Source organism: Achroia grisella, unplaced genomic scaffold (genome assembly GCF_030625045.1).
Source record: "Achroia grisella isolate CSIRO2021 unplaced genomic scaffold, CSIRO_AGI_Agris_v1 utg780, whole genome shotgun sequence".
In the NCBI taxonomy this organism is placed as follows: domain Eukaryota; kingdom Metazoa; phylum Arthropoda; class Insecta; order Lepidoptera; family Pyralidae; genus Achroia; species Achroia grisella.
The window spans coordinates 7,684,547-7,828,725 of record NW_026713020.1 but is presented as its reverse complement, the minus strand read 5'-3'; the positions used below and the strand labels follow the sequence as shown (position 1 = coordinate 7,828,725).

Sequence of the window (144,179 nt, the reverse complement as noted above, 5' to 3'; positions counted from 1 at the left end):
GCTCGCAATAGGGTTATTATTTCACATCACCAACAAACCCTTTCCCTATAGTTTAGAAATTGAAAACTTTTTTTTTAATTTCATTAACAAAAACCTTTGAGTGATAAAATTGTGGTTTACCACTCATCGTATCCACCATTAATTATGTTCAACAAATGAAATAACATTTATCACATGTAAATCGTAATGAACCGACGCAAACACATTGTTACATAATATATAATTATATATATTTTTTGTTGTTATATACTATGTGGAATTCAAATGTATTCAATGTGCCCTTGCAATGAAGAGGTTATGAATTGCACGCATCTGTAATTACAATGATAATCGTTGTAATATTACGCGGAAGATGATTGCAATGAGAATTAACATACTTAACAAATTGTTCATTGTTGCATAACATATATATATATATATATATATATACATATATTGCAAAAATAAATGCTCCAATTAGAGGATTCATTAATAAAGAAAGAAAGAAAATTGTTTTATTGGTACACTGAAAATAATTTTTAAAATTAAATTTACATTTTATATTGTAATTATAATGATAATAATTATGATAATTTATCATTTAATCGTGAACGGGTGCTGCCTGTAGGGACTGGTCTGCTCTAATCACTACGACTGATTTCCTCTTATTAATTGTTTAACCAGTTGGTTATATATTCAATATTTTTTCGTTAGTATTTAATTGAATTAGTGCTAATTGGTGGTTTGTATTCACACACTTAAACTTAAAAATGTAAAGTAATAATAAAATTATTTAAAAGAGCAACACGCAAGTTTCTTGCTTGTTCTTCTTGTGATGAGACAGCTTTCCGAATGAGCGGTAGATTAAAAAAATGTAATGACTATTCAAAAGTGCTACAATGTAAATTTATTTGAATAAATGATTTTCTATTATATTCTATTCTATTATTTATATGCTTGCTACATGGTAGTTTCGGATCTTACTAACTAATAAAAGTACACGACATGCACCACCTCTTAGAGGTATACAAATATTCAAATTAAATTATATCAATTTAATACATTACTACTATATTAATTAATTAATGTTAATATTTATAGTTATTAATAAAAAATTATATAATCATTCAATTTAACCTCGAAAATTTCAAGACTAAAATATGCCGGGATCCCTGGCCTGCATGGAGCTAGAGGATCGAATCGTCTAGTTTTGATGCAGGCCTTTTAAATCCTAATCGTCACAAAAATAAATGCGAAAGTAACTCTCTGTCTGTCTGTATGTCGCGCTTTCACGCCAAAACTACTGCACTAATTTAAATGAAATTTGGTACACAGACAGTCTAGACCCTGAGAAAGGATATAGTCTACTTGTTTATATGAAAAAGCGTTATGTGAGGTTGAAAGGGTAGATGAAAGGTCGTATGGAAGTTTCGTCATTTTTAAAGCTAGAAGTTTAAAGCTTATTATTTAGGCTGTTGATTAAATATAAATAAAAAAAGGGTTGCAAGGGGTTGAAAAGGGAAATGTAAGGTTGTATGAAAATTTCTGCATTTTTTCGTGTGTTAAAAAACTATTATATCCTAGCTTAACTTCGTCTGCATTACACTTACGTGACATTTATCATAAAATTTCGCCCAATTTACATTACATTGTTAAATTATAGACTATGTGTTATTTTATTATAGAAGCTGTATTACTGTGAAGTTACATCAAAATCCGTTCATTATTTTTTGCATGAAAGAGTAACAAACATCCATCCATACAGACAAACTTTCGCGTTTATAATATTAGTAAGATAGGGCTAAGGAGAGGTGGAGATAGCAAATGGTATTTCTTTATTATAATGTTGTTATTGACTACTTTTACTTTACGAAAATGGAGGTGAGTGTATAGGGAATTCAAAATCCGAGGATATAACTTTAGCCTGAGAATAGAATAGACAATCATTTATTCAAATAAACTTAATTTAAGCACTTTTGAATAGTCAACAATTTTATATGTAAATCTACCGCTCATTCTGAAAGCTGACGCATCACAAGAAGAATAAGCAAGAAACTTGTGTGTTGCTCTTTTAAACAATCCTTGTAAGTTCACATTTTACAAGGCGAAACGTGTGAATACAAACTACCAACTACTAATTTATTTAGGCTCAAACATAAACATATAATACAATAAGATTTTTTTTTATGGATGATAATGGAATGGAGGGTCCGCTTGTGCTAACGGTTTACGCTGGCGGAGCACCAGTGGAGGATGATAAGATGAGCATGAGGTTAGATCAGTTAGCCCATCGTGACAAATTCACCAAGAATTTATAATAATAATAATAATCTCAAGACAATTCACACAGCGCCATCTAGACCCAAGTTAAGCTATCTAAAGCTTGTGTTATGGGTACTAGATAACTGATACAAATACGTAGATATCTTTTTTTCGTAAATATATACATATTATACATAGAAAACACCCAGACCGATACAAACAATCATACTTATGAATACAAAGGTTTGCGCCGTGCGAGGAATCGAGCCCGCGACCATCGGACGTAAAGCGGTGTGCTAGACCGCTAGACCACCGAGGCCGTCAATTTATCAAGATAGTTTCCAGGGGGAACCGCGTGGAGGTCAACCTGACATGGTACATTACAATGAGATCATCAGTTGACATTACTAACAATCCCCTATACAATACAATAGGATTAAATCAGTCATAGTGATAGGAGCAGACCAGTCCCTACAAGCAGCACTCGTTCACGAGTATGACGGATGAGAAGTTCTAGGGGTTAGACCCTCGACTCGTGATCGAGGTCGACCCTTAGTATTATTAGAGAAATACTAGGATATATATTCATAAACTTTCGCGTTTATAACATTAGTACCAAGCGGGAAGTTGTTAGTAATGTGGACTCATAACTCATTACTAGCAATGTACCAGGTTTTTTTTTTACAACACAGGGGACAAACGAGCATGCGGCTCACCTGATGGTAAGTGATTACCGCCGCCCATGAGCACCCGCAACACCAGGGGAATTGCAAGTACGTTGTCGGCCTTTTAAAAAGGAATAAGCTCTTTTCTTGAAGGTTTCAATATCGTATCGGTTCGGAAATACCATTGCTGGAAGGTGATTCCACAATGTGGTTGTGCGAGGCAAAAAGTTTCTAGAAAACCGCACTGTGGAAGACCGCCATTCATCCAGATGATCGGGATGGTATTTCAGTTTCTGGCGGGTGGTACGGTGGTGAAACTCAGCAGCTGGTATTAATCCGAACAATTCCTCAGGTTGACCTCCAGGCGGTCTCCTCTGGAAACCATCGTGATAAATTCTGATGAATTTGTCACGGTGGGCTAACTGACCTGACCTCATGCTCATCTTATCATCCTCCACTGGTGCCCCGCCAGCGTAAACCGTTAGCGCAGTCGGGTGCACCAATCCATTATCATTCATAAAAAAAATTATATTAATAACATGTAAACATCGTTAATTTCCTCTACACTTGTACATCTTGTGTGAAAACGTGACAAGTTATCAGGCAATATGTAAATAGGGACAACTATTAATGCCTATTACTATAGAATCCGCGATAGTCCAAGATACGACCTAAGAGAGATATACCCTCACCTGTTTTACGATAATGACATTTTTTAATATATGACTAGCTGTGCCCACTGTTTCACACGCGTTACATTTTATAATAATAATAATAATCTTAGGACAATTCACACAGCGCCATCTAGTGGGTCTAGATGTTAAGTTAAGCTATATAAAGCTTGTGTTATGGGTACTAGATAACTGATACAAATACATAGATATTTTTTTTTCGTAAATACATACATAATATACATAGAAAATACTCAGACCGATACAAACAATGATACTCATGAATACAAATGTTTGTGCCTAGTATATAATAGAAATAGAAAATCATTTATTCAAATAAACGAGCACTTTTGAATAGTCGAAGAACGAGCCTTGCGACCATCGGACGTAAAGCGGTGTGCTAGACCGCTAGATCACCGAGGCCGTCAATTTTGATATTAATATTTTATTTATTTATTAAATCTTTTTCTAAAATCAAGAAAGCAATGAGAAAATTAAATTATAACGTTGTATGCTAATAAACTAATTATTTACTTGATATGTTGTCTTCTATGAATTCGTCTATCCTGTAATAGGCTTTCTTACACAAAAATTGTTTAATATAAGATTTGAATTGCCTCTCTGTCAGATTTAATGCAGATTCTGGCAGTTTATTATAAAATCTTACGCAATTACCATAGAATGAATTACTGACTTTGTGCAGACGGCATTTAGGTAAAATTAGCTTATTTATATTGCGTAATTTTCTACTTGTACAGTCTTTGAGTTTTTTAAAACTCTCTAAGTTCTTCCGTGCATACATGATATTTTCATAAATGAATTGTGAAGTGACAGTGAGGATATTTGATTCTTTAAAGCACTGACGTAATTCTCTTGAACCCATACCATAAATAGAACGTAGTCTCTTTTGTAAAACAAATATAGTATTTATATATAACAGCAGTATGCATAAGACATTATGCTATGGAAATAACTAAAATATACAAGTTTAGCCGTACGTCTGTTAATTGCCTAATTCTTCTAATTGCATATGCAGCAGAACTGAGTCTACTGGCCAATTTTGAAATATGGGGCCCCCATAATTTCGAGTCCACTGTTATACCTAAAAAAACTGTATCATTAACAAAATTTACTATTTCGTCATTCATAAGCAATAACTGTGTATTTATTAGTCTTACATTGGGAAGTTATATACACTTTGTTTTGCTGGAATAAATACATAATATTAAATAAATAATTACACATATAATCATATATAGCGTATGTGTTATTCTGATGCATAATTACTGTAAATTTTCATCAGAAACTGTTCAGTAGTTTTTGCGTTAAATAGTAACAAACATCACTACTTTCGCATTTATAATATTACTAGCTACTCGCCCCGCCTTTGCCCGAGTGTACATGTATTATACATATAAACCTTCCTCTTGAATCACTCTATCTGTTAAAAACCGCTTCAAAATCCGTTAACTAGTTTTAAAGATTTAAGTATACATAGGGAAGGACAGACAGCGACAGCGACTTTGTTTTATAATATATAGTGATTAGGATTAGGATAATGTAATGGTGCACCCGCTTGTGCTAACGGTTTACGCTGGCTGGGCACCAGTGGAGGATGATAAGATGAGCATGATGTCAGGTCAGTTAGCCCATCTAGGTAAATGGCAATTTACCACAATGGTTTCCTGGGGAACTGCTTGGAAGTCAACCTGACATGGTACATTGCTAGCAATGGGTTAGCCAACAAAATACTCATTACTAAGAATTCCCTTCCCGCTTATAAAGACGTATCGTCATTGCATGTAACCTTGACTCCTAAACCAGCGGAAATTGCATATCAAGAGTGATTTCTTACCCTAATATAATATATAAGAAGTTTAATTAAAAAAAAATGTATTCATTAATTTCTAGTTTGTTCTTACATTAGCAAAGTAAGAGCAAAATCGGTCCAGCCGTTCCAGAAATTACTCTGAAATGGCTGAACCGTTTTTTGACGGGACTTTCATTCGCATATAGCTAATGTTATAAAAATTGTCATTATTAAATGACAGATATATTGATTGACATATCATAAAAGTCTTTAATAGACCTACTTGAATAATAAATTTTGAATTTGATATTTGAAAAAGGGTTTTTTCTTTTTTTTGGATTATTTATACTGCTGTCCCCAGCTTTTTTATTATACTACGATGATGGCAAACAAGCATACGGCCCATCTGATGTTAAATGGTTACCGTAGCCTATGAACGCTTGAAACACCAGGGGTGTCACGTGCGCGTTGCCGACCCTTAAGAAACCTTAATATACCCTTCTTGAAGCTGTCCATTACAGTATCTATTATCTTAAATGTGATTACAGCTTCACCGGACGATAGGGAGCGAGGTCAGATGGCACTCCAAACACGCGGATTGACTTAAGGAAAGGCTGAAGACCAACTCCCTACTGACGGATACTTAACACATGTGGGTAGGTATTACGCAAACAGCCTCCTAAACACCATATTCAATATATCGGATTGTCCGCTACAGGGACACAGGACATTGCCGCACTGCTGCGTACCCAGTACTTCTGGAGGTGGATATAGACATATATAGTCTATAAAACACGCGAAGAAAGGTGTGAAAAATATAATTTACGATACAGAAACAGGCTCCTTCTTCCATCCTCCACGTTAGCACTACATTCAGGTGGTCCTCTGGTGTCATCCATAAATATATATAACCACTTACCACTTTCTTTAAAAGAGATAAAAAATGATAAAATATTTATAAGAAATCTCAAGACATTGTTGATTAAAAAATGTTATTATACAATTTTAGAATATAAAAATGACATATTGAATTAAATATTATACAATTTTAGTAATTAAATATATACAATTTCTTAATTATCAAATATTTATTATTATTACTATTTTTTTTATTATTATTATATATTATATAAAAAATAACTCGTCCTCCTCTCTTCTCTTCTGCTTGCTGTGCCTAACAGGGTCCATAATTAAACTACTTTGAAATGTACCTGTCTATCTATTTACTGTAAAATTATGGAATGCAAAGCTTAAATAAATAAATAAAATAGTCATATATATGAATTGAATGAATATAAATTGTAGTTTACTAACATAATATGGATGGATAAATATCCGAAATAAATAAAATAATAATAATAATAATTACTGTTACTGTACCTTGTACTATAATGGACAAGAAAACAAGATGAAACCTACAAAGTCGGATAATGATTAGAATTTAATGATGTCATCATTATAATTAGGTATACCAGTAGATAACTTGTTTCCGGGTGGATTATTAATTATTCTTTTGATTAATTTATATTAATTAATACCTATTTATTATTTACGTACAGAAAAAAAACTGCCTACGTAGTCATTTCATAATTACTTGTCCGAAAGTCTGTAATAGAGAACACTTTTAGAATGGTCTGAAATTTTTTGTCTTTTGTTTAAAAAATCTTAATTATCATTACCATTTTTTATACCCAGTTATCATCTTGTTAATGAATATCTACTTAAAACAACATTTATTTAAAAGAGCAACACAAGATTCTTACTCATTCTTCTTGTGATGAGCATGCGTTTCGAATGAGTGGTAGAATAAAAAAATATGACTATTCAAAAGTGTTGATTCCAAAGAGAATAATCTCAGGACAATTCACACAGCGCCATCTAGACCCAAGTTAAGCTAGCTAAAGCTTGTGTTATGGGTACTACATAACTCATACATATACATAGATATCTTTTTTTTGTAAGTACATACATAGTATACATAGAAAACACCCAGACTGATACAAACAAGCATACTCATGAATACAATTGTTTGTGCTGTGCGAGGAATCGAACCAGCGACCATCGGTCGGAAAGCGGTGTGCTAGACCGCTAGACCACTGAGGTCGTCATGATGATTTGAATACAGACTATTTCTATTTCTACTAAATATGTTAGTTTATTGGGTGCTAAACTAGCGACCCTAGAGGTACTTGTCATGCCTCATAAATTAACAGTTGACAATAAATATTAATGCAACAATTACATAGTTCCATCAACCACCAATCTTTATTGAAATAATCGAATCGGCAATGACCCGTCTCGTAAAGCTAAATCGATTACAAACGTATCGAATCAAATCGAATCACTCGCCATCGTCACAGATCTTTTTTTTATACTACGATGGTGGCAATCAAGCATACGGCCCATCTGATGGTAAATGGTTACCGTAGCCTATAGACGCTTGAAACACCAAGGGTCTCAATTGCGCTTTGCCGACCCTTAAGAAACCTTAATATACCCTTCTTGAAAAACCCCATGCTGTAGTCTCGTGGGAAAACCTCGGCAGGAAGTTCATTCCACAATCTAAGTGTACGCGGGAGGAAACTCCTCTGAAGCCGCACTGTTCGGGACCACTTAGGTTCCAGTGTATGGGGATGAATTCCCTGTCGATGGCGAGCGGTGCGGTGGTAAAAGGTGGCTGTCGGCATCATGTCAAACAATTCCTTAGAACACAGTCCGTTGTATAATCGGTAGAACACACAAAGCGAGGCGAAGTCTCGCCTCAAGCTAAGTGGCTCGATACCGCCAGAGAGATTGGGATCATCGACCGAGATCAGGGGGACATTGAGCTGCGTAATGTGTGAGTACATTATAGCATTTTTTTATAATAATAACCCTAGTATAATTCACACAGCGCCATCTAGTCCCAAGCCAGTCAGTCCTTGTGTTATGAGTACTAAACATTGATGCAAATACTATTATATGATAATAATAATAATCTCAGGACAATTCACGCAGCGCCATCTAGACCCAAGTTAAGCTAGCTAAAGCTTGTGTTATGGGTACTAGATAACTGATACATCTTACATATATATACAATTCTCGTGTCCCATACTCCTCTGAAACGGCTTGACTGATTCTCATGAAATTTTGTGAGCGTATTGAGTAGGTCTGAGAATCGGCCAACATCTATTTTTCATCCCCCTAAATGTTAGGGGTAGTCCACCCCTAAAGTTTTTATTTTAACTTTAAGGCAAAACAACGTTTGCCGGGACAGCTAGTATATACATAGATATAATTTTTTTATTCGTAAATACATACATATTATACATAGAAAACACCCAAACCGATACAAACAATCATACTTCATACTCATGAATACAAATGTTTGTGCCGTGCGAGGAATCGAACCTAAACCACTTTACCACCGAGGTCGTCTACTAATATAGTAAAAAAACACTTTTGAATAAATGTTATTTTAAATAAATAAATACACAGTAACAAGTGCATATCCGTCAGGCGGGAGTTGGCTATCAGCTATTCTATAAGTCCTGCGGGTTTGGAGTGCCATCTGCACTCGCCCCCTATCGTCCGGTGAAGCTGTAAAGGCCAGCTGCGACTAACATTAGAGTAGTCCGAAAAAATAACGGAGCAAGTTTAGTTTGCGTGTGGAACAGTGATTTATGACTACTCGTGTTAATTTACCAAAAAACTATAATATATAATACTAGTTGACCTGCGCAACTTCGCCTGCATCACACTTACATTTGTCGTTATAATTCGCCCAATTTACATAATATCTATTTTAAAGTATAGCCTAACAGAGAGCATGGGGGTATTATTCCATAGAATAAGGGGGAGGGGATTGTGGACTAATGACTATTTACTAATTACTAGCAATGCTCCATGTCAGGTTGACCTCCACGGGGTTTCTTCTGGAAACCATCGTGACAAATTCTTGGTGAATTTGTCACGAAGAGCTAACTGACCTGACCTCATGTTCGTCTTATCATCCTTCACTGGTGCCCCGCCAGCGTAAACCGTTAGTGCAGGCGGATGCACCATTCTATTATCATCCATAAAAAAAACATATAGGATGTTCAAAACATATACAAGTTCAAGTACTGGCTGTGCCAGCGATTTCTTACGCGTAAAATTTACAGTTTATATATGATATTCTGATGTATAAGCTATATTACTGTAAAGTTTCATTTCATGACGAACTCGGTGATCTAGCGGTCTAGCACACCGCTTTACGACCGATGATCGCGGGCTCGATTCCTCGCACGGCACAAACATTTGTATTCATGAGTATGATTGTTTGTATCGGTCTGTTTTCTATGTATAATATGTATGTATTTACAAAACAAATCTGTGTATATGTATCAGTTATCTAGTACACATAACACAAGCTTTAGTTAGCTTAACTTGGGTCTAGATGGCGCTGTGTGAATTGTCCTGAGATTATTATTATTATGCATCAAAATCTGTTCAGTAGTTTTTGTCTGAAAGAGTAACAAACTTCCATACTGAGAAACTTTCGCGTTTATAACATTACTAGCTACTCGCCCGGCTTCGCACGGGTGTACATGTATTATACATATAAACCTTCCTCTTGAATCACTCTATCTATTAAAAGAACCGCTTCAAAATCCGTTGTGTAGTTTAAAGATTTAAGCATACATAAGGACGGACAGACAGCGACCGCGACTTTGTTTTATACTATGTAATGATTAAGATTAATATAGTACATACTTACAATGCATCATTTGATTGCTGAGTAATCAAATATATATTATGTGGTTGCACACGTTTAAATCAATTACTTGATGTTTTTACGCGAGAGCACCGGATCAATTGGATCATTACTATTGTACGAGTGTTGTTTATAGAAATAGAAATAGAAATAATCTTTATTCAAATAAACTCATTACAAGCACTTTTGAATAGTCATATTTTGATTCTACCACTCATTCGGAATGCAGATTCATCACAAGAAGAATGACCAAGAAACTTGTGTGTTGCTCTTTTGAATAGATGTGTTTTTTTAATAATTACAGTATAACAAGTAAGATATATGCGATAATCAACATAGAAATCGCTACGCACTCATTATTAGTGTAATCAGATAATATTCTCAGTGCTATGGATTTTAAGTTTTTCTATAAAAACATTATTGTCGTTAACGAATTCTTCAATTTTATTGTAAGCTTTTTTGCAAGGGAAGTATTTTATATGACATTTAAATCTTTTTATAGCACAGGGGACAAACGAGCTTGCGGCTCACCTGATGCTAAACGATCATGAGCACCCGGAACGTGTTAATTTGTATCAATTTATTTTATATTTAGTATATCATATCATAAATTGTGTACAACACGGCAATACAGCACCCCAGGTCTCGTGCTGAAAAACAGCGTTGCAGCGCTCCAGCCTCTACAGCATTATGCTGAGCACGGACCTATTCAGTAATAATAATAATAATCTCAGGACAATTCACACAGCGCCATCTAGACCCAAGTTAAGCTAGCTAAAGCTTGTGTTATGGGTACTAGATTACTGATACAAATACATAGATAGTTTTTTTTTTCGTAAATACATACATATTATATGTACATAGAAAATACCCAGACCGATACAAACAATCATAGGTACTTGTGAATACAAATGTTTGTGTCGTGCGAGGAATCGAACCCGCGACCGGTCGTAAAGCGGTAGACTAGACCGCTAGACCACCGAGGTCGTCAAGTTATTCAGTAGATGCTTCGACAAACATACACATACACGCACACACGTAATTTGTGTACTTTTTTTTTGTAATTGTCGCACTGTTTGTTATTTTTTTTTGTTTGTTTAATGTGTGTTTTAGTTTTTTCTTCTACAGAATAAATATCATTTCATTTTAACACCAGTGGTATAGCGTTGCAGGCCTTTTTCACTGATGGTAAATGGTCATGAGCCCCTATTCATGAGTATGATTGTTTGTATCGTTCTAAGATTTTTATGTATTTTTTAATGTATTGTAAGCATATAAAAATTGTACGGCTTTAGTGTGAAGTTGAGTGAAAAAAATACAATTAAATCCTAAGTTAGGAAAAAACGAAATTACTTTCCGAACAACCTAACATAAATATGGAATAATTTGCCTGCTTCCACTAGCATCTAGTGCAAGCTAAACTATTCCATATTTATAGAAATAGAAATACAGACAAACATTCATCAACCCGCTGTTCCCGCGACTTCGTCCGCGTGAAATTTCTATATTTTTCTAAAATAAAAGTAGCCTAAGTTACTCCTTGTTACATCAGCTACCTGCCAAAATAAATCCCGTCAAAATCTGTCCAGCCATTTCAGAGATTAACCGGAACATACAGACAGACAACTGCTGAACAGTGGGGCCCCATTTTTTGTATTGCCCCAGGGTCCTTGGTTATCTAACTATGTCACTGACCATACCATAACAGTATACGCTGGCGGGGCACCAGTGGAGGATGGTAGAGTGAGGATCAAGACAGTTCACTAGACGTTAGTTACCAAATCAATATACGTACTAACACACTAACCCGTAAAGTTATTTATAACTGCATAACGAAATACAAACAGAGTTTTAAGAGGTATAAATACACTTTTTAGGATTCCGTATATAAAAGGATCAATATTTAATTTTGTTCGTCAAGTTGTCTGCCTATATAATTGTCTGTTTAGAAATAATACATCTAGTCTTTTTATTAATTTCTAAACAATGATAATAATATTTTAGGTTATTTACACAGCGCCATCTAGTCCCAAGCTATTGATGTGTAGAGAACTAATAACTCGGTGGCCTAGCGGTTTAGTACACCGCACCGTCTTACTTCCGATGGTCGCGGGTTCGATTCCTCGCACGGTGCAAATAGTCTGTTTTTTTAATTTATTTAATAAATATATGTACATTTAGTTTTATACATTGACTCGCCAAATTGCAGAACAGTTTATTGGCGAGATATCGCTCAGTTTTTTTTATACTTACCTACCTATATACATAAATTCACGTTTTTACAGAAATTTAGCAATAATATATGGATTTTTTTTTTATTTATCTAAAATTGCTTTTGTTTACATCGGTCCGGGTGTTTTCTATGTATATTATGTATGTATTTTTAAAAAAAATATCTAAATAGGTATCAGTAGTCCAGTACCCATAACACAAGTTCTGCTTACCGTGGGACTAGATGGCGCTGTGTTAATTGTCCAAATTATTTGAACCTTTGAACAAATAAAAATAAACTTTAGAATCTCCTTTTTTGTAAGCCGGTTGAGCAAAGCATATACTCTGACAATAGGAGGACATGCGTGTGACAATGCTTTCTGAGACACCGGCGTGGGGAAAATGATTAATTACAAGTATATCCATATATATACAATAGCTGACATTATCCGTCGATCTGTCTGTACAAAATTTTATTGATAGTTCCCACAGATAATGTAATAAAGTTAGCACAATATGTATGTATGACTGCTCAAACCAATCCCCTGAGGTTGACACTGGACTAATCCAAAAAGAAAACACCCAGACCGACACAAACAATCATACTCATGGATACAAATGTTTGTGCCATGCGAGGAATCGAACCCGCGGCCATCGGAAGTAAGGCGGCGTGCTGAATCGCTAGACCATCGAAGTCGTCGATTATGAAGCTGAAGAGTTTGTTTGTTTGAACTTTAAGCCAATTGTATTAAAAGGATACTTACAAATTTATTGTTGAATAAAGTATTATAAACAAACTTTTCGAACAAACAGACTATATATAGTTATGACATTTATATTACACTAGCTTTTGCTTGCGGCTTCGCTCGCGTTAAATTATCCCCTTGGGGGTGGAATTTATCATAATCCTTTCTTAGGGGATGCCTACGTCAAAGTAGCTTTATGCATGCAAAGTCCGATCGGTTTAAAATTGACAAAGTTTCATACAAATTTTCATCCCTTATTTTGCCCGATCGGTCCAGTGGTTTGGGCTGTGCGTTGATAGATCACTATGTCAGTCACCTTTGAGTTATATATATTTAGATTATTATTTGCATAAATTGACCCACTCAACACTTTCTATGCCACGCTGTCTTGGGTTGACTGGAAGAGATCTCTTTTAGAGATAAGTCCTCCTTTGTTAACATTATTTCTATATATATGTATATAAATGTATTTTAAGTGCAATAAAGAATATATAATAATAATAATGTTGTAGGAATATAAAAGCTAAGCTGATCTCAGATAAACTCAACTTAGATATGCCATAACAGTTTACATCCAGGCAATTAGTCGAAAATCTGCTATTGTATCCTACCTAATTTGAGTGACAATGACTAAGTTACTTTAATTAAACAATGCTCGTAGATAGGAACAATTACTTTGTAAGGACCTTACTTTTGGCAGTATAATGCGTTACCTTAGCGGTTATCGCGACTAGGGTTGCCAATCATACTTTATTTACGTATCATACTTTATTTCTGGTATTCAAAGATTGGTTTCGCTGCCAGTATCTTCGGAACGTTGCCTAAAGGGACCCTTTTAATAATATATTTTAGTCATTATATCATATTTTTCTGGTAATTACACTTTATACTTTTACATAAAGTATCCAAAAATACTTCATTTTCAACCTTCACTGTGATGCGTAAAACAAAATACTCATTATTGGGTACTTAACGATTTATAATTACTGAACGAAATGTTGTCAATTGTGAGTTGCGACATTTGTCACAGCTCTAGTGTTAAATACACAGAAATACATTTTTAATGCAATAAAAAAAAATTTAAGAATACTTTTTTTTCCTATCCAAAGTTTATACGTTTTTTTTGCCAAAAAAGTTAGCAACCCTAATCGCGACGCCGTGTCATCCATTTTGCTGGCGCGGGCTGCCTTGACCAGCCGGCGAGCAAGGCACCATTGTTGGTACCTCTATTAATAGAACGGGATGCAAGATGTTGGAGAGATTAACATAATAAACCTAACTAGCTAATTATTACTCGACAACTACAAATGGATCCCCCGTCCAATTCAAACGGACACACACACACGACACCGTCCTCGCCGTACACACACACACGACACCGTCCTCGCCGGCGAAGACGACGACCTCAAACACTCAATATCGCACATTCAACCGGGCGCCTGCGGGCGCCCGCGCGCGTCACTCTGGCGCCCCCGGGCGCCCCTCCGATCGATCCCCCGTCCAATTCAAACGGGGATCGAAATTACGACGGCCTGAGCCGAGGTTTGAACCCCTAGTGGTGCCCTCAGACAGGAGTTGGCCTTCAGCCGCTCCATAAGTCGTTCCGCGGGTTTGGAGTGCCATCTGCACTCGCCCCATAACGTCCGGTGAAGCTGTAAAGGCCAGCTACGGACAACAGCATTAGAGTAGTCCGAAAAAAAAAAATTCTAACGGGGATCGAAATTACGACGGCCTGAGCCGAGGTTCGAACCCCTAGTGGTGCTAGTTAATTTTAAACTCTCGTGTTTAATATACATTATTTATATTATTAACCGAGTCTTAACACGAATAATTTTATGGCAAATAAAGGTATTTACCTCTCTCGACGTTTCGACTAGATTGCACTAGCCGTGGTCACGAGCTGACTGGAGTAACAGCGATGTCAATGTAGATAGGTGACAGCAGTTTTTTCTTCATCTACCGTCACTAGATTGTTTAACGAAAGTTCGCGACATACAGCACCTAGCGGTGCTTTCAGACTAAAGTCGTATCCATCAGGCGTGAGATGGCCTTCAGCCGCTCTATAAGTCCTTCCATGGGCTTGGAGTGCCATCTGCACTCACCCCCTGTCGTCGGTGAAGCTGTAAAGACCAGCTGCAGCCAAAATTAGAGTAGTCCGAAAAAATTGTGGTCATTGTATTCTACCTAATTTTACCTAAAATATAGAAATGAATCCGTATTTTTGTAAACATGTACAAGCATTTGATAGAATGTAGAATAAGAGCTGAGTTTCCTGTCAGTTCTTCTTAGCTCGAATGCACTCCGAACTGACGGTAGATTCGACATATCATAAGAGTCTGTAATAGACCTACATGAATAAACATATTTTGATTTGATTTGATTTGGCATGGCGTTTAGTAGCACCATAGCTATGTACCGTGGTAATGATCTCCATGCAGGCTCACCTGGAAAGCAAATCATTGTGAATATAGATTAAATCGCTAAGGATAAAACGAAATCAATTCAAATTATAAATAATTTAATCATGTAGGGCATTATACTCGCTTATTGAATGTCAAGTTTTTTGTATTAATATCTTTTTCTATCTAGTAGGAAAAATATATGAGTTCAGTATATGAAATCATCAGCCCCCTGCAGTCCACTGCTGGACATAGGTCTTTCCCAAGGAACCTTACTTTTGTCCTCTGTTGCGGGTAAATAATAAGATGTTGCTGGTCGAGACGATGTATATTACATATGATGATAAACTGACAATATGTACATAAAAATAATGGTCTTATATACTAAATAAAAGTAGGAAAATGTAAGGTGGGGTGACACAGTTTAGATACAGCAGTGCCTAGTAGACAATATTGAATTTGTCTTACTAGACATTATTAAATGCAATTATTATTCTGATGTATCTAGGTGACTGTGTCCCATATCCTCATCCAGTTACTACCCGCAACCCTACGTATGTTGTCGCTACACCTAGCTGCGGGGCGTCCTACACTACGTTTGCCAATTCGCGGTCTGTCTTGGGTTGACTGGAAGAGATCTCTTTTAGAGATAAGTCCTCCTTTGTTAACATTATTTCTATATATACATATATATATATATATATAAATGTATTTTAAGTGCAATAAAGAATATATACTAATAACAATGTTGTAGGAATATAAAAGCTAAGCTGATCTCAGATAAACTCAACTTAGATATGCCATAACAGTTTACATCCAGGCAATTAGTCGGAAATCTGCTATTGTATCCTACCTAATTTGAGTGACAATGACTAAGTTACTTTAATTAAACAATGCTCGTAGATAGGACAGGACAGGACAGTTACTACTCGCAACCCTACGTATGTCGTCGCTTCACCTAGCTGCGGGGCGTCCTGCACTACGTTTGCCAATTCGCGGTCTCCACTCTAGAACACGTCTACTTCAGCGAGCATCGGTTCTGCGACAGATATGACCGGCCCACTGCCACTTCAACTTGCAAATACGAAGAGCTATGTCGGTGACCCTAGTTCTCTCGTGCGAATTACTTCGTTTCGAATTTAATCCCTCAGAGAAACTCCCATTTCTCAAGCTCCCATTTTGAATGAATTGATTAATTTCGGCCTCGGTTGTCTAGCGGTTTACCACACAGCCTATTTCCGATGGTCGCAGGTTCGATTCCTCGATGACACAAATATTTGTATTCATGAGTATGATTGTATCGATCTGGGTGTTTTCTATGTATAATATGTATGTATTTACGAAAAAGTATATATCTATGTATTTGTATCAGTTATCTAGTACCCATAACACAAGCTTTAGCTAGCTACTTGGGACTAGATGTCGCTGTGTGAACTGTCCTGATATTATAAAAAAATGATGGATATAAACAAGTACAATTATCAATTTATACTTCATAAGTTGTTTACTCACATAATATGAATGAATATCTGAATGCAATAAACAATGTCAGTATGCAATAACTCATTACAGTAACTACGTCATACTGAACAAAAAAAAAAAAACAATTAAGAGACGTAACAATCAATTAATTCAGAATTAATGAAGCAGTTCATTTGTACTTTGTACAGGAGTTATTGTGTCCGGCGTGGACAGTAAATCAGGGTGACACTTGTCAGGGTCAATAGCCTAATTAGTTTTGTACCGTGATCAATTTTGTTCGCAGAGACGTAGATTTTTTCTTAATAAACTAAATATATCCAGTTGGGGACGAAGAGGAATGTTAGTTATGTGTACTGATGACTCCATAACTAGAAATGTACCATGTCAGGTTATTCTTCACTCGGTTCCCCCTGTAAATCATCGTGATAAATTCCTGGTAAATATTCCACGATGAGGTAACTACCAAACCAAACCACACCAAAAAACAGCAATATTCATAATATTAATACTAGATTTAAAGACAAACTTGCTGTCCCCAAGTATCGTTTAGAAAAAGTTAATAGGTCTTTTATGGGTAATAGGTATAAAAATTTAAAATAAGATACCAAAGGATATGTTGGAATTACCCTTAAATAAATTCAAAACATCTGTTAAATCATATTTACTGAGCAAAGCCTATTACTCACTAAACGATTACTTGAATGACGAGTGTGCATGGCAATAGTTGTTCATGCACTGAATTTTCATTTAATGTTAGACATAGACACCTATATAAATATACATTGTAAATAAACTGGCTTTAAAAAAAAATGTAAATCAATTGAGTTTCTTGCCAGTTCTTCTCAATTGGATCTATATACCGAACTGGACGGTAGGGAAAAAAAATAAAATTAGAATGTAAAAATTTGACGTTCATAAGCGGCTAAAATGTCCTACATGAATAAATGATTTTTGAATTTGAATTTGAATTTGAACTACCCTGACCTTATCATATATACATCCTCCACTGGTGCCCCGCTCATTTATACTACTTCTTCTGGCTGCTCGGTTCTGAATGCGGTCAAATGGAAGTAGCTGGTATTGTGGTGCTCCCGCCCAGAGGTGAGAACAGTATTCCATGTGCGGCCGGATCTGCGCCTTGTTTAATTGCAAGCGACGGGCCGCCGTGAAATACCGTTTCACTCTACTGAGCACACCAAGCTTTTTTGAGGCTATTTTAGCCTTGTCCTCCAAATGACCGCAAAACTGAACGTCACTGGATATATCAACGCCAAGGACCTCGAGATTTGGCTTCACATCAAGGAGAGTGTCTTGTAACTGAGGAGATACGATAAATGGATTCCTTTTAGCGGTAAACGCGCAAACTTGTGTCTTCTTGGGGTTGAATTGAACACAATTTTAAGTATAAAAAAAGTTATATGTAATCATAAATTATATTTGCTGCTGTATGTAATCTACTGAATATCTCCATCACGGACCTGTCCCAGTTTACGAAATCGTTTAATTGTTCCATTATCCGTTCGACCTCCGATTGGGCGCGGATATTGCCCAAGTATTTTGTTTATCTCCGGACACGACGTCTGCAGTTTAGGAGTTTTGTTGGTGTTCGTTACAATTGGCAGCAAGGACATCTAGACAACAGTACATACATTTTTATATTATACTAGCAGAATACCACTTTACTTCCCATGGTCGCGGGCTCGATTCCTGGCACAGTATTATATAAATTTAAATAAAAAAATCATTTATTCATATCATACGCCATTTTAGTCGCTTATTAACGTAAAATTTTTTATATTATAATTGTTTCCCTACCGTCCAGTTCAGTATATAGATCCAATTGAGAAGAACTGGTAAGAAACTCAATTGAATTACTTTTTTTTTAAAGCCAGTTTATTTACAATGTATATTTATATAGGTGTCTATGTCTGACATTAAATGAAAATCCCGTGCATGAATAACTATTGCCTGTAATTTGTATACATGATTATGAAGTATGTTAACTACATTTTTTTTTCTGACAGAAAGAACTACCATTGTTCTAGTGTTATGTATTTATGCTGTAATAGTATTTGTTAAAAAAATATGCAAGTACTAGCTGTGCTCACGGTTTTACACGCTTTAAATTTATCGCCTATATGTTATTCTGATGTAGGTATATTACTGTAAAGTTTCATTTCATGACGACCTCGATGGTCTAGCGGTCTAGCACACCGCTTTACGACCGATGCGGATTGCGGGCTCGATTCCTCGCACGGCACAAACATTTGTATTCATGAGTACGATTGTTTGTATCGGTCTGGGTGTTTTCTATGTATAATATGTATGTATTTACAAAACAAATCTGTGTATATGTATCAGTTATCTAGTACACATAACACAAGCTTTAGTTAGCTTAACTTGGGTAACCAAACATCTATACACACAAACTTTAGCGTTTGTAATATTACTAGCTTTTGCCCGCAGCTTCGCTCGTATTAATTTACCTCCTTAGGAGTGGAATTTATCAAAATCCTATCTTAGGGGATGCCTACGTCATAGTAGCTTTTTGCATGCAAAGTCTCAGCCCGATCGGTTTAAAATTGACAAAGTTTCATACAAAATTTCTTCCCCTTGGGGGTAGAATTAATCAAAATCCTTTCTTAGCGGATGCTTACGTCATAACATCTACCTGCATCTACATGCGATCGGTTTAAAATTGACAAAGTTTCATTCAAATTTTCATCCCTTATTTTATGGGTGGAATTTATCAAAATCGTTTCTTAGAAGATGCCTACGTCATAGTAGCTTTATGCATGCAAAGTCTCAGCCCGATCAGTTTAAAATTAACAAAGTCTCATACAAATTTTCATCCCCTATTTTATTCCCTTAAGGATGGAATTTATCAAAATCCTTGAGCGGATGCCTATGTCATAACATCTATCTGCCTTAAGGGTCGGCAACGCGCACGTGACACCCCTGGTGCTTCAGGCGTCCATAGGCTACGGTAACCATTTACCATCAGATGGGCCGTATGCTTGTTTGCCACCATAGTAGTATAAAAAAAAATTTCAGCCCGATCCGTCCAGTGGTTAGGCTGCGCATTGATAGATCACTATATCAGTCACCTTTGAGTTATATATATATAGATTGATGTTACTGAACTTTGCTTGTATTTATTTATCACGGGATTCCACGAAGATGATAATTTTAAGCCATCCTCTCTGTTGAAATTGGGATGTATTTTAGTTTCAATCGCCTCCCGGACCATTCGTGGGTACCTAATAGTATAAATAATGTATATTAAACACGAAACTTTAAAAATTACAATCATACTCACGCTTGAATCGTGCGAGAAATCGACTTCGTGATCAAATAGGCCGTCTCTACAAATATGACTTGAATTAGACACTTGCAGTTTGTCAGAAAAAAAATAATGTAGTAATTTATGTATGAGTTGGAAACTTTCGACAGATAATTACAATATAATATGTAATATTTGTGTGAACTTATCTGACACTAGCTGTTCCCGCGACTTCGTCCGCGTGGAATTTATTTTTATACTTTTATTTTCTAAAATACAAAAAAACTAAAATAAAAATAGCCTAAGTTACTTATTACACTTATTACATCAGCTATATACTTTTTTTTCTAAAGTAAAAAAAATCTAAAATAAAAGTAGCCTAAGTTACTTATTACATCAGCTACCTGCCAAAAGTCCCGTCAAAATCGGTCCAGCCATTTCAGAGATTAGCCGTAACAAACAGACAGACAAAAATTATTAAAAATGTTAATTTGGTATATGTATGTGGTATATATTCATATGCATGTAGTAAAAAACGGTTATTTCAATATTACAAACAGACACTCCAATTTTATTTATATGTATAGATAATCATTCAAATTAATTGGCTTCAAATGCAATGTTTTGAGTACGAGCAACGTCCGTGTGAACGGAGCGCAAAGTCGGTATCTATATATATATAAATAAAATTGGAGTGTCTGTTTGTAATATTAAAATAACCGTTTTTTACTACATCCATATGAATATAAACACGGTACGTACAGCAAAATAACATATTTTACAATTGTCTGTCTCTCTGTTTGTTCCGGCTAATCTCTGAAATGGTTGGACCGATTTTGACGAGATATTTGGCAGGTAGCTGAAGTAATAAGTAACTTAGGCTATTTTTATTTTAGTTTTTTTGTATTTTAGAAAAAGAAAGTATAAAAATAAATTCCACGCGGACGAAGTCGCGGGAACAGCTAGTGTCAGATAAGTTCACACAAATATTACATATTACATTTATTCTCTGCACCACTAATGATTGACTGGTAGAAAATGCCGCATGGTGTTAAGTCCGCCAAATGTACTTTACTATATATTGTATATTGTGTGCATTGAAGTTAAATAAATAAATAAATTGTATTGTAATTATCTGTCGAAAGTTTCCAACTCATACATAAATTACTTCAGGTAGCTGATGTAATAAGGAGTAACTTAGGCTACTTTCAATTTAGGAAAATTCTCCTAACTTTTTTGTTAAATTCCATGCGGCCGAAGTCGCGGGTACAGCTAGTCTATATATATTATAGCTTCAAGTTGTTACACAAAGCGAAGCAATAAAATATATTTATACAACTATCATAGCCAACAGTCGAAATTCGACTAGAAATATGTTTGATGACGTTGCTCTATCAGTTAAGCACACCACTTTACTTCCCATGGTCGCGGGCTCGATTCCTGGCACAGTATTATATAAATTTAAATTCAAAAATCATTTATTCATGTAAGGACCTTTTAGTCGCTTATGAACGTAATTTTTTTTTATATTATAATTGTTTCCCTACCGTCCAGTTCAGTATATGGATCCAGTTGAGAAGAACTGGCAAGAAACTCAATTGATTTTCTTTTAAAGCCAATTTATTTACAATGTATATTTGTATAGGTGTTTATGTCTAACATTAAATGAAAATCCTATGCATAAACAACTATTGTCTATAATTTGCCATTTTTTACAATTTTTGTCTGTTTGTTCCGGCTAATCTCTGAAATGGCTGGACCGATTTTGACAAGACTTTGGCAGGTAGTTGATGTAATAGGGAGTAACTTAGGCTACTTTTATTTTAGATTTTAGAAAAATATAGTTAAATTCCACGCGGACACAATTGCGGGGAACAGCTAGTATATATATATATATAAAGACGAAGGTACATTAAACGCGATCCTTCAAAAGAAAAAAATATCTAAAAGATAATCCCAATACGCGATAAAATATATTTCCCAACGTAAACTTGAAATTAAATTAAGAAACCATTTCTTCAGATGGTGGTGCAATCAATAATCTAATAAACTAACAGCATTGTGTGTTTGATTGTTCAATCCATACAAATACACACCGCGAGCTCAGTATTTGGATGGGATCAGTACATTTTCGCAACACCTATTGAATTTAGCAGATCGAATGCTCTAGGGTTGCCGATTATGCTTTCGGATTATAAAATTGCAAATAATATTTATGGCAATTGCGTAAGGTTTTACAATAAAATACCAGAGTCTGTTATAAATCTGCCAGAAAAAAGATTTAAATGTCAAATAAAACAGTTCCATTGCAAAAAACCTTACTATAAAATTGAAGAATTCGTTAACGATAATAATGTTTTTATAGAAAAACTTTAAATCTATAGCACTGACAATATTATCTGATTACATTAATAATGAGTGCGTAGCGACTTCTATGTTGATTATCGCATGCCTCTTACTTGTTATACTGTAATTATTTATATAAAAAAAAACATCTATTAAAAAGAGCAACACACAAGTTTCTTGCTCATTCTTCTTGTGATGAATCTGCATTCCGAATGAGTGGTAGAATCAAAATATGACTATTCAAAAGTGCTTGTAATGAGTTTATTTGAATAAAGATTATTTCTATTTCTATTTCTAAATAAAAATTCTTAGAATAGAATAACATTTATTACATCTTCTTTTAATACATCTAATTCTTCACGTTTTCTTCTTTAGTCGTACACTCTTGACAGAGTGGTCATAGCTGTCATGATGGTAACTTCTTGGCGATAGACATCCTCCCAATTTACCCCCATCTGGTACGGTTTATGGCTGTTTATACAAACACAACTAAAAAAAAATGTTACTGTATATATATTACACACACACATATGTATACACACACACACATTATATTATATATATTCAAACTAACACATAGATATTAATACAAAAATGCCGCTTGTAAACTTTTTTTTTTTTTCTAAGATTTTGCTGGCTTTCTCCACACTTACGGGCCGAAACGAAATTATTATTGTTTATACTAATAAGTAACTTTTGCTTTAGTTTATAATATTAGTTATCTAATGTTTGTTTTTGTTTTTATGTTATTTAAGACAATAATATAAAAGCAATAACAAACACATATGACAATGTGTATGGAAGAGCGGGATGTACCTGCCACAGACATTTCTATGCTTACTAACTCATCTCAACACTGTAATTGTAACTGAATTGTTTTTTAAAGAAATAAACATTTTTTCATTTTTCTATTTTCATTTATATTTACATAGTTCAAAACAAAGTCGACGCCGTTGTCTGTTCGCTAGTGTCTTTTAAATTTCGCAACGGAATTGAATACAGTTTTCAGCAATAGATAGAGTGACTCAAGAGGAAGGTTTATATGTATAATACATGGGTGTTACAGTACAGAACACGCCGAGAAATTCAAAGATTAGACGGGTACTGCCGGACTTTTAGCAGCTAAACATCCCAAGGTGTCCCTTCTCAGACGAGCAGATGACGACCTCGGTGGTCTAGCGGTTAAGTACTCCGCTTACTTCTGATGGTTTCGGGTTCAATTTCTCGCATTGTGCAAACATTTGCATTAATAAGTGTAATTGTTTGTATCTGTCTGTGTCATCTATATTATGTATGTATTTATAAAAAAAAGTATCTAAGTATTTATATCAGTTACCTAGTATCTATAACAGAAGCTCTGCTTACCGTGGGATTGGATGATGCTGTGTTAATTGTTCAGGGTCATTTATTTTCTTAACCATTTGTCAGAGTGGATGCGGGAGCAATTTTCCGCAACCCTGATGGACTAGTGATGAATAAGACATTTGTGGCAGCCCTGTGCAGTCAGAAGCGTCCTATTTGCGTCGGTACAGATACACACAAGGTCAATACATTTCAGGTTTTCTCCTATTGTATTTGGTATTTAAATTGGCGGAAACGACGTTTTTATGGTGTCCATTGTTGGACGAAAGTGAATGAATGAATGAATGAATGAGAATTTGTGGCAAGGACGTCATATATATGTCGTGGCCACATCCTCTGATCAATCGTCTAATTCAAACGAATCGAAATTACGACGACCTGAGCCGAGGTTCGAACTCCTAGCGGTACCCTCAGACTAAAGTCGTATCCGTCGGCGGGAGTTGGCCTACAGCTCCATATGTCCTTCCTTGGTTTGGAGTGCCATCTGCACTCGCCCCCTATCGTCTGGTGAAGCTGTAAAGGCCAGCTGCGGCCAACAGCATTACAGTAGTTCCGAAATAATACCAAAATTGATCATATCGGACATAATTATATTGAAAACTAATTTACTAATACCAAAAGTCAACCTTGATATAGTAAATATGGTCAATTAATTCAATTTATTTCTATATCTAGTTTATGAGCCTACGCCGTCCGTGTCGGATTAGAGCTAAAATGTCATCCATTTTTAGAATATTTCCCTTAAAACGGATGTTTTTCTGATGTTTGCAGTTGGGGCATGTGTTAGTCACACCTTTTACCATCGCACCGCTCGCCATCGACAGGTAATTCATTCCCACACGCTGGAACCTAAATGGTCTCGGACAGTGCGGTTTCAGAGGAGCTTCCTCCCGTCTTAGATTGTGGAATGAAATATTTGTCGAGGTTTTATCCACTGACTATAGCATGGGGTTTTACAATAAGGGTATATTAAGGTTTCTTAGAAAACAAAAAACATTTATTTAAAAGAGCAACACACAGGTTCCTTGTAGCTGTGACGTGGTCGTGTGGAATGGGTAGTCATGCTCACTAAAATGTCCAGACATGTGGCGGCGTGGTGGGCCGGGTCATTGGGCTCCCTAAAATATGGTCGAGCGCAGTGATGGCTGGCTCATCCGTCATACTCGTGAACGAGTGCTGCTTGTAGGGACTGGTTTGATCTTTATCACTACAACTGATTTAATCTTATTGCATGATTATATTTGACCCAAAAAATTAGTGCTTGTTGGTAGTTTGTATTCACACGTTTCGACTTATAAATGTAAACTTACAAGGATTATTTAAAAGAGCAACACACAAGTTTCTTGCTCGTTCTTCGTGTGATGAGACAGCTTCCCGAACGAGTGGTAGATAAAAAACAAATTGTTATGACTATTCAAAAGTGCTATTCTATTCTTGCTCATTCTTCTTGTGATGAGTCTGCATTCCGAATGAGTCTGGATGGAGTTGTGTGAATCGTCCTGAGATTATTATTATTATTATCACTCTCCACTGGTGCCCCGCCAGCGTAAACCGTTAACACACGTGGAAGCACTGTTCCATTATCATTACATAGCATAAAATAAAGTCGCTGTCGCTGTCTGTCCGTCCCTACGTATGCTTAAATCTTTAAAACTACGCAAGAGATTTTGAAGCGGTCTTTTTTTAATAGATAGAGTGATTCGAGAGGAAGGTTTATATATGAAGAAGGTTCATGTAAAGTCGTGCAAAGCCGGGGCGAGTAGCTAGTCATCAATAAAAAAAATGGTAAAACATAGAATACATTAATGTTAAATCTTCATATGAATGAAAATAGATTCTAACTGCGAACTGTATCATTCTGACCGCTAAAGAATAACAGATATGCATTACCATAATTTAGAATAGAATAATAATAATAATAATAATAATAATAATCTCAGGACAATTCACACAGCGCCATCTAGACCCAAGTTAAGCTAGCTAAAGCTTGTGTTATGGGTACTAGATAACTGATACAAATACATAGATATTTTTTTTTGTAAATACATACATATTATACATAGAAAACACCCAGACCGATACAAACAATCATACTCATGGATACAAATGTTTGTGCCGTGCGAGGAATCGAACCCGCGACCATCGGTCGTAAAGCGGTGTGCTTGACCGCTAGACCACCGAGGTCGTATAGAATAGAAAATCCTTCCTTCAAATAAACTCAATTTAAGAAGAAGAATGAGCAAGAAACTTGTGTGTTGCTCTATTAAATAATCCTTGGAAGTTTACATTTTTAAGTATAAGCAGTCAAGCATCAATTAAAAAAAATACTACAAACAATAGAATGCATTAATATTAAAATAGCTAGCTGTTCCCGCGACTACGTCCGCGTGTAATTTAACTTTACTTTTCTAAAAGAAAAGTAGCCTAAGTAGGTACTACTTATTACATCAGCTACCTGCCAAAAAAGTCCCGTCAAAATTGGTCCAGCCATTTCAGAGATTAGCCGGAACAAACAGACAGACAGACAAAAATAGTAAAAAAATGTTATTTTGGTGTATATACTGTATTTATATTCATATCCATATAATAAAAAACGGTTATTACAATATTACATACAGACACTCCAATTTTATTTATATGTATAGATGATCTCTATATAGATTCTGACTGCGACCTTTATCATATAGATCGCCAAAGAATAACAGAGATGCATTAACATAATTTAGTTGTATTAATTTCATCACAATATTTATCAGGAACATTGCAATCGCTTGTGTAAGACGACCACAATATTTGATTACACGCATCATAACTATTGATCGATAATTACGTATTGTATTCGATATATCGATTAGAGATTAATCGATTTATTTCTCGATTAATGAAGAACAAAGTCATGTATAACATTGTTTGATCGCCGATTGCAATAAAATGAACACAAATTTTAAGTGGAACTTTACAATACATTAATTAATTGTATCGGGTAAGCTATTACAACGATACATGTGTGCTTTGTTATATTGTTTGTGCTTCTTCTTTACTGTATGTTGCCAATAAAGTATATTCTACCTATCTATTTCTTAGATTTGTGCGCACAAATGCACAGATAAACAGATAACAATTCTGACAATCAATGTTTATATTGATATATAAACATTGATTGTCAGAATTGTTATCTAGATATCTGCCATATGTAGACAGCGATCTAATGTATATATAATAATAGTTTAGCTGGATAATTCACACAACGCCATCTAGTCACAGACTAAACAGAATGTAACATGAATAATCTTTATTCAAATAAACATAATAGGGTTGACTAACTAAGTTACTCTTTATTATATCAGCTCTCTACAAAAAAAAGTCCCGTCAAAATCGGTCCAGCCATTTCATAGTTTAACCGAAACAAACAGACAGACAAAAATTGTAAAAAATGTTATTTTGATGTACCGTATCCGTATTCATATGCGTGTAGTAAAAAACGGTTATTACAATATTACAAACAGATACTCCAATTTTATTTATATGCATAGATTTATTTGTTATAACTTTTTGTTGGGTCATCAGCTTCTTTCCCATTTCAGATATTTTGGATTATTACAAGCACTGAAGCACCCAGCGGGGTGAACACAATCTCCACTCAAACTCAAACTTTTGTACATAAACAAAAGTTCTTGAGTGGAGGTTGTGTTCACCCCAGAACTCACTCAAGAACATTTGTATATAAACAAAAGTTCTTGAGTGGAGATTGTGTTCACCCCAGAACTCACTCAAGAACATTTGTATATAAACAAAAGTACTTGAGTGGAGATTGTGTTCACCCCGCTGGGTGCTTCAGTGCTTGTAGTAATCCAAAATTTCTTGCATTTTTTTATTGACGACAATGAAATGGTGCATCCGCCTGCGCTTACGGTTCACGCTGGCGGGGCACCAGAGGATGATAAGACGAACATGAGGTCAGGTCAGTTAGCACATCGTGTCAAATTCACCAAGAATTTATCACGAACGTTTCCAGGGGGAACTGCGTGGACGTCAAGCTGACATGGTACATTGCCAGCAATATGATCAATATGATCAGTAGCAGATGAATCAGTATACATTACTAACAATCCCCTTGTCCGCTCCCCTAATATTTTAAATTAGATACACAAAAAAACTTTCCTTTTTAAGCGGAATATTCGAAAAATGGATCTCCGAGACCACTTAAGTTCCAGCTCTTTTAAATAAATGTTTTTTGTTTTCTAAGAAACCTTAATATACCCTTATTGTAAAACCCCATGCTATAGTCAGTGGATAAAACCTCGACAAATAGTTCATTCCACAATCTAAGGCGGGAGTAAGCTCCTCGGAAACCGCACTGTCCGAGACCATTTAGGTTCCAGCGTGTGGGGATGAATTACCTGTCGATGGCGAGCGGAGCGATGGTAAAAGGTGTGACTGACGCATGCCCCAATTGCAAACATCAAAAAATCATCCTTTTTAAGCGAAATATTCTAAAAATGGATGACATTTTAGCTCTAATCCGACACGGACGACGTAGGCGCATAAACTAGATATAGAAATAAATTGAATTAATTGACCATATTTACTATATCAAGGTTGACTTTTGGTATTAGTAAATTAGTTTTGTACGTACCTACCACCATGTTTTGCGACATTCCTAGCCGGTTCGTCATCTTCACGAATAGATCACAGAGATGCGCTAAATACATAATATTCACATAAGTCAAAGTAAGAAATATAGTTCCACTAGTACTATAAATGCGAAAGTAACTCTTTCTGTCTGTCTGTCGTGCGTATTCGCCAAAACGACTGAACCGATTTAAATGAAATTAAAAGACTACTAAGTGTGTTCTTTGGTACACAGTTAATCTAGACCCTGAGAAAGGAAATAAGCCACTAGGGTTGTAAGGGGTTGAAAGGGGATGAAGGTTGTATGGAAGTATAGTAATTTTTAAAGCTAGAACCTTGAAACCTAATTTGTAGGCTGTCGATTAAATAAATATGGCAATAAAATTTTATAAAAATTTTACCATTATTTAATCGTTGCGTGAACATTATCATACATTTCTCTAACAGTATTCAGACACATCATTATCTAAAGATATATTCCATCTTTATATATAAAAATTACGTGTCACGTTGTTTGTCCGCTATTGACTCCTAAACTACTGATCCGATTACAAATTTGATTTGCACATTGTCTGCAATTTGATCCAACTTGAAAGATAGGATAGCTTACATCTTAATTTATAGTTGCAATATTATTTTATTCAAAAACCTTAGCCACAGCAACACTTGGCCGGTCTGCTAGTAAGACTATATGAATAAACATTATAGTATATTATACATTTAAATTGTATATAATCCTTATATATTTAGAGCTTATATATTTTGCTTATTTATTTATTTATTTATATACTCTTTATTGCACCAGGAAAATTACATTAATAGAGTAATTAAAATAATAGGGTACAAAAGGCGGCCTTATCGCTTATGCAATCTCTTCCAGGCAACCTTTGGGTAGAGGAGAAAAAAAAGGTGGGACGTGGCACTAGAATAGAAGAGAAAAAAAAACATAATAATAATAATGACAAATTAATATATAATAAATAATTTAAATATAATAAATAATTTTCACTCCCGGGAAAGATGCAGAAAGCGGTGCTCTTAGATTCTGCCCGCATTGTACGCCGGTTTCTCTCCCTGGGGCCCTGAACCCCGGCCGACTGTGCTTCTGCCGGGGGTATGTTGCCATCTCCTCTCCTTAAGAGGGGAGTAGAGAATTTTTGGGAAAAAAAATGAATCATAATAATAATATGATTTATTTATTTCTCCTCACAAACATGATGGCAATAATACATGTAGTATTTTTTATAGTAAAATACTTAAATTTATTATTTTAATCGATTTGCTGTGAGGAGCTGGTGTCTGAGATAGGCATAACCTGTAATACAGATCACCAGGCCCCCAACTGAAAATTGATATAAGTTAAACAAATTATGATGTTTATACTACACTAAATAAATATATATACATACATACATACATAACAACATGCAATAAATAGATACAACACAACACAAAATAATGCAAGCAGCAAGTAACTGTGATACACGCATAGGAATAATACCTACTAGTAATATAACAATGGTGACGACAGAAAAGAAATAATATAAGGAAAGATAATGTGATTTGACCGAGTTCTAATTATTTATGTAATTTTATATGTGGGTAGTATATATATTATTTTTCTTTAATAATTTTTATATTTTAATATCATTTACAAAATTGCCACGCCTTTTTATCTCGGATCAACACAACAGTTGACTGGTAGAGAATACCATCAGGCATTAAATCAGACAAATATACAATTATGACTGCAGAAAAAAATGACGTTGTTGTCCTAATTGTCCTAGGTTATTTTACCCATATTACAAATCTGGTTATATTTTTTTTAAAGGTTGATAATGAAATGATGCACCTCCTGCGCTAACGGTTTACGCTGGCGGGGCACCAGTGGAGGATGATAAGATGAGCATGAGGTCAGGTCAGTTAGCACATCGTGACAAATTCACCAGGAATTTAACACGATGGTTTCCAGGGGGAACCGCGTGGAGAATCTGGTTGTATTCAAATTGTCATTATGTTGTAGTAGATATAGGCACAGATAATATAATGTATAGGTAACATGGCCGACGATGCTAGTGGGCGGGAGTTGGTCAACCGGCGCCGGGGCCATGCCTTAAAGGGACATCTCATGTCATCTCAAGTAAGATATGACACACGATGTACTCATATACACTGCCACAAACTAATTGAACATATTCAGGGATGGAGGCCAGATTGGAGACAACAACAGGGAGCTGAGTGAAAATATGTAACCGAAATGTGAACTTCCTTCTTTTTTTAAGTTCTTCAGAATAAATAACTTTATGTTAACCAGACTTGTGGCGGCGTGGCGGACCGGGTCATTGGGCTCCCTAAAATATGGTCGAACGCAGTGGTGGCTGGCTCATCCGTCATACTCGTGAACGGGTATTGCTTGTGTGGACTGGTCTGCTCTAATCACTATGACTTATTTTCTCTTATTAATTGTTTAACCAGTTGTTGTATATTGAATGGTTTTTCTATTTTATTATTTCATTGAATTAGTGCTAATCGGTGGTTTGTATTCACACACTTAAACTTAAATTGTAAGTAAGAATAAATTATTTAAAAGAGCAACACACAAGTTTCTTGCTTGTTCTTCTTGTGAATGAGACAGCATTCCGAATGAGCGGTAGTGTAATCAAAATTACTTCAATGTAAGTTTATTTGAATAAATGATTTTCTATTCTATTCTATTCTATGTTTAAAACCTTTTTTGCATAAAAATATTCAAGAAACATTATAAAACATTTCTATTGTCTTATAATGCTTCTTAAATATTCTTACATGTCAACAGACAAAAAAAGCATCTATTCAAAAGAGCAACACACAAGTTTCTCGCTAGTGAAATGGTAGAATCAAAATATGATTATTCAAAAGTGCTTGTAATGAGTTTATTTGAATAAAGATTATTTCTATTTCTATTATGTAAGTATTTAGAAAAAAAATGGTCTAGTATCGGTTACACAAGGGACTAGATGGAGCTGTGTGAATACTATACGCGTGCGAAGCCGAGTGTATAGTTAGTTGTGCTGCAAATCATATTATAAACATTAACACAAGTTTCATGCACGATTCCCAAACAAATAAGTTAATGGATTAAGACATTTATTATTAATATCACATGCATTAGTTACATTGCATACATTTTAGCTGAGCGGCCGACTTTATTGATACTTCAAAGGTTTTATAGTTCTGTAATATTTATTTATACCTAATATGGTGGATAGCGGTGGCCTTACACATTGCGACGACTCCCCGGGCGGCAGGTCGTAGTTGCATGTACATACAGCTAGTAGTTAATATAAAGTCCTCCTCTCTTCTCTTCTGCTTGCTGTGCCCAACAGGGTCCATAATTAACCTACTTTGAAATATACCTGTCTATCTATTTGCTGTAATATTATGGAATGCAAAGCTTAAATAAATAAAAAAAAATTGCAGATATAAATAGTATAAAAACGTATAAAATAATTAATAATGAAGAGCACAACAATTAATCAGTACGTCTGCAAACGAAGCCATTTTGTTTTTTTATTTTACCGCGCAAACGTAATGCGCCACAGATGCACTATATTGCACGGCGCGCAGACGTAGTAGGATGACGAGCGCGGCATAGCTGTACGCGTTTCCCGCGCAAACGCAATGCGCCACAGATGCACTATATTGCTCTGCGCACAGATGCAGTAGAATGACGAGCGCGGCATAGCTGTACGCGTTTCCCGCGCAAACGCAATGCGCCACAGATGCACTATATTGCTCTGCGCACAGATGCAGTAGGATGACGAGCGCGGCATAGCTGTACGCGTTTCCCGCGCAAAAGCAATGCGCCACAGATGCACTATATTACTCTGCGCACAGATGCAGTAGGATGACGAACGCGGCATAGCTGTACGCGTTTCCCGCGCAAACGCAATGCGCCACAGATGCACTATATTGCTCTGCGCACAGATGCAGTAGGATGACGAGCGCGGCATAGCTGTACGCGTTTCCCGCGCAAACACAATGCGCCACAGATGCACTATATTACTCTGCGCACAGACGCAGTAGGATGACGAGCGCGGCATAGCTGTACGCGTTTCCCGCGCAAACGCAATGCGCCACAGATGCACTATATTGCTCTGCGCGCAGACGCACGCAGGATGACGAGCGTGGCATAGCTGTATAGCGATGTTAATACTATGAGTATTAACAGTAATGACAAACAATTTTAATCTATTCTCAATTTGACAACTACATGGTTGTATATGTACTTTTTTTTATTGAATTAATGTATTTTTTAGACATAATTAAAAAAAAATATTAGCACTCTAGCCTAGAAGATATTAAAAATAAGGTAACCACAACAAATACGTTTATAGCCAATATACAATATCATCAGCGAATTAAAAACAATTAATCAGACATTAACCAACTTTGAGTGTCTATTGGTTGTGGTTGGTAGTACTTTTATACTGACTAAGTATAGCGCTGCATGCCGTCGGCCCAGTAAAAATGTAACAAAATTATTAATTTGAGTTTCACTCCTAATACTAGCGAGCGTACACCGATAGCGCAACCGCTGTATTGAAAGGAGATCCAATATATAACCACATAAATAAAAAAAATTGCATTCTGCACTTTGTCTGTATATAAATTGTAAAGTGTAATTTCATACTCCTCGTTTTATTTTGGTGAAAAGTAAAATAATGGAATATGATTTTAAAGGTAAATAAAGAGAAGGACTTACAACTTGTGGAGGTGACATGGTATATTGCTTGCAATGGGGTTATTAGTCCACTTTATAAACCCCTTTCGCCAATATATTGTAGGTAGGTACATATATATATAACTCAAAGGTGACTGACGTAGTGATCTATCAACACACAGCCCAAACCACTGGACGGATCGGGCTGAAATTTGGCATGCAGGTAGATGTTATGACGTAGGCATCGGCTAAGAAAGGATTTTCATTAATTCTACCCCCAAGGGGATAAAATAGGGGATGAAAGTTTGTATGAAACTTTGTCAATTTTAAACCGATCGAGCTGAGACTTTGCATGCATAAAGCTACTATGACGTAGGCATCCCCTATGAAAGGATTTTGATAAATTCCACCCCTAAGGGGATAAATTAACGCGAGCGAAGCCGCGGGCAAAAGCTAGTATTGTATAAAATAATATTACTATTATTACAACAAAAAGTACAGTCAATTTTGTCGTATGAATAATAAACATATTTATAAGTCAAGGATAAGCTATTCGATTCACGATTTTGAATCATAGACACTTTTGTTTCGAGAGCCCTCGTCGTATACTCTGTCATATCATAGACAAGAGAGTGTGTCAATTTCGTCTATGCCTCTTGACCTGGGGTTAACGATGTCGTTAAATGTTAATTGTTAATAAATTTCCTTCAATTGTTTAGCTTTAATATGATTTTACGTTTTGAAACTGACGTTTTGGGAATTTGAGGCAATTTTGTAGTATCGGAACGTCATCCAACGAGCGGGCGATAGAATGAATGGACTGTATGCGTGATATAAATCAAACAATGGATAGAAAATGGCAAATACTTATAATGAAGATACGTGTACAAATAGTAGCAAGGCAAAAATAACAATAAAAATATAACAATTGTATAAAGAAAATACATTTAAAGTTGGTAGAAAAAATAAATATATTAAAAAAAATATTATTTTTTTGTATTTATTATTCTTTATTGCACCATAATAACAAAAAAACAAATATACAAAAAATGTGCAAAGAGTTTGCAATACAACGAGTTTTTTTAACTATTCCAATGCTGCAATTGGCCTTTGCAGCTTCACCGGGTGATAGAGGGCGAGTGCAGGTGGCACTCCAAACCAAAGGAAGGACTTATGGAGCGGCTGAAGGACTATTCTTCCAACTCCAAATTAGTAACAGACAAGTTTCTTGCTCATTGCAGTACTAAATGGTAGAATTAAAACCTTTGTAGCTTCACCGGGCGATAGGGGGCGAGTGCAGATGGCACTCCAAACCAAAGGAAGGACTTATGGAGGGGCTGAAGGACAATTCCTCTAAATTCCAAATGAGTAACAGACAAGTTTCTTTCTCATTGCAGTACTAAATTAATAAAATTCCATTTTCATACTGTTCTGGTTACGGGTTACGGCGGCCACTGATTATACCATTTTCCTACTGACAGAATTGCAATAGCATATCCTGGGTGGTCACTCAATTCTCCTCAAAAATTAAAAAAAATAATCTATATTTTTGTAAACACGTACAAGCTCATTTGAAAAGAATAAGAGCTGAGTTTTTTGTCAGTTCCTAACTCGAATGCACTTCGAACTGACGGTAGCTTTTGACATATCATAAGAGTCTGAAATATGATGAGATATGGTAAGAAAGGAAGTAAATAACGAGATGACTGCGAACAGGGATGAATGGAAGAGAAAAACATTACGCCCCATATGAATGGGATAAGGAAGAAGCAGATGATGATAACAGTCTGTTGTAGACCTAGATAGATAGATAAATTCTTTATTCACAATTACAGACACATAATATACATGAGATACAGAAAAAACACGAATTAATAAAAGAAATGTAGGTGACTTTATGTGACGCAAATTGAAAAGGCAGCCAACTCAGCATAATGCTACAGATAACTCTGCAGCGGTGATATTCTGTTGGCTCCTTACTTATACTATACTTATTACTAAAAAAATTACATAAATATTAAACTTCGAGCTCTTTATCAAAATATATAAAGTATGAATAAACTGTAAATAATGTGATGAATTATATTATTAAACTACTTATACTACATAAATACTATAACAAGGATTACACATATATTGATATGGTGCAATGCTCCGCGAGACTGATGATAATAAAGATATTTTGATTCGATTTGATTTGATTGATTTCTTGATACACGGTTAGCTGTGGGTAATGTATAAGATAAATTGGATAGTGAGGTGATACTCGATACTCATTAAGATCTATTTACACATTTGTATTTTTTAATTAATTGGAAACGACTTATGTTATTTTTTGTAGGTGGCAACATTTAAAAGCGATATGGCTCAGATTGTATAAATCACCAATTAGTATTGAAATTCGCTGCTTTATTAGTTAATTGGTGTTAATATTTTATAGCTGTGACGGGTAGGTAGTTGTATAGTGTTAGCCATCCTACACAGTTTTTTTATTCATTCACACATGTGTACGCCGTAAACAGCAAAATTAATTTATTTTGTAAAATAATGTAGTATGCTTATAAGGTGCTGGTTTCTGATCAAGGACAACGTTGTAAGTATGTATATTATTGGACTAGCTGACCCGCGCAACTTCAACAAATCAAACAAATTATATTTTTTATATTTTGGATAATTTTTTTTATAATGTGGCATTAAAAATTGAAAGAAAGAAAGAAAGAACGAAAGAAAGAAAGAATGAAAGAAAGAAAGAAAAATATTTTATTCAGTGCAATGTAAAAAATACAATATAAACAACAAACGAAAAAAAAGAGCAAATATAATGTACATATAATTAAACTTAATTTACCGTGTAGATAATTAAAAATAAACATAAAATAATTATTGTTTACATCCAAAAATGCACTGAATGGCTCCACTCAGCTTTAATGTTTGTACTAGGTGATCATACAGCTGGTTTTCAGTGGCACCAAAACGAGGAAAATATATATATATATATAAAGGGGAGAGAAAGAGGGCACTATTTAAAATATTAAAGATAATAATTGAAATAAAATTACAACTAATAAATACAACCTAATTACATATAATAGAAAGAACAAAATAGAAATACATACAACCCTAAATATACAGCCCTCTATCACCAACCCCTGCTTTTTAATAACGATTTTAATTTATATGGCAACACAACGTTTGCGGGGATTGCTGGAAATAAACAAATATATATTTCATCATAACTTTGACAGTTGCTCGCTCTCGTCACAAAGACCAATTACTCAACCACTTGAACGACGTCAGATAATTTTCAATCAGCAGATTACAATCTGGCTGACATTTGTATACAATGACGTTAATTTAATAATACAATATGTCGCGGGTAAATATCTCGATTCGAACTCACGACCTCCTCAATAGAGGTAGTATGCGACTGAACCATAAAGTTTCTGCAAACTCTAGTAATCTATATATATATAAAATATATTTATTACTAGTATTTACATAACCTAACTGTACAACTAAGAACCTAAAATTAAAAAGCTTAAAAAATATAAATATAACAGTATATAAATATAAATATTATGTAACAATATATATAAAATATAACAGAACAAATACTTCCACCTTACGGCTAACACACAGTTCTGCAAATTGAACACACATATATTCATACATACACACTCTCATTCACACCAATGCTCACCTTTTCGATTATACATCCACAAATTTATTCCCTACATTTTACACACAAGTCCCATAGCTATTAATACAAAAGGTAAACATGTAAAATGAACACAATAATAAGTCACTCCAGTCTCTACAATACAGGCCTGCGAGCCTAGTGTAGAACTACAGTAAATTAAAATGTAAATGTGTATCATGAATAAATATTATTATTATTATATTATTATTATATATATATATAAAAACTAGTTGCAGCCACGACTTCGTACGCGTGAAATGACGATACTTCCATATAACCTTTCAACCCCTTGCAACTCTTGTTTTGCATTAAAAAGTAGCCTATGTCCTTTGCCAGGGTCTAGACTATCTGTGTACCAAATTTCATTTAAATCGGTTCAGTGGTTTCGGCGTGAAAGCGAGACAAACAGACAGACAGATAGACAGAGTTACTTTCGCATTTTTAGAATATTAATAAGAATGAATTACTGTTTGTTAGTCTCGCTAAAACTCGAGAACGGCTGAACCAATTTGGCTAATTTTAGTCTTGAAATATCCGTGAAAGTCCAGGAAAGGTTTAAACGGTGATAAAATATGAAGAAATTACATGTAAAATATTGAAAACAACAATTTTATTTTCTCATACAAACGGCTGATACCTGTCAAACAAAGGGTGCGTTCATACATTTATTGCGTAGGTAAGCTTCAAAAATCTTTTGACATATTTAATTTTGAGGCGGAATGAAGTTCGCGAGGTAAGCAGAATAGAATAGAATAGAAAATCATTTATTCAAATAAACTTAATTTAAGCACTTTCGAATAGTCATAAGATAATCAGAGCTTGTGAAACCGAGGAAATATTCCTCAAGAAGTTTAAGTTAAGCTGAACGGGTGTTATAGGTATTAGACAAATCATAGACATTTTTAAATACACACTGTGATGGATGGAGACCAGGACGACGAGCAAAGAAAGCGGCGCCGGTATAGTCGTAAAATATTGTGTAATAATGATTTATCTAAATATAACTCAAAGGTGACTGACATAGTGATCTATCAACGCACAGCCCAAACTACTAGACGGATCGGGCTGAAATTTGGCATGCAGGTAGATGTTATTAACGCGAGCGAAAGCTATATAAAAAGAAATACACAAATGTGATGTATACAAATATATAAAATGAAATGTATGTCCTGATACCATCAGAATATAATCTCTAAAATGTAATGTATTATTATGAGTAGTAACGTAGGCATCCGCTAAGAAAGGATTTTAATTACTTCTATCCCCAAGGGCATAAAATGAGGGATGAAAGTTTGTATGAAACTTTGCCAATTTTAAACCGATCGGGTTGAGACTTTGCATGCATTAAGCTACTATGACGTAGGCATCCTCTAAGAACGGATTTTGATAAATTCCACCCCTAAGGGGATAAATTAACGCGAGCGAAAGCTATATAAAAAGAAATATAATATTATAAAAAACACAAATAATAAAAAAGGTTTATCAAACAGTTTCCAACACACACAGATGTATACAAATATATAAAATGAATGGTACATACACCAAAATAACATTTTCTACAATTTTTGTCTGTCTGTCTGTCTGTTTGTTCCGGCTAATCTCTGAAATGGCTGGACCAATTTTGACGGGACTTTTATTGGCAGGTAGCTGATGTAATAAGGAGTAACTTAGGCTACTTTTATTTTAGAAAGATAAAGTTAAATTCCACGCGGACGAAGTCGCAGGTGCAGCTAGTCAACAATAAACATCACAACCGGCCTGCTCGACCACACAAATTTTCGCGGAGTTTCCGAAAACGGGACAGGTCTGCGTCCCAGAGTTCATTTTGCGGACACCGGGACTTGTAATTATAAAATGGGACAGTCCCGTTTAAAACTGAACGTCTGGTCACGTACACAGTGTGGAATAGTTTTGTTATCTTCATTTCATTGACGGCGTCTGTAGAAGACTTTGATTTGATGTTATCGTGTTAAGAATTTAATATCTTTCTCAACATTAGATTCAGATTTTAATTTTGTTGTTACTAAAACTACTTTGAACCTCCAGTAAAATAAGTTAGTGTTGCCCAAAAATAACTTCATCTGCTTCTTCCTTATCCCATTTATTTGGGGTCGGTGTAATATGTTTTTCGCTTCCATTCATCCCTGTTCGCAGTCATCGCGTTATTTACTCCCTTTCTTCATATAAATAAAATTGGAGTGTATGTAAGTATTGAAATAACACCATATCATCTTTCACACAGTCCATCCATCTCTTTTTCGGCCTTCCTCTGCCCTATAACCATCCACATTCATATGTAACACCTTTCTTAAAATATTATCCTCGTTCCTACGCATTACATGTCCATACCATGATACTCATCAACCTCTCCGACACCGGCGCCACTTTCATACTTCCTCTATGTATTGAATCTTTACCGTTGCCCAAAAGTAACTTAACCCTATTAAAAAAAAATGTATCTTACATGGCACACAAAATATATAACAGTTTACCCGCAGATTTGATAAAATTGACAGGACATAATTTTAAATTTATTAAAATAAAATGACCAAATGGCTGTTAGTTTTTACTCTCTGGACGATTATTTCAATTATAAATAAAAATAAAATAATAAAAATTATATCAATGCTAGTAATAAGAGAAAATATCTCGACCTGGCTCACGAGATGACCGAAATGTGGGGGGTGATATCCACCGAAATCATTCCAATCGTTATGTCGGTGAACGGTCTTATCCCAACCAGTCTGGAACAACATCTCAGACGGTTGGGATACCGAGGCGGCTCACTCCCGGGAAAGATGCAGAAAGCGGTGCTCTTAGATTCTGCCCGCATTGTACGTTTCTCTCCCTGGGGCCCTGAACCCCGGCCGACTGTGCTACTGCCTGGGGTAAGTTGCCATCTCCTCTCCTTAAGAGGGGAGATGAGAATTTTTTTAAGTTTATAAAATAATAATCTTTAATTCAATTCTTAATATCTAATATGTATCTAATTGTTATAATGTATTAATATATATAATTATTAGATTTATTAATGAAATTTGCATGCCTACTGAAAAAAGGCTTATTACATTACAAATTCAAATTCAAAAATCATTTATTCATGTAGGACATTTTAGCCGCTTATGAACGTCAAGTTTTTACATTATATTTTTTTCCCTACCGTCCAGTTCGGTATATAGATCCAATTGAGAAGAACTGGCAAGAAATTTAATTGAATTACTTTTTTTTAATCCAGTTTATTTACAATGCATAGGGGCACGCTCGTCATTCAAGTAATCGTTTAGTGAGTAATAGGCCTTGCTCAGTAAATATGATTTAACACATACAGCACAGCAATGTCAGTGTGGCTTAATTGTTATGTGCATATCTGTCTGTAATGCGAATAAATGACTTACTTACTTACAGTGAAACCTGGCTAACTGGAACCTGGATAAGTGAGAAATCTTTATAATAATGAATAACTCTGGACAATTGACACGGCCCAGGGTAGGCAGAGCTTGTGTTATGGGTACTAGACAACTTATATAATTACTTAGATTTTTTGTAAATACATACATAATATGCATAGAAAACACCCAGACCGACACAAAAATCATACTCATGAATACAAAAGTCTGCGCCGTGCGAGGAATCGAACCCGCGACCAAAGTAGAGCTGTGTGCTTTACTTCTGTTGGTCTACTGCCGATAGACCACCGAACCTGTCGGGAGTACGTAATTTAACAGGACGAAAGAAATCGACAAACAACTAGTTAATTTGTACTACTTACCTTTACCTTTACCTTCTACTACCCTTGAAATATTCTCTCGTTAAGACGCTATTGATCAATATATAATTAATAACATATGTTAACGTTTTTGTTTATTTACAACGCACATATGTTTTGGCTACTGACAAATTATGCGTCGTCCCTGTAATAGAACACACAATGTACGTCGACGTTATGAATAAACTTGATTAATTATAATTTCAAGATTACCGCAAACTAAATTACAATTAAAACTACATTATTTATGGAACTACTTACCTTGAACTACGGTTATCAATTAGGATTAATGTTTATTTGTGGATTAATTAAACGAATAAACTTTTGCAGATATATGTAAATTATTATTTATTTTAATTCGGATTGCATCCATATTGTGTTAGTAAAAACATATAAAACTATGTTAGTAACTAAGTAGTAAGTTATAATATACACATACACTTAATATATATATCTGTGTCCACGTCCAGAAACACCGGGTCCACAATGCAACGATATCCAGTGCCTCTGGAGCGGACAATCAGGTATACTAAAGAAACTTATTCTAAATTTAGTAATGACATATTGTAATTTAAATATTGTAATGGGTGAAAACTGTGATTGGTACAGTATGCTGTAAATAATATAATTGACGTAGTAGAGTAACTTGAAACAGTCATGCTCGCTATAAAGTTCAAACTTGTGGCGGCGTGGTGGGCCGGGTCGATGTGCTCCCTCTAATATGGCTGAGTGCAATGATGGCTGGCTCAACCGTCATACTCGTGATCGGGTGCTGCTTGTGGGGACTGGTCTGTTCAGGTTGCGAACACTGATTAGATTTTTTGTTCTTTGCGATAGCATATGCTGGTGGTCACTCTATTCTCCCAAATTTGAATTTAAATGAAATAGTATTGTTGTAAATATGTACAACATTAAAAAAATAATAATACGAGCTGAGTTTCTTGTCAGTTCTTCTCATCTCGAAATCATTCCGAACTGACGGTAGATTTGACATATCATAAGAGTCTGTAATAGACCTACATGAATAAAGATATTTTGAATTTGAACTTTGAATTTGACTGCTGTTTGTACTCCCCCGAATTCCAGACATCAGTGATGCAGCTTGTGTGCCCTCTGTGTATACTTTAGACCGCACGTGTAAAATAATACTATAGCGCATTGTTAGTAATCTACACTCGTGATCCCATGGTCTTTCGTGATAAATTCCAAGTGAATTTATCACGGTGGGCTAACTGACCTGACCTCATGCTCATCTTATCATCCTCCACTGGTGCCCCGCCAGCGTAAACCGTTAGCGCAGGCGGGTGCACCATTTCATTATCATCCTCTAAAAAAAAATACAAGGAAATGAGGAAACTCTCAGTACAACATACTAAATAAAAAGTGCTTGTAATGAGTTTATTTGAATAAAGATTATTTCTATTTCTATTTCTAGTACAACATACTAAGCCATACGAAAACGCATGTCGTATTAAATCGCAGATGAAATAGGTATGTACGTGTGGCACTAGAATTTTGTACCTATAGAGAACGATCTTTGACGACCTCGGCGGTCTAGCGGTCTAGCACACCGCTTTACGTTCGATGGTCGCGGGTTCGATTCATCGCACTTCCCTAGTATGATGTTTATATTGATTTTATTTAAGATATACTGAAATAGCCTTGGTTTTCCTTTAATAAATAAATTATTATAACCCTAAATTCAAATTCAAAAATCATTTATTCATGTAGGACATGTAAGCCGCTTATTAACGTAAAATTTTTTATATTATAATTTTTCGCTACCGTCCAGTTCAGTATATAGATCCAATTGAGAAGAATTAGCAAGAAACTCAATTGAATTACTTTTTTTTTAAAAAGCCAGTTTATTTACAATGTACATTTATATAGGTCTATGTCTAACATTAAATGAAAATCCCGTGCATGAACAACTATTGCCATGCACGCTCGTCATTCAACTAATCGTTTAGTGAGTAATAGGCTTCGTTCAGTAAATATGATTTAACCGATTTTTTAACAAACAACACATTGACATATTTGATGCTTTACCATCAACTCATATTTTTAATAGCGATGTTAGTACTTTAATTCACTAACCGGGTTATCTAGTTATTATATGTAGTTAATTGTAAATGTATGTTCTAAGTATTGATTGAGTATATCACGATGTAAATATGTAGTGATGAATAACAGTTCGTTACGTCAGCACACCATCTTGTGAAGTCAGAGTAAATCTTGTCTATGAAGAATATGGAGCAATTTTTATAATGTCAGCGAATAAATAGGCGGGTTTGACATTTGTCTGTCTGTCTGACATAGTTACTCAAGATTATATAACGCAGATTCTAAATTTATATAGTATTAAACCATGTATTTGTCATTACGGCAGAAAACTTACAGATTGAGGACAGCCTCGCTGGTCTAGTGGTTTAATACACCGCTTTACTATCCGATGGTTGTGGGTTCGATTCCTCGCACGGTACAAACATTTGTATTCATGAGTATGATTGTTTGTATCGGTCTGTGTGTTTTCTATGTATAATATGTATTTATTTACAAATAAATGTATCTATGTATTTATATCAGTTGTCTAGTACCTATAACACAGAGGAACAGCTTAAGTATTGGATTAGCCTACTTAAGAACCTGAGTTACATCACATGTTTAAAAATAATGTTTGTTCGCTACATAAAAATGAATGTATTTTTATATAGAGAACAAACAGAATAAGTATTTATTTAGTACCTTTTAGGTATTTACAACAGAAATAAAAATAAAAAAAAAATACAAAAAAAAAGTGTCTTATTATTTATATTATTAACCGGGTCTTAACACTTACACTTTTTTTTTAACAATATAAATAATAATACTGAATAAAATGTATATTATTATTTACTAGCTACTCGCCCCGACTTCGCCCGTGTACATGTAAACCTTCCTCTTGAATCAATCTATCTATTAAAAAAAACGCTTCAAATCCGTTGCGTAATTTTAAAGATTTAAGCATACATAGGGATGGACAAACAGCGATAGCGACTTTGTTTTATACTATGTAATGATATTAAACACGAGAATTTAAAAAAAAAGTATATTAGTAATTCGCCAAATATCAAGGCTTCAAATTAGTCATCATCATTATCATCGCAGCCCGGAAGACGTCCACTGCTGGACATAGGCCTCCCCCAAAGATCTCCACGACGATCGGTCCTGCGCTGCTCGCATCCAATGCCTTCCAGCGATTTTGACCAGATCGTCGGTCCACCTTGCTGCAGGCCTTCCCACGCTACGTCTTCCGGTCCGTGGTCGCCACTCGAGGACTTTACTGCCCCAATGGCCATCTGTCCTATGAGCTATGTGCCACTTCAGAGTCGCAATTCTCGGATATGTCGGTCACTCTGGTTCTGGTCACTCTTCTGCGGATCTCCTCATTTCTGATTCGATCACGCAGAGTAACTCCGAGCATAGCCCTCTCCATTGCCCTCTGAAAATTAAAATTAGTACCAAGTATCTAATTTCAAAATTCTTTCTCATTATGATCATTTCAAAACTAAATAACTACCTTATCGCCATCAATTTAATCATTGGTAAACTGATGCGATATCAGTTCACATGATATTGCAACTAACGACGCAGTTAATAGAGTTGCTTTTTAATTGTTCGTTTGTTATAGAAGCTAAGCAACTCTGTACAAAGGTCTATTAAAATCCAATCAAAATCAATATAGAAGCCATAATTAATGTCAAATCTGCTAATGACAGCGTAATCATGCATCGGACATTCGCCTCTATGTGTTAAGGCGCACGTGCCACTGTTAAAAAGTACGGTATGACATGGTTCTCCATTAGGAGAAGTAGAGAAAGAACAATGGGTATTTATTTATTAATATTTACTGGTGTATAAATGTGCAGTATCACGTTATCACGACGGGCTACCTGACCTGACCTCATACTCATCTTATCATCCTCCACTGGTGCCCCATCAGCGTAAACCATATACCAGGCGGGTGCACCATTCCATTGTCATCTATAAAAAAAATAATACTAAGAAGTAACATCCACCACCCCGTCAGCATAAAACGTTAGTGCAGGAGCAAGGGGATCGTTAGTAATGGGAACTAGTAATCCCCATTGCTAGACATGTACCATGTTAGGTTGATCTCCACGCGGTTCCTCCTGGCAACCATCGTGATAAATTCCTAGTGAATTTGTCACGATGTGCTAACTGACCTGATCTTATATTCATCTTATCATCCTCCACTGGTGCCCCGCCAGCGTAAACCGTTAGCGCAGGCGGGTGCAACATTCCATTATCATCCATAAAAAAAAACTGTTAGCGCAGCGGGTGTATCATCCTATTGTCATCTAGAAAAAAAATTAGTAATAAGTAAGATGTGGCCGAGGAAAGTAGATGAGGAAATATGTTAAGGTGATACGATACGATGAATTTTTTAAAGTAATTATTGAGGGAAATATAGAAGGAAAGAGGGGGAGAGGAAGACCAAGGCACAGCTACATCAAACCAATTAAAGACAGAATTGGAGTCGTGTCGTATCAAGGATTAAAAAGTATGATGGAAGATCGTAGAAAGTGGCAAGAGCTCCACCGACAAGAGCGTTGCTGTTAAATTTATGAATGAACTAGCTTTTGCTCGCGGCATCGCTCGCGTTTATTTATGTCTTTAGGGGTGGAATTTATCAAACTCCTTTCTTAGCCTACGTCATAGTAGCATGCATAAGCATGCAAAGTCTCAGTCCGATCGGTTTAAAATTGACGAAGTTTCATACAAACTTTCATCCCCTTTTTTATCCCGTCAGTTGAGTTATATATATATACCTACAATATATTGGCGAAAGTGGTTTATAAAGTAGAATTAATCAAAATCCTTTCTTTTATTTACCTTTAAAATCATATTCCATTATTTTACTTTTCACCAAAATAAAACGAGGAGAAATTTCACACACTTACTATATTGACAAAGTGCAGAATGCAATTTTTTTTTATTTATGGATGCCTACGTCATAACATCTACCTGCATGCCAAATTTCAGCCCGATCCGTCCAGTGGTTTGGGCTGTGCGTTGATAGATCACTATGTCAGTCACCTTTGAGTTATATATATTTGGATGAAGATGTGGCCGTGCTACCTCAACAATTGTTTATGACCATGACCATCCGGCGCGGCCTCCGCCTGCCAGTATCTCGCATCTATTGCCTCTGATGGGGTTTTTGTGGGCTCGCCATCACCCTTTGTGGGCTATTCTATTGTTTCCCACTCAACCGCTATGCACGAATGTTGAATAGAAATAATTGGGTCGCTGTACACAAGTCGTTAGACATTTTTACGGCACTACTGTATATCATCATTACATAGTATAAAATAAAGTCGCTGTCCCTATGTATGCTTTAATCTTTAAAACTACGCAACGGATTTTGAAGCGATTTTTTTAATAGAGTGATTTCTAGGTTAATGTATAAAATATATGTACCCGTGCGAAGAAGGGGCGAGTTGCTAGTGAGTAATAATATACATACAGACACACACGTAACATATTAGTAAAGATGACACCATTAAATAGTTATGTTCTCACGACAATAACGTGACATACCGACATACTGACATTCTCAGTAAATAACACACTTCCTCTCTCCGTCATATCGGTTAATTGTCACAGACAGATATACGTATATGGTCAGGTTATTATAGAAAGAATTCTACATTATAGGCACAGTCTCGCTGGTCTAGCGGTTTAGTACACGAGCCTACTGCCGATGGTCATGGGTTCGATTCCTCGCACGATGCAAATATATTTATTCAATAGCACGATTGTATAAATTGTTACAGGTGGTTTCTATGTAACTTATTAATATGACGACCTCGGTGATCTAGTGGTTTAGCACACCGCTTTATGTCCGATGGTCGCGGGTTCGATTCCTCGCACGGCACAAACATTTGTATTCATGAGTATGATCATGTGTTTTCTATGTATAATATGTATGTAATTAAGAAAAAAGAAATATTTCTATGTATTTGTATCAGTTGTCTAGTGCCCGTAATACAAGCTTTAGCTAGCTTAACTTGGGTATAGATGGCGCTGTGTGAATTGTCCTGAGATTATTATTATTAATATAAGCATCCAATAATACAGTATAGGTAAGTTTTAGACGATTTTTGACGTTCAGAGAACTAAATGTATATGAAAGTACATACATTTATAAGCCATAATTTATAGCCCACATGTTATTTATTTATTTATGCATTCCATCACAGATAACATAATATTACATAATTCCATAGTCTAAATATATATAACTCAAAGGTGACTGACATAGTGATCTATCAACGCACAGCCCAAACCACTAGGGGGAAATGGGATTGTTAGTAATGTGGACTAATTAATCAATTACTAGCAATGTACCATGTCAGGTTGACCTCCACGCGGTCCCCCCTGGAAACCATCGTGTTAAATTCCTGGTGAATTTGTCACGATGGGCTAACTGACCTGACCTCATGCTCATATTATCACCCTCCACTGGTGCCCCGCCAGCGTAAACCGTTAGCGCAGGCGGATGCACCATTCCATTATCACATACAAAGAGCCCAAACCACTGGACGGATCAATACATAGAAAATACTCAGACCGATACAAACAAACATAGTCATGAATACAAATTTTTGTATTTTGAGGAATCGAACCCGCGACCATCGGAAGTAAACCGGTGTAAACCGCTAGACAACCGAGGCCGTCTAATTAATATGCATACATCCTTACTAATGGATATGCAAATAAGCGCATCGCGGCCAAAAATAAATTGTGAAAACTAGTATTTACTCACACATTTACATTCAAATCCATCGCTTTAAATAGTATTGAACTATATTCTAAAACAACGGATTAGTATTATAATCTGTGGCGAATCTCTGAACAATTGACCAAGGTCGGACGCAGGAATCCGAGCGGGGTAGGGTCGCGAACACTAGCGAACGCACGCGAGTTCAAATGCCAGGCCAGTATCACGCGAAACGCAGTATCAACTACTCGCGTACTGGCGACATGTTTAACGAACACGATTTTTAAATTACGAATGAGAATTTTGAATTACGAATTCGATGACAGATTAAAAAAGTTTCGGTTCAATTTGTAGTGTTGTGCCACTATCGGTGTTAGAAGTTAAATCGATGGGCGTTCGATTTTTAAAGTGCAAATGACATTTGGCGCGGCTGTTTATAATTAAATTGCTAAAGGTTGCATCCAGTAAGTGAATGTCTCATCGATTTTTGATCCTTACTTGTAATTACGAGGAAATTCTATTTTTGTATGACAGAGAATAGAATAGGAACAATTTATACTTATAAACTTAAATTCAGTCAGTTTCGTCTTTTAAACATCATTTTAAAAAATATTTACTTAAAGTACAATAATCTTAAACGTGGCAGATAAATACAGTAGTCATATATACATATATATTGATTAAATAAATAAATATATTCAAGCTATATTATATTACACAAAAGTCTTTCTATCAACACTTTTTTATACTTATATATTTTTCCTATATTTATCACACATACATATAATTCATCCATTTAACTGATTCTTCATTTTATATATTTAAATTCATCACGAATACTATTTCTTTTTTTATTTTTTTCAAGTGGCTCCACTGAAAATCAGCGCTGTAGTGACACGCTGCGGCACCAGCTGAATGGAAGCCTTTTCAGCATAGACGATTATTAGTATTTAAGTTTTCTTTTTTACTCTGTACTCTTTTTTATGCTGAATAAATGATGATGATTATTATTATTATTAAATTTAAGCACTTTTAAGTAGTCACAGTATATGTTGTTGTCCGAGATTCAATTTAGTAATAGTTGTTGTCTATTTTTATTATTTACTAAGGTTCTATATACAAAAATATATGATACAATTCGTAATTGTAAAACGTATAATTTAAATATGAGATATAAAACTATATGGCCAGTATGGGAACAACTGTATACAAATATAATATAATAGCTATGCTCGCGGTTTCACTCGCGATAAATTTCAACATGTAAATTATAATAAAAATATATAGCCTATAGGTTATTCTGATGTATAAGCTATATTACTGTAGTGTCATCAAAATCCGTTCAGTAGTTTTTGCGTGAAAGACTAACAAACATCCATACTTACAAACTTTCGCGTTTATAATTTTATTAAGATTAAGATTTTCTTGGGAACGATTTTCAAGTTAAATTTGAAAGTTGATACATATCGATCAACATCTATACATATAAATAAAATTGGAGTGTCTGTAATATTGAAATAGCCGTTTTTTACTACATGCGAATGAATATAAATACGGTACATACACCGAAATAACATTTTTTACAATTTTGTCTGTCTGTCTGTCTATTTGTTCCGGCTAGTCTCTGAAATGGCTGAACCGATTTTGACGAGACTTTTTTTGGCAGGTAGCTGATGTAGTAAGGAGTAACTTGACTACTTTTATTTTATAAAATTAAGTTAAATTCCACGCGGACGAAGTCGCGGGAACAGCTAATCGAAAATATAGGCGATTATATAGCTGTATAGGCTCAATTCCCTTTGCCTTGAAGGATATTCAGAATAAAAAAATAATGCTTTTTTTTTTATTTTCAGAGACTAAGGCCCAGTGTATAGTGAGATATGACAATAGTCTGAGTTTATCATATCGTAGTGCGTGAAATAGTGTAGTCATGAGTTATAAACTTTTTTTATTGGTGTGTGCAACACTATGGTGTTTCTATTGGGCCACGGTTGCAGCGCAGACGAAGGTGAGAAAGATTTTTATCAATATTTTCCGATTCCTATTTGTTCCGTATTCCGAACCTTCTTAGTCTAAACAGGTTGTATCACCGGCTTGATTACTGAAGCATATAATTGTTTTTGATGAAAATATACACTGTAGAGTGCGTGGCCACTAAACAGTACTACACATCGGGTCATTCCTGAGCAAAGGTGAGTGAGTTTGGTGTTACATTGCTTACTTTGCAGTGTTCGGAGTGTGGAAGACATTCTTCCAGGTCGAAATCTTATTTTTACTTCCTTTTCCATTAATTATTTTCTTTTCAATAAATACAGTCCACTCTCTCTTTTGTATATTGATTTATAAGGATTCCAACACTATTTTTTGGTACACTTTTAAATCGCAACAAGACGAAAACTGCCACTTTGTTACGGTTACACGTAAAAACGATGGATTGACGGATGGAATGATTTTTTATAACAATATAATTTTTGCACGAAATCTTATAATTGTAATGCTGAACAAGATTTATTTAAAAAAGCGACATGCATGTGTCTGCTTTCTGAATGAGTGTTAGAATAAAAATATATAATAATAATAATGACGTATTACTCCCGTATATAATATATATATATAAAATTTATATTATATAAATCATTAAAAAAAAATACCGTGAATTCACACAACACTATCTAGTCCCAAGCTAAGCTGACTTTGTGTTACGGGTACTAGACTACTGATACAAATAGATAGATATTTTTTTGAATAAATACATAATATATATAGATATATAAATATACACCTAAACCGATAGAAATAATTATGCTCATGAATACAAATGTTTGTGCCGTCCGAGGAATCGAACCCGCGACCATCGGATGGAAAGCAGTGTGCTAAATCCCTATACCACCAAATTGTAGTCGTGAATACAAATGTTTGCGCCGTGCGAAGAATTGAACCCGCGACCATCGGAAGGAAAGATGTGTTTTAAACCGCTAAACTAACGAGGTCGTCTGGAGTAAAAGAATTATTGTTACTTTGTTGATATATGTAACAATATAACTCACAATTATGTATACAGGTAAGTATATAACTACATTCATACATTCATATATACATATAACTACATTCTGTCCAGATTTACCAACGTTTATGACACTTGCGATTACCAGATACCATCAATACTGTACCTGCTTTCATAGTTAAGGAAGGGGCCGTTCAAGTATTACGTAAGCACTATGGCGGGGAGGTTATGCTTTGCTTATTTTGGATGACATGGGGGTAGGATAGTCATGATGATGATTACGTCATAGTCAGTCATTTACTTTATTACGCAAATGGCAACCCTCATATTGTCTTTGCTAAAAAAATGAAACTTTAATTAAAAAATCTTTAGGTAATCATGGGGGCAGGGGGTAAGAGCTTTGTTTGCTTTTGCTTAGAAGGGTGATGGGGGGGGGGGGAAATAGTTGTTATAATCTGTTTGCTAAAAAAATAAAACATTAATTAAAAAATGTTTACGTAAGCATGGGGGTAAGAGCTTTGTTTACTTTTGCTGATAAGGGGGCTGGGGGGGGGGGGTAAATAGTTGTTATAATCTTCTTACGTAATAATTGGCGGCCCCTAATAATGAATGGTAGACCCCAGTGAAAATTCTCCTGTTCTCATAATAGCTACCTGTTGGTTATTTTAATCTGTTTCGCTAAGGTTGCCTTGAAAACATTACTTTCAGCAATAGAAAAGACTGAAGATGTATATATACGTAGATACTCTTCGTTTTAGTGAAATATAAAAAAATCTATTTTGGTACAGCAATTCTATATTAACTAGCCACTCTAAAAAAACAGCTTTAAAATCCGTTACGTAATTTTAAAGTTTTAAGCATACATAGGGACGGACAGACAGCGACAGCGACTTTATTTTATACTATGTAACTAGCCACTCACCCCGGCTTCGCACGGGTGTATGCACATGTATTATACATATAAACCTTCCTCGTGAATCACTCTATCTATTACAAATAAACCGCTTCAAAATCCGTTGCGTACTTTTAAAGATTTAAGCATACATAGGGACGGACAGACAGCGACAGCGACTCTGTTTTATACTATGTAATGATGATATTGATATAAACAAGGGATATACCAGAACAATACAATATTCAATACAATATTATTCTGGTATATTCCTTGTAAATAACTAATCAGTAGATAATATTTACTTCGTACATGAAGTTATCACAGAGTTCAAAGCTACTGATAATTTCAAAACAACTTACAAGTAGGTAACAACATTATTATTATTAATACATCATTATTCCCTGACATATATAAAACATTGTGTTTACACTTAATTCGTAAACAAGGTTAGAATTCTGCTTATTGACCTTTTTCTTTTGAGGAACTGTAAATAAACAAATTTTTAACTTTCGAGTGGTCCAAGAAACCACTCGCAAGTTAAAAATTTGTTTATTTAAAAGCTACGGTTATCTAGCGTTGGTTATCTATTGGTATCAAGTCTAATTTAATTGTCTAATCTAATTGTAGTCTAATACAGGCTATTTTTTTTTTGAGGGTTGATAATGGAATGGTGCACCCGCCTGCGCTAACGGTTTACGCTGGCGGGGCACCAGTGGAGGATAAGATGAACCTGAGGTCAGGTCAGTTAGCCCATCGTGCAAATTCATCAGGAATTTATCACGATGGTTTCCAGGGGGACCCGCGTGGAGGTCAACCTGACATGGTACATTGCTAGTAATAGGTTATAAAGTCCACATTACTAACAATCCCCTCCCCCCGGGGAAAGGGAGTTAGTAATGTGGACTCTCGACCTCCACGCGGTTCCTCCTGGAAATCATCGTGATAAATTCCATGTGAATTTATCACGATGGGCTAACTGACCTGACCTCATGCTCATCTTATCATCCTCCACTGGTGCCCCGCCAGCGTAAACCGTTAGCGCAGGCGGGTGCACCATTTCATTATCATATACAAAAAAAAATAGTCCAAACACCGTAATAAAAAAAAATATTTTTTTTTTAATATTCAAAGTACATATGTGGCTGGATTACGATTCTATCATAATTATGATATGACTAGCTTTTGCTCGCGGCTTCGCTCGCATTAATTTATCGCTTTAGGGGTGGAATTTATCAAAATCCTTTCTTAGGGGATGGCTACGTCATAGTAGCTTTATGCATGCAAAGTCTCAGTCCGATCGGTTTAAAATTGACGAAGTTTCATATAAACTTTCGTTGTAAAAATTCTACCCCCAAGGGGATAAAATAGGGGATTTTATCCCCTTGGGGGTAGAATTAATCAAAATCCTTTCTTAGCGGATGCCTACGTCATAACATCTACCTGCATGCCAAATTTCAGCCCGATCCGTCCAGTGGTTTGGGCTGTGCGTTGATAGATCACTATGTCGGTCACCATTGAGTTATATATATTTATATACATATGTTTATTCACGTATTCAAAATAACTTTGTAAGGCTTGTGATCAATAAAAATATCTTTATTGGTCAAAGTCATACGAACAGATGACGTGTTTTCTTTATATTGACTTTGTTATAAAACTTGACCTAATTTAATAAATGTTTATTACTTTATTCAGTGGAAGCAACTCAGTGGAAGAACTCAAAATGAATATTTTTTGCAACCTTTTTCAATGCTGCGCCGCCCCTACTGGTCATAGTGTGATGTTATATAGCCTATAATACCCGATAACTTACCATTCCAGTTATATAAAAAAATCTACGCAATCGGAGAGTTCACCAAAATCTAAATTGGTCATGATACCAAACTGTAACCAACATTTGTTGAGGTCCATAATGATCGGTTGTTGCATAAAATACACGTAATACACATTTGTAACACTGACATTTTCTCAATTACTCTTTTTATTATTATATATCCATTACTATTTGATATTGAAAGTGTATAATATGAATGTGGATGGATGTAAAGGGAGGGGACGCTCTAAGAAAAGATGGATAGATTGTGTGAAAGATGATATGAGTAAAAGAAGAGTATGTTCAGATATGACGACCGATAGAGAGCAGTGGTAGAGAATGACATACTGCGCCGACCACAAATAATGGGATAAAGGCAAGGCAATGATGATACTATTTGATATTGAACAGAGATTTCTAGCGGTTTCTATGTTGATTGTCATGCCTAATCCTTGTTGTTAATTAAATATAAGTAAACCAATATTTATTTAAAAGAGCAACACAAAAGTTTCTTTTTCATTCTTCTAGTGAGGAGTCTGCATTCCGAATGAGCGGTAGAATAAAAAAACTTGACTATTCAAAAGTGCTTGTATTAAGTTTATTTGAATAAATGATTTTTTATTCTATTCTATTCATTACTAACATTCCCCTTCTATGTATATAGTGTATATTAATGTATGTATGTATATACAAAAAATATATTTAAGTATTTGTATCAGTTGTCTAATACCCATAATAAGTAGATCTTGCTTGACTTGGGATTTCATTGCGCTGTCTGAATTTGAACTTTAAAATCTTTAAAATAAATTATAAAGTAAATAACCGTGGACAATTAACACAGCGCCATCTAGTCCCACGGTAAGCAGTGCTTGTGTTATGAGTACTAGACAATTGATATAAATACTTAGATTTTTTTGTACATAAGTACGTACATAGAAAACACACACACCGATACAATCCTACACATAAATACAAATGTTTGCACTGTTCGAGGAATCGAACCCCCGACCATCGGAAGTAAAGCCGTTTGCTAAACCGCTATACCACCGAGGGCTGCATGTATGTATAACATAAAAAATGTATTTAAGTATTTATATCAGTCGTCTAATACCCATAACGCAAGCTCTGCTTAGCTTGCCATTACATGGTGATGCGTGAATTGTTCAGGGTTAAAAAATTCTTTGTTACAATACCGCAGAAATAGTATGTGGTTTATGTTAACCTATAAGGTAATGAACGATTACGATAACATCTAACTATTTGGTTGGTCCAACTGTCCATCCGTGGGTCATGAATCTTTGATCTGAATCTCGGATCTCACGATTCTATTGCAAAATAGCAATTAAGTTTTAGAACAATAGTTGAGTATTGCATATTTTTGAAGTGCATGTCTTTATGGTTTTGGTTATGTCATAGAGTTTGAATAATTATCCTTAACTTTCATTATAATATATAGATACGTAGATAGATATACTAACGACTATTGCTTCTATATATACATATATATTTTTACTGTTGATTGTATATTATGTATGTATTTAAAAAATATACATTTCTACTAGCTGATCCTGCAAACGTTGTTTTGGCATATAAATTAAAATCGCTATTAAGAAATAGACGTTGGTGATAGAAGGGTGAAAATTCAGGGTTCTAAGTATTTTTATTGCCACATTATAAAAAAATTACTAAAAATAAAAAATAAATGTTAGGGGTGGAGAATTCTTATCACTTAGGTGTATGAAAAACAGATAGTAGCCTGTACTCAGACCTACTGAATATGCATATTAAATTTTATAAAAATGGGACAAGCCGTTTCAGAGGAGTATGGTAACTAAACATTGTAACACGAGAATTCTATATATAAGAAGATAGGAGTTGTCGTACATTTTGTGATATCTATACATATAGATGTATAGATATCTATACATATAAATAAAATTGGAGTGTCTGTTTGTAATATTGAAATAACCGGTTTTTACTACATGCATATGAATATAAATACGATACATACACCAAAATAACCTTTTTTACAATTGTTGTCTGTCTATCTGTTTCGGCTAATCACTGAAATGGCTGGACCGATTTTGACGGAACTTTTTTGGCAGGTAGCTGACGTAATAAGAAGTAATTTAACTTTTATTTAGAAAAATAAAGTTAAATTCCACACGGACGAAGTCGCGGGTACATCTAGTCTAATATAAATTTTGGAAAAACACACACAGTTACGGTGTTTTACATAGTTAATCATATTTTAATAATTAATTGACTTAAAAATAAGATACTGTAGATTCTATAAAAACAAACGTCCATTAGAGCATCACAAACACGATCTTACATTATAACTTCTACTGTACACCTACAATCTATTACTATACCAAATGTCAATCGCTCAAGTTAAAATAACTGATAGTTTGCCTTAGTAGCTGACAATTAGGTAATTTGCCGTTTAAAGTGTGTAGGTTGAGTTCAATAGAAAAAAAGAATCAGTCGTATTGCCCAATGAGACAGACAGACCTACACTTACCTGAAGTGCTGTCAATGGTTAAGAGTTTTATGCAAATATTGTATAGAAATGGGCATAATGTAATAATTATGGTACTTAAAATGTTTTTGTTAGCAACCAAATAAATTCTATTAATAGTTAATTTAAACTTTCGTGTTTAATATACATTATTTATATTATTAACCGGGTCTTAACACGAATAATTTTATGGCAAATAAAGGTATTTACCTCTCTCGACGTTTCGACTAGGTTGCACTAGCCGTGGTCACGAGCTGACTGGAGTAACAGCGATGTCAATGTAGATAGGTGACAGCAGTTTTTTCTTCATCTACCGTCACTAGATTGTTTAACGAAAGTTCGCAACACACAGCACTCACGGTAGTAAAAGTACCTTTATCTATACATATAAATAAAATTGGAGTGTCTGTTTGTAATATTGAAATAACCGTTTTTTACTACATGCATATGAATATATATACGGTACATATACCAAAAATTATTTTTTATAATTTTTGTCTGTCGGTCTGTTTGTTCCGGCTAATCTCTGAAATGGCGGGACCGATTTTGACGGGACTTTTTCTGGCAAGTAGCTGATGTAATAAGGAGTAACTTAAGCTACTTTTATTTTAGATTTTTTTTTATTTTAGAAAAAAAAAAGTATAAAAATAATAATTCTATTAATGTCTAAACGCGAAAGTTTGTGAGTATGGATGTTCATTCTTCATCATCTACTCATTCATACTCAAATGCTGTTGGCCGCAGCTGGCCTTTACAGCTTCACCGGACGATAGGAGGCGAGTGCAGATGGCACTCCAAACCAAGGAAGGACTTATGGAGCGGCTGAAGGTCAACTCCCGCCTGACGGATACGACTTTAGTCTGAGGGCACCGTTAGGGGTTCGAACCTCGGATCAGGTCGTCGTAATATCGATCCCCGTTTGAATTGGACGAGGGATAGATCGGAGGGGCGCAAAATCTACTACATAAGATAGGATCGGGCTGAAATTTGGCACGCAGCTAGATGTTATGACGTAGGCATCTGCTAAGAAAGGATTTTGATTAATTCTACCCCCAAGGGGATAAAATAGAGGATAAAAGTTTGTATGATACTTTGTCAATTTTAAACCGATCGGGCTGAGACTTTGCATGCATAAATCTATTATGACGTAGGCAACCCCTAAGAAAGTTTTTTGATAAATTCCACCCCTAAGGGGATAAATTAACGCGAGCGAAGCCGCGGGCAAAAGATAGTGCATCTATAAAAGAATTATAGCCTCAACCGAACTGAACCCCTCAACAAATATTAGGTTATGATCTACTTAAGCACTTGTAAGGATGATCTCTAGATTTTATCTTCTGTAGTTATATTAACATATTATATATAACATACAAAATACATGTATGATATATGTTTATCATTTGATACGTTAGTTGTAGCTTTTAATCATGCAATTCAATATTAGTCATTGATATTTTTTATAATACATGCGTGTAAATGTAAAATTATGAGAAACCAGTTAATATACTAAAGTTCAAGTTCAATACGCTATTTTGTATACTAAAGTAATAATAATAAAGATAAAATTTGAATGTAATCTTAATACGTTTAAAATACTATATACTTTTAAAAAAATTATGAAACAAAATACTTAAAATGGGTTACAAACAGAGGCTGATCTACCTAAGGGCTTTTTGGGCTGCAGCCCAGGGCCCCAAAGAAACAAAGGGCCCCCAGTCCCCACTGAAACGATATTTAGAATACATACATACCAATCTTGGCTAGATACAACACGTTGCTTGCTTCTAACTATTATATATTAAATTTTATACAATACTAAAAATATCTTTTGCTCAATATTGGAGCGTACATTCGCAATTACGTAACCTTAGAGCGGGGGCGGGGACCACCCTTGCATAACTTTATATGCATCTACTGAATGTAGGGTTGCCATCTCTAAAATTTGATAACCAGGACAAGACGAGTGAAAATGAGTGACTCCGGAATTTAGAGTCCGGACATATCAAGAGGTTTTTTTAAACATAGTCAGTGTAATAAAAAACGGTTAAAAATGTCATAAATAAAAATGTGATTACCCCTTTATTTATTTTCAGACCTTAAAATTAAATGTAGTAATTTTTTATCATTATTTTAAATGTACCTGACAAAACTGAATCTTATTACAGTTTGTTACAAATTGTTTTAATAATCTGTAATGGATCGGTGGTGGAGGGTGTCTAGATGTAGAAAACACGTATAGCATATGATAGTAAAATATATTTAAATACAGTTGCGAACTGAAAGGACAATAAGAAAATAATACATTAAAGTGAAGTATATCAAATAACATGACGTATAAAAGAACTGTTATAAAAATACATAAATTTAAAAATAAATAATATACTTTAATATTAAAGCTAATAACATACATTACTTCAGACGCTCCCCGGATGCCCTCTAAACTAGGACAAATCCAGGGATATGGATGGCAATCCTAACTGAGTACATTAAATCTAAAAAAATACATTACATGGGACGCTCCCTGGATGCCCTCTAAACTGGGACAAATTCAGGGAAACGGAGGGCAACCCTAACTGAGTGCATTAAATCTAAAAAAAATACATTACATGGGACGCTCCCTGGATGCCCTCTAAACTAGGACAAATCCAGGGAAACGGATGGCAGCCCTAACTGAATGCAACAACCGGAGTGCAACAAAATAGATGCAAAGTAGCACAACTTTGTTGACGCCTCGGCCTCGGTAGTCTAGCTGTATAGCACACGACCCTACTTCCAATTCAAATTCAAAATATCTTTATTCATGTAGGTCATTACAGACTCTTATGATATATCAAATCTACCGTCAGTTCGGAATGATTTCGAGATGAGAAGTACTGACAAGAAACTCAGCTCGTATTCTTTTCAAATTGATGTTGTACATGTTTACAATAATACAGAATCATTTATAAATATAAATTTGGTAGAATAGAATGACCTCCAGCATATGCTACTGCTAAAGCAAATAGTCTAATCAGTGTTCGTAACCCGAACGGACCAGTCTCCACAAGCAGCACTCAGTCACGAGTATGACGATGAGCCAGCCATCATTGCACTCAACCATATTAGAGGGAGCACATTGACCCGGCCCACCACGTCGCCACAAGTATGAAATTTATAGTTGATTAATAATGATTTGATTCCACTGTACAAACTTTTGTATTCATGACTATGATACTTTGTGTGGGTGTTTTCAAGTCTTCAAGTCTTAAATCTTCAATATCCTGTAATTTCACAGCCATATCTCACCTAAAATCATAATACAGATTACAAAGCAAGCTGCTTAGGACTGAAATAGCTAAGACAGACTTATGCAAAGGACTAGTAACCCCTCCGATCGATCCCCCGTCCAATTCAAACAGGGATCAAAATTATAACGGCCTGATCTAAGGTTCAAGCTCCTAGCAGTGCCCTCAGACTAAAGTCGAATCCAGTTGGATACGACTTTACTCTGAGGGCACCTCTCTGACGCAACGCTCTGAGGGCGGAGTTGGCCTTCAGCCGCTTTTTAAGTTTGGAGTGCCATCTGCATTCGCCCCCTATCGTCCTGTAAAGCTGTAAAGGTCAGCTGCAGCCAACAGCATTAGAGTAGTCCAAATACTTGTGTTATAGGTACTAGATAATTGATACAAATACTTAGATACATTTTTTTGTAAGGACATACATTATATACATAGAAAACAAACATACTCTTGAATACAAATCTTTATTATGCGAGGAATCGAAACGATGACCATCGAAAAGGCGGTATGCCAAACCACAAAGCAAGGAGGTCGTTAATACTTACGAGTATCATAACTTTAGAATACACCTTTGTTAGCTTTTATTCTTTTATTAGTTACTGTCTGTACCTAATTAGATAATGCGTGAATATATTGACTTTATATTAGGCATTTGTTTAGTGATAGTTATAACCGTTGTTTTCCATTGTGTGGTCTATTTAAAAGAGTATAACAATGCTGTTATTGTGCAATGATTTGTGATCTATTACCTCCATTATATCTTGAGAGGGAAAGTTTTTAAATCGTGGATAATAACGAGTCTAGATATTATGAATTGGGCATAGGAAACGGAACTGTGGATTGTTTGGTGGTTCTAAATGGTATAACTAAACACTGGGCTATTGTATATAAGTACCTACTTAGTGTCATTATAGTCAAGATTCTTGTTAGGGTATATTATCATTAATCGATCTCTTGTCACAAATTTTTCATCCAATTTGTATTAATTATATACTACCGACCTGTCCAGACTTCGCACGAATGCATCACAAATCTTTAAGTTTCTCAGTTTATTCTATACTATAACACGCATGTATTATACATATAAACCTTCCTCTTGAATCACTCTATCTATTAAAAAACCTCTTCTAAATCCGTAGTTTTAAAGATTTAAGCATACGTAGGGACGGACAGACGGCGACAGCGACTTTGTTTTATACTACGTATTGATGTCACACCCTTATGAATCGAATATTTAATAAAAAATCAACTTACGCTTGTTTTTTATATAGAGTGTCATACTCCTATTATATAGATTATTATTTAATAAATAAACAGTTTATTTTTTTAATTTCTATATAGAATGTCATACCTATATTAAATAGATTGTATTTAATAAATAATTAGCTTATTTTATTTTATAGCATAGCACATCCCTATTAAATCGATTATTATTTAATGATAACTTATTTTTTTATTTTTTATGTAAAATGGCACATCCCTATCATAGTTGTTGGCACACCCCTATATACAGACATAGTTGCTGTTAGTAAAATGGTAGACATTGTTACATAATGACCGTTGTATTCTGTCATGTCTATGGAATTGTTTATGTTTATAGGTAACAGTTATCTTTTCCTTCGACTATAAACAATAATAACCGGTTAGTAATAATAAGTAAATATACTATATTTATGTTGTATAATTAGTTTATGTCAAATATTCAAATTCAAATTCAAAATATCTTTATTCATGTAGGTCTATTACAGACTCTTATGATATGTCAAATCTACCGTCAGTTCGGAATGATTTCGAAATGAGAAGAACTGACAAGAAACTCTTCTTTTAATTTAAATGGCTTCCGCCAAATGAGCATTATTTATGTAGGTCTATTACAGACTTATGATATGTCAAATCTACCGTCAGTTCGGAATGAATTCGAAATGAGAAGAACTGACAAGAAACTCTTATGGTTTCCACCAAATGAGGTCGGTGATTTTGCCAACGTCGTGGTTTGGGAGATACACAACACAACATATGTTAGCTTACAATTAAAATAGTAGTAAAATACATATAACAGGTTGACAGCCATGACATAGACAAGGATTTTAAAATGTGGGGAATATACAGAGGTTTACATTTTATATTATTGCCAGCAATAAATTTGGCTAGTATTTTAACTAAGAGAGAGTGGGCCAGTGTTAAGAGAAAATATTTATAGGTCTGGCAATGTTACGGGGGAGCATATGACAAGAAACTCAGCTCGTATTCATTTCAAATAAATGTTGTACATGTTTACAATAATATATATTCTGTCAATGTTATTGTCAAAAAGACAGACAGTCATAGACGATGTTTGATTAAGTGTATTAGTCATCGATTAATATTTATTGATAAATTGATCATTATATATAATAAATTGGAGATCCCACGCTCCATCCAGAATCTATTGAAGAATCCAGTAACTTACAAACCTATTTTTGAGTACGTCATATCAACATTTCAAGATTTATAACTTGTGAAGATATATATTTGGAAATAAATATAAGAAAACACTACTGACGACGATGGCTGTATGGGCTGAGTTCTTTTGCCTTTCCCTGAAAAGGGAAAACAGTACCAAAAAAAAAAGTGTGAGTGTTTTCTCTTAATAAAACATCAAACATAAGAATTTATGTTAACCAGGTATTAAGACGAATAATTTTATGGTAAACTAGCTGTTCCCGAAGACGTTGTCTTGCCATATAAATTAAAATCGCTATTAAAAAATAGGGGTTGGCGATAGAAGGGTGAAAATATTGGTTATACGTATTTTTATGCCACATTATAAAAAATAATATTATTGTCCAAAAAAATAAAAAAAAATGTTAGGGTGCACAACCCTTATCATTTAGGGGTACGAAAAATAATTAGTAGCCAACTCTCAGACCTACTAAAAATTCCAGAGTCTATATTCTTCATTATGTAGGTAATCCGTTTTTATAATAACGTCCACGTAAATGAACGTCGCGAGATGCAACTAGTATTAAATTAAATTCCTAATTTAGTCGCAAAATTCTTGTAATATTCGTTGGTGAGTCACTTCCTATTTATATATTGTCATCACTCACAAAATTTGCATACATATATAACATGCCCGTATAGGAACTAACTGGCTCATCTTTATTTATCTCGCTCGTGTGCCACTTGACAATTATAATTTAAAACAACTCAGCTGTAACATACGAAATAATACAAATTTTATTATAATTAATCATACTAAACTTGTGTTTACACTAATTTGTGTTATGTTAGAGTTCGCATCAATTTTATAGAAAACTAGCTTTTGCCCGCGGCTTCGCTCGCGTTAAATTATCCCCTTAGGGGTGAAATTTAGAAAAATACTTTCTTAGGGGATGCCTACGTCATAGTAGCTTTATGCATGCAAAGTATCAGCCCGATCGGTTTAACATTGACAAAGTTTCATACAAACTTTCATCCCCTATTTCATCCCCTTGGGGGTAGAATTAATCAAAATCCATTCTTAGCGGATGCCTACATCATAACATCTACCTGCATGCCAAATTTCAGCCCGATCCGTCCAGTGGTTTGGGCTGTGCGTTGATAGATCACTGTCAGTCACCTTTGAGTTATATATAAATAGAAATCCGATATTTTAAAATGATATTAAAAGAAGGTAGTTTGTGTTTAATACTAATGAAGTACCCAATGTAAAGATTATTACAAATATTGTAAATAACGCCATCTAGTATTTATAGACCGAACTAAGTTATTTGTCATAAAATATTCATTTTTATTAGGGCTCAGAATAGGTAATGCAATTTTATGTACTTGCAATTTTGTAACATCAATAGTATAGATATGCGTATAACTTACTATTTTCAGAGATTGTAAATTTTATATTGAACTTCCAAAAGGATTATTTTCATTTTTTATCGAATAATTGTCACCTTTGAAAAACCCTACTGCACTCTGATTTATCTTTTAAATTGCAATAAATATCTGAACATGTTTTTTTCCTTCAACTCACTCCTAGAAACCTATAAATAAACAATAAGTATAAATATCCAAACATGTTTTTTTTTTCCTTCTACTCACTCCTATAAACCTATAAATAAACAATAAGGGTAAATATCTGAACATTTTTTTCCTTCAACTCACTCCTATAAACCTATAAATAAACAATAAGTGTAAATATCTGAACATGTTTTTTTCTTCAACTCACTCCTATAAACCTATAAATAAACAATAAGTGTAAATATCTGAACATGTTTTTTTCTTCAACTCACTCCTATAAACCTATAAATAAACAATAAGTGTAATTTTCATAATTTTATAATTATATAAGTTGCATTGCATTGCATGATATAAGTTTCCGTAAATCAAACTGATTTAGCTCTTAACCATGCTTACGTTGACTTACTTGCTGTAAGTATATAAAATTGCACTACCTATTTCGAGCCTTAATTATTATACAGAAAAAAAAAAATAGCTTAGACGACATTTAAATGTGGATACGGCCTAATTTTCGACATTTTTAAGTCAAAACAAGTTATTAAAAGTAACCTGACCTTGGCGGATTCACGAAGGATTCTAATAACCAACTTAACTATATTTGGTGAGCTTGGCTTGACTGGATTTTGTTAACTATTGTAGATACATGCCTATATTTGATGATGCTCATTCAATCATCCATCTTGACACATTTTAACCACATGAGTTAGGTTTTTTTTTTAATTGGATTGGCCTAATACGACCCACGTGATAGAAAGTTATTATGTGCCATATTTTATGTGAAATGAAATCGAATTTCATAATTTATTTGCAGAAATTAGTTAGATGATGATATAACTGTTACTAAGGGTGGCGGGAGCACCACAATACCAGCTACTTCCATTTGACCGCATTCAGAACCGAGCAGCTAGAATCATTGGTAATCAACGTCTTTGTGACAGACTCCACCCACGGTGAGATATTGCATCTCTGTTCATTTTCTACCGCATATATCACGGGGAGTGTTCTGAGGAATTGTTCGGATTAATACCAGCTGCTGAGTTTCACCACCGTACCACCCGCCAGAAACTAAAATACCATCCCGATCATTTGGATGAATGGCGGTCCTCCACAGCGTGGTTTTATAGAAACTTTTTGCCACGCACAACCACATTGTGGAAACCTTCCAGCAATGGTATTATAACGATACAATATTGAAACCTTAAAGAAAAGAGCTTATTCCTTTTTAAAAGGCCGACAACGTACTTGCAATTCCCCTGGTGTTGCGGGTGCTCATGGGCGGCAGAACACACTTACCCCTGTGTTATTAAAAAAAGTATTTATATCAGTTGTCTAGTACCTATACCACAAGATATGGTTAGCTTGCACCCAGATGGCGCTGTATGAATTGTCCTGAGATATTATTATTATATATGCTTTGGGATTCATGGTCTATGGTATCAGATTTTAGATGGCAGATTGACTAAAACAACAATTATATAAACTAGTGAATATATCTTCTTATATATATATATCACTCAAAGGTGACTGACATAGTGATCTATCAACACACAGCCCAAACCACTGGATGGATCGGGCTGAAATTTGGCATGCAGGTAGATGTTATGACGTAGGCTAAGAAAAGATTTTGATTAATTCTACCCCTAAGGGGATGAAAGTTTGAAATAGATTTTAATAAAACCTTTACAATAATATGGGTAACATCAGAATAACACATAGGTTAAACGCGAGTGAAACCGCGGGCACAGCTAGTATGATAATGATAATTACCAATGACGATTTACACAGCGCTATCTAGCTTCAAGCTAAGCAGAGCTTGTGTTATAGGTACTAGACAACTGATATAAACACATATATACTTATCTTGTAAATACATACATAAAAACTACCCAGACCGATACAAACAATCATAGTCGTGAATACAAATGTTTGTAATGTGCGGGGAATCGAACCCTCTGATGATCGCATCAGAAGTAAAGCTCAAACCACTGGACGGATCGGGCTGAAATTTGGCATGCAGGTAGATGTTATGACGTAGGCATCCGCTAAGAAAGGATTTTGATTAATTCTACCCCTAAGGGGATGAAAGTTTGTATGAAACTTTGTCAATTTGAAACCGATCGGGCTGAGACTTTGCATGCATAAAGTTACTATAACTTAGGCATCCCCTAAGAAAGTATTTTGATAAATTCCACCCTTAAGGGGAAAAATTAACACGAGTAAAGCCAGGCAAAAGCTAGTTAAAATATATTAAACGTTTATCTAAAAATAGTTCCTCAATTACATGACCTCTAAACGGATTTTCGCGGGTACGAAAAAGCTTATAAAAACAGCCTTGCAACTACAAAGTAACGAACATAGAATAGGCTATTATTTATAATTAATTTTCACATGAGCAATACTTAATATTTATGGTCAGGTTTAATGCTAATTTAGCATTTTATTATCTTTAATTGTGTACAACAGCATTCTATATTATCTTCATTATTGTTGAGAAACTCTTTTGATATTAATACATTTAAAGTTTTCTTGTATTCTTTAATCATAATTATAAAAACAAGATTATACAACCATCTTACTATTAAAACATGTTTTCAGTCATAAATAGTTTAATTACTATATTTCTACAACGATTATTAATTTGTGTTTTTATGTAGAAAATATCAAACTTAAAATTCATAGCGCTGACAATGTTATCTGTCAGAGATTAAGTGCGTAGCGGTTGTTATGTTGATTGTCGCATCCCTAATCCTTGTTAATGTAAAGATAATTAAATCAATACTTATTTAAAAGAGCGACATACAATCTTACTCAAAATGGTCAATAGGTGGACTTTGCACAAAGTCAAATGCGTAGTTCTTTGTCACACAATACAGCTTCCTTTCCAAACTATGGTATTTAATGTTTACTTAATACTTAATTGTAAGTATTTAATTCACACAACGCAATCTAGACCCATGTTTAGCTAGCTAAAGCTTGTGTTATGGGCACTAGATATCTGATACAAATACATAATAATCTCTTAATCTCCTCAGGAGTAACAGTATCATGAGCACATCATATATTAATAGGTAGTAACTTCTCACAAACCTTTCAAGGATTGTTAATCACAATTATTTTAGGGATTTATTTTACTATTCTTCAAGCTTATGAATATATTGAAGCTCCGTTTTGCTGATAGCATTTATGGAACAACATTTTTTATAACAACTTCATATTTCATGTCATTTCAACTTCATTCTTCACATTCCATGGACTTCATGTTATTATGGGTACAATCTTCCTTTTTGTATGCTTAATTCGTCATTCTTATAATAATTACTCAAATAAACATCATTTTGGATTTGAAGCTGCAGCCTGAACACTTTGTTATTTTTTTTTGTAAATACATACATAGAAAATATCCGACCAACCGAAACAATCATAGTCATGAATACAAATGTTTGTACCGTGCTAGGAATCGAACCCGCGACTATCAGTAAGTAAAGCAGTGTGCTAAACTGCTAGATCATCAAGGCCGACAATACTGACTGACCGATTTTGTAAATACATAAGTGTTTGAATGTACCCTTAAACCAAAAACTTAGGTTCAGTTACAACATTACAAAAATATTTCAATTGCAAAGACCTCTCGCAACTGCAGTCGGATAATCCAGACTTACGAACATTAGTCTAAGCCGAACACGATTACGATATTTGTATGGCTTGTATGAGAATAATGTAATGACACGTGCCTTTTGTCCAGCTATTTGCATGAGTAATTGCCGAGGTGGGTAGTTTAAACGATCTCCAATTTTCCAATGGTGACCTCGTTCGAGTTATGAATCTGTTTTTTTTGTAATTTATTATATGTGTATAGGTAAGAAAAAAACTTTTGCTATAAGGAGAAAGTATATATTCGGATATACTACTATATGTATATATATATCTTATATATAAAATTCTCGTGTCACAGTTTTCGTTCCCATACTCCTCCGAAACGGCTTGACCGATTCTTATGAAATTTTGTGAGCGTATTCAGTAGGTCTGAGAATCGGCCAACATCTATTTTTCATCCCCCTAAATGTTAGGGATAGTCCACCCCTATTTTTTTTTTTTTATTTTAAGGCAAAACAACGTTTGCCGGGACAGCTAATATATATATATAATAAAAAATAATCTACAAAAGGAACTATAACTTTTAAATACAAATTTAGAATACAAAACATTTCTTATTAACCAGTTACAACAGTTTTGAGTCAGATTTTTTTTTTTCTTTATTCATGTAAGTTTCATACAGACTATTATGATATGACAAATCTACCGTCAGTTCGGAATGATTTCGAGATGAGAGGAACTGACAAGAAACTCAGCTCGTATTCTTTTCAAAATAACGATTGCCGGGACAGCTGGTAAATAAATAAAATACTAAATGATGACGTAACACTACACTTGACGAAATTACAAAGAAAACTACCTAATTACTACAACATGTCTGTGAACAGTTTAATTATACGAGTACAGTCCTCAGTCGGTCCAGCGATTTACACAAACCCTACAAACACAAAGAATGATGAAAGACAGAAACCAAAGTCGATAGTTCCCAAGAAGGCGCGCTGTGCAATGTTTCGAGAACAATTGTGGCGACCTACAATGGAGCATATCTGATCATCTCCATCGGTACTACGCCCTACTAACTGTGCTATTTACAATAACAATTCAAAACGTAACTTAAAACTTATGTTACATACACACCAATAATACTCGTATTTATTTTATCAACTGATCGACACTATTCTATTAATAACGCTATGCTATTCAAATTTAATATTAAGCAAATGTTAAGTAAAAAAGCCTATTATAGGATAGATGAATTTATAGATGATAGCAATATATAGCAAGAATAAGTTTATTTGCGGACAACGTTATAATTTGTTTTTCATACTGCTTTCTAGCTGCTTTCTAGCTTTCTATATGATAGCGTAGCGGCTTTTGTATTGATTGCCGCATGCATCCTCATGTAAAGTGCGAATACTGTAACTACCATATAGTAATTTTTGTAGCTGTGACGTGGTCGAGTGGAATGAGTAATCATGCTCACTAAAATGTCCAGACATGTGGGGGCGTAGTGGGCCGAGTCATTGGGCTCCCTTATATTTGAAGAATCCGAGGTTGTATTTCTCCGGGAACACGAAAGCTGGAAGTGTGCTCACTCTTTGGCAGTGCGTATTAAAAATGTCGATGCGAACCGCTTGGTGCGTCAATGTGGTATTTCGATGACGTAAGGATGAAGTCCTAATGTTCGTTTGTAGTTCAGTGATAGAAATGAGAAGGCAAGACTAAATTGTGCAGTCCTTCTACATACTCCACAAAATGTATCCTATAAATTTGCATCTACTTAGATTTGATACAAAATGTCTACTACAAACATTCAAGCAACAGAAATCTATTGTATATAGTAAATATGTTATTCAAATTCATAATTCAAAATATATTTATTCATGTAGGTCTGTTTGTAACATTGAAATAACCGTTTTTTACTACATGCATATGAATATAAATACGGTACAGATACCAAAACAACATTTTTTATAATTTTTGTCTGTCTGTCTGTCGATCTGTTTATTCCACCTAATCTCTGAAATGGCTGGACCGATTTTGACGGGACTTTTTTGGCAGGCAGCTGATGTAATAAGGAGTAACTTAGGCTAATTTTATTTTAGTTTTTTTTAGCGGAAACAGCTAGTAGATATATATATAGATCAATGGCTATTGCTGGTTGCCACTTACCGTCAGGTGAACTATCAGTTTACTTGCCATTACATAAATAGATATTCTCTTTTTAAAACACTTCTTTTTGAACAATTCAAATTCATATTCAAAATATGTACCTTTATTAATGTAGGTCTATTACAGACTCTTATGATATGTCAAATCTACCGTCAGTTCGGAATGATTTCGAGATGAGAACTGATAAGAAACTCAGCTCGTATTCTTTTCAAATAAATTTTGTACATGTTTACAACAGTACAGATTAATTTTTAAATTCAAATTGGGAGAATAGAGTGACCACCAGCATACGTTACGTTAATATTATGTAGTAATCTTCATATGAGTAATGACATGCTCAAAACAAAACAAACAAACTAAATGTACAAATAAAAACCATGGACGCTATTCAACACTTCGTATTTGTAAGTACATATGTCACATGTAACCTCAATACACACTTTGTATGTTTGTTCGTTTTGATAAATGGGTAAACGACTTTTTGTATATATTTTAACGTCTGCTTTTATAAGTTTAGTTGGCTGGTGTATAGAGAATTGGGAATAGAAATATATTATTTATATACAACAACGTTTTAAGTCTATCACTTTTATTGTCCTAAAAAAACAATAAATATGTTGATATTTATTTTTATTTTTAGGACTCTTTTTGTTAATATTGTCCGGCATTATAAAATATGTACTACCCTTCTGGCATCCACCCTAATTTTTTAATAGCGATATTAATTTATATGGCAAAATAACATTTGCCGAGTCAGCTAGTTTTTAATAAGAACCAATCTTTCATAACAGCTATTTCATTCGTCTGTCAACTAGAAAGATCAAGGTTAAATTCACAAACTTCACGCAACATTTCGCGGTTTTCACTCAAATCAGTGGTTCCTAACCTTTCAGTGATGAGGGTTAAAAATTATCTCAATTTTTATCTTGTTATGGATCACATAAATCGAATCAAAAATCATTCTCAATTTTTATCTTGTTCAAATTCAAAAATAATTTATTCAGTTACATTTTTTGTAATATATTTTTTTCCCTGCCGTCCAGTTTTATATACAGATTCAATTGAGAAGAACAAGAGTTTCAACTGAATTTCTTTTATTTTAAAAGACAGTTTATTTACTCTGTGTACTTATGTAGGTCTATGTCTCTGTCGAATATTAAATGAAAATCCCGTACATGAGCAACTATTGGCATGCATACTTATATTGTATAAGGTTAATATACATTAAACATAATTTTAATAAAATCATAGATTTATTTAGGGTATTTATTCATAAAATGATAATTTCTACGTATACTTCCAGCAATCACCTTCCAGCAATGTTATTTCCGAACCGATACGATATTGAACCTTCAAGAAAAGAGCTTATTCCTTTTTAAAAGGCCGACAACGTACTTGCAATTCCCCTGGTGTTGCGGGTGCTCATGGGCGGCGGTAATCACTTACCATCAGGTGAGCCGCATGCTAATTTGTCCCCTGTGTTATAAAAAAAAAAATACTTAGGAAAGGTTGTGCTCGGTGCCCGCAGTCGTATCTGCGTCAGGGAAGAATTGGCCTTCGGCCGCACAATACGTCCTTCCGTGAGTTTGGTGTGCCATCTGCACTCGCCTGCTGCTGTTCAGTGAAGTTGTTGCCAGCTGCGGCCAACAGCCTTAGAAGAGTTACAAAGAAGTTTTTAACAGTGAGGAAAAACCTCCCAGTTTCCTATTCATATTATATTCCTCACTGTTGAAGAGGAAGAGGCTGCGAGACAGAGACTGGTTACATTGTAAACTGTCGCTATATCGCGGCCCATTAATTGTTAAGAAATTCGCGATAATAATATTAACAGGACCAATAGACGTTCTATGATTTACTCACATCCGCAGACCACCGGCCAAGAATGACTAACTTAATAGGAGGTCTCATTCTGCAATTAAAGTCAAATCAGACACCTTTTTTGATGTAATCAAGTAAAGCAACCTTCGTCACGACGGACATCAATTTGAGCATTTTCGACCATTAGAGGCCAACTAATATGACACACTGACAGACAAATCGTATAGAGATAGACAAATTATAATAGATGACACGAACTGGCATCACGGTTATGAATATTACCTAAACGTTTTGTTTTAACCATATTTCGACACACATGACGAGCTCTATTACAGTCAAGGTTTTGTTTAATGTTTCTAATGTTTTTTTTTTCTTATTTATATATAAATCTATTGTTGAAAGCAATTCTGATCGATTTATTTTTAAAAGTAGTTTTTTTATTGGGTCGTTTAGGCTATTGTGGCGGCGTGGTGGGCCGGATCATTGGGCTCCCTAAAATATGGTCGAGCGCAGTGATGGCTGGCTCATCCGTCAAACTCGTGAACGAGTGCTGCTTGTAGGGACTGGTCTGCTCTAATCACTACGACTGATTTACTCTTATTTACTCGCTTACTCAGTTGGTTGTATATTTAATATTTTTTCTATTTGAGTATTTAATTGAATTAGTGCTAATTGGTAGTTTGTATTCACATACTTCAACTTAAAATGTAAAGTAACTATAAAATTATTTAAAAGTGCAACACACAGAGGATTTTTAAGCGGTTTTTTTAATAGATAGAGTGATTCAAGAGGAAGGTTTATATATATATAATACATGTACACCCGTGCGAAGCCGGGGCGAGTAACTAGTTTATTGATAAATGTCAAGTAAGATGCAGACGAGGTTGTGCGGGTAAGCTAGTAAATATGATAATTCCAAAAATCTCCATAACATAGAGTCGTGATCTCTAACCCACGGATAATGTTTCGATAATCATCACATCATCAGTACGGTCAATGTACCATGTTATCATCATTAACCAGGTCATTTCGTTCATTAGGGACGTTGTATTTATCTGGTATACAACAATTGGTCTTGTCGGCCTTGGATTATGATGGATGTTACTAAAATATTACGTACATATTTATTATATTTGAATAACATTTCATTACTATATAAAAATACATATTAGATATATATTTATAGTAAGAAATGTTGTTTTGCTTTATAAATTAAAATCACTATTAAAAAATAGGGGTTGGTGACAGAAGGGTGAAAATTTAGGGTTGTATATATTTTTTAAATATATTTTTGCCACATTATAAAAAAATAAAAATAAGTGTTAGATATGTGCCCTGCCTATTGCCACTTCAAAGTCGCAATTCTTCGGGTTATGTCGGTTACTCTGGTTCTTCTGCGGATCTCCTCATTTCTGATTCGATCACGCAGAGTAACTCCGAGCATAGCCCTCTCCATTGCCCTCTGAGTGACTCTGAGATTGTTGATGGGGCCCATAGTTAGCGACCACGTCTCTGTGCCGTAAGTCATCACTGGCAACGCACATTGGTCGTAAACCTTCGTCTTGAGATACTGCGGAAATTTGGACGAAAAGATATATCGGAGCTTCCCGAACGCTGCCCATCCGAGTTGGATTCGACGATTGACCTCTTTCTCGAAATTGGATCTACCTAGCTGGGTAGTTTGCCCTAAGTATACGTAGTGATCGACAATTTCGAGAATCACCGATTTTTACGGGAGCAGGTACGATAGTGAGGAGTGTAAATAAATCAATATTATATATGTATCTTATGACCTATCAGGAATGCAGCGGAAAACGTAGATATCCGAAGGTTATATGTAGGCTTACATTATATATAGGGTATTGTATGGGAGTGGCGACGATATTTAGAATCCGTGAACATACATTTCGTGACACTTGATATCTCTCTATATATGTATATGCCGGGACAGCTAGTATATATAAATATATATATATGTATATATATACTAGCTCTCTGTATATAAATTAATAAGGCTATAAAAAAAAATTAGGGGTTGGTGATAGAAGGGTGAAAATTTAGAATTGTATGTATTTTTAAATGACGCAATAAAAAAATATAAATACAAAAATTTGCCCGAAAAATAAAAAAATGTTAGGGGTGCACAACCGTTATCACTTAGGGGTATGAAAAATAGATAGTAGCTGATTCTCAGACCTACTGAATATGCATATAAAATTTCATAAAAATCGGTCAAGCCGTTTCAGCGGAGTATGGTAACTAACATTTTATATGTAAGATATATATGTATATATAGATCCATATTATTATAATAAATATATATATATATATATATATATATATTTTAATAATAATAATAATAATAATAACCATCATTCCATTATCATAAAAAAAACCTTTACCTCCCCAGGAGGGTCTGGATGACCAGTCATTCATTCAAAGTGTCGTATAAAGATAGCTATAGAGACTCGAAGAGACTGTGGCAATTTTTAACTGCGGTAAAGTAACTAATTATTGTAAGACCCATGATCTTGTATACCATGGGAATACTCCCATGCTATTATCAAATACCATTGCAACATAATGCAATACATGTGTTTGTAAATGATAAGAATCTTATCTACTTTGGACACATTTTATTACATTACTAGCTTTTGCCCGCGGCTTCGCTCGCGTTAATTTATCCCCTTAGGGGTGGAAATTATCAAAATCCTTTCATAGGGGATGCCTACGTTATAGTAGATTTATGCATGCAAAGTCTCAGCCTGATCGGTTTAAAATTGACAAAGACTCATACAAACTTTCATCCCTTATTTTATCCCCTTGGGGGTAGAATTTATGAAAATCCTTTCTTAACGGATGCCTACGTTATAACATCTACCTGCATGCCAAATTTCAGCCCGATCCGTCCAGTGGTTTGAGCTTTACTTCAGATGCGATCATCAGAGGGTTCGATTCCCCGCACATTACAAACATTTGTATTCACGACTATGATTGTTTGTATCGGTCTGGGTAGTTTTTATGTATGTATTTACAAGATAAGTATATATGTGTTTATATCAGTTGTCTAGTACCTATAACACAAGCTCTGCTTAGCTTGAAGCTAGATAGCGCTGTGTAAATCGTCATTGGTAATTATCATTATCATACTAGCTGTGCCCGCGGTTTCGCTCGCATTTAACCTATGTGTTATTCTGATGTTACCCATATTATTGTAAAGTTTTTTATTAAAATCCATTCAGTAGTTTTTGCGTGAAAGAGTAACAAACATCCATCTTTAATCTCCTGCTGTGTACTCCTTCTCATCTCAATCCTTCACTACTTCTGCTATTAATCTTTGGAATGAACCAATTTATCCTTAATGAGATCCTTGCATGAACACTACTCGAAATTCCTATAGCAATATTCACACAGACCACAGTCTGAATATATATGTCATGAAATCATATGTATCACTTAATTGTACAACTAAGAACCTAAAATTAAAAACCTTAAAAATATAATATTATAACTAAAATATATTATTAAAAGGAGTTCCTTTAGGCAAGGTTCCGAAGATACTGGCAGCGTTCCCTCTTTGAATGGCTAGACTAATTCTTTGTCCGAGGTAGCTGCCAGCTCTTCGGTCTTCTGTGATGTCAGCATTTAAGTTATGTAAATAAAATCATATGTATTGTATATTTATTATAGTTTAACATTATATTTAATTAGTATGATAATTCTTAAGCTTATATATTTCGCTTATTTATGTATGTAATTATATAATTTTAGAAGTATATTTGTACGTATATATTCTGTATTAAACTATTTAATACCTTTAAAAGTTCACCGTATTATCTCTGATCAACGCGACTGTTGACTGGTAGAAAATCCCATCAGGCATAAGTTCGTCATGTATACATTTTTGTGTGCAAAAGAATAAATAAATATGTGATTGTTACTAATAAATTGGATCTCTGTTATCTGAATAAAGAAAATTATCTTTGAATTCCTTCAATTGTGAGTAGCTTTGACGTGGTCTGGTGTTTTGAGTAGTCATGCTCACTAAAATATCCAGACTTGTGGCGGCGTGGTGGGCCGGATCATTGGGCTCCCTAAAATATGGTCGAGCGCAGTGATGGCTGGCTCATCCGTCATACTCGTGAACGGGTGCTGCTTGTGTGCACTGGTCTGCTCTAATCACTATGACTTATTTCCTCTTACTAATTGTTTAACCAGTTGTTGTGTATTGAATGTTTCTTTTATTTCATTATTTCATTGAATTAGTGCTAATCGGTAGTTTGTATTCACACACTTAAACTTAAATTGTAAGTAAGAATAAATTATTTCAAAGAGCAACACACAAGTTTCTTGCTTGTTCTTCTAGTGATGAGACAGCATTCCGAATGAGCGGTAGATTAAAAATAAATGTGATGACTATTCAAAAGTTCTTCAATGTAAGTTTATTTGAAGAAATGATTTTCTATTCTATTATATTCTATTCTTCAATGTGCTAAACATTTGTTACCAGATTTATTTCAGCGGATTAAGCAACTGCATGTCATAAGCTATAGATAATAGTATTCATACTTGTATCCAGTTATTTACATAGGCAATTTCGTAACCGACATTTCATAAAGGTCTCAAATTACCAGCTGATCATTAATAGATCTTTATACATCCGAAATAATTTATATTCAGTTTGTATTTGTATTAATACGTGCTTAGTTTCTGTAGCTGTCAGGGGATAGGAATTACATTAAATAGATTAATGATTTGCTTATAATGGATGAAATCGAATGGTGTACCAGTCTGAGCTAACGGTATACGGCTTGTAATTTCGATCCCCGTTTGAATTGGACGGGGGATCGATAGGAGGGGGGGGGGGGGGGTTATAAACTAGCTCTTGCCCGCGGCTACGCTCGCGTTAATTTATCCCCTTAGGAGTGGAATTTATCAAAATCGTTTCTTAGGGGATGCTTACGTCATAGTAGCTTTATGCATGCAAAGTCTCAGCCCGATCGGTTTAAAATTGACAAAGTTTCATACAAACTTTCATCCTCTATTTTATCACCTTGGGGGAAGAATTAATCAAAATCCTTTCTTAGCGGATGCCTACGTCATAACATCTACCGTCATAGCATGCCAAATTTCAGCCCGATCCGTTCAGTGGTTTGGGCTGTGCGTTGATAGATCACTATGTCAGTCACCTTTGAGTTATATATATTTAGATAAATAAATAAATGTCAGGTTAGTTAGACCATCGTGGCAAATTCACCAGGAATTTAACATTATGGTTTTTAAGGGGAACCGCGTGGAGGTCAAGCTGACATTGCTAGCAATGGGGATATAAATCCACATTACTAACAATGCCCTTTCCACCTAAAATTAATGATTTCTTTTTGTGGGTGATGATGGAATATTGCTAATGGTTTTTTATGGATGATAATGGAATGGTGCACCCGCCTGCGCTAACGGTATACGCTGGCGGGGCACCAGTGGATGATAAGATGAGCATAATGTCAGGTTAGCACATCGTGACAAATTCACAGAGAATTTATCACGATGGTGTCCAGGGGGAATCGCGTAGAGGTCATTCTGACATGGTACATTGCTAGCAATAAGATCATCAGTCCACGTTACTGACAATTCTCTTTCTCCCCTCGTCGCGGTGGTTTCCACGGAGGATCGCGTGGAGGTCGACCATCATTGAACGTCGATGGGAGACAAGTCGATATTATTTACGACTTTAGTGGTCGAACGGTTTAGCACGCCGCTTTACGTCTGATGGTCGCGGGTTCGATTCCTTGCACGGTACTAACATTTGTATTCGTGCGTATCATTGTTTGTGTCGGTCTAGGTGTTCTCTATGTATAATGTGTATGTATAAAAAAATATATATGTATTTGTATCAGTTATCTAGTACCCATAAAATAAGCTTTAGCTAGCTTAATTTGGGTCTAGATGGCGCTGTGTTAATTGTCCTGAGATTATTATTATTATTGTTAGTATCGATCTGGGTGTTTTCTATGTATAATATGTATGTATTTAAAAAAAATGTATGTCTTTGTATCAGTTATCTACTACCCTAGCTTATGTTATAGCTTTAGCTAGCTTAATTTGGGTCTAGATGACGCTGTGCTAATTGTCCTGAGATTATTATTATTATTGTTAACATTAGATGTTTTATATGTATAAATTATGAACTGGGAACAGGGAAATAGTACTGGCACTAGTAGTCGGCCCAGCACCAGTACACAGCCTAACCTATGTATTTGTTACTAACGCTGTGAACTGTCATAAGATATTATTATTATATTATTATTTCCACTGTTTCACAATATAAATATTTTGTTTTATAGTGATCACAAGGACGGGCTTATATCACCAAGTCACATGTACACACAATTGAATTTTTAAATATTGTTTACTGAACACGTATCCAATATAGTGGATTTCTGTAGTTCTATTATTACTATTAATATTTTTTTATATATATATATTATATATCTCTCTTTGATGGGGTATCATTGCTGGTAAAAATCACCAAACAATGACAGTATAAATTATGAATGATGAGGATGGATAATTTTTAAGTAAGACAAAACTTTGCGGACTATTCTACAAGTGTTTAATATTACAGCTTTTTGGAGAAGGACCAATATTATTATTATTATTATCAGTATTTACAATCTTCTCCCCCCGTCTATAAATTACTAATCTAATTTTTTTTTTTCAGGCCGGGTCCCCTTCTTCGCAGATACCGAGAACCCGGTTTACCTGCCATGGACGAGTGGCAGGGTACTACGCAGACGTGGAGACGGGCTGCCAGGTCAGTATACAATTCGTTGTTTGAATGGAAGGTTATTTTCATTTTTCAAAATTAGAAACTAGAATTGCCTCCTTTTATATAAGTCAATTAAATTAACCACGCCGTCTTAATCATTATCTAAATACTTTTAAAATGATACTAGCTGTCCCGGCAAACGTTGTTTTGCCATATAAATTAATAACGCTATAAAAAATTTTTTGGTTGTATGTATTATTTATGACACAATAAAAAAATATAAATAAAAAAAATTGCCCAATAAATAAAAAAATTATGTTAGGGATGGACAACCCTTAATCGGCTACTATCTATTTTTCATACCCCTGATAACTTAGGGTACATACACTAAAATAACATTTTTTTACAATTTTTGTCCGTCTGCCTGTTTGTTCCGTCTAATCTCTGAAATGGGTGGACCGATTTTGACTGGACTTTTATTGGCAGGTAGCTGATGTAATAAGGAGTAACTTAGGCTACCTTTATTTTAGAAAATTAAAGTTAAATTCCAGGCAGACGAAGTCGCGTGTGTAGCCAATTTACCATAAAATTATTCGTGTTAAAAATGGGATAATAGATAGCGTAAAGGTAATGTAATTCCTTCAGTAATTTTTACGCCAAACAGACAAACATCAGTTATTAAGTGAAAAAAAGTATATTCCATTAGATCAATGATTCCCAAAGTGGTCTATATCGACACCCGGGGGTCTATGACAAACTGCAAGGGTCTACAAATGGTCATCTTATTGTTTTTAACACTAAACTTTACTATAGTAGAAATTTACAAAAAATCAATACCAGGGGGCTGTTCAAGTATTACGTAAGCAGATTTATCACAATTATTTACCCCCCATCCCCCTTGTCAGCAAAAGTAAGCAAAGCTCTTACCCCCTCCCCCCATGCTTACGTAAACATTTCTCAATTAATGTATTGTTTTTTTAGCAAAGACAATGTGAGGGTTGCCATTCGTGTAAAAAATTAAATTACGACCGATGACGTAATCATCATACAGACTCCCCCACCCCCATGTCATCCAAAATAAGCAAAGAAAAGACCCCCCGCCCCCCTATAGTGCTTACGTAATACTTGAACGGCCCCCAGGTAAGAATACCTACCAAAAAATACTGCCATATTTTTCGGTTTTGGGGGGTCTACCCAAAAAAATATGACAAGGGGTCAACACTAGATGCTACCAATCACTTCAGCCACTTTTATCAGATAAGAGCCATCCTTCCATCCAGATATCTTCACATTACATTAATCCGTACATCCGTTTAGTCAACAAAAGGCATGCTACAGACAGACATTTGTCTCTTTAATATATTAATGGATATATTCTATATGTCACGGCTGACAATAAACTTATGCGCGAATGCAATACGCAAATATGTCGTGAATAACCGTATAAGGTGTTCGATGCTGCGCGCGCGCATCGCGCAAGTTCAGTTTTCGTCACATCACATATTGGTTGATGAGATTTATGTAATCATAATTTTATTATTCACAAATATTGACACTTAATATATTTTCGATGTCAATAATTTAATTTACATTTGCAATAATAATTGACATTTATAATAATAACTAGCTTTTGCCCGCGGCTTCGCTCGCGTTTATTTATCCCCTTAGGGGAGGAATTTATCAAAATCCTTTCTTAGGGGATGCCTACGTCATAGTAGCTATATGCATGCAATATCTCAGCCCGATCGGTTTAAAATTGACAAAATTTCATACAAACTTTCATCCCCTATTTTATCCCCTTGGGGATAGAATTAATCAAAATCCTTTCTTAGCGGATGCCTACGTCATAACATCTACCTGCATGCCAATTTTCAGCCCGATCCGTCTAGTGGTTTGGGATGTGCGTTGATAGATCACTATGTCAGTCACCTTTGAGTTATATATATTTAGATTCTCAACACAAAATTAACAAATAGCAAAAAAAATTACATAATTCAAATTATTTATTTATTTATTTATTCTTTAATGCACAATATAACATGTACAAAGACGAGCTTAATTCCGTATGGCATTATCTACCAGCTAACCTTTAGGTATACAGAAAGCGTTGTGGGGCAGTTATGTTAAAAACCAATCACAAAGTTATTAATAAATATTATATAATATATATGAAATGCAAATAAATATATACATATAACAATATATGTAGTACCTGATATTATAAGAGCACAAGTCTTGCTATATGAGCTCTCAAAGCATATACAAATTGTACGGCTTAAGTGTGAAATTGAGTAAACAAAAAATATAATTAAATCTTAAGTTAGGAAAAAACGAAGTTACTTTCCGAACCTAATATATAATGTCACACTGAATAAATCAATACATATATGCTAAATATGGATAAATACAATTATAACACATTTTGGTGACTCATGAGAAAATTAAATAATTTCTTTTTAAAAATGGGCTTATTGTAGGTAATTGTGCACTATTATAAAATAAATGTAGGCTTAATGCACAATACAGGCAGTCTCAACTAACAACTGGTCCTTCATTCACGTCTTCCCAATGTACATAGAAAAATACGAAGCATAGCGCAGTCGGTTGTTGTTGTTTTAAAATTCGTCCAACAACAGGCGAAGAGCATTGCCCATACTGCCTAGTATGGCACAGTCGGAATAATAACATAAAATTAAATGCCTATATTTGTTTTTATTTATAAGATAGTAACGCAAAAACAGCGACAACAGTGTTTTAGCAAAATATCTATCTTTAATTATGTTTTATTAATTTCGATTTTACGTACTTCTGTTTAATCCAAAACCAAATAAAAAATAATGTATTAATGACAACAGATGTCATGGTTGTTAATAGCTGTTTAAAATGAAACACGATATCAATTTTTGATGACGCAACTTGTAAATATTGGCTGTACATGGAGCACGTCTTTGCATTTAAAAAATTAAACCAAGATGGCGTTTCGCGCTCTTTTACGATTTATTGTCGCCGATAAAAAACATGTTGCGTAATAACCGTATGGGTATTGAGGATGGTCATTTTATAAAATGAGTACTTAGGGACTGTATAATGATTCAAGTTGAGATTTTAAATGGTAAATCGGCTCATTTTTCTGATAATGTCATTACAACATGAGCACGCACAATATTGAATTGAAAGGCTAATAAAAAGGCTTTTACGAACGGTAGGGGAAAAAATTCAAATTATAATGTACAAAATTTGACGTTCATAAGCGCCTAATTAGTCCTACATGAATAAATGATTTTTGAATTTGAATTTTATATCACTATGGTGGCAAACAAGCATACGGCCTATCTGATGGTAAGGCGTCCATAGCCTACTATTTACCTACCTGGAAAGCCTATGGACGCCTAAAACACCAGGGTATTACGTGCGCGTTACCACCCCTCAAGAAACCTTTATATACCCTTTTTGAAAAACCCTCGGCAGGTAGTTATTTTTTTTGTGGATGTAAATAGATTGATGCACCCGCCTGCGCTAACGGTTTACGCTGGCGGTGCACCAGTGGAAGATGACAGAATGAGCATGAAGTCAGATCAGTTACCCCATCGTGACATGGTATATTATTAGTAATGGGGTCATTAGTCCACGTTACCAACAATCCCCTTTCCCCTGGCAGGTAGTTTATTCCACAATCTAGTTGTACGCGGGATGAAGCTCCTCTGAAACTGCACTGTCTGAGACCACTTAGGTTCTGAGCACTTAGGTGAAATGGACCATGAGCATTCACCATGATATCATCATCATCTGCTTCTTCCTTATCCCATTTATTTGGGTCGTAATATTTTTCTCTTCCATTCATCCCTTTTTGCAGACATCTCGTCATTTTCTCCCTTTCCTGCCATATCATCTTTCACACAGTCCATCTATCTTTTTCAGCTTCCTCTGCCCTCATATCTATATTCATATGTAACACCTAACAACCATGAACAGTCAGAGGTATTGTCAACAGTCGACATCATTCACCATGATGACAATAGAAACATAGTAAAAATGATCTGTATTCAAATAAACTTAATATAAGCACTTATGAATAGTCACATTTTTTAGTCTACCACTCAATCGGAACGCAGACTCATCACAAGAAGAATGAGCAAGAAACTTGTGTGTAGCTCTTTTGAATAAATGTTGTTTTAAATAGTTTTATATACCTCTGTGTTAGCGTATGATATAGGGGGCTGTATTTATAACCAGGTTTTGTTGTATAAAAGTAGTATATTCAAGTAAAAGTAAGCTGCAAACATATAAAGTTATGGGGCTGTTCAAGTATTACGTAAGCAGATTTATCACAATTATTTACCCCCCATCCCCCGTTGTCAGCAAAAGTAAGCAAAGCTCTTACCCCCTTCACCCATGCTTACGTAAACATCTCTCAATTAATGTATTGTTTTTTTAGCAAAGACAATGTGAGGGTTGCCATTCGTGTAAAAAAGTAAATTACGACCGATGACGTAATCATCATACAGACTCCCCCACCCCCATGTCATCCAAAATAAGCAAAGAAAAGACCCCCCCGCCCCCTATAGTGCTTACGTAATACTTGAACGGCCCCTATGTAGTATAAAATAATTAGCAATTAGAAGTACAACAGTTTATCGTTATGTCTGCAGAAGAAGCCCTTTTGTAGTTAGATTTCCCGCGCAAACATAATGCGCCACAGATTCACAAATGTTGCGGTGTCATCCTACTGCATCTGCGCAGTATGACGAGTCATGGCAGTATGCGATATTATTACTATGAGTATTAAAACACTGACTACTCCAGCTCGGTAGTTAGTCATAAAGGTATACTAAATATTTTTTTTAATCTAACACAACTATTTTAATAATCAGATCAAGGGCTACAGAAAATGCGTTCGACCTTTTCTAGTTTTATAAATTTAGATGTAATAATTCGTGACCGTTTCAAATTCTTTATACATCAAATAGTATAGTAAAAAAACATACAATGCCTACTGTATTTGTAAACAAACAGACGTAAATAATTTATTATGCTGTATATTATTTAAACACCAAGTTTAGTGCGTACGTATGTTTGCATTGGTATTGTTTAGAATTTGTTTGCTTGTAAAGTGTGATCACTTTAATGAATATTGTTCGTGCTGTTTTTCTGTAATATTTATTATGTTTTATGTATTTAAAGTAGTAATGAATAAATAACCCTGAACAATTAACACAGCGCCATCTAGTTCCACGGTAAGCAGAGCTTGTGTTATGTTATGATGTTTTATGTATGTAAAGTAATGATGAAAAAATAATCCAGAACAATTAACACAGCGCCATCTAGTTACCATGTAAGCAGAGCTTGTGTTAAGGGTACTAGACAACGGATATATGTAAATACTAGCTTTTGCCCGTGGCTTGGTTCACTCGCCGTCCTCCTTCCTTAGGGGATGCCTACGTCATAGTAGCTTTATGCATACAAAGTCTCAGTCCGATCGGTTTAAAATTGACAAAGTTTCATATAAACTTTCATCCTCTATTTTATCCCTTTGAGGGTAGAATAAATAAAAATCCTTTCTTAGCGGATGCCTACGTCATAACATCTACCTGAATGCCAAATTTCAGCCCGATTCGTCCAGTGGTTTAGGCTGTGCATTGATAGATCACTATGTCAGTCACCTTTGAGTTATATGTATTTAGATTTAGATATTTTTTTTGTAAATATATACATAATATAAATAGTAAACACTCTGACCGATACAAACAATTATACTCATGAATACAAATATTTGTACTGTGCGAGGAATTGAACCCACGACCATGGGAAGAAAAACGGTGTCCACTAGACCACTCAGGCCGTCAAAATGGGGTTATTAGTCCACATTACTAACAATCTTTTTTCGGACTATTCTTTTTTTTTTCGGACTACTCTAATGCTGTTGGCCGCAGTTGGCCTTTACAGCTTCACCGGACGTTAGGGGGCGAGTGCAGATGGCACTCCAAACCCTCGGAAGGACTTATGGAGCGGCTGAAGGCCAACTCCTGCCTGACGGATACGACTTTAGTCTAAGGGCACCACAAGGGGTTCGAACCTCGGCTCAGGCCGTCGGAATTTCGATCCCCGTTTGAATTGGACGGGGGATCGATCGGAGGGGCGCCCGGGGGTGCCGGTGTGGAGCGCACGGGCGCAGGCGGCCGGTTGAATGCGCGATATTGTGATGGTTACATATACTAGATATACATATATAACAACAATACATCCTCTCCTATCTAAAGCTTGTTGTAAATGGTTTGAAATGTTTTCAGATCTCTCTCAATTTGATTAAATTATTAATAAATAATAAAAATAATAATTCAGTACAATTTACACAGCGCCATCTAGTAGGACTAGATGGCGCTATATAAACAAAGCTTGTATTTTGAAATAAAATGGTATTTATTTAGTAGATGGTTAGAAACACAACACTCACAATTACAAATAACAAAACTTTAAAATAAATATGAATAAATAAAAAAACCTAATAAAACAAAAAAATATATTATGGGTACTAAACAACTGGTACAAAGACTGAAATACTTTTTATTACATGTATAGTATTAGCTACCCACCCGGCTTCGCACGTGTGTACATGTCTTATACATATAAACCTTCCTCTTGAATCAATCTATCTATTAAAAAAACCGCATCAAAATCCGTCGCGTAGTTTTAAAGATTTAAATTTGTCTGTCTCTATGTATAGACAGACAGCGACATCGACTTCGTTTTATACTATGTAATGATATCTACATAGAGAACAACCAGACCAATACAAACACTCATACAAATTAATAAAAATGTTTGTATCGAGGAATCGAACCTGGAAACGTATAATAATAATACAGCAGAGCTTAGCAAGGAAAAGATATACTGTAATATATATTTAGTGCTAGATTTACGTGTATATTATTATATTATAATTAAAAAACAATAACGGATCACGCGAGGCATTCACAATGACTTACGAAATATTCTTAGTCTAGACTTGAGAGTAAAGAACGCAAGGTTTTGTCACTGAATGTGATTATAATAACACCACCAAGGAGCTGAACATTGTCCACTCATCATCATCTGCTTCTTCCTTATCCCATTTATTTGTGGTCGTCGTAATATGTTTTTCTCTTCCATTCATCCCTGTTCGCAGTCATCGCGTTTTACTTCCTTTCTTACCATATCATCTTTCACACAGTCCAGCCATCTCTTTTTCGGCCTTCCTCTTCCCTTATAACCATCCACATTCATATGTAACACCTTTCTTAAAATATTATCCTCATTCCTACGCATTACATGTCCATACCATGATAGACGATTACTCTTCAACCTCTCTGGTTTTAGAAATTCACTAACGCAGCGATATAATAATGCAATTTTACACATATTAACGGATTAACTCTAACTTGCGTTAATTCTTCTGATATGCAACGATTTAAACGTTTAACGAAGTTAACTTTTTTTGTAGTGGATTAACGATTAACGAAGTTAACTATTTGATTAACTGTGCCCAGCTGTGTCCGGGTCTTCACCAACATGCTGCCCACTTTCATGAAGGAGGACCTCTGGCCGAAGGGGGTGTATCGGCGAAACTATGGCCGATTGCCGTCGTCATTACTGTGACCACAGAATCAATTTCAATATAACTAATATAACCTTTTTACAACAACATAACCTAAATTCAATATAACCTCAAATATGGTTGAGTGCAATTATGGCTGGCTCATCCGTCATACTCCTGAACGGGTGCTGCTTGTGACTGGTCTGTTCAGGTTGCGAACACTGATTAGACTTTTTGTTTTTTGCAATAGCATATGCTGGTAGTCACTCTATTCTCCCAAATTTGAATTTTAATGACTGTATTATTATAAACATGTACAACATTTATTTTAAAAGAACACGAGCAGAGTTTCTTGTCAGTTCTTCTCATCTCGAAACCATTCCGAACTGACGGTAGATTTGACATATCATAAGAGTCTGTAATAGACCTACATGAATAAAGATATTTTGAATTTGAATTTATCTTATAATATTGATTCATATATATATGTTAGTCTATAAGGTATTTATAATATGGGCCTAGTAGCATGAAATAAATGAATAATAATTAATTTTCTCTGTGCACCGGAGATATATCTACAGATAGATTACGCAAATAAATGACTCAGAGGAGGGGATTATTAGTAATGTGAACTAATGACTCCATTGCCAGCTGTGTATTATGTCAGATCGACCTCCACGCGGTTACCCCTGGAAACCATCGTGATACATTCCCAGTGAATTCACGTTGGGCTAACTGATATGACTTCATGTTTATCTTATCATCCTCCACTGGTGCCCCGCCAGCGTAAACCGTTAGCGCAGGCGGGTGCACCATTCCATTATCATCCTTAAAAAAATGACTTATTTCATGGTACACTGAGTTCTGCCAATATTTGACGGGTTTGGTGATCTAGTGGTTTAGCAAAATGCTTTAAACTGGTTCGATTCCTTGCACCGTAAAAATTTGTATTTCCGTAACCATCAGAAGTAAAGCGATGTGCTTAACCATTTGACCACTGATGCCGTCAAAATTGTATTGTAATACAGTGATGTTTTTACTGTTACTAGCTTTATATTGCTGTTTCGCGTGGATCCGTTATTACATACTATTGTTAGAATTCTGAAACAACATATACATAGAAAACACCCAAACCAATACAAACAATCATACTCATTAATACAATTTAATTTGTTTGTAATGTTCGAGGAATACAACCCGCGATAATCGGAAGTAAAATGTGCTAAACCGCTATACCACCGAGGTCGTCAAACACAAGCCACCAGCAACGTATCAAGGTAATTTTTTTTAAATTACAAAATAAAATAAAATAGTGAGTTTGTGCAAGTCTTGTAATAAATGTTTTTCTAATACAATTCAACAATAGAATATAGTATTGCGACCTTGCGCGTCTCGAAACTCAAATATACTTATAATTATTGTTAATTGATTTTTAGCAATGGCAACTTTTATTGGTCTATAAGCGACAGATTATATAATAACATAACTGGTGTTATTATATATGTATACTAGCTGTTTCCGCGACTTCGTCCGCGTAGAATTTAACTTTATTTTTCTAACATAAAAGTAGCCTAAGTTACTCCTTATTACATCAGCTACCTGTCAATAAAAGTCCCGTTAAAATCGGTCCAGCCATTTCAGAGATTACCCGGAAGAAACAGACAGATAAAAATTGTAAAAAATGTTATTTTGGTGTATGTACCGTATTTATATTCATATGCGTGTAGTAAAAAACGGTTATTTCAATATTACAAACAGACACTCCAATTTTATTTATATGTATCTAAAGATAAGCGATAGATTATATAATAATATAAGTGGTGTTATTATGTATGTATATATGTATGCTCGACCTCGGTGAACTAGCGGTTTAGCACACTGCCTCACCTTCTGAAGATCGGGTATTCGATTTCCGTATACATAATCTAAAAAAATATATTCATAAATACTACTGTTGGATCCTTTTGAATTAAGTGCTCTTTAAATGTATTTTTAGCCATTTTTCTTCGAACGGCCTCGGTGGTCTAGAGGTTTAGCACACCGCCTTACTTCCGATGGTCGCGGGTTCGATACCTCGCACGGCACAAACATTTGTATTCATGAGTACGATTGTTTATATCCATCTGGTTGTTTTCTATGTATAATATGTACGTATTTACGAAAAAAATATCTATGTATTCGTATCAGTTATCTAGTACTCATAACACAAGCTTTAGCTAGCTTAACACGGGTCTAGATGGCGCTGTGTGAATTGTCCTGAGATTATTATATTATATTATGATTATTCTCATATATCACTAGGTTACCCGCGCAATTTCCTCTGCATCACACTTACTTGGCATTTATGTTTATAACTAGCTTTTGCCCGCGGCTTCGCTCGCGTTAATTTATCCCATAGGGGTGGGAAACTTCAGCTCGATCCGTCCAGTGGTTTGGGCTGTGCGTTGATAGATCACTATGTCGGTCACCTTTAAGTTATATATATTTAGATTCTCGCGTCACAATATTAGTCACCATACTCGTCCGAAAGAGCTTGACCGATTTTTATGAAATTTTATATGTATATTTAGTAGGCCTGAGAATCAGTTACTATCTATCTTTTATACCCCTAAACGATAAGGGTTATCCACCCCTATCTAACACTTATTTTTATTTTTCTATAATGTGGCAAAAATATATTTAAAAAATACATACAACCCTAAATTTTCACCCTTCTGTCACCAACCCCTATTTTTTAATAGTGATTTTAATTTATATGACAAAACAACGTTTTTTACTATAAATATATATCTAATATGTATTTTTATATATGTAGTACTGAAATGTTATTCAAATATAATAAATATGTCAGTCACCATTGAGTTCGACCAACTTACATTTTTTTTTTAATTATAGCCTATGTGTTATTCAAGTGTGTGTCTATAGATGGATGTTTGTTACTCTTTCACGCAAAAACTACGGAACAGATTTTGATGAAACTTTACAGTAATATAGCTTATGCATCAGAATAACGTTGGAACAATATAGTCGCAGCGTGGGTAGGCCTCCAGCAAGGTGGACCGACGATCTGGTCAAAATTGCTGGAAAGCGATAGAGCAGCGCAGGACCGATCGTCGAGGAGATCTTTGGGGGATGCCTTTGTTCAGCAGTGGACGTCTTCCAGGCTGAGATGAGGATCAGCATAACATATAGGCTATAGTTTATTATTAAGAGAGAAATTCAATGAGGCAAATATTCTCACCGTTGCTTCTCAATTTATATATTCAAATATCCTATATGTTCATAAAAATCTTGACTTATTTCCAAAAAACAGCAATATTCATTATATTAATACTAGACTTGAAAAACATACTTGCCGTCCCCAAATATCGTTTAGAAAAAGTCAATAGGTCCTTTATTGGAAAAGGTATAAAATTTTACAATAAGATACCAAAGGATATATTGGAATTACCCTTAAATAAATTCAAAATATCTGTTAAATCATATTTATTGAGCAAAGCCTATTACTCACTAAACGATTATTTGAATGACGAGTGTGCATGGCAATAGTTGTTCATGCACGGGATTTTCATTTAATGTTAGACATAGACACCTATATAAAAATACATTGTAAATAAACTGGCTTTAAAAAAAACTAATTCAGTTGAGTTTCTTGCCAGTTCTTCTCAATTGGAGCTATATACCGAACTGGACTATAGAAAAAAATTAAAATTATAATGTAAAAGTTTTACGTTCATAAACGGCTAAAATGTCCTACATGAATAAATGATTTTGAATTTGAAATTTATTGATATAAAACGTGGGTGAAACCGCGGCAAAGCTAGTACTATACAATAGCATAATCTATTGTATTGTATTTGTTAAATACATAAAAATAATATATTTACTCTTAACCCGAAACTACATAATAATGTAGCGATGTCGTAAATTTAGAAACAATGGTAAAACAATGGAGTTCACATGCCACTGTTGCAGACTAGAGTCGACGCAAACACGCACCGAGACAGTGTGTAGTGTACCAACTTTACAAAATTAGGCCACAGTGCGGCCACACTAATAATAATTAATAATAATGAAATAGAAATATTCTTAACTACCTACCCATGCTGGCTTCGACGGGTGTACATGTACTATACGTATAAACCTTCCTCTTGAATCACTCTGTCTATTAAAAAAACCTCTTCCAAATCCGTTGCGTAGTTTTAAAGATTTAAGCATACATAGGGGACAGACAGCGACAGCGACTTTGTTTTATACGTGATGTAATAAGGAGTAATTTAGGCTACTTTTATTTTTAAAAAAATCTTATATTTTGGAAAAATAAAGCTAAATTCCACGCGTACGAAGTCGCGGGAACAGCTAGTCTCGATATACAGCCAGACGCGGCGAAAATGAATTTGTAAACGTTTTATTTCTACATTATGTATGTCTTAAACTATTATTAAATGTACTTAGTGGTAAGATGGTAGACAGTGAAGTGACATAATATAATTTTGTTTTAATAATTTTGATTATAGAATACAAGAAAACTTTAAATGTATCAATATCAAAAGAGTTTCTCAACAAAAACATTATACAATTCTTCGTGTTACGGTTAAATGAAACCACTTACAATTTCATTCACTCCAGTAACCGATACGTCGCGTCACGCTCGAGTGATGGTTCACTTTAAAGCACCTTGAACTTTGGTTAAGTTTAACTTTACGTCATGCATTATTCTTCCAAAGTGTGCGCAGGCGATCTTGCGGCAGATTACTATGTTCTGTTTGTGTCATCCATTTAATTGTACCATTCAATTGACCTTTTGTGTTGTAAGTTGGTGTTTATTTTAATGGTATCACATGAAATGCGTAGGTTCATAATCTTTGAACGAAAAAAAAAACATAAAGCAATAACCCAATTAAAAAAAAACTATCATAGAGTAATCTCTATTATGAAATTCGTATTAGATCTCAAATGTTTTAAAATAGGTAGCTGTATTCGTTATGTACTGTATTAGATATTATGGAAGGAAAGTAACCAGCTGATATTTTAGGTCTGTTTAATGGTAATTTCCAGGGAATTTAGTTCTGGATTTGGAACATATCAAAATACTCCAAATATATCATTGGACAATCGCGTGAGCATAATAACACCGTACTGCTATTACTACCGCTACACCTGCCGTCTCGTCGTTTGCACTTCATCTCTGCTCCAGTTACCCTCAACTCATAAGGACGGTATCGTGATTAAACGTTCCAACTTCAGAGTGACCTTTAGATTCAGAACCATACCACTGCCCTGAGGCTACAATAAAAAAAATATATATTTGTTGTTATTTTAAATTCTATATTCTAATAAAGATTTTCTTTATAACACTACCATATAGATTATTTTTTATTTATTTTTCTTAGTGTGGATACAGTAACATACAACGTAACAAGATACGTACCAGTATTATGTACATATATCGTGAAATAATTTATTTAAACATATAAATAAATTATTTCACTATATTTGTACGACACGACACGAACATGGAGAACATTTCTTTTAATTGTTAAAATTTCAAAAAGTCTTTTTGGTGAGTAATTTAAACATATATATAAATAAATTATTTCATGATATTTGTACATAATACCCGTATGTACGTACATACACGACATAACGAATATAGAAGAACTAAGTAACTAACTAAGAAGATAGCTTTATTTTTTTAAATTTCTAACCCGTTTTTTATTAATCAATGCATATAAATAAAATTTGAGTGTCTGTTTGTAATATTGAAATAACCGTTTTTTACTACATGCATATCAATATAAACACGGTACATCACACACTAAAACAATATTTTTTACAACATTTGTGACTGTCTGTCTGTCTGTTTGTTCCAGCTAATCTCTGAAATGGCTGAACCGATTTTGACGGGCCTTTTTTTGGCAACTGATATAATAAGGAGTAACTTAGGCTACTGTTATTTTAGAAAAATAAAGTTATATTCCACGCGGACAAAGTCGCGTGTACAGCTAGTCATCGATAAGAAATGTCTTAATACAGTCCATTATTATATTACAGGGTTTCTATTGTCACTTTTACATCCCTATTGTGATCCATTATTTTAAATTATTTTTCTATTAACTATTATACATCTATGTAAATTTACGAATCATTTTTATATAGAAGTCAGATTATCAAAACTATATTTGAACGAAAATAAAACGCGTTCATTTTGTCATTAATGATTTTGTAATATTTGCTACATTGTATTTACACAAAATCTTGAACTTGTAATGTTTACAACATCTGTTTGAAAAACCGAGTTTCTTGTCCATTAATCTGCAATAATACCAGAACGAAAACTAAGACTTGAAATGCTTATATCGATTTTAATTGAATACAGTTTATTTCTGGAATATTCACTTTAGTTTTATTTATTCTCCTAAGAAATAAAGATAGAAATAATCTTTATTCAAATAAACTCATTACAAGCACTTTTGAATAGTCATATTTTGATTCTACCACTCATTCGGAACGCAGATTCATCACAAGAAGAATGAGCAAGAAACTTGTGTGTTGCTCTTTTAAATAGATGTTTTTTTTGTATAATAATTACAGTATAACAAGTAAGAGGTATGCGATAATCAACATAGAAATCGCTACGCACTCATTATTAGTGTAATCAGATAATATTGTCAGTGCTATGGATTTTAAGTTTTTCTATAAAAACATTATTATCGTTAACGAATTCTTCAATTTTATAGTAAGATTTTTTACAAAGGAAGCGTTTATTTATATGACATTTAAATTTTTTTTCAGGCAGATTTATAATAAAGAAATGCAAAGAGTCTAATAACATACAGCCGTTGTCTTCCGTATAGTCAGTTTTCACTAAAACCGTTCTCACGTCTGTATACATGACCGTTACCACCTCACTGAGCCACTAAACTAGTTTTGCAGTTACCTTGACCTTCACTTGACTTACATAAGCGTTTTCTCGCTGCAAGCGTGCTAGTGACAAAGAAAGTGGCGCGCTTCTGATCGTTCCATTCACTCACTTTCGATTTCATTCATTCACTCATCGCTTTACGTGTAATCCACTTCACTTACTTTCATTTATGTGAATATTTTACAGTTGTTATAAAAAAAGTAAATGTTATATTAAATAAAATAATTGACAGCGTACAAAAGTAAACTGAAAAGAAAGAAACTAGTCACATATTTTAAAATCACTAGTATCCTGACGACTTAGGCGTAATGCCGGTTAGTCAGGGAGAGAAACACCTCAATGCCTACAATATTCACAATTATCTATCTCTTATTTGTTTTTATAATAATATCAACACTTTCGCTCCAAAACTCCCGCTGCCTCCGTTCAATCGTCCGTCATCCACTTGTCAATGTCACATAGATTACTTTGGCTCTGGCCTCTGACGTTCCGTTTCAGGTTACATGATTATTGACTTTACCATTTTTAATTAATGGTGTGTCACACGATAGTTAACAGTCGGCCATCCTGCAATAGTGTCTGGCCCAGACACATAGGTAACTGATGAGCGTAGTCATGCTTATCAAAGGATATAGTGTCTACAGGATCATATAACAAATACTTAACTAAATAAACTAAAGATACACATTACTTTCATAACATTGACTATCTTAGTATACTGTCCAAGGTTTACAATCTAAAATCAATACTAACAGAGCTAAGTTTCGGCATGCATTCAGAATGCACAAAATATAACATAACATATATTAATTTACATAATCCAAATCACCCAAAAACATGAACAACCTTTTAGAGTAACAAACAATTATTTGGCGGTGATTGACTTCTATGAGTCAGACTGTAACATATCACCATCACAATGTAAGTTTCCGATCTTATGAACATTGCATTTTTTTTTATACCTCCAAAATAGAACTTGACATTTCTCATCATGAATATTTTAACGGATAAATTTAACATATCACATTACAAAAGGTAAAACTTAATTACCTACATATATAGAGAAAAAAATATAAAGAGAAAGTAATATTCTCGTGACATAAAATTAGAACAAAATCGCTGCCTGCCTTCACCTCACCAATAGAAAATAACAGGTCAATATTATTCAAGTGGTTCTAATACCCTCAATACTACTATTTTACTTCGACGATACTCTATTTAATATACGATACGAGAATTATTTTAATATAACATAATTCATTGAATTTCAGTTATGATTTACTTAACAATACCATCAGCTCACTGGTCAAGTAATCTATTGCACCCTTTGAACCCTGTACATTTAGGGAACTATAAATGATTGTAGATACTGATCTCAATTTTCTTTACAACACCAGTTTAACATAAACCAAAACCCACTGTTCCAGATTAATGTGAAATAGAAATAATCTTTATTCAAACAAACTTAATATAAGCACTTTTGAGTAGTCAAGATTTTTGAATCTATCGCTTATTCGGAACGCAGATTCATCACAAGAAGAATAAACAAGAAACCTGTGTGTTGCTCTTTTAAATAAATATTGATTTACTTATATTTAATTAACAACAAGGATTAGGCGTGCGGCAATCAACATAAAAACCGCTACGCACTTAATCTCCGTTCAATCAGACAAAATTGACAGCGCTATGAATTTCAAGTTAGATATTTTCTAAAAAAAAACACTGATTTATAAATGATGACATTTATAAATTTTTCAATTTTATAATAAGCTTTTTTGTTTTTACAAAGAAAATATTTTATGACACATTTGATTTCTTTTTCTGGCAAATTGAGTACAGACTCTGGGAGTTTGTTGTAAAACCTTGCGCAATTTCCATAAAACGAATTACTAACTTTCGTCAAACGAACGTGAGTTTAGTAAGCCTACTATTCACTTTATATTTTATCGATGGTATTCGTAGCCACTTCGGCCATCCAACGTTATCGAAGGGCCTCATTCGATATTATCATAACAGTTAACATCGGGTAATATAATAAAATTAAAATCATATAAAATTTAGTTTGAGATACTTTACATACTTAAAATATGAAAGTTGCCACTGACAACTACACATTACATTTCAACATCATGAATTCAGTCTTTGTTATATTTTTCCGCCTTAAGTTGTATCACTTAATTTTTCACAGGTACTGGTCAGCATCTCTGCAAACACGGCTGCCTAGCTAATTAGTGAAATACCTGTAAAACAAAACATTAAAAAAAATGCCACCGCTTGCCCACTATGACTACGGTCTCAACAGATCTGGATTTTATTAGACTCAGCCACCGCTTGCCCGCACAAGGAGCTACGGCCTCAAACTGGTCAAATTCTCATTAGACTCAGCCACCGCTTGCCCACACAAGGAGCTACGGCCTCAAACTGGTCAGATTCTCATTAGACTCAGCCACTGCTTGCCGCCACAAGGGACTACGGCCTCCAACTGAAACACATCAAATATTTAACAACTGGTCATTTTCTCAATGAGGCATTCACCGCTTGCGCACGCAAGGAGTTACGGCCTCCAACTAGTCATATTCTTTATGGTACTATGCTATTTTTACTTCAGCCTCAAGTGCTCTACATTGCAACTCAACTATGGGTTATATGCACTCCCATCAAACTTTACTATTACTTTTTATTCTATTACATATCTTTAAGAACTGGATTTCCTGGTTCCATTTTACTATTTCTCCAACGCTTTAAAGGACTTTATAACATTTAATCATAAGTTAATTCAATTTAATTATGTACCAAATTCGAATTATATATCTGGTTGATATATATCTAGTATCTACCAATTTCTGAACGAACATGCAATATATTACTACCACATACTCCTATTATTATCTACCAAATCTTGAGTAGCATCAACAAAAAGCGAGTCGTTCGTTGTACGTCGCATTGAGCACACGCGGATCCCCATTTTCTCCGTGAACTAACGTATACGGAACCATCAGCCGCGATCTCAGCGCAATCATCTCATCAGTATATCATCAAATCTAAATCACCATCATTTACCTTAAAATCCATAAATCGTATTCATAGTCATATGATTATTATATTAATCTCATAATTTCATAAAAGTATTGCAAATCATTTTTCATTGTCATATCAACCGCCCGTTCTATTAGCCATTTTGCTCATAATTCAGCTTGTCATCGATTGTAACTCATCATTGTATCACTAGCATTCCTTAATCTTTCAGATTTATTCGTTCATGTACAACTCTTCACCGCGTATATTTACCGACTATTTTCCATAGAGGTGTATCAAATTTTACCTTGTGATCGTCCTTACTACAATCTTGCAGTGTAACTATCTTGTACACATCGAGCGCTTTATTCATAATATTTCTAAAGTGTCTGTATACGGTGTCTGGGTTCTATAAATTAGCACCTCTTCTAATTTCCCATTAATTACAACAGACACATAAAATCAATTCTGAAAGGATTAATTTCAATTTAAACTATTTAGTTAGTACAATAGTCAATCCGATTTCTCCAAAGGGCGTTCAGCCACACATACAAGTGCATATAGGTGCTCAGACTAATCTATGGAATCAAATGCCCAGCATTTGATTGCGATGATCATTACTTATAAAAATTTTAACTTCCGTCGTCGTCAAAGACAACGCTTTAAATTTAATTCAATCTTATTTATCTGATCAATATCAACCAAATATTTGAAAACAACATCACCGTTATTATTATAAACTTCCAATATCTCTACACCTGTAATTTTGTACAATTCAACATTAAAACACCCTCACTTATTTAATACATCCGTTCTCGTATGCTATGCAAGTGACAACATCAATTCTTATATGTTGATGAGTTTACTATTAAAAGCCTTAGTTAACACTTTTATTTTACTTCAACTCAACAGTTATGTCAAAAGTGACAATGGTCTAAATACAACACATCCAATCTCATATTCCAGTCAATTGAGTCAACATGTATACCAACAATTCTTACATGCTCGTTAATTTAGCATTATACATTTCGATTATACTCTTTTTTTTTTCGACCAATTAAAATCTTAATAGATACAATATCTCAAGATTTAACAAAGGTTAACTAGAAATTAATAAAATTGGCAAAACCATCTACAACAGTAATTTATAACTGTAAACTGTAATCTATTGTTAACAATATTTAACTTTCTTATATCTTAACTTTCATTTATATCCTCTAGTAACTTTTCTTATATATTCCTGGGATTAAATTGACAGATATAGCCTTACTTCCACAACTTATATTGTCTCTCATTTTATTTGCATTGGATATAAAGGTCTCTTAAAACAGTTATAGGTTCAATAGGATCCTTTCAACTTAAATCTAGTATACCCATGTACACTTTTCAAAACTTTAATGCTCATACATTTAACAACAATCAATTGTCCTTTTGTTTTTGTTTTTCTTTTAACTACCTGTGCTTCTTAAATTTGTATTCACTATAATACCATTATAATTAAAGAACAATGGCTCAGCTCGCAAACATCTTCTCAACAAATAATTCTCTATAACATGTAAAACTTACAACTTAGACCATGCAGTATTTATTTTTCATTCTACATATATGCTATTCATAAAGTAGTTTATTATCCATCAGTAAACCATATAAAAATCTCATAAATTACGCCAGTATCCATATTCATAAACCAGCTCGTCCATACTGACTATCCATGTCTCTCTCTATGGAAGTTTGCATCCAGTCTTCTCCTGCTGTTTCCTTTTTTTTTCTTATGTCATCTGCTTATCTTTTTTTCTGCTGTCCTACGTTTCTTTTGTCTGTCGTCTCTGCCATTTTCTTATATATATATATATGGCTTATAAATTTTTCATTTCATTATATGGCGTCCTACAATCCAATCAATCACAATACTATTTAAATGTTAAATAGGCATTACTATATGTATTTATACCTGTACATATGATACAATTTTCTTTTGAATCATTACTATTTATATATTTTTTTCTTCTATAAATTATACTGATACTGTGCTTGTGAATCACTGTTCATCCCAACGGATACCAACATCTCACTTTCAATCTAAGTTACATTTGCAGTGATTAACTTGTGTTCACAAGATATTGAGGATTTTTCCTATTCTTTTTTTTTTTTTTTTACTTATATATTCCTGTCATAGCTATACCGAAATCACCATGCACTGTCCTCTACAGTACAGTAGATTCACAGAAGATAATTGGAAGCTTGCCACAGTATAGAAGTGCTATCTTCATAAAACCAACTAACTTCAGTCTCATCCTCTTTGGTAACAAAGTTATATTAAATAAAACAAACCACATGCTTATAAAGGCATAGCATAAAACACCAACAATCAGGAATTCTCATAAATATATAACGGTTGTATAGAATGGGAACGAATTTCCATGCATGGACAATTATGCAGCCTATTAATAACCACATTACCAAGGTCATCAGCAAAGTTTTCTAGAATATCCATATCTCTTTACTTTCCTAACAATCTTGTCTGTCTGTGTCTCATAATTTTCCTCTATAATAATTTTAAAGCTTATGTACTTTGAATATCTTAACATTGCCTCCCACAGAGACTATTTAATAATAACTAATTAATATACAGAAACTTCATTAGTCAAATCATAAAATATTTTATAATCCTGTTGTATACAAATACATAAAAGGTAAGTTACATAAACCATTTAAAAATACTATCCAATTTTTCCTTTCTCCTCTATTTCACCATATCACAGTCTACATGTATTCACTTAATTCTCTCCCATCTGTCCATACCTATATACAACAAAAGAGTGCTATGCACTCATTTATTTCCATTTTCCTGCCATAATATCTGAATTATAAAGTTTATTATCCAAATTTCACAATTCTAGACCACACTGTTTGACACAATCCATGTGCTAACTTCAAGATGAGTTCATTATTAACTCATGAATGCTTTAAATCAATTATTATCTTCTGATATACATTTATTTATATTAATATTCAATAATATATTCTACTTGTTTTTTTTTATTATCTGTACTTCACAAATATATAATACAATTTGAATTTAAACAATGATTTCCTCCTTGGTTCACATTTCAATTCCAATACAGATTTAACAATGAATCTGTCCACTTTATAGTTTCTTAGTACTGTCATTCTACAAATGACACTAAATAATAAAACTCAATGGATAACTTAAGCTCAGATCCTTGCAGCAAATCTTCAGTTCATTAGCTTATGCACTACACAAGATTGGACAATATAGCAATACATTGCAATATATTACAATAGTCTATTTTCATTATTGTGATAACAATTGTCGTATGTTGTACATATTCATATTATAAAATCATGACATTTTGTGCAATTTACTGTATGAAGAGTTATAACTCATCAAAAGGCAAATACTCTCACTGTTGCGACTCAATATATATATCCAAACATTCTGTATGTACACAAATATTAACTTATTTCCAAAAACTTTTATTCATATTCATAACACTAATAGTAAATTTAAAGACAAGCTTGTTGCTCAAGTATTGTTTAGAAAATTCAACAGGTTTCTTGTACAATCAATAATACAATCAAGAGCCAACAACATTCATTTCTGGAGTTACCAAAAGCTTTTCTTTAGGTTAAAGACAACTTCATAAATTATAAAACTGAACCATGTAAGAATAGTCTTACCTGTAATCTATCACTTTCTAACATGTCACATATTAATGTGGTGCTTATAAGTTCCAACACTCACTTACTAAACATTGTCTCAAATGACAAATGTACATAGCTACTGCACAGGACCTTTAAGTACCTTTATTGATCAACAATGGCTGCTAAGGGCCATTCTAATGAATTTCAAGAGAAGCATCAAAGAAGTGAACCAATTGCTCAAACATATAATACATTCAATCTGAGCATACATATAATATATAATTCCAGCATAATATGACACCTTTGAGGAATTGGATATCATTTCTAGGTACTTTTTCAACACATTAATAATCAATATCATATGATTATGATAACCTTGAGGATCCTAATAGATCTCAATTGGATTTTATACTAAATAATGATTAAATAAGGAACTATTAATAATAATAGTTTACAGTTATTCGGTTTTTTAACATTGGAGTTTACTACCAATTGTTAGCCATTGCTATATATATATAAAATTCAAAACACAGCAAGAAATAAATATAATAATTGTACTATCAGAGTTAAGTACTATTTTCACTGAGAGCTTCACAGCTAATCATGAGATAGCATCTAAAATGTCTTTAATATCTAATATTATGAAATATAACATGTTATGTTGCTGGTATCAGTTTATGTCAACAATATACTGTGTCTATCTATATTAATATGCTTTATTAATTCATTAATAAACACATATCAAAGTATCAACCAATATAATATATATACATATGACAGTGTCTCAATTTGGGAATATAACTATGAATATAGAATTTAAATTTCAAATTGGGAATATAACTAGAATAATGATGGTGATCAAGACATATACCTGGACTATGCCTGTGATTGTCATTTATCTGAAATGGGATCATCAAACATATATGTGTACCTATGTAAAGAAATAATAACAATTCTTCAATTCAATTCACGTAGAACAAACACACAAAACTGAACAGTAAGTTTGACTAATTTACTGTGAATTAGCAACAAACTCAGCAATACCATTACACTGTTTATATGTATAACATGGTATGTGTTCTCATGTTCAACCTGTATGTCAACATAGTTAATGTAACTTTTTCTAATCTGTTGATATCCTATCATACTCTATCATAGGCATTAATAACATAACAATAGTTACTCTGTATTTTAAACTAATTAGATAGCCATGTTGTTCTATACTTAATGTATTCATAATACTTCTTTCTTAGGTATATTGTATACCTCAATATCGTGCTACATGTCATGTCATTACTCTCGCGAGTTATCGTACATACTAAATCTATTTAATATGTAGAAAGCAATTCATCCAAAAGTTCAATAAAACAAGTGAGAAACTGCGTTTAATGGTATGCGTGTTATTAACGTAAATTCACTTACCACAACTTCTAGTCAGAATTACCTTACAGTCGAATTTGTAGGCGGGATTGGTACCGCTTCTGAACTTTTAAAATCACTAGTATCCTGACGACTTAGGCGTAATGCCGGTTAGTCAGGGAGAGAAACACCTCAATGCCTACAATATTCACAATTATCTATCTCTTATTTGTTTTTATAATAATATCAACACTTTCGCTCCAAAACTCCCGCTGCCTCCGTTCAATCGTCCGTCATCCACTTGTCAATGTCACATAGATTACTTTGGCTCTGGCCTCTGACGTTCCGTTTCAGGTTACATGATTATTGACTTTACCATTTTTAATTAATGGTGTGTCACACGATAGTTAACACATAGTCTAAAGTTCTAAATGTTTACTACGTAATATAAAATATAATATAATAATAAATAAGTAATAAAAATTAAATAAAGTCGAGACGGCTTTATTTTATTATTTGTTGTTGGCGCAATATGTCATTTTCCACAGATCTCCGTCGGCTTATTCTTCTATGTAATATTGAATACACCATAGACAAAACCACTACACCATAAATAGTATCAAGATACACACATAATAGAAATAATAATAGAGAATACAGAACATAGTGAATTCAACGGCGACCTTGGTGGTTTAGCGGTTTAGTACTTCTTCCGATGCTCGCTGGTTTGATTAAGGTTTGATTCCTTGCACGGTACAAACATTTTGTATTTATAAGTAAGATTGTTTATATTAGTCTGGGTGTTTTGTAAATACATGCATAATATACATAGATGTATGTATTTACAAAAAAAATATATATCTATGCATTTATTCCAGTTGTTTAGTACCTATAGCAAGCAAGGGTAAGGCAAGCTCTGTTTGGCTTGGGACTAGATGGCGCTGTGTGAATTGTCCTATAAAAAAGTAGAAAAACTCTTTTTCTCAAAAGTTTCGATTTTGAAAAAACTAGAACAATCTCCATTTTTAACGAAATCAGGGATCTCAAATTGTATATACTCGTGAACATAAATATATATTCAATTATATTTACTAGAATACCAGAATGATTTAAATTCCAAAAAATAAACATTTAATTTGCATAAAAGGCGCCAAAAAGTGGCATCTGTCAACCGCGCCATAACGTACGCGGGAGCGTAGGTTAAGTAGCACAGAGTACAGATTCACTTTCATTCACAATGCCGTCGAACGAGTAAGATCCACTGACTGAACAAGTTTGGCACTGTCCGTGACCTTTGCGACTGCGCAAGTGTTAATTTCTAGTGTCATTCAATCGTAAAATTATAATTTGTAATGGGCAGGCATTAATAACATAATAGTGCTAATCGTTTTTTTATGCTCACACACTTATATATGGCAGCTAAGCCATGTAGACTTTTGAAATAGGTTATACCTCTTATATGTTAGGTCACTTGATACTGCACGATCGATTATTATTGAGGGAAATATAGAAGGAAAGAGGGGAAAGGGAAGACCAAGGCATAACTACATCTAGTGTAATCACTAACTCAATAGATAATTTCAAGTAGTTTTAAAGATTTAAGCATACATAGGGACAGACAGCGACAGCGACTTTGTTTTATACTATGTAATGATGAAGACATTTATTATTCACATAAATTAAATGTGTGTCTCTATGTTTGTAGTCTCCCATAACAACCGTGACAATGCTATCGACCTGGCTCCACTCGGAATGCGGTAGTAGAATAAAGCCTTGATCTTTTGACATTTTGAACCGTATTCAGTTGATCTTATAACATAGTTTTGATTGATAGGTCTATTTACTTTTATTATCTTTGATATGTCAGAAAAACTTTTACAAATCGGTGCCTAAAAATTTTTAAATTTTGCGTATTATGGGTCGCAGAGCAAGCTTGGAGATGATTTGTTTTGTGTGTTTTACTTTTATTAGTCTATGCTGAGATTTTGTTTATGGTAGCCGGCATCTTTTGTTACAAACATATCATAATAAATATTGTTCCTATGTTTTAAATATATTAAAGTATCGAAATTCGTTTTGTTTCACTCGGCCCGAAGAACCCTATACAATTAAAATTACTTACATATATTAAGTTTATTTGAATAAACATTATTTCTATTTCTATTCCATGAATGTACATATTTCGAAGGACTGAAATGATGATTCCTAATGTCAAGTATTTCTAATGTTATCTATTATCGTGTATATAAAACTTTATTTTTAACATAATTGCGATATTTACGACGGATGACGACCATTTTGGAAATCACACTAATTGTATGGACTGCATGCTACGATTATAGACTTTTTGCTCTATTATTTCATCAGCTACTAGTTGTTTCATAGACAATACTTATGTAGTTAAGTTGTTTAAAAATAAATTGTTTCCAAAGTAAAAACTTAACAATTGGCTATGGTACGCAGCTGAGAATAGTCTAATAACGAGATATTATTATAGTTTTTGTATTGTTTTTTAGAACATTATGTGGTTGCAGTTATAATCATGTTGTTATTATAAGTGCGTAGCATCTTCATGTAATATAAATAGGTATATATCAGGGGATTTTTATTATATTTGTGTAGTGATTATGGCTATTCCCGTTTGTCGATGGTTATAACGTACTCTGTGCAAAATACACAGAATAAATAACACAGATTGGCAGTCTGTATTATGAAATGGCGGGAACTGTCAACTAAATTGTGAAGAGTGAATTCGTTTTTTATTTAAATTTTTAAATAAAGAACAGTTTGTATACGCATGCAATGCAATATCATTTTTTCTTTTTAATTTGTTAATTATTTATTGTTATGATTAGAATTGCCAGATTCTTTTGCAGCCTATAAGGTGTAAATGTTTAAATAGGCAAAAAAATACGGGAATTTAGCTTATTAGGGACAAATAAAAATCAAAATTAAATAGTGACATTGTTTATTTTTTTTATATATTTTTCTGAGGAGCAAGTCAGCTTTAACTTATTTTTATTGGTTTTAACATACTTATAGAAATATATAATTATAATCGTAATTAAAAACGGTTATCAACTCGCTTTTTTTTAATTACCGATACGTGCGTGAGTAGTGTTGTCTAACGTAGATCGATCGATTTAATAATAAAAATCAAAGCACGATTCGAACACCGAACAGAGTCAGTCCCGGTGGGACATTTTAATCCACGCCTAAAATGCGGGACGTCCCGGGATATACGGGACGTCTGGCAACGCTAGATACATATTATATATTTTTAATTTTTCCGTATAATTCCGTAATTACTTACAATTAAAATTTAAAATATATGACATTAAACAGCAATATATTCGTGTTACTGGCTAATTGGTCGATGCAAAAACCTAATAACCAATTAATATTTTAATCGATCGATTGAAACCAAGTCTCACGCTGCAATTAGTAATTTTGACTGACATTCAGGGTCGGCTTCTGAATTTAGATTGACTGGTATTTATAAGAATAGATGAATACTCAATTATCCTACACTAGCTGTGCCCGCGGTTTCTCGTGCTAGTATTAATATATTTAATTCTATCAAATACCTTTCAGCACTCAGATGTTATCTTTAATACATAAAGAACACTCAGTTGACTAGTTTGTTACTTATATTTCAAATTTAAAACCATAGTGAGTCACGTGATGTTGGTGGCATCGCGATTATGCCGCCGCTAATTAATATATATATACATGTAATTATAACCGTCTGATATATAGACTGTCTGTACTAATTTTAATTTTAATATTTGCATACCTCTAAGGGGTGCTGCATCTCATGTACTTTTATTAGTTAATAAGATCCGAAACTACCGTGTAGCAAGCAAATAAATAAATAGTAATAATAATAATAATTATTATTATTATTCTTTATTTTTTGTCAGCTTTTGCTGGTTTTCTCCACACTTACGGGCCGAAACTAAGTAAGTGCAGAGTGTGTGTGCGCGTGTATGTATGTGTGAGTGTGTGTGTACTTATTGTGTGCCTGGTGTGACTGGTGTTATATCATTTTCATCGATTATTATTATTATTATTATTATTATTAAAATAAAATAAAAATACAGTAGAATCCCGAATATCCGGACTCTCTAATTATAAAGATGTGATTCATTACTCATTAGTTTTAAAATATAAACATGTTGACAGTTAGCTGTAAGTTTATATTGTTTTAATTAAATAAATACACTAAATAAATAATTACGTCAAAGATCAATAACAAGTTATTACTAACCCAAATTTTAAATTTTCTATCGTTATAGCTCGATTTTTATATACCGTATTATCTAAGTAAAACCAATTACATAATGAAAAATTATTAAGATTTAAATATTGTTGATGTGCTTCGAATTCGGTTATCCGGATTTTCGATTATACGGAATACCCGGGTTTTAATTGATCCGGATAATCGGGATTTTTTTTTATACTACGATGGTGGCAATCTAGCATACGGCCCATCTGATTGTAAAAGGTTACCGTAGCCTATAGACGCCTGAAACACCAGGGGTGTCACATACGCGTTGCCGACCCTTAAGAAACCTTAATATACCCTTCTTGAAATACCCCATGCTGTAGTCTCGTGGGAAAACCTCGTCAGGAAGTTCATTCCACAATCTAAGTGTACGCGGAAAGAAGCTCCTCTGAAAACGCACTATCCGAGACCACTTAGGTTCTAGCAAGTTGGGATTGAGTCCCTACCACGTTGGATTAAAGTATACCCAGTGAAATGGACCATGAGCATTCACCATGATATCATCATCATCTGCTTCTTCCTTATCCCATTTATTTGGGGCGTAGTATGTTTTTCTCTTCCATTCATCCCTGTTCGCAGTCTTCTCGTCATTTACTCCCTTTCTTACAATATCATCTTTCACACAGTCCATCCATCTTTTTCAGCTTCCTCTGCCCTCATATCTATTCATATGTAACACCTAACAACCATGAACAGTCAGAGGTATTGTCAACTCTCGATGTCATTCAACATGATGGCAATAGAAATATAGTAGAAATGATATGTATTCAAATAAACTTAATATAAGCACTTATGAATAGTCACATATTTTATTCTACCGCTCATTACTATCTCATTAATACCTCTACCCAGACCACTTAGGTTCCAGCGTGTGGGGATGAATCCCCATGGATGGATTCCACTGTACTTGAATAGAAATAGAATAGAAATAATCTTTATTCAAATAAACTCATTACAAGCACTTTTGAATAGTCATATTTTGATTCTACCACTCATTCGGAATGTAGATTCATCACAAGAAGAATGAGCAAGAAACTTGAGTGTTGCTCTTTTTAATAGATGTTTTTTTTATATAAATAATTACAGTGTAACAAGTAAGAGGCATGCGACAATCAACATAGAAATCGCTACGCACTCTTATTAGTGTAATCAGATAATATTGTCAGTGCTATGTATTTAAAATTTTTCTACAAAAACATTATTATCGTTATCGAATTCTTCAATTTTATAGTAAGCTTTTTTGCAAAGGAAGTGTTTTATTTGTCATTTAAATCTTTTTTCTGGCAGATTTATAACAGACTCTGGTATTTTATTGTAAAACCTTACGCAATTGCCATAAAACGAATTACTAACTTTAGCCAAACGACATTTAGGTAAAATCAGTTTGTTATTGTGAATGACTTATAAAATCTATTGTTTCCAGGTATACCACATGTGTGATGGTCTCGGCCGCCAGTTCAGCTACACCTGCCCCAATACCACGCTGTTCCAGCAACGGATGCTGATCTGCGACCATTGGTACATGGTGAACTGCTCCAAGTCGGAGAGCGACTACGACGCCAACCTTCTAATAGGTAAGCAGAATTATTTATTTATTTATTCATTTATTTCAGGCAACTAGGCCCATATTATACATAAATACCTTATAGACTAACATACATATAATATAATATTTAAAAACTAATACAATGATATTGTCTGTGTGATCACGGCACTGAAGACGGCAATCTGCCACGGTAGCGCCGATACACCACCCCTTTCGGCCAGTAGTCCTCTTTCATGAAGGTGGGCAACAAGTCGGTGGGGACCAGGGCCACAAACGCTTTGAAATTCGCGTTGTGACTCGACTTCAGCTGCGTTACCCTCAATGTCAGGTTACTCTTGGTACGAATATAGTTGTATGTTACTATAATAATTAGACTGATGATGATGATGATGATGATGTGTCGTATATCCTAAAATATCGTAAAATCAGTTAAATTTGAATATGTATAGATTTATGTATTTCAATAATTGTTCATGACATATATCGGTGCGGTAGTTTGGTGGTTTAACACACCGCTATACTTCCGACGGTCGCGGCTTCGAGTCCTCGCACGCTACAAACATGTGTATTCATGAGTATGGATGTTCATATTGGTTTGGGTGTTTTCTATGTATATTATTTACAAACATATGTATGTATGTATTTATAGCCCACGGGCCCACCCGTTCCACCCCGACCACACTTTTACACACACACACGACACCGTCCTCGCCGGCGAAGACGACGACCTCAAACACACAATATCGCGCATTCAACCGGGCGCCTGCGCGCGCCCGGGCGCTCCACACCGGCGCCCCCGGGCGCCTCTCCGATCGATCCCCCGTCCAATTCAAACGGGGATCGAAATTACGACGGCCTGAGCCGAGGTTCGAACCCCTAGTGGTGCCCTCAGACTAAAGTCGTATCCATCGGGCAGGAATTGGCCTTCAGCCGCTCCATAAGTCCTTCCGCGGGATTGGAGTGCCATCTGCACTCGCCCCATAACGTCCGGTGAAGCTGTAAAGGCCAGCTACGGCCAACAGCATTAGAGTAGTCCGAAAAAAAAAAAAAAAAGAAAAATGTATTTATATCAGTTGTTCTAGTACCCATATCACAAGCTCTGCAGAGTTTGCGACTAGATGCCGCTGTGTGAATTGTGCTGAGATATTATTATTTTTTTTTTTTATCAAAAATCATCTTTTATATAAAATGCCTCTAGATGTTAAGTCCGCACTATGCACCTTTATTTGTGTATTTATACATTCAAGTTTTAATAAACAAATAATTAAAATCATATTGTTTACTTATAATTTTTTTATTATTCTTATTTAGTTACTTAACAAGTTTATTGTGTGTTTAATATTTTATTTTTAATGAATTAATGGCTTAATAGATAATATTCTTACATTTGAATATAAAAATATAAAGTTACAATAATTATTCAAAAGATCAACACGCAAGTTTCTTGCTCGTTCTTCTTGTGATGAGGCATCTATCCGAATGAGCGGTAGATTAAAAAAAAACTATTAAAAAGTGTTAGAATTGTGGTTTATTTGAATAAATATTTTTCTATTCTATTCTTCTAAGACTTGTCAAATGTAACAGTAATATTTGTAGATAACATCGTTACTGTCTGTGCTACAAATCATAGCACAGCTTGAGGCAAATGTCATAAATCACCCGCAAGCGGTTATTAGACGATCTAGAACAAAACCGTGAACAAAAATGCATAACAATGCAATTTTTTGACTCTACTTTCGCTATTACGTCAGGTAACAAGACTTTGTCTAAGTATAGGCTATCTTAGTGACCCCATTCTATTTCCTAGAAATAAATCTATATAGACAGGAGAAAGGATAGCTAATAATCACAGCAAATAGTTCCACCTACCTCGCTTTATGTAACGTAGGTCAGCCACACAATAGGGAATTGGCTAGTATACAGTTAAAAATTATTAATATTTTCATATTGTTCTACTTGATCTGTAATAAATGACCATTTATTCTTTAACTAAAAACAGGATATTAGTTTTTGGGTCAATTTATAATAATATTGCCTGGACAATTCACACAACGCCATCTAGTCCAAAGGTAAGCAGAGCTTGTGTTATGGGTACTGGACATCTGCTGCAAATACATACTTAATTTTTTTTTAAAATAAATAATTAATATACATAGAAAACACGCAGGTCGATACAAATAATCATGCTTATGAATGTAGCGTGCGAGGAATCGAACCATCGAAATTAAAGCTGTGTACTAAACTGCTACAGTACCGAGATCGTCGTTAATAAATAGTTTTTTGAAGTAACAGATTCAGAAAAAGTTACGATTAAAAAAAATATACCCGATAAACATTTGGTTTTTGCTTATATATCGGAGCAACAAAAGGAGCTGGTGTATATCTATATATATATATATATAACTCAAAGGTGACTGACATAGTGATCTATCAACGCACAGCCCAAACCACTGGACGGATCGGGCTGAAATTTGGCATGCAGGTAGATGTTATGACGTAGGCATCCGCTAAGAAAGGATTTTGATTAATTCTACCCCAAGGGGATAAAATAGGGGATGATAGTTTGTATGAAACTTTGTCAATTTGAAATCGATCGGGGTGAGTCTTTGCATTCATAAATCTACTATGAACCATGAATTTGTCATGATGGGCTAACTGACCTGACCTCATGCTCATCTTATCATCTTCCACTGGTGCCCCGCCAGCGTAAACCGTTAGCGCAGGCAGGTGCACCATTCCATTATAATAAAAAAAAAATCTACTATGACGTAGGCACCCCCTAAGAAAGGATTTTGATAAATTCCACCCCTAAGGGGATAAATTAAAGCGAGCGAAGCCGCGGGCAAAAGCTAGTTTAAAATAAGATCGAAACACTTTGCATGTCTTTTTTATATTCACCCTAACTGTAATCATCACAAGCGAGCATGACTTTAAATTTCGCGCCAAACAGATCTCCGAAAACTGGGCAATTTTTCGTCCCAGAGTTCAAATCGAAGTCACAAGGAATCATAATTATAAAACGGGACAGTCTCGTTCAAAACGGAACGTTTTATTAGGTTTTAGATATTTATTCTCATTAAGAATTACAAATAATTCACTTAACATGAGAACTAAAAGCATAAACTTATACAAAATTAAATATTAGTGGAAATACAAAAGAAGGTGTACATATATAATGCGGACGGTGCAGTAACAAAGTCTACGCAGTAACTACCCGCATAAATGATAACATTTATTGGTTGCTTACCGCGCATAGATGGCCTCAGCGGTACTGGGTTCACATGTACACAGATGTATCAGATCATCATGTACTAGATGTGGCATATTAGAGTGTTTATTTTTTTTTTGAACGTTTGGTCATATTATCTGCGATCGATAGATTAGATTCAATTCGTTCATTGTACATCGAATAGTTGATTAATCGAGTCATGACTTTATCAATGAGTAGTGTCAATCAAATCTCATCAGGCTTTATTGAAGTGACGTTCAACATTCTGATGTTATGGCGGGAAATGAGTTTATTGATCTGATTATGAATTTACAATAGTTTATTGATTATATAAACCAGCGCGTTTTGAAATATGAAATTTATGATATATTTAACAATATATGACGACCTCGGTGGTCTAGCGGTCTAGCACACCGCTTTACGTCCGATGGTCGCGGGTTTGATTCCTCGCATGTCACAAACATTTGTATTCATAAGTATGATTGTTTGTATTTGTCTGGATGTTTTCTATGTATAATATGTATATATTTACGAAAAACAAATTATCTATGTACTTGTATCAGTTATCTAGTACCAATAACACAAGCTTTAGCTAGCTTAACTTGGGTCTAGATGGCGCTGTGTGAATTGTCCTGAGATTATTATTATTATATAATACATGTACACCCGTGCAACGCCGGGACGAGTAGCTAGTAAATCATAAACTAAACACATGAGTTAGTTACGTGAATAGACATAATCAAATGATTCTTGCCCTTGACTTGGCTGCTTGACCGCTGTATATGATGATCGCCAATAAATAACCTATGATTGGGCCAAACATTCGATGTTGGCGTTGCGTGACCCCACAATAATTAAGAATAATATATATATATATATATATATATATATTATTCTTAATAAGATAACTTAAGAAGATACATATATATATATATATATATATATACATGCAAATATTTCCTTGTTAATTTAGGAAGCTTTTAGCGTTCGTGAACTTGTTAGTATGTAAGAATTAATTATTTGAATAAAAAAATATTTAATACTTAATTTTGTGTGTAGGCTGCAGTTAATACATAACCTTATAAATATTGACATTAACATTTGACGGCCGTTGGTCGTGGGTTCGATTCCTCGCACGGTACAAACATTTTATATTCATGGGTATGATTGTATCTGTTTGGGTGTTTTCTACGTATAATATGTATATATTTACGAAAAAAAATCTATGTATTTGTATCAGTTGTCTCGTACCCATAACACAAGCTTCAGCTAGCTTAACTTAAGTCTAGATGGCACTGTATGAATTGTCCTGAGATTATTATTATTATTAACAAAAATCTCACAAAATATAGTTCAATACGTTTATAACTGTTTATAGCTAAGTTTACAACTAACAAAATCGCAGATGAATAAATCTGGAATCAATAATTAACAAAACGCCTACTAAATCTATATAGGCAAAACTAACAATGATAGGGATAAGCCCCTCCGATCGATCCCCCGTCCAATTCAAACGGGGACCGATGTTACGACGGCCTGAGCCGAGGTTCGAAACCCTAGCGGTGCCCTCAGACTAAAGTTGTATCCGTCAGGCGGGGGTTGGCCTTCAGCCGCTCCAAAAGTCCTTCCTTGGTTTGGAGTGTCATCTGCACTCACCCCCTATCGTCCGGTGAAGGTGTAAAGGCCAGCTGCGGCCAACAGCATTAGAGTAGTCCGAAAAAAAAAACAGTCCACGTTACAACTCCGCGTCGAATGTAGTAGCATAACGTGGACTGACTTTACACTGGACTTAAATCTATGTTATGTGAAAAGGTACTAATGGAAGGGTGTCGAGTGTTTACAGAAATATTACAAGTATATTACAATTATATAGCATTAGAGTAGTCCGAAAAAAAACAGTCCACGTTACAACACGCGTCGAATGTAGCAGTATAACGTGGACTGACTTTACACTGGACTTAAATCTATGTTATGTGGAGAGGTACTAATGGAAGGGTGTCGAGTGTTTACAGAAATATTACAAGTATATTACAATTATATAGCATTAGAGTAGTCCGAAAAAAAACAGTCCACGTTACAACACGCGTCGAATGTAGCAGTATAACGTGGACTGACTTTACACTGGACTTAAATCTATGTTATGTGAAAAGGTACTAATGGAAGGGTGTCGAGTGTTTACAGAAATATTACAAGTATATTACAATTATATAGCATTAGAGTAGTCCGAAAAAAAACAGTCCACGTTACAACACGCGTCGAATGTAGCAGTATAACGTGGACTGACTTTACACTGGACTTAAATCTATGTTATGTGGAGAGGTACTAATGGAAGGGTGTCGAGTGTTTACAGAAATATTACAAGTATATTACAATTATATAGCATTAGAGTAGTCCGAAAAAAAACAGTCCACGTTACAACACGCGTCGAATGTAGCAGTATAACGTGGACTGACTTTACACTGGACTTAAATCTATGTTATGTGAAAAGGTACTAATGGAAGGGTGTCGAGTGTTTACAGAAATATTACAAGTATATTACAATTATATAGCATTAGAGTAGTCCGAAAAAAAACAGTCCACGTTACAACACGCGTCGAATGTAGCAGTATAACGTGGACTGACTTTACACTGGACTTAAATCTATGTTATGTGGAAAGGTACTAATGAAAGGGTGTCGAGTGTTGACAGAAATATTACAAGTATAGGTGTGTGTGTGTGTTTGTCCTGTATTCTCAGAAACGGCTTAACCAATTCAGTTGCGGTTTACACTAATGTATTGCGGTAAGATTCACTTATTTTTTTTTTTATTTCAATAGTTTACAACTCCTTTGTTTGTAACAAAACAGTATTAAACACTTTTTATTTCAAATACCACAACATGAAGTTACATTATTCAATATGATTTTTTTAGTAAACACCAGTTTTGCAAAGCAGTTATTTCAAAGAGATTTTTTTTTTATATTGTTACGTAAATATGTTTTTGTTAAGATACTGTATATTGTTTTGATAAAAATATATTATTTATAATATATTATTTAGGTTTTCATTTCAATTTCAACAGATTTAATCTTATTGTGTTTTTATATTTGAGCCTAAATAAATTAGTGCTGGTTGGTAGTTTGTATTCATACGTTTCGATTTGTAAAATGTGAACTTACAAGGATTGTTTAAAAGAGCAACACACAAGTTTCTTGCTTATTCTTCTTGTGATGAGACAGCTTTCCGAATAAGCGGTAGATTTAAAAAAATGTTGACTATTCAAAAGTGCTTAAATTAAGTTTATTTGAATAAAAGATTTTCTATTCTATTCTATTCTAATTCTAGTTTATATTTTTCTTAAATTATCCCTCAGTAACACTGTACTTGTCTATGATCATACCGATGTACCCTACCCCTCCGATCGATCCCCCGTCCAATTCAAACGGGGATCGAAATTACGACGGCCTGAGCCGAGGTTCGAACCCCTAGCGGTGCCCTCAGACTAAAGTCGTATCCGTCAGGCGGGAGTTGGCCTTCAGCCGTTCCATAAGTCCTTCCGCGGGTTTGGAGTGCAATCTGCACTCGCCCCTAACGTCCGGTGAAGCTGTAAAGGCCAAAAGCATTAGAGTAGTCCGAAAAAAAAAAATTAAAAGAAAAAAACTGATGTACCAATATATATCATCAGTAGATCTATAGGTATATAATTAGTATGTGTGTAAACTTGGGTTTTTACATTAACACCAGGTAAATCGTTTACAAACTATATAAATTACACATAAGTAAATCTGTCCATCCGTATATATCCGTAATTATTATAGAAATCAACATTTATCAATAAAGAAAATACTAAGTTAGAGTTTAATCTATATACATATAAATAAAATTGGAGTGTCTGTTTGTAACATTGAAATAACCGTTTTTTACTACATGCATATGAATATAAATACGGTATATACATCAAACTAACATTTTTTACAATTTTTGTCTGTCTGTCTGTCTGTTCCGGCTAATCTCTAAAATGGCTGGACCGATTTTGACGGGACTTTTTTGGCAGGTAGCTGATGTAATAAGGAGTAACTTAGGCTACTTTTATTTTAGAAAAAATAATTTATTTTATTATAAAAATAAATTCCATGCGGACGAAATCGGGGTACAACTAGTTTAATATATTATTAAAACTGTAATTCATTAAATTAAGTAACGAAAATATCGTGTAATCAATTACTTTATCTACAGCTATAAAAACAATTTTTTTATATATATCTCTTATATATTGAGGGATTTGTTCTCCCTTTGAGGGGGTGATAGACGAGGGTTGAAGTCAGGCCGGTCATAAAAAAACTGAAGCCAAAACCATTCTCTCGTGATATGAATTTGAGTGAAAGAATTGATGATGATGAGAAACTGAAGACAAAACCATTCTCTCGTGATATGAATTTGAGTGAAAGAATTGATGATGATGAGGGGGTGATAGACTTGTGGCGATTTACGGATAGTGCGCGGCCACACCGTTGCCTAGCGACGTTGTGGACTGCTTATAACAAGCCTGTCAGATTGGGATCTAATCGCTTCTTCCCATACATTTAATTTTATTTTTTTATATAACTAGCTGTCCCGGCAAACGTTGTTTTGCCTTAAAATAAAAAAAAAAATAGGGGTGGACTACCCCTAACAATTAGGGGGATGAGAAATAGATGTTGGCCGATTCTCAGACCTACTCAATACGCTCAGAAAATTTCATGAGAATCGGTCAAGCCGTTTCGGAGGAGTATGGGAACGAAAACTGTGACACGAGAATTTTATATATAAGATATACATGTAATGCGTAGGAATGAAGATCATATATTAAGGAAGGTGTTACATCTGAATGTGGATGGTTATAAGGGCAGAGGAAGACCGAAAAAGAGATGGATGGACTGTGTGAAAGATGATATGGTAAGAAAGGGAGTAAATAACGAGATGACTGCGAACAGAGATGAATGGAAGAGAAAAACATATTACGACGACCACAATGTATATATACTAGCTGACCAGGTAAACTATTAAAAATACTCCTGTATGAGAACGAAAACTGTGACACGAGAATTTTATATATAAGATAATTAAACTATGCAACTATTGTAAATAACGCAAGAATTTGTACATGTACATTTGTACACCACTGGACTAGTTGTGTCATCTTCCTTCACCTGTTTCAGGCGTTCATAGGCTACGGTAACCATTTACCATCAGATGGGCCGTATGCTTGATTGCCACCATAGTATGTAGATAAAAAAAAACCTGTCTCTGCACTTTAATTCGCAAAAATGGGAAAATATGAATAAAAGTTTGCAATATACTTAATGATTACCAATGTGTTTGTTTATTAATAATTAATGATAAACAAACTTTAATAATCTTTATGTAAGAAATATATCAAACATTTTTTTTTATAGAATGTAGGTATAACTGAATAGCAAAAGGCGCTAAATTTAACAGCTCATTCAATATTGGAGGTGTCAAATACCAAATGTTGTTTGCTAACACGTAATTGATGTTTATATAGGTATCAAAAGTCAATATTATGTACGTACCTTTTGGTAATTAATAATGTTAGAGAATATCTATATATGTATATATATATTACTTAAAGGTGTCTGACATAGTGATCTATCAACGCACAGCTCAAACCACTGGACGGATCGGGCTGAAATGTGGCATGCAGGTAGATGTTATGACGTAGGCATCCGCTAAGAAAGGATTTTTATTAATTCTACCCCCAAGGGGATAAAATAGGGGATGAAAGTTTGTATGAAACTTTGTCAATTTTAAACCGATCGAGCTGAGACTTTGCATGCATAAATCTACTATGACGTAGGCATCCCCTAAGAAAGGATTTTGATAAATTCCACCCCTAAGGGGATAAATTAATGAGAGCGAAGCCGCGGGCAAAACCTAGTCTATACATTAAATAAAATTGGAATGTCTATTTGTAATATTGAAATAACCGTTTTTTACTATATGCATATGAATATAAATACGGTATATACACCAAAATAACATTTTTTACGATGTTTGTCTGTAGAATAGAATAGAATAGAATAGAAAATCATTTATTCAAATAAACTTAATTTAAGCACTTTTGAATAGTCATAACAATTTGTTTTTTATCTACCACTCGTTCGGAAAGCTGTCTCATCACAAGAAGAACGAGCAAGAAACTTGTGTGTTGCTCTTTTAAATAATCCTTGTAAGTTTACATTTACAAGTCGAAACGTGTGAATACAAACTACCAACAAGCACTAATTTTTTGGGTCAAATATAATCTTGCAATAAGATTAAATCAGTCGTAGTGATAAGAGCAGACCAGTCCCTACAAGCAGCACTCGTTCACGAGTATGACGGATGAGCCAGCCATCACTGCGCTCGACCATATTTTAGGTCTGTTTGCTTCGCCTAATCTCTGAAATGGCTGGACCGATTTTGGCGGGACTTTTGTTGGCATGTAGCTGATGTAATAAGGAGTAACTTGGGCTACTTTTATTTTAGAAAATGCAGTTAAGTTCCACGCGAACGCAGTCGCGGGTACAGCTAGTAAATTATATAGATATCAATGTTAGAAAGAAAAGACATAGAAAACACCTAGACTAAAAAAAATGTCGTCATAAATACAAATCTTTGTACTGTATGAGAAGGAGAACCTGCGACCGTCAGATGTAAGGCAATGTGCTAAACCATATGGACCACATTAGTGACACATATTATATATACATGTGTTAATCACAATATGATTGTTACATTGCAGGTCAGCGTGATAAACCGTTCGTATCTGAAGAGGAGATGCGCCTGCGCACACCACGCCCTGACATCTTGTCTGTACCGCCCAACAACAACTACTACGATGGACTCAGAGAAGCAGAGTCTAAGGTAAATGTATACTGCATATTCTATGTGGTTGTAGCCCATTTATTCATGAACGAAATATCCCCTTTGGAAAGTTTACACTCTTTCCAGAGGAGATAAAAACGATCGCTCCTAAGAATATCCTTCAATTCTTGTCCCTGACGGGTCTAGGTAGCGAACTCTGAAAAGGGCGAGCACAATAGATCTATGTAGTTCGCAGTGCTACAGGTGCTAAACCTGACAATAGCCCATACAACCCAATAAAAAAAATGTAAATCTATACTTGAGTTGAATTAGGTTTTGTTGTTTTTTAATTGTCAAACTGATCACCTCGGCGGTCTAGTGGTTAAGAACACTACTTTACGTCCGATGGTCGTGGGTTCGATTCCTCGAACGGCACAAACATTTGTATTCATAAATATAATTGTTTGTATCGGTCTGGGTATTTTCTATGTATAATATGTATGTATTTACGAAAAAAATGTCTAACACAAGGTTTAGCTAGCTTAACTTGGGTCTAGATGGCGCTGTATAAATTGTCCTGAGATTATTATGATATCTGTAAATGTATCATTATGATCTATATGATATATGATATTAGATAAAATACCATTTCTGAAAATTAAGAGAAAGTAAATAGAAATCACGAACTAACAAATAAACAAAACTGTTTTCCTTTTTCAGTTTCCGGTCCACCCAGGAAACAGCATCGTCGGCATTGCTGATACAATATCAAATGTTAACAACAATGGTTTAGATAGCGGCAAGAATTACAGACCTCCAACATCATGGTCTACCGGCGTCGGAGACAGAGGTCAATCTTCAAATAACAAGCCGGTCGTCAATCAAGAGCAGACTCATGACAATATAGCTGGTGCTGCATCACAAACCTTTACACCAACCTTCAGCACTCCTCAGGATACTGAAGCATCTGTTTCGCAAACTACCAGAAAACCTAATAATAAAATTCCAACTCTAGATTTAAATCCACTACTACCTCCATTCTCGACTACAACTGACTCTTCCACTTCTGCTGAGATGAATATTGATCTCAGAATGGGAACAGATTCATCAGAAGATCCAGTATACAACTTCATTAAACGTTTCGATCCTAATGCACCGAATTCTCATAAAACAGCTATGACCAGATCCGAAATAATAAATATTAATGAACATCTGCCAGCTGGTCAAGTAAGTTCCGAAGACGAGAGAACTCCACGGAAGAGTAAAAATGAAGGAAACTTTAATACAGTTCAGCAGGACAACGATAAGAACTTTTCAGAAAAATCTAGATTTGATTCTGTTAATATAAAGTCCACTTTTACAACGGAACCATCTTTTAGGTCTACAGATAATGAACCAAAAGTGAATCAAGTACCACTACCGGAAAAAGATTTATTGCCGCCAAAAACTGATTTCTCTGAGCAACCAGCATCAACTATGGGTCCGCCGATCTATTATGAGTGGAAATGGGCAGTACCCGCGTTCGATTTCGATCTCCCTAAGCAGAACAACGCTACAGATGATGCTGAACAAAATCCAAAAGTCATTCAGGGGCGTAGTCCCTTCAGTTCTGTTACACGACCTCCACCCGTAACGGTAGATCCCACTCCAAGTAACACAGAGTACAATATTAGTTCTTACTTCGTACCTGATTATGTTTTTCCCTTGGATAAAGCACATCCAGGATATGAGGAGGATAACGCTGAAACGTCGTTCCAGGTAAAGGTTTCAAGACCTGGGAGAGCTAGTTTTGGGGAGAATCCTAATTGCCCGCATTGCCACCCCGCTTACCTCAAACCTGGTTCATGTGAGCCCTGTATTGTGAAGCGGTAACACCCTATTTTGTTATAGTAAAAGTCTTACGATACTTAGTAATTAATCAAAGAAAGCCATTGTACTAATTTTGTACGCATTAAACTGTAAATATACATTCAGTCTAAATAATTAATTATATTATAAGCAATTGACTACATTTCGATTCTTGTTTAAAGCGCAGAAAATAATGTAAGTACACAAATCAAATCAAAATATCTTTATTTATGTAGGTTTATTACGTACTTTTATGATATGTTACATCTACCGTCAGTTCGAAGTGCTTTTGAGCTGAGAAGAACTGGCAAGAAACTCAGCGCAGACTCTTTTCAGATGAGATGGTTACAAAAATACAGATTCATTTTATAATTCAATTTGAGAGAATATAGTGACCACCAGCATATGCTATTGCATTTTTATCAAAAAGAAGTAATTTAATTATTAGTCTTAATGCAAACAGACCAGTTCTTAGAAGCAACACCCGTTCACGAGTATGACGGACAAAAAGTTCTAAATCTCTACTACTTTTTTCAATAGGTAACACTTAATATTAAGTCAATGAAGTCGTGTTATTATAATAATTAATAACTAATGAAATATTACTTTATTATTGTTAGAAAATGCTGTTATTTCCGTTTGGTTTTATTTAGCATTTATCTCCGACAAATATAGCTGTATTTAAATTATTAATTAAGGATTCATTTCTTCTTCTTCTTGTTCTTAGCATTTTTCTACTTTATGTGGGGTAGGCTCTTAATTAAAGATGCAGTTCTTCTTAGCACAGTCCCACTTTATGTGGGGTCGCATCTTAATTAAGAATTCATTTCTTCTTCTTGTTCTTAGCATTTTTCTACTTTATGTGGGGTTGGCTCATAATTAAAGATGCAGTTCTTCTTAGCACAGTCCCACTTTATGTGGGGTCGCATCTTAATTAAGGATTCATTTCTTCTTCTTGTTCTTAGCATTTTCCTACTTTATGTGGGGTTGGCTCTTAATTAAGGATACAGTTCTTCTTCTTTCTTTTAACACTGCCCCACATTATGTGGGGTCCGCTCTTAATTAAGGCTATAGTTCTTCTTCTTCTTAGCACTGTCTCACTTTATGTGTGTTAGGATCTTAATTAAGGATTCATTTCTTCTTCTTGTTCTTAGCATTTTCCTACTTTATGTGGGGTAGGCTCATAATTAAGGATACAGTTCTTCTTCTTTCTTTTAACACTGCCCCACTTTATGTGGGGTCCGCTCTTAATTAAGGCTATAGTTCTTATTCTTCTTAGCACTGTCCCACTTTATGTGGGGTCCGCTCTTAATTAAGGCTATAGTTCTTCTTCTTCTTAGCACTGTCCCACTTTATGTGGGGTCCGCTCTTAATTAAGGAAATAGTTCTCCTTCTTCTTTTTAGCACTGCCCCACTTTAAGTCGGGTCGCCTCTTAGTTAAGGCTATAGTTAATTTCTTTAATTTCATATTAAAATTAAGATATTTATGTATATATTTTTTAATGAAAAAAATATACATAAATTTTACCAACCACCAAGTCCATTTCATTACTTAATATTGTCTTGACTCTTCGGCTACTAAATTAGGACTCAACACTACGCCGAACAGTCAACACTACGCCGAACAGGCAACACTACGCCGAACAGGCAACACTACGCCGAGAAGTCAACAGTAGGCTTCCAAACTTTAACAAAACTCTATTTCGCGAATATCTCGGTGGTTTAACGGTTTAGATCACCGCTTTATTTCCGATGGTCGCGGATTCGATTCCTCGCACGGCACAGACATTTGTATTCATGTGTATGATTGTTTGTATCGGTCTGGGTATTTTCTATGTATATTATAGAAGAGTATATTAAGGTTTCTTAAGAGTCGGTAACGCGCACGTGACACCCCTGGTATCTCAAACGTCCATGGGATACGGTAACTGTTTACCATCGTATGGGTCATATCCTTGTTTGCCAACGTCGTAGTATAAAAAAACAAAGAGGGTGCCACTCGACCTTAACCTGTTCTGAAATGTTTTGAAAACACATTACATGCACAATTAGTATAATATTAATATTAGTAATAATTTCTTTAATGTATCTTAATATTAAATATTAGCAATAAGTACCTAATTAAATAAACATGTTGGTTTAATTATAAGATGGTTACCATTGTCCATAAATAATATATAATTTTTAGTGATGTTTGTACAATTTAAAATAGATACTACTTTAAAATAGATTTTTAGAATAGATGTGCTTGCAATGGACATCTATTCCCAATTAAAATAGGTATTTTTAATATATTGTTACATACCATATTTACCTATTATTAAGTCTATTTACAATAATAAATAATATGTCATGTAGATATTATTTATATTAAATCGAAAGCTATGTTTTTTTAATGTTTTGTACCAGTTTACAATGTAGACATATTTAAATAATAAACTGTTTTGTATAACCGATATTACTGTTTTATTTTTTTACTTTATTCTTGGGACTTACATTAAATAGGATGAAAATATTTTTTATAGCACCTGGCAACCCCATATCTATACTTTTTTCATCTAAAATGTTGAATAATAAAATAGCATACACATATTGATTTAGTAAACCGTAAGGTAATAAATGAAACAAACTCACTTTCGTTTTTATTATGCATATTATAGTAATAAAACAAAATATTGTACAATTATGTTGGTTGAAATTAAATACTTTGTGAACCGAAGTGTTTTTTTACCAATTTGTAGCTATTGCCTAATGAGTAGTAAATAGTAACAATGTTGATAACAATATGTGCAGTACGAAGTATCCGAAGTCGTAAAGATATTAAAAAAACACCAAAAAAAGGTTTGATTGACAGATTTGTAGGAAGACTGACAGTCAAGACTGACAACTTTAACATACTGTTTGCTGACGCTGAGATGACAGCTTGTTGAGCAGACATATTTTTTCTCAAATACCGTTGATGTAGTGCTGTGATATTTTTAAGAAAAATATAATTTATTGATAATTTCTATCCTTCAAAGTATAGTGTAGTATCCAAATATTCTATCTAAGTATAACGTTTGTTCTTTGTAACTTCTATTTAGCTGTACTACTGTGTAAAGATAACCGTATTGAAACATACATTGTGATTAATGTTATTCACAAAATGGCCAACCCTTTGGCCGGCTTAATTGGTAACTATGGGGATTCCGATGAGGATTCCGACGATGCTGTATCTCCAGTAAAGTCGGCAAATGATGTTAAAATGAAGAATGCAGCTTTTCAAGGCCCTTCGATGGTATCACATGCGTCCGCGTCCATTCACCCCGCTCCAGTACAATATTGTCGTAAGTAAAAACTAAACATTAATTTACGAAAGTTAGTAGTAGTAAAATGTATTTTGTTGATGAAGTAATTAGTGTACATTATAAAACGGTACATTTTCTTGGGCATCCAATATCTCGCCATCTTATTCAAGTTAAGCTGAAGCGAGATAAATAAGTAATTTGTACAGAAAAAGATTGCAGACAGTATAAAATAAGGTTATGAACATGTTGCTGGATATCTATCTAAAATTTCTTAATGATAATTGCATGACTCAAAGCAATTATTAATCCATTATTTCAAATATTTTGCAATATCTAGTTTGCTCAATAGAACTTGAGAATTCTATAATTAAAGCTATTTTATTTTCTTTGTGCTAGTATGTTTATGTGTCTTTTTTTAATATTTAACATGTTAATCTCCATGTCAGTCATATGGTTCTGACGCTAAGAAGTTCTACATGAGCCATGTAAGACATATATGTCTGACATACGCGATTTGGTAGAAGGTGCGGTGTTCAAAACAACAGGTTAATACTTGTTGTATCTTGTTTGGATGCGTCAGACATATAAGACTGACAAGGCTTGTAGAAAAAAAAGTTTTAATATTGGGCCATGTCAGTATATGTGTGATATAAAAAATAGTGTTTTTCCAGGAATTTTGGCAAAAAAAAGAATTCTGTGATACATTAAGTTTCTTTGATAAATTTTTAACTAATAAAGTTACCATAGCCTAGGTGAAAATTCTTCTGATATTATTTATGGTGATAAACATGTTAAGCAGTATAAATATCTAAATGAACAAGATGTCATTTTGAATTCCTTTACCAACATTCAATGTGTTGTATCTCTCTCAGGTATCGCTATCAAGCTCTCAGTTGCTTAGCCCTATTTTAATTTTTTAATTAAATAAATTGCAGCATGGTCAGCATGCTACGACGAGAGCAGTGGCTTCACATATTACTGGAACCAGCAAACCAACGTTGTGACATGGGAGGCGCCTCCCGAGTATTTGCTCGCCCTCAAGTTGGCACAGCAGCACATGAATACTGCAGGTAAGGTTTAAACATTTGTTACAAGGCACTGGGACAGTAAAGTCCTCGAGTAGCGGCCGCAGACCGGAAGACGCAGCATGGGAATGCCTCTAGCAAGGTGGACCGACAATATGGTCAAGATTGCATGAAGGCGCGGGATATGAGCAGCACAGGACCAATCGTCATGGAGATCTTTGGGGGAGGCCTTTGTTCAGCAGTGGACGTCTTCCACGCTGATTCATTTACAAAATACTACAGACTTATACAGATAGTTCTAGGTGCTGTAGTTCTAAACACATGCCGCATTGTTAGAAAGTTTCTACAGACAGATTAGGCCTACATTTGTATTATGGTATATCCACCTGAAATAGAACATTGTTATGTACTTGGCTTAGGCCCGTACATAACAAGATTACCGGCGAAAGTCGAGAAAAAATAATGAAAAAAAAAAAATAATAATAATAATAAAAAATAATAATAAAATAATAGTATAATAATAATTCTCTCCCTGGGGCCCTGAACCCCGGCCGACTGTGCCGGGGGTAAGTTGCCATCCCCCCCTCCCTTAAGAGGGGAGATGAGATTTCTTTTGTAAAAAATAATAATAATCTCAGGACAATTCACACAGCGCCATCTAGACCCAAGTTAAGCTAGCTAGAGCTTGTGTTATGAGTACTAGATAACTGATACATATACATAGATATTTTTTTTTTGTAAATACATACAAATTATACATAGAAAACACCCAGACAGATACAAACAATCATACTCATGGATACAAATGTTTGTGGCGTGCGAGGAATCGAACCCGCGACCATCGGTCGTAAAGCGGTGTGCTTGACCGCTAGACCATCGAGGTCGTATGACTTCATAATATGTTCATATAACTATAATTCTTATTTTAGGGTCAGCAGAGGTGACTGCAGAAGAATGGCAACTCTATCAACAGGCTTTAGCTGAGAAACAAAGTGCACAGCACAAAGGTGCATCGAAAGGTCCTACTAAAGTCGCACCAAGAAGTGTTATCGCCACCACTAAAGATAAAAATACCAAAGCAATAAAACGGAAGCATTCTAATAATGATGAAGAGTAAGTTATGTGTTTAATTTACATATATTACACAACTAGCTGTAGCCGTGACTTCGTCCGCATGGAATTTAACTTTATTTTTCTAAAATAAAAGTCGCCTAAGTTACTACTTATTACATCACCTGCCAATAAAAGTCCCGTCAAAATCGGTCCAGCCATTTCAGAGATCCCGGAACAAACAGACAGACAAAAATTGTAAAAAATGTTATTTTGGTGTATGTACCGTATTTGTATTCATATGTAGGTATATAAATAAATAGGGTATATTTATATTGACTTTAAAAATGACGATATATAACCATTCATATCATCTCTCAACCCTATGTCCCTTCTCAGGGTCTATCTCTGTAAGAAATTTCATTTAAATTGGTTTCGTAGTTTTGGCATGAATGCGCGACAGACAGACAACAGTTATTTTCGCATTAATTATTATAAATAAATAGTAAGTATAAATAAAAAAGAGGGACTTTTTATAATATTTTCTTATTTTTATGAGTACTTATTGAGTCAGTCAAAATTATTTATTAAGAGTACAATATTATATTAAATTCTATATTGTTACAGGAAAATAGAACTTATTACATCCTACCATAACTCAGATTCCGACTCCAACGATGAAGAGAGTCCCGTCAAAAAACCGTCTACTCAACCCAGCAAGGTGTCAAAGACTTTGCCCAAGAAACAGAAACCTAAACCGCAAGTGGTTGAGTATGGACCTAGTTTACCTCCAAATATAAACTATTCTGTTCCCATCGGACCTGAGCTTCCGCCAGAACTTGTCAATGAAAATAAACATCAGTCTTCTGATAAAGAAGCAGGAAACTCTTCAAACAAAGATGAGGTATGTAATTATAGTATCATTACATAGTATAAAACAAAGTCACTGTCGCTGTCTGTCCCTATGTATGCTTAAATCTTTACAACTACACAATGGATTTTGAAGTGGTTTTTTTTAATAGATAGAGTGATTCTAGAGGAAGGTTTATATGTATAATACATGTACACCCGGACGAAGTTTGGGCGAGTAGCTAGTATTAAATATATTGGATATATATTTATTTAGTAACAATTACAACTAGCTAAGAAATTCATCAACACAGCAAAAATATTGCTCCAAAAGAAAAGAACATACCCTGCCCTTAAAAACAATATGTATGTACATATACTGTTCATAATAAAACGACCAAAAAAACTGTATCATGTACACATTTTATTTATTGTTGTCTATTATTTTATTATTGACCTAGGTACCCACCCCGGCTTCGCACGAATGTACATGTATTATACATATAAACCTAGAGGAAGGTTTATATGTATAATACATGTACATCACTCTATCTGTTAAAAAAACCGCTTCAAAAGTTGCGTAGTTTTAAAGATTCAAGCATATATGGGTACGGACAGACAGCGACAGCGACTTTGTTTTATACTATGTAATGATTAATTGTTGTAAATTGTAAATTCTAGACAGTCTATTAAAAATGTTTGAAAATTAATTATTGCCCCTTTTACGGTTTATTTTTATACAATTTCCATCCCTGTTATACTATCGATATTAACATTTCAATTCTGAATTTAAGAGTTAAAACAGTAACAAATAGACACACATTTCCAATTACATTTGATAATTGGGTTCTGTAATGCACCAATGATGATAGATGCGCCTGATATTTGCTTAGAATAACACTAATTTTATTGACATCTCATTCTTCATCACCTTTTCCCATATTTAATTGATATACATTTCATAAATTCATATTATCCTATGTAATATGTGTGAATTCATTCTTCATTTTGTTTGCATGATGAATTCACACATTTCTTTGTACAATTCTTTTGATGTCAACGAATTTAGATCTGTTATAAAGCACTATGATGGTTAAGTTTTCAATCTGAGGTGCTTTCTGCTATATCTTTGCCGTATGTAGGTTGATTCTGATGATATGCTAGATTTATAGGTTGTTGAGATCACACAATTTTATAGTTCATATTGTATCACATTTGTAGAATGTAAATTCAATTATTGATAGTGGAGATCTTTGGGGGACGTCCAGCAGTTCTTCCGTGCGATGATGATGATGATGATGAAATTCAATTATTTCAAGATTTTTTTTATATTATACAGGTTACTAAACCAAAACTAAACGACGAGGACAGTCAAGATGAAAATATTTTACTAAATAAACTAAAAGACAAAGCAAAACTGTTAGAGAAGCTTGGCGGCAAGATACCTAGTGATCTCCAAAAGATTATATCCGACGAAACGAAATCTATAGCTTCCCCGAACTATACAGAGGAAAATAGCAGAGATAGCAAAACCACAATGGATACAAATATAGATGATTTACTGGAAGAAATAGAAAAGAAAGAATTACCAAAAGTAAAGTCTAAGAGTGGAGCCAGTGATATATTTGATGGTGATACACCATCATCTCAAGTTAGTAGTAGGAAGAATTCACCACGCAGCGGTACTTGTACACCGCCGTTAGAGGAAATAAAACCATTGTTCCCAAGCGCGAAAGTTATTGCTACAGAAATTTCACCCTTATTTCCAAGTGCAGTGAATATACAGGAGAATGGACTTGATAAAGAAGCGAAACCTGATAGTCCAATGCCAGTAGAGAAGAAACCAGTAAATTTATATTTAATGGATTCAAATGAACATATAGAAAATACTACTAGAAAGAAACTAAGAATATCCAACTCTGTACTCCCAGAGCGTAAGAAACCTACTGTTTCAGAAACTCCAGCGTACACTACAAAATATTCAGAATTTATTGAAGGTTTCTCTAGTGAGAGAACTGGCTTGGGATTTAGTAAAGAAGATGAAAGTGAAACTAGTTCAAAGAGTACTGTTAGTTATGGCAATGGCTTGGTGTTCACGAAAGGGGAGACGTTGAATGAAGAGAAGAAGGATGATGACCTGGACGAGCTGACTGAACTGGTGGAGGCCAAGTTGAAGTATTTGAACCAAGTCCAACCATGTCAGGTGTCTCCGGTGCAAGAGATGTTGATACAAATGCAGGTAATTTTTTATAACAATTTATTTTTCAAAATTATGTTTTATTTTTTCTAAGATATTAATACAATGTAAATGCCATGTACGAGAATGGTAAACCAAAAATAAAGCTATAAATGAAAAATTACAGCTATTTGACTTTTGCGATACAATATTATTATTCAATAAATGAGTTCAAATAATTGTTCATGTCAGTCTATTATGGATAAAAAGATCCTATAAAAGATTCTATAAATAATGCACATACTATATTTAGTCATAATAATGTCGCCATATGTATATTATGTATTGTATTGTATTTGAGTATTAAAGATTAATTAATTAAATAAATATATATAAAAAAACTATGTAAGAATAATTGAATGGAATGCCCAATTTATACTCAGCCCGAGTGGGCAGGGAAGTGAGCAGCGCGAGAGTGTAAACACGAGTGGAAACACTTCCCATGCCATTGGCGTTGCCACTCGCGCTGCCCGGCTCCCTTGATCGTCGGTTTTTCGTGCGCGAGTCAAAGGACTGGCAGCGCGAGTGGCAGCGTGTTTTTACATTCAGCCCTCTCGCTCAGTTGTCGCCCGGCAATATTTCCGGCAGTGCGAGTGGCAGGGGAAGCAGCTGAATGTAAACGTAGCATAAGATACACCTTAAGTTCAGTTATTGTGAGATATTCTTATTGGTTTGGAACAATTTATTTCAAAGCCATTTAACCTAATGATGTGTAATTGACCATTGTGTTCAGACGCTGTTGCCGGCGTTCCGCGCAGGCGCGCTGTCGTGGTCGTACTGGCGGCGCTGGGCGCGGGCGGCCGGCACTGCGCTTGCCGGCCTCGAGGCCTCCGCCGCGCCCGCCGGCTGGACCTGCACCTTCCTGAGGTACTCGTCCGCTCTCTACCTCTACCGCCCGTCGCTGCCCACTCTCGCGCCCGTCCCGCACCCCGCACTGCGATTAGTAACCGCGGGGTGACTGACTCCCTCGGGGTAACTGTGATCAGTTCTGTATGTTTGATACGTCCGGGGACGCGAAGTGCAATAGACGGTGTTTTAGATAAATTTCGCAGTACGATTATTAACCGCGGTGTAACTGACTCTCACTCGGGGTAACTGTGATCCGTTTCTCTATGTTTGATATATTTGGGGGACACGAAGTGAAATAGACGGTGTTTTGGATAGATCCCGCAGTACGATTATTTACCGCGGTGTAACTGACTCTCATTCGGGGTAACTGTGATCAGTTTGGGTGTGATGTGGGTGTTTTGGGTAAATCCAAATTCGAGACGATTACTTATTAATGGACGCATGGAATATTCGCGAAATTTGATTTGATTTGATTTTTAAAAATTAACCTTTGTAATGGTTAAATAACATTTATTATTTACTGACAGTGAACAACACTGTCACCAGAAATAATAAGTTTATCACTGATAATGTACTGAAAGAATTATTGTGATAATACTTTGATTTACATTTAAAATTGTAAATCTGTCATAAGTACACCAATTTTATACAACATTCTATATATTTTTATAAACTTTATTCATACACCAGCCACATAAAAAATGGTAATTTTAAAAATATTATGTCAATATGGTACCATTTATATTGAATACCATAATTATGTGACTAGTACTCATGTTACTTTCATATTTCTTGTTTACTGTGATAGAGAAATATTTGTAAATATTTTGTGTATTAAAAAATCTAATATCAAGTGTATAATTGATATAAATATTTATGCAATATTAACTTAATTATAATTAAAGATATTGAGGAATTTTTATCTTGATGTTAGATGATTTTATGTTTTATCATTGAAATGACTGTATGACTCTGTAATCTGTGATATCACTGTGATCAGTACCTGTTAGAAATAAAAGTCTTCACGCTGCAACTTGAGTTTCTTTGTATTGCTTACAATTTTGTTTATAACATAACATCTAAAATGTTTCAATAATGGTTCAATACCATTCATCAATATCCATAACTTTAGTTGTAAGACGTGAAGGAAAAGGAAGATCAAGATGCAACCGTTCGACGCATGGCTGGCTTCGCGCCGAGGAGTTGGGTGAGAGAATATGTTTTTAATTAATTCTTTTTTATATTCTTGATGTTATGCTTTGATTTTTCCAGAACGCTGGGACTGTACTTGAATTGGTTTGTACGCAAGCCAACTCGTGTATGAGGGTCCTGTTACCGATATAGGGCACGTAATTGTCTCTGCATTCATTCAATATTCATTCTGTTATGTATGTAGAAGATACACTTCGTGAACAAGGGTTTAAGTATGCACAGTAATATACAGTTCATTAGTTTCTAAGTGAGCCTTTTGTTATTAGTTGTCTGTGGAAACGTCAAGTGTAGAGTAACCGAAAAGCGTTAATAAAATTAGTCCCGATATCACTTTCACACACACACACGACACCGTCCTCGCCGGCGAAGACGACGATCTCAACCACACCAAACCGCGCAATCAACCGGGTCCTCCACAAATGTACCCCCAGTCGCCCCTTCGACCGAACCCCAATTCAAAAATCGAAATTAAGCCGACGTTCGATCCCCTAGCGGCGTCTCAGAATAAAGTCGTATCCGTACGAGTTGGCCTTCAGCTACTCCATGTCTTTCCGCAGATTTGGAATCTGCGGAAAGATGCCCATCTGCGCTCGAGCCTATCGTCCGGTGAAGCTGTAAAGCCCAACTGCGGCTAATAGAGTAGTCTGAAAAAGTGTAGTTATAAAATTTTACACTTATACACAGTTATTTCAGCTTAAATTGATTAGTATTATTAGTAAAAATAACAATTTTATATTTGAAAGAAATAGAAATTATAAATATAATAATTAATATTTCACTCTTTCTATATTGTATATTCATTACTTAATGATTATTATTTTCTTTAATCCCGCTACCAGTACCTTGTTTGAGATCACCTTACCGTTTACCGCGTTACCTTTTCTATTAGTGATCAAATTCCAAGTTATTGTGTCTACACCCATATTGCGACACGTGTTTCGCTTCTGAACGAGGCATCATCATTGGCTTGAATATAGATTGGAAGCTTATGCTGACTCTTCGGCAATCTGACTACGATAGAGTCAAGAGAAATTTATTTACGCAAAATGACACTTACTTCAATAATTTAGTTAATATACTTAATATTATTCCATTTTTTTTTAATTTCGATTATAAGCTACTCATGTGATGATATACTGTTAATTGGACTCTATTTTCCGCAATCAGCCTCTGATCTGGGCCGTTGTACGTGATAACCTACCCATATTGCACTGTTGAGGTTTCCAAAGTCTAACTAACAACATCGGGCATTTTTTTATCCTCCTGCAAGACTGGTATTTGTACGTTTGTCTGTCATATCGCAGGTCGGAGGGCCGCTACCGCTACCGGCGTGAGGCGGACGGTCTCGTGCAGTGGGAATACCCCGCTACCGCTAATATGGACATGGAGATTTGCACCACACCGCCGCATCCTGGTCCAGAGGTAGGATTTTAGATATATTTGAAATTGGAATTTGTTCATATAACACAACACATTTTATGTGAGCGATTGTTAATTTTTACACAACTTTTATTTTGGGGTAACTCCGAACATAGTAAATTCTTAGGTTTTTACTTAACTTTGAGGTAATTCCGCACTGGGGCTTAGACTAGTACACATTGCACTTAAACACATACTAAGCTAATTATTAGATTTTCACTTTGATTTAGAGGTAATTTCGAACTGATGTTAAATCTAAATTTTGATTTAAATATGTTCATAGGTTGTCACACATTTTTTAAGAATTACTTGGTTTTATTCTGTCGATAGGATCGTTCTTTTTCAAATATTCTATTTTGTCTCTATACCCTTTACCCTCTGAATCGCAGCAACTTACTAAAATACATAAAACAACTTTCTTCACCATCTTAGAAGTTTTCGAGTTTGGCAATCCAAACCCGCGGAAGGACTTACGGAGCGACTGAATGCCAACTCCTCTCTGATGGATACGACTTTAGTCTGAGGGCAACGCTAGGAGTTGGAATCTCGGATCAGGTCGTCTTAATTTTGATCCCAGCTTGAATTGGCCGGCGGATCGATCGGAGTGGGTGTGTTTATTGAAATGTTTCCACCTTATGTACAAAATTACACGTCGTCTACACGCGCCGCTGCAGGTAACTTGAAGGTCGCGCAGCTGCGTCGCTAATGTTACACGGCCGTGCGATAAGAATTCCAGGAAGTAGTAAGGATTAAAGATGGCCCACGTAGAAAGTGTAGTGCTACACATATATAATGTTTAGAATAGTCTGTCTGTGTTTGTCAGGAGTCCCCGCCGCCGCCCCCGCGCACGCCGCCGCCGCCCGCGTGGCCCGACCCCCCGCCGCCCGGCTGCGACGAGCCGCCGCCGCCGCCTCCGCCGCCGCCCCCGCCGCCGCCGCCGCCGGTAACTTGCACCACACCACATTAATACTTCCCACAGAGAGCCAATATAATTGTTAAGGGGACACAATTCGAAAATGATATTGTGACTAGCTGGGTCAAATTTCAAGAAAAAATATAGCCTATGTATTCTTCTAACTATATTACATTACATTACATTACATTACATTAAATATTTTTCATTAAATGTTTATTAATAATTACCTAAATATTTCTTCCTACAAACTATTATTTAAGTTTCTTAAGTGAGCAATGAAATGTTTTAATGTTATAAATTATGTATCATATATTACACAGGGGGGAGGGGAAAAAGAATTGTGGGCCATGGCACTATAAAGGTTGGGGAACACTGTTTTACACTCAACAGCTGCCTTTACACGTACGCTCTTTCACGCAGGAAAGAGTGTGCATGGAAAGTAAAATAAAAAGTTTAATTCCATGCGGACATAGTTCGGAATAACTGTATAGGTACATATAATATATTCTAACTATGATACATATAGTAACATAATATATTTATTTTCTCCACAAAAAAAACAATATATATATATAAATCAAAATATTTCTGAGAGTATACTCTCATACAATTAAAAATCATATTATGATTTTATATGTGTTAGTTCGTAAGTTATATAGATATAACTTATTCTACATATAAAAATATTAAGTTGCCTGAAGCAAATAAATAAATAAATATCTATATATCTTTTCAGGAAATAAAGCAAGAAATAGGTGATGAATTGCTGTCATTCTACAACGATATAGCGCAATTAGAAAAGGCACCTTTACCACTCAAGTCACCGGAGCCACCACCACTGCCCCCGCTGCCGCCTACAGACAGAGACAAGGATAAGGAACGACATAGAGAAAGGGATAAAGCTAGAGAGAGGGAAAGGGAAAGGGAGAGGGAGAAAGAGAAAGACAAGGAAAGAAATAAAGAGAAGGAAAAGGATTCAAAGCTGAACAAGAAAAAGTCTAAGGTACAGTCTTTTATATTATCTTGTAATTATGCTAACTTAAGTTACTTATATTTTAGAAATTTTATTTTAATTCCACGCAGACAAAACAGCTAGTTTTAAATAATAATGAATTAATTTAAAAAAATTACCAGTTGAGTTTCTTGCCAGTTCTTCTCAACTGAAGTAGCTAACTGGAGTATTTTTTGTTTTGCACGTAACAAATTTTAGCTGATTGATTCTACTTTTAATTTGGGGTAACCCCGAACTAAATAAACTTTCGAGTGACTGCACACTTACCACAAACTAAGTAAATTATTATGGTTTCACTTTCATTTTTGGGGTAATTCCAAACTGGGCGTAACGAATAAACTTTGACGTGACTATCCACATTGCACTTTACCACAAACTAAGTAAATTATTAGGTTTTCACTTTATCTTTGGGGTAATTCCGAACTGGGGGTAAATAAACTTTGAAGTGACTATCCACATTGCACTTTACTACAATCGAAGTAAATCATTTTTATATTATCCTGATATAATGTTTCACACCAGAAAAACAAGCTATTCTCTATTTCAAAGAACGGCAAACAAAGTCGGGCGCTGATAATATATGTTTAATGATCACCATACGGCGGGACGTATGCTTAATTGTGAATGATTGTTACAGGTCAAAATATCGTCTTCAATAGGCATGAAACAGAAGTCTGTGTCAAATTTAGTGGCGAAATGGCAACAAGTGGCTGATGAGATTAACTCCGACTGAACTGAAGTAGTCCATAGACAAAATATAGACAATAAACACAATGGTAATAGACAATAGTTATCCTGAGATTCATTCGTACAAACAGTCCAGAATTGTTTTTGTATGAGTGGTAAATTTGCTTACCAATTTTTACGCGTCATTTTGTATAATTTGATATTAATAGGTTAGGTGATGTAAATTTATTTAACGTTTACGATTAGTTGTAAATATTTATGTATTTTTAATAAAGCCTCTCATATAATTTATTTGTTTTATTTAAATAATAAGATATATTTTATGTACAACACTTGGGCCAAAGGAAAAAGAAAATGAATTTCATTAAAATTATTATAATACTAGCTTTTGCCCGCGGCTTCGCTCGCGTTAATTTATCCCGTTAGGGGTGGAATTTATCAAAATCCTTTCTTAGGGGGTGCCTACGTCATAGTAGCTTTATGCATGCAAAGTCTCAGCCCGATCGGTTTAAAATTGACAGTTTCATACAAACTTTCATCCCCATTTTATCCCCTTGGGGGTAGAATTAAACAAAATCCTTTCTTAGCGGATGCCTACGTCATAACATCTACCTGCATGCCAAATTTCAGCTCGATCCGTCCAGTGGTTTGGGCTGTGCGTTGATAAATCACTATGTCAGTCAGTCACCTTTGAGTTATATATATGTAGATATACGGTCGAAGTGGGAGTGAGTGGTATACCAGTGAAATCACTACAATCTTGTTTTAAGAAGGGTATATTAAGGTTTCTTAAGGGTCGGCAACGCGCACGTGACACCCCTGGTGTTTCAGGCGTCCATCGGCTACGGTAACCGTTTACCATCAGATGGGCCGTATGCATGTTTACTGCCGTCGTAGTATAAAAATAAGGTTGGTAACCTTATTTTTATACTCATTAAAATATTGATTTTTATACTGATATAAGCTGATTATCGGCTAATAGGTGAGATTAAGGCACGCAAATGACTACACAAAGATTACCTCTGGTTAATTGTTAGTATATTCTTAAAAAAACGTCCATTATTTTTTTCATTGCCTAAGGGACAAATGAGCTTGTGGTTCAACTACCTCTGGTAAATTAGTATATATTTAAAATATAAATAATTTCCACAATTTTTTTTTATAGTATAGGCTACGAGCGAGCTTGCAGTTCACTTGATGGTAAGTGATTACCGCCGCCCATGACCATCCGCAACACCAGAGTCGCTCTTTTTTGTAGGTTTTAATTTCATATCTTTTGGAAATACCATTGCTGGAAGATTATCCCACAACTACCTTTTGCCCGCGGCTTTGCTCGCGTTAATCCCCTTAGGGGTGGAATTAATCAAAATCCTTAGCGGATACCTACGTCATAACATCTACCTGCATGCCAAATTTCAGTCCGATCCGTCCAGTGGTTTGGGCTGTGCGTTAATAGATCACTATGTCAGTCACCATTGAGTTATATATATATATATATATAGATATATAGGTGTATCTTAAAGATGTTTCCCATAAAGATTTATTGCTAAGATCGAGTATATTTTATAAAATATTTCTGTCAGACGGTGGGTCCATTGAGACTACCCATGTCAGTGGCAGCCGCTATTGCGACCTACACCTACATTTGCACTAAATAACACTCTTATTATAACGGTTTAAGGACTATAATACGCTGCAGGGATTGTATATATAGCAATTTATTCTGTCATCAGAAATGTGTTTATAATTTTGTCGAGTTATATAATGGAATTGTTCGCGTTCAGCGCCATCTAGTCCCAAGTTAAGCAGAGCTTGTGTTATAGGTACTAGACAACTAATACAAATACATAGTTTTTTTTGTAAATACATGTATTATACATATAAAACACCCAGACCGATACAAACAATCGTACTCATAAATAGAAATGTTTGTGCCGTGCGAGGAATCGAACCCGCGACCATAGGAAGTAAAGCGGTGTGGTAAACCGCTGGACCACCAAGGGCATCAAATATATACAATTAATTATATTTCATCTTATTTTCTTGATTGGTTTTGTTTATATTGTTACATTGTTGAAAACACTGAATATTTTTTTTTGTTTTATTTAATGTGTATTAATAATATGTCACTACATATATATAAACTAGCTGTACTCGCGACTTCGTTCACATGGAATTTAACTTCATTTTTCTAAATTAAAAGTAGCCTAAGTTACTCCTTATTGCATCAGCTACCTGCCAATAAAAGTCCCGTCAAAATCGGTCCAGCCATTTCAGAGATTAGCCGCAACAAACAAACAGACAGACAAAAATTGTTAAAAATGTTATTTTGGTGTACCTAGGTACCGTATTTATATTCATATGCATGTAGTAAAAAACGGTTATTTCAATATTACAAACAGACACTACAATTTTATTTAAATGTATAGATGTGCACGCGTCACCAGTGCATCACTAGTGCTATTTATATATGTGACAATGTCATTATTCCCGCGTGACAAGTGTGACAAATTCCGTTAGATGTCATTACGCATTCCGGGCGTGTTGTGGCGCAGTAAATCTTATTTCTACAAGATGACAGCTACTTATCCTTTATTGAAATGTGGATTACGATTTATTCTACGTGTCTCGATGCAGGGACGGATCGTGGATTTTTGGGGCCCTGGGCTAAAACATAGGGGCCCACCTAATTATATTACCCAAGGAAAATATTAACAGTTTTAAGAAAAATATTAACAGTTTTAAAAAGTAGGTGATTACACTAATAAAAGCTTACGTAATGTCAACAAACTAGTTTTACGTAAGTGCCGTTTGACGAAAGTTAGTAAGTAGTTTTATGGAAATTGCGTAAGGTTTTACAACAAACTCCCAGAGTCTGTACTCAATTTGCCAGAAATAAATTCAAATGTGTTATAAATATTTTCTTTGTGAAAATGCTTATTATAAAATTGAAGAATTTATAAATGATAATAATGTTTTTGTAGAAAATATCTAACTTATAATTCACAGCACTGACAATGTTATCTGATTGAACAGAGATTAAGTGCGTAGCGGTTTCTATGTTGATTGTCGCATACCTAATCCTTTTTGTTAATTAAATATAAGTAAATCAATATTTATTTAAAAGAGCAACACACAAGTTTATTGCTCCTTCTTCTTGTGATGAGTCTGCATTCCGAATGAGCGGTAGAATAAAAAAACTTGACTATTCAAAAGTGCTTATATTAAGTTTATTTGAAAAAAGATTATTTCTATTTCTATTTCAAACTCAACTAAAAAAATGCACAGACCAAAAACAAGCGACAGAGAATTCCCTGTTCCGTTCTATAACGCGCATATCCATGGGTTGATTGATCTCTGGGTTGTCAACGTTATGATAGGTTTTTTAATATTATAGATTTGTTTAATCTAAATATTGCCTATTATTTTCAGTAGGGGCTGGGGGCCCTTTTTATCAACAGGGCCCTGGGCTACAGCCCATAAATCTCGTAGGTAGATCCGCCCCTGTCTCGACGTATGATATGATTCACTATTTTCAGTTTTCATATGTTACCGTATTTTTTTATTGGAATGTTTAGACTATTTTTTTCGTGGACAAATAACAGCGCCATCTAGTCCGACGGTAAACAGAGCTAGTGACGAAATAAGGTTTGTAAGGGGTTGAAAGGGTAGATGAAAGATAGTATGGAAAAATCGTCATTATTAAAAAGCTAGAATCTTGAAACCTAATAATAATTAAGAGGACGATTCACACAGCGCCATCTAGACCCAAGTTAAGCTAGCTAAAGCTTGTGTTATGGATACTAAACAACTGATACAAATACATAGATAAGTTTTTTTCGTAAATACATACATATTATACATAGAAAACACCCAGACCGATACAAACAATCATACTCATGAATACAAATGTTTGTGCCGTGCGAGGAATCGAACCCGCGACCGTCGAATGGTAAAGCGGTATACTAAACCACTATACCACCGAGGCTGTCTTATATCTTAGGAATTGATTAAATACGAATAAAGAAAAAAGGGATATAAGGGGTTGAAGGAGGGATGAAAGATCGTATGGAAGTGTCATTTTTTAAAGATAAAAGCTTGAAATGTTTTTAATCTGTTGATTACATGTAAATATAACATTCAAAGTTTGTAAAAATGTTATCCTCAATGGGATAAAATAAAATATAGGATAAAAGTTTGTATGAAATATTATCTATTTGTATAAATCAAATTGGAGTGTCTGTTTGTAATATTGAAATAACCGTTTTTTACTACATGCATATACATGCAATACGGTACGTACATCAAAATATTATTTTTTACAATTTTTGTCTGTCTGTCTGTTTGTTCCGGCTAATCTCTGAAATGGCTGGACCGATTTTGACTTTTTTTACTGATGTAATAAGGAGTAACTTAGGCTACTTTTATTATAGAAAAATTATTTAATTTTAGAAAAATAAAGTCAAATTCCACGCGGACGAAGTCGCGGGAACAGCTAGTAATTTTATATATTTTTTTCTAATACAATTGGGTGTAATACAATCAAGTAAGATGCAGAAAAGGGTTTTTTTTAGGGTTGATAATGGAATGGTGCACCCGCCTGCGCTAACGGTTTACGCTGGCGGGGCACCAGTGGAGGATGATAAGATGAGCTTGAGGGCAGGTCAGTTAGCCCACCGTGCAAATTCATAAGGAATTTAACACGATGGTTACCAGGGGGAACCGCGTGGAGGTCGACCTGACATGGTACATTGCTAGAATGGGGTTATCAATCCACATTACTAACAATCTCCTTCCAACCTGCAGAAAAAGGTGCGCAGGTCAGATAGTAAGACTGTAATGTAATGGCGTCCTACTTACCAATTGATTAGATAGTTTGGTGATTACATCGGGTCAGGTTAGTACGTGAGGCACGCGAACTCACTGCCTACTTCGGGAACTGTCTGTCAAGAGTAGGGTGACCACTTATTGTTTAACTTAAAACGGGACATGCTATACCACGACTAGCCTTCCCGGCAAACATTGTTTTGCCATATAAATTAAAGTTGCTTTTAAAAAATACGCATTGGTGATAGAAGGGTGAAAATTTAGGGTTGTATGTATTTTTTAATGTCACATTATAAAAAGGACTGTCGAAAAAAAATTTGGAGTGAGCCACCCTTAACACTTAGGGGTATAAAAGTTAGTTATAACCTATTCTCAGATCTACTGAATATACATATAAAATTTCATCATAATCGGTCAAGCCGTTTCGGAGGAGTATAAACACGGAATCTGTGACACCAGAATTTTTATATTACTACCTACTTGCCCCGGCTTCGCTCGAGTGTATTATACATATAAAGCTTCCTCTAGAATCACTCTGTCTATTAAAAAAACCGCTTCAAAATCAGTTGCTTAGTTTAAAAGATTTAAGCATATATAGGGACGGACAGCGACAGCGACTTTGTTTTATACTATGTAATGATGATGAAATGTTTGCAATCAAGCACAAGAGTAACGGGACTACTCTCTTCTTAACTCAAAATGATTATGAGGTATATAACTTTCTCATTGACATAGATAATGTGATAAACAGTAAAGAAACTTATTCTAAATTTAGTAATGACATATTGTAATTTAAATAATGTAAATTATATATTGTAACGGGTGCAAAACTGTGATTGGTACAGTATGCTGTAAATAATATAAATGACTTAGTGGAGTAACTTGAAACAGTCATGCTCGCTATAAAGTTCAAACTTGTGGCGGCGCGTGGTGGGCCGGATCGATGTGCTCCCTCTAATATGGTTGAGTGCAATGATGGTTGGCTCATCCGTCATACTCGTGATCGGGTGCTGCTTGTGGGGACTGGTCTGTTCGGGTTGCGAACACTGATTAGATTTTTTGTTTTTTTTTATATAGCATGTGCTGGTGGTCACGCTATTCTCCCAAATTTGAATTTAAATGAAATAGTATTACTTTAAATATATACGTCATTTAAAAAAAAAACGAGCTGAGTTTCTTATCAGTCCTTCTCATCTCGAAATCATTCCGAACTGACGGTAGATTTGACATATCATAAGAGTCTGTAATAGACCTACATGAATAAAGATATTTCGAATTTGGATTTGAAAACGGGACATTTTTTTACTATGTTGGCAAACAAACAAACGGCCCAACAAATCGTAAACGGTTACAGTAGCCTAGGGACGGCTGAAACACCAGGGGTGTCACGTGCGGGTTGCCAATTGCTCTTAAGAAACCTTAATTTACCATTATTGGAAAACAATATGCTGTAGTCTCTCAAGAAAACCTTGACATATATGCTTGTTAAGGAAGGGATGGAGCCGCCCTAGAACGAAGACTTCTCGGTCGAGGACTTACTTGATTTGAGATCCAAACGCTATTTTCTTATCTAACGTGATCAGTATTTCGTACGAGAAAGTATAAAGAGTTTCGTAATCCATTCAAAGACCCTGGATTCCCAAGTTTTACGATTTTTATGTTACAACACTGTATAGTAGATAAATATTTTTAAAAGTAACAAAGATCAACATTGGTAGTCATCCGGTAATACAATAAAAATTACAACCGGTAATCCGGTTGTAATTTTTACAACCGGATTACCTTCTTCGTTGTTTGAAGATACTCACTGAGTTATATCTTGCCAACAAACTGTTCTGCAATTTGACGAGTCACTGTATAAAAGTAAATGAACATATCTTTATTAAATAAATAAATAAAAAAAAATGGACAGTCCTAGTCCAAACGGGTGCGTGTGGTGACACTAGTCAAGACACCTCCACTTACTCATGTGAGTCGTGTGTATGCGTACATTGGCAGTCAGTATACAGTCTCAATATGTATGAAGTTATCGATTTTTTCGTGACCTCTCTTATGTTATGATCTGTACCATATAATGTTACAACAGTCAATTACTACTATGTATGAAGACAATTTCATTTCAGATCTCTTAGAAATTCTTTTAGAACTGATTTAAATGAAATTTGGTACATCACGGCTAGTCTAGACCCTGAGAAAGGAGCTACTTTTTAATGCGGAATAAGGGTTGTAAGTGCTTGAAATTGGAGAAGAAATGTTGTACGGAATTTTCGTCATTTATTTGTTAGGCTGTTAATTAAATATAAATAAAACTAAAGGGTTGTAAGAGGTTGAAAAGGGGGATGAAAGTTTGTACGGAACTGACATTTTTAAAGCTAGAAGCTTGAAACTAATATTTTAGGCTATTGATTAAATATAAATAAAACTAAAGGGTTGTAAGGGGTTGAAAGGGGGGATGAAAGGTTATATGGAATTGTCATTTTTAAAGCTAGAAGCTTGAAACTTATATTTTAGGCTATTGATTAATTAGTTTCCTACTTAACGTGATAATAATTTCGTGTGAAAAATCTAATAAAAGGACAGTCCTGTTCCAAACGGGTGCGTGTGGTGACATTAGTCAAGACACCTCCACTTACTCATGTGGGTCGTGTGTATGCGTACATTGGTAGTCAGTATACAGTCTCAATATGTATGAAATTATCGATTTTTTCGTGACCTCTCAGTATTATATTATGATCTGTACCATACAATGTTACAACAGTCAATTACTACTATGTATGAAGACGATTTCATTTTAGATCTTTTAGAAATTCTTTTAGAACTGATTTAAATGAAATTTAAATTATTTCCCATGGTCGTGAGTTCAATTCCTCGCACGGCACAAACATTTGTATTCATGAGTATGATTGTTTGCAACGGTCTGGGTATTTTCTATGTATGTATTTACAAAAAATATCTATGTATTTATATCAGTAGTCTAGTACCCATAACACAAGCTCTGCTTACCGTGGGACTAGATGGCGCTGTGTTAATGGATCGATAACAATTATATAACATAAATTGTAATAGTGGAGAATATTCTATAAAGTAATTGAATAAAGATTACGTGTATGTATGTAAGATGTAAGAGTACATTAATGTATATATAAATAATAACCTCAGGACAATTTACACAGCGCCATCTAGTTCCAAACTAAGCTGAATGGTTGTTGAGAATGTTATTGTTACTATACAATTGATATAAATACATAGAAAATATACCTAGAAAACACCAAGATCATGCGAGGAGTCGAACCCGCTACTATCGGAAGCAAGGCCGTATGCCAAACTACTAGACCACTAAATCTGTCATATCTAACTAATATTATAAATCTGAAGAGTTTGTTTGTTTGTTTCTCTGAATGCGCTAATCTCAGGAACGAATGGTTCGAACTGAAAAATACTTTTTGTGTTGAATAGTCCATTTGTTGAGGAAGGCTTTTAGCTATTGACGACCTCGGTGGTCTAGCGGTCTAGCAAACCGCTTTACGTCCGATGGTCGTGGGTTCGATTCCTCGCACGGCACAAACATTTGTATTCATGAGTATGATTGTTTGTATCGGTCTGGGTGTTTTCTATATGTAATATGTATGTATTTACGAAAAAAAATATCTATGTATTTGTATCAGTTATCTAGTATCCGTAACACAAGCTTTATATAGCTTAACTTGGGACTAGATGGCGCTGTGTGAATTGTCCTGAGATTATTATTATTATTATTATAGAACATTACCTTACGACCAATAGGAGCGGAGCTGCAGTGAAAAACATTGCAAATGGTGGGGAAGTGAAACGCAGATGGAGTTGCACAGGTATAGATATATAATACTAGCTTTTGCCCGCGGCTTCGCTCGCGTTATTTTATCCCCATAGAGGTGGAATTTAACAAAATTCTTTCTTAGAGAATACCTACGTCATAGCAGTTTAAGCATGCAAAGTCTCAGCCCGATCGGTTTAAAATTGACAAAGTTTCATACAAACTTTCATCCCCTATTTTATCCCCTTGCGGGTAGAATTAATCAAAATCCTTTCTGAGCGGATGCCTACGTCATAACATCTACCTGCATGCCAAATTTCAGCCCGATCCGTCCAGTGGTTTGGGCTGTGCGTTGATAGATCACTATGTCAGTCACCTTTGAGTTATATAGGTATTTCTAAATATATATATTTAGATTCGTTTTTTGACATAAAAATACAAATATCAGATACAAAAACCTGCTGCAAATAAATAATTTTTGTACAACGCACCCCAACCAAATCTACGGATCAACTCCTTGACATCAAAGTAAGCGATTTCATATCCAAATCATTGCCTATAAACAGTCTTTCCACAAAGAGGGAACAAAGGAAAGTCAAAGATACACTCCCGTAAGCAGAGTTACAAAACTGGGTAAATACAAAGTTTTAGTTGTTAGTGAAATTACATATTTTTGACAACCTGGTTGTCTAGTAGTTTAATATATCGCTTTACTTTTAATGGTCGGGGGTTCGATTTCTGGATTTGGGGGTTTGACGGTACAAACATTTGTATTGATGAGTATTATTGTTTGTTACGGTCTGAGTGTTTTCTATATATATTATTTACTAGCTACTCGCCCCAGCTTGTCACGGGTGTACACGTATTATATATAATAAAATTCCTCTTGAATATAAAATATCTAATAAAAAAAATTGCTTCAAAATCCGTTGCGTAGTTTTAAAGAGTTAAGCATACATAGGGACGGACAGAGAGCGATAGCGACTTCGTTTTATACTATGTAATGATGATGTAAGTCCAAAAAATATATACCGAAGTATTTGTATAAGTTGTCTAGACAACTTATACAAATACTTCGGTATATATTTTAGCTTATGTTATGGGTACTAGTACCCATAACATAAGCTTTAGCTAGCTTAACTTGTGTCTAGATGGCGTTGTGTAAATTGTCCTGAGATTATTATTATTTTTTTTTTCAAAAATTCTGTACTCCCCTCTTAAGGAGAGGAGATGGCAACATACCCCCGGCAGAAGCACAGTCGGCCGGGGTTCAGGGCCCCAGGGAGAGAAACCGGCGTACAATGCGGGCAGAATCTAACAGCACCGCTTTCTGCATCTTTCCCGGGAGTGAGCCGCCCCGGAATCCCAACCGTCTGAGATGTTGTTCCAGATTATTTTTATTATTGTTGTCTCATGTTCTCAGCTTTGTATCTTTTAAATATCTTTATTTCTTAAAAAAAATCAACACGTTTAGTTTATTCCAACCATGAAAAAAAAATCGCGAAAATTAGGGAATTATTTGAATAGTCACAATAAGATGATCTGAATGAATTTTATTAAGCAATGTTTATTTAAAAAAAATACAAATACATAAAAATATATATATGGTTTGATAAATAATTATTTATTGTAAATATTTCTTGAGTAAACGAACATAGTTTTTTTTTGTGGATGATAATGTAATGGTGCACCTCCTGCGCTAACGGTTTACGCTGGCGGGGCACCAGTGGAGTATAATAAGATGAGCATGAAGTAAGATCAGTTAGCACATCGTGACAAATTCACTAGGAATTTATCACGATGGTCTCCAGGAGGAACCGCGTGGAGGTCGACCTAACATGATACATTGCTGGCAATGTTGATTATCAGTTACCATTACTAACAATCCCCTTTCCCCAACGAAAATAGTTTATTCTGTTAAAAGTATATAACCTACTTTACTTGATTAAATGGCATATATTACACTAGTATTGGCCGGGGGGTAGGGGGTAGGGTAGTCGACCGCCACGCGGTTTCCCCTGGAAACTATCATGGCTAATTCCTGGTTATTTCATCATGATAGGCAACCTGACTTGACCTCATTCTTATCTTATCATCCTCGAATAGTATCCCGGCGTATACCGTTAGTGTAGGCGAATTCTCCATACAATTATCATCCTTTAAAAAAGAAACTTACATATTACATTTTAGGCACTGTGCTTACCCTCTATTTTCAAGCCTAAATGGAATTTTATTAGCTATATTCGAAAATCCGAACTGGCTATGTCCAATTAGATCGGATTTGTGACGCTCCGCTGTGTTGAATTTTACATTTGATTGAGTTGCTTTTGAATTTTATTTTACAGATACTACGGTACTTGTTACGTTTTACGGCTCTGGATACAAGTTCTTTTGAGCCCAACCATAACAAGGACACTCAAAGTTATTTTCAGTGCAGTTTGTATACTATAGATCTATTAGTAAAAAAGTATCTTTTTTGTTACGTTCTGCGGCTCTGGATACGAGCCCCTTTGAGCCCACCCTTAATAAGGACACTTAAAGTAATTTTCAGTGGATTTTATATACAGCAGATCTATTGGTAAAAAATATGTTTTTTTTATTCCGTTTTGCAGCTCTGCATTCAAGACTTTTCGAGCTCAACCAAGGACATTCGAAAGTCTTTCATTGGAGTTTGTATACTACAGATCTAGTAGTAAAAAAAGATGTTTTTTGTTACATTTTACGGCTCTAGATACAAGTCCTTTTGAGTCCAACCTTGAACGAGACTCTCCAAGTCTTTTTCAGTGGAATTTGTATACTACTGATCCATTATTATATTATGATTGCTCATATTACTAAATTGGCAAGTCGACTTAGTTCTGTCGTAAGTCTTATGCGGTAAGAAGAATTAGACAATTACCAGACGTGGCAACGGCTAAACTTGTCTATTTTAGCTGTTTCCATAGCATTATGTCGTATAGTATTTTGTTATGGGGCAAAGCAGCTGATATAAATACAATATTTACTTTACAAAAGAGGACCATTCGCTCCATTTATGGTATGGGTTCCAGGGACTCATTGCGAGAGTGTTTTAAGAAATCAAATATCCTCACCGTTGCTTCTCAATACATTTATGAAAATATCATCTATGCCAGAAGGAATATAGACAGTTTCAAAAGAGTTAGTGATTGCACTAATAAAAGCTTACGTAACAATAACAAACTGATTTTACCTAAATGTCGTTTGGCTAAAGCTAGTAATTCGTTTTATGGCAATTGCGTAAGGTTTTACAATAAAATATCAGAGTCTGTTATAAATCTGCCAGAAAAAAGATTTAAATGTCAAATAAAACAGTTCCTTTGCAAAAAAGCT

General features: G+C 34.7%; 2 protein-coding genes across 2 annotated transcripts; both read left to right on the top strand.

Moving 5' to 3' along the window:
* The first annotated feature begins 47,777 nt into the window (after positions 1 to 47,777).
* Positions 47,778 to 118,373, top strand: LOC131850957 (uncharacterized). The gene is made up of 6 exons (XM_059201376.1): positions 47,778 to 48,002; positions 49,392 to 49,546; positions 77,348 to 77,440; positions 105,642 to 105,792; positions 115,757 to 115,878; positions 116,539 to 118,373. The coding sequence occupies exons 2-6, from the start codon at positions 49,469 to 49,471 to the stop codon at positions 117,688 to 117,690; spliced, it is 1,596 nt and encodes a 531-aa protein (XP_059057359.1). The 5' UTR covers positions 47,778 to 48,002; positions 49,392 to 49,468; the 3' UTR covers positions 117,691 to 118,373.
* A 2,246-nt stretch (positions 118,374 to 120,619) lies between these two features.
* LOC131851085 (formin-binding protein 4-like) lies at positions 120,620 to 132,481 on the top strand. Its single transcript, XM_059201513.1, has 10 exons — positions 120,620 to 120,992; positions 121,889 to 122,023; positions 122,908 to 123,091; positions 123,656 to 123,932; positions 125,217 to 126,116; positions 126,847 to 126,980; positions 129,479 to 129,596; positions 130,417 to 130,536; positions 131,246 to 131,512; positions 132,159 to 132,481. Exons 1-10 carry the CDS (start codon positions 120,812 to 120,814, stop codon positions 132,252 to 132,254), a joined length of 2,412 nt encoding a protein of 803 aa, XP_059057496.1. The 5' UTR covers positions 120,620 to 120,811; the 3' UTR covers positions 132,255 to 132,481.
* Positions 132,482 to 144,179: the final 11,698 nt, after the last annotated feature.

Bases quoted from the DNA above. Each gene is read 5' to 3' on its own strand.
- LOC131850957 (XM_059201376.1), top strand. From the start codon at position 49,469: ATGAGTTATAAACTTTTTTTATTGGTGTGTGCAACACTATGGTGTTTC. The intron at 77,441-105,641 runs GTCAGTATACAA...TATTGTTTCCAG, and splicing joins ACGTGGAGACGGGCTGCCAG to GTATACCACATGTGTGATGG. The intron at 105,793-115,756 runs GTAAGCAGAATT...GTTACATTGCAG, and splicing joins CGACGCCAACCTTCTAATAG to GTCAGCGTGATAAACCGTTC.
- LOC131851085 (XM_059201513.1), top strand. From the start codon at position 120,812: ATGGCCAACCCTTTGGCCGGCTTAATTGGTAACTATGGGGATTCCGAT. The intron at 122,024-122,907 runs GTAAGGTTTAAA...TTCTTATTTTAG, and splicing joins GCAGCACATGAATACTGCAG to GGTCAGCAGAGGTGACTGCA. The intron at 130,537-131,245 runs GTAACTTGCACC...ATATCTTTTCAG, and splicing joins CCCCGCCGCCGCCGCCGCCG to GAAATAAAGCAAGAAATAGG.